Source organism: Letharia lupina (assembly GCF_014066315.1).
Source record: "Letharia lupina isolate WasteWater1 chromosome Unknown contig_8, whole genome shotgun sequence".
NCBI lineage: Eukaryota > Fungi > Ascomycota > Lecanoromycetes > Lecanorales > Parmeliaceae > Letharia > Letharia lupina.
The window spans coordinates 207604-345763 of NW_023502977.1; the positions used below are offsets into that span (position 1 = coordinate 207604).

Here is a 138160-nt window from a genome sequence, read left to right on the forward strand (position 1 = left end):
TTCTTTGCTCAATACGTACATAACAAGTCTCCGTCAGATTTCTTGTTGAGCTGCACAATGGCTACCACGCGGCCGAGCGAACAAGTGATCACGCTGTGGAGTTTTATAAATCAGTAAATGCTACCGGAGTAATTTGTTATCGTTTCCACGCGAGATTACTTACCAATAAGCGCAAAAGAAGAACCCCGTCAATATCATTTTGCGCTTGCGCCCCGCGTGCAGGCTCCACAGTATTGGCAAGGGCAGAAGCATAATGTAGACATCTATGATCACACTAACTGTTGCAAGCCCCAGAAACCAATGGGAGGTATTGATGCAGTGTCCTGGGATCAGTGGGGCCCACACTTTCTGTATTGGAGTGCATTGGAAGACATCAAACAGAAGCGAGAAGAGGAACCACACGGTGACGAGGCCTACGCAGACCAATATGTTCGTCCGGAAGAGGCGCGAGTCCCATTTGATTTCGAAGACTCGGACGTAGAATAGAAGCGCCGAGTATTTGGGCATTGTGATTGCAGGTTGGTAGAGGAGTTCGTGTACGTAACTGTATTTAAGGGCTAAGGAAAGCTTCTCTGGGTCAAATTGGCTTTTATGACGGCCAAGACCGGTGGGGACTAATAAGAGTATCGTCGATAGCGTTGCAAGCACCAACGGCTCCAGATCAGTTAGTGATTTGTTTTGGTTGAACAAAATGCATTGTCTAGACACATACTAAACTCATAATGGCACACCAATCATCCCACCAGAATCTCTGCTTCTTTGACGTCAATCGGGACCAAATACGAAGAATCACTGCTAAGGTAGACAATACAATCATAACAATACAGAGTGCAGCGAGCCCCGGTCCACGAGACGGTTCTGGCGATACGGCCATACTAGCACCTGGTTTGAGAAACGAAAGGAGTGGATGAAGCGAACGATGAGCTGCGAGGAAAACTCAGGGAAGGGAGGTCACCCTTTTGTAGATCCGGCGTTCTAAAAAACCGCACCTGATTCTTTCATGGACCCGACAAATCAGAGGGCGGAATCCTTCGCCGTAGGTTTGCATTCGACCGGACCAGAATTACGATCATGTTTTTGGTGTGCCTTTCTTAGACGCACGATACAAGGAGGATTTGCTGCGTGCAATATGGGCATTGTTGGCGTTTTGGATGAAAAACGCTGAATAAGGGGCAGGGTATTCCTGCCTCACCGCTCCTTTAATCGAATGGGCTGAGCACGCACAAACAGTACTTCTTGGCACCAGCGATTCGATAGAAGGCGAAGCATACTGCTAAGCTTGGCTTAGGTTAACAGTCCTCGGCTTTTTTACAATCTTTTATACCATTTGTGATCCATAATCATGATCCGGCTTGACATCTTTTGAGTATGGGCGTAGTCGAAAAGTCCCCATTAAGAACCCTATGCTTTTTCCGTCGGGGCACAGCGGTTTGCTGCACAATGACAAATGCTTTTGCATGGACGGTGGGCTTATGTCGTCTAAAATAGTCGCATTGCCTGGACGCCAAGGTTCCTGCGCCAAGATCTCGGGTAACGCCCCACCTAGAGGGGTGCGCTTAGAAGTATTTCGGAACTGCACCCAGGCAATGTCAAAGATCCCTAAAATCCAGTTCATGCGCTCCCAGGATATATTCTAGGGTCCCCTACTACAGTATTGTCTTCCGAGAGTAGGGCTAAGGCTGGTATTAGCGTTGTCCAGGAACTTTGGTGCAGACCTCCGTAAGGCTGTTGGACCACCAGCAATGCCTGGTGGCATTCGAGTTCGCTCCCAAAAACATCATCCTTGGCCCCGGAATTTTTCGAAGGACCCACTAGCTTGGGCGTCAACAAATACAAACAGCCTCCGATTCTGATGGATAGCAAGTTGAATCATGCGTCCACGGTCTCCGGATGTCCCTGTTGGAGTGCTCAATGCAGCCTCTTTAACCCCAGTACAGCGAGTTCCCAAGGCGGCTGGGGCAAGGTCGAGAAAAAATTCCCTCTCAACGTCTAGGAGCTCATACGAAGGCGGGGCACAAGAGAGAATTTCAATGACTAAGTTCAGGCAGGTCCGGTGATGCATACAAATCCGATTGCAATCAAAGAGGGCAGATCATGCAGGCTTTAGTTCATTGATGGCAATTGCCCACCTTGGCATGCGGGCATGCACGGCATCTCTGCAGCGAGACTCAAGCCGAGCTAACCCTGTTTAGCCCACATGTGGCTGACCTGCAGGCTGCTTACTGTTCACATTGGTTTCTATAACATTTCTGCGGCAATTGGTGCAGTCTCAGGTTTTAGATTGTGGACCAGGTCCACTCCACAGATAAGATATTGTCGTTTGTCACTAAAGACTTTCGTTGATTTGCTGATGGCTAGCGGTAAACGCACGCAGCGGTGGCTGACATGCCGGGGAAACACTTGTTAGGGTGTGGGTAAGCCCCACGGTGCCCATTCGCTTCGCACTCTCTGCTTCCGGCTGTACGAGCTTCGCATCTCAGCAGTCCATGTATGCATTCAGGGAAGCACTATCGGTGCCGTATATCGATGTGTGCACCCTGGACAAGGCGAAAGAAGCAACGGCCGTTTCCTTAGCATCATAATAGCTTTGGAGATACATGACTACTCATATTGACCCATTTTCTTCCGCAGCTACTCATTTCGACTACTTGATTGCCGGAGGTGGCACTGCAGGCCTCACGCTGGCAGCGCGGCTGACGGAGGATCCAGATATTACTGTCGGCGTTTTTGAGGTCGGGTACGTATATTTAAAGAATGACCATTCCTTTTTGGTCTTGAGGTTCAGTCGTAAAACATGTTTCGGGAATCAATCGAGGTGTCAACTATCGAGACCTGTCTTGCAGCTCAACTACCTACCTTGAAGAAGCTACGCTGATCTCAAAATGCGCACAGCCTCGACCGAACTGATGATCCCAATGTCCTCACTCCTGGATTCACGCCCACCATGTGAGACAACCCGGAATGACTGGATCTTCGACACAGTGCCCCAGACTCACGGCAACGATCGCGTTGTTGACCATCCGCGTCGAAAGTCAGCTTGAAGGATCTAGCGCCATCAGTTTTAGTTCTTGGACCCACACGTCTCAACAAGACATCGACGACTGGGGCCAACTTGGCAATCCTGGGCGGTTCTGGAAGGAACTCTTCCCATACTTCCTCAAATCGGAGAACTACAACGCTCCACCCACTAGTGTACCGGAACAGGTCGACACCACCTTCATCGGATCGCATCTTCATGGTGAAAATAGCCCGGTCCAAGACTTCTTTTCATCTTTTTACGGTAATTTCTACAAAGCTTGGGAGCCCACGTATAAGAGCCTGGGCCTTGGTCCTACTCTACCGGTGATGCGAAGGAAGGAATTGCAATTGGCGCTTACACGACGTTGATGACTGTTGATAAAACCAATGCTACCCGAAGCTGTGCCAGTAACGCATACTGCAAACCCCCCGCTGCAAGACCATACCTGAAGGTTCTTACCGGTGCCTTCACCACCAAAGTCGTCTTCGCTGCTTCTACAACGCCTCTGGTAGCCACCAGCGTCAATTCACTGTTTGCGGCGACACTTCGACTGCTTCGGCACAACGCGAAATTATCCTTTTCGCGGGAACATTCCTAGCACCTCATCTCCTTGAGCTTTCTGGAGTAGGGAATGCGTCCTTGCTCGATTCATAGGGCAGTTCAAGTGTGCTATATGAGAGTCCGAAAAGGGTGAGAATTTCAGGATCACATCCTCCTTTCCTTGGCATTCGAAGCTGCTCTAGGAGAAGTCACGTTTGAATCGCTACGTAACGAGACCTTTGTTGCAAATGCCCTTGCGGAGTATGCTATGAACCGAACTGGTCCCTTTGCCTCAGGTACATGCAATTCGTACGTCTCTTTCAGTCAGATTCTTGTCGCTTTGAACAAAGGTTCGTCACACCATTTTCTGCCCCAATGTCAATAAACAAGCCTACAGAAATGTTTAGGCAAGATTACTTATATCATCCTTAGGACCCATCCCACAGTCTCTTCTCCACGCACCATCTCGGAGCAAAATCTCAGGCCAACCAAAGAAAGATGCGCTCATCCTCCAAAAGCTCCTCGACGCCAACGAAGAAGGCTTGCAAGAAGTCTGTCTTCCATCCAGTACAACCCCCAAGCACGCTGACAATGCCAGTCTCCTCTTCAGCCCGGACCCTGTCCTCTAGCCTGGCAACCACTTCTCCATGCTCACAGACCTTGAAACCCCCTTTCCTCGTGGCAGTGTACATATCGTATCTGCAGATCCCACCGTCTACCCGTCCATCGATCCAAACTATCCCTCCCACCCTCTCGACCTCATCGTCATCTCACAAGCTATGTTGCATTTACAGCAAGTCGCTGGCACGGCACCACTACCGACGCATCTTAAGGAAGGTGGTCGTGTCTTCCAGCCAGGCTTCCATGAGCTTGACGAGCAGAATGTGAAGGCTTTTGTGAGGAACAGTTTCAGCAGTGAGTATCATCCAATCGGTACCTGCGCTATGAGACCGAGGGAGGAGGGTGGAGTGGTAAGTGAGAGGATGGTGGTGCATGGAACGAGGGATTTGAGCGTTTTGGATGCGAGTGTCTTCCCTTTGCAGGGGATGCGCGGGTTGCGGAGGACTTTGGTGGTGCTGGGGGTTGCGAAGATAGGGAGGAGGAGGAGGAGTGGCAGGATCATTGGGGGGTGGTTGATGTTTGGGGAGGGGGGCGGGGGGGGCTCTGATGGGGAGGTGGGACGGAGATGGTAGATTGGGATGGGGTGGGAGTTTGCGCGGATAGAATCTTTCTGGCCGATTTGAGCCGATCGCTTGTCGCAAAGACTGGGCTTGTAGAAATGCCGCTTGTTCAGCGATGGGTGCGACATTCGGAGATTTGTCTTTCCACCATCGACGATACTCTGTGGCATTCAGACCTGTGAGTGTCAATGGGTGAGATGGTTTGAATGTCGTTGCCCAGAGGTAGAACCTCCGGATGCCGTCTTTTCACACGAGGACTCTACATGTCTAAACCGGAAAATGTTCCCAGGTGAAAAAAAGCCTTTGCCATTAATTACCCTCCTCCCCACATGAAAGAAGTGTTTTATCGTAGAAAACCAGCGGTGGGGGAATGGTTGAAAGTGTTGGACGGGACGTCGTCTATGACAAGCTCCCATACTGCAAACGGGAGAAGACGGCCAATACGAACGTTCCACTCAGTCGTGTTCGAGCGGTGTTGGCGGTCATCGTTAGTTCGACCCGCAGGAGGGCATCTGAGAAACGACCTGTAATTGTCCTCATGTATAGACAAACAGCTAACGGAATTTCTTCAGGTGCGAACAATCAGATCTGTTATAATTCAGTGGCCTAAAGATTCGCGACGCAAATGCTCGCAGTGGGACATGTCATCCCTCGCTCTTCTGCGCGCGAGCTTCTCCAACCTAGGTCTATCAGACCCACCTCGCCTCTTGAGAGCTAAGTATACTAGTACGGGTGCCGCATTCCAAGCGGGTCACCTGCAATACTGGCAAGGTGTACGTACGAAGCCTTGCCCTTGACCGCAATAGCGACACGGTATGAATAATGCTACCAGCCGCGCTCCGCGGCACCTTGGGCACTCAATCGCCGCGCCGCTGCGGTCCTGCTGTCGGCCTTGCCCGTTACAGGAATTGCAGACTATCATGATGTCTGCGCCGCCTTGGCCACCACACCAAGTGCACTCTATCGATATCGTGCGGCTTCCGTGGCAATGATGACAAGGAGCCATTCTTGTGTTCTAGAGTCAGATGAATGCTCAGCCGAATCGGAGCAATATATAGAGACCTACTTTCTTTCATCAAATTCGCGTCGTTTATTCGGGTTTTCTTATCGGCAGAAGGAGGAGAATTGCGTTGTGATTCTATGGAAAATGACTTTGAAGTCTTTCACTAATACTTTTTGATATCTGCGGAGGAGTTGAACGGAGAGCAATGTTTCCCGTCGCTGATCTAAGGTAGACTTATATAGCTTAGATTCGGAATATTCATGTTTGTTCACCGAAAGCAAAGCGGTTCTCATACTTCTCGAGACTTTTCGTGTTTATCGTTGAAACCCTTATGAGCTTCCGGTAAGCCTAACCTACCGACTCGTAGACTATCACAATCTCGACGAATATAGTAGAACAGGTGTAAGCTCTTTCGAGCCTGTATCCGGTCTTTTGATCCAGTATGCCAGCGGGCGTGTTGGAAAATACATCCGCCAAAGCTGAACCGTGAAATATAGCCACCGTGCTGAGTTGTCGACAAATCATCGGAGACGATACACAAAGACAGGTATGCGAAGGATTGCGGATGCGAGGGAAATATGGCTCGACGGGCTTCAGTCGGGGAAAAAATACCGTCTTCTAAGAGGACCGATCTGGTTTTGGGCCGGCCAACTCATAACTTCGGGATACCTAGATTGTGAGAATCCCTAAAAGTGTAGACGGAGTTACATCTTCGATCTCCGTGTTGTGAGTAAGTTTTATCTGGCTTCCGCGAGTGCAACTGCTGTTTGGACTTCAGACTCAACAGCTGACAGCGTTCCGGTCCTCTGGCAAGGTCTCGCTCCCAGGAAAAGGCTTTTCGCCTCTGCCTCAGCTCGTCGAGATCCTCTCAGAGCCCAGAATGCTGCTGCCTGCACTCAGTGCCGGGAAACGTACTCCGAGTTGGCATAGGAGTATATCTTCTTGATCATTCTGACCGGATCTCAAGTACCAGCTGACAGATGAGCAGATAATGTAAGAGTATGTAGCATAAGTCATGCATAGAGGGCCATCCGAACTTTAATTTTTTCTAAGTCCTACAGTGGAGAAATTAATGATTCTCCGCAAAGTTCTATAGGGCTACCACTGTAGGACTTAGAAAAGATTAAAGTTCGGATGGCCGTCTATGCATGACTTATGCTACATACTCGTACTACGTAAGATCACACCTGTGTGGGCAGGTATTTCAACCCTGAGATATGAATGTCGTTTCCCGAGAAGGCAAGAGCAAATTATCGCAATATTTGGACAGCGAACGAAGCTCCCCGGCTTAGGGTATGACAGCCCCTTGTTAAAGCATCAAAGAGCTGACCAACTACCCGTGAAGTGGCAGATAAGAAAGTCATAAAGACTGCCGCCTTTATCTCTCACTTGTTCCAATGCTTTACTTACGGTCAGGTAGCTTCGAAATTGTCGACGACTTTTGTTAATTCTCTTGCAATTATGCGTGTGTGATTCCCTATGCGTTTTGAGTTCGCGCTTGAAGAGGTTGACTGAGAATGGGTCGAAGGAAGAAATGCCGAATTTTGCAGGCTCACACAATCTGGCTCAGCTTCCCCCTCACCCGGCTCGACCATCTTTTGTACGAGAGAATGTGTTGAGAAACAAGACAGAGTCCAAAGTCAGCAGTGTCGATGTTCCATCTTACGATGTATATTGAAGAGTAATGTGTTGAAGAAACGTTGGAGGTTTAGTTGATGATCTTGCTGACATGACGCTCCGAGCAAAATGTGTTAACGCGACTTTCAAACTTTGCCATGCTGAAAACCTCAATTTGTCTTAGCGCGCATTGGAAAATGTGTTGAGAAAAATGATGCTGCTTCAAGCTCGATTTGATTCAGTGCGTAAAGAGATAGGTTGAAAGGTTGAAAGGTGAATAGGAAGTTCGACTGACTGAATATGTTAAAGTTTGGTGTTGACTTTGTGCTTGAAAAGAATTGTATTGCAGGGCAACACCTGAGGCTGATGAGGCATTTCAACGACGGCCGAGGGGGCACCAGGGGCAGGGTGCCGGAATGCCAAGCATTCTCGAACAAGCTATGAATAAGTAGTTAGCCTTCCCGAGCGGGCCTTGGCATCAAGCCCTGGGTTTTCGGTTCTTGCTTTCCTGCCCCGCCGTTATTCTCACTCTTCTTCCTGCATCTTCTCCGTACTTGCGACTTCTCCATCTGAAAGAGTGGCTAGCTGCACTCAACTTCCACGCTTGTACATCTGTCACTACAAGAGAGGCCATACAGACTCACGACGCAGGCACTACTATGGACTTACCCACAACGAGTTTTTCAAACGAAGTCTACCTCGCCGCTAATTCGCAGACCCGACGACTTGGGATTTAGTCGGATCCGCGAAGATGACGGAATTGACAAGATTTGCCCTGAGTTTCGTATGATTGAGAGACCAAAAGGTCTCTGAGATTGCTGGTCAAGGCGTCAAGACTCTTCACTCAAGGAGAGCTGAATAGATCGGGTCCCTACACCAAGTCATGTTTCCGCTCAACAGGAGACTTCTCCCACTTCATTCGGAGCGAGCCATACGGAAGGGAGGGGTGGAGAAAATAAAAAGCACCGCAACACCATTGTACCAGCGCCATTAGGAATCGAACCTAATACGAACTAAATATCTCCGCCAAACAGGTGGGAGGGTTCGGCCATACTATATCCAGATCTCCGATCTGATTCCCCAATGCATACTCTGACCGTAGTGGCGGAACTCGCCGCCCAAGATACGACTTACATGCAGCTTATCAGATAGTCAGCTTTCTGATACACAATGCTAAGCGCTGTGCCTCATGCGCGCCTTCGCCGACCGTTGATCACTTTATTCCACATGTTCCTTTTGCCCAATCATGGGAGAGTCTCAACACACCATCATCCCGCATTGCACAATGAAGATTCGAGAGTCAAGACCCCGTGTCTCAACGAGTTATCGCAATGCGCTCTCCAAATTATGCCTATTACCTTTGCCGCTTCCGTCTTTCCTTCTTCTACCCTCCTTATATTCTTGCCTTCCGTCATGTCATGAACATTCGTCATCCGACTTCACAATTCAACGTCCGCACGCTCAATACTCGGTAAATAGAAAAATCTTGGGTCAAGATGTCGACTAGTGCTGCTGCAGCACCGAGTGCGCCTCCAAAGATCGGCCAGACATCCTTCCAGGTGACCATGCACAGTGGCACATCTGACTATCTGAGCTCACGCGAGCGCAGATTGCCATTGGCTTCCTGCTCGGCATAGCATTGATCGTAGCAACTGGCAGAACAGTCATCCGCGCCCGCACATACAAGTCTCATGGTTTCACTGTCGACGATGGCTTCTTCCTGCTCGCCGTAATCACCTTCCTGGCCGGTACCGTGATGACCTACGTCGACGTACCACACTTCTACTCAGAGGAACTTGTGGAAGCCGGCTTGGAATCTGCCCCTGCAAACTTCATCTCGTCCCTCATATTGGGCGAGAAGCTGGAGGATGCTGTCACGTCGCTCCTGGGAGTTGCCATTGTCAGCGTCAAGTTCTCCTTCTTGTTCTTTTTCCGAGCCCTTCTCCGGCAGCAAAAGAAGATGATGGTCTGGTGGTGGTGCATCTTTGCCATTCTCATTCCTACTGCTTTCCTCATGATCTTTGCTATCTTCATCGTGTGTGCCTACTGGAACCAGGAAATCTTCGGTCCGTCAACTCTTCTTCCTTGTCAAGATCACTTAGCGATCTTTACTGATGCGCTTGAAGTCAAATGCGTGACACCAGCGGCTCATCAGAGGCAGAATGGTGTGCTCAAAGCCATCACAATCCTGGACATTGTTACGGACGCTTTCCGTAAGTCTTGGCGTTTGTTATCGAGACTAGTGGCCTCGATAATATTGACCAATGAATCAGTCATCTCAGTCCCAGTCCTCCTCCTCTGGAATGTTCGAATCAGCATCCGCCGTAAACTCGCCCTGTGCGGCATTCTCTGTCTCAGTGTCTGCACAATGATCGTCTCCATCATCAAGGTCGCTGGCGCAAACACCAGCACTGGCGGAGTCGACTCCTCATGGGTTCTACTGTGGTACGAGATAGAAGCTGCCGTTGCGATTATCGTGGTATCTTTTACAGCATTCAGAGCCCTGTTCGTCGCACACCAAGCATTGAAGTACCGGACCCCGGCTGAGGACACCTCTACGTCGTGGAACTTATGGAGCAGGAATACTAAGGGCTCGAGAAGTAAGGAGCTGCCAGAGATACCGTCGCAGGTGCTGGGGGGTGTGAGGACGCACATACGGCGATCTCGGTACGGCGAAGGAAGCTTTGATAACCGAGGGGACGATATAGAACTGCCATTGCATGGGCCGGGTATCATAGTGACGCAGAGAATCCATTCCGAGAAGGTAAAGTCACCTAGCTTGGTTGCAAGTAAATGAAGCTAATGATGGGTCCAGACACCCCGCCAGCCAACTACGAGACCTTCCGCCGAGTCTTTTGTGTGAATAACGAGTGTAACGGTTTTCTTATTTGCGGTGAAAACATCTTATACACAGGCTATAGGTATCCCGCATGAGTGTAACGATTATGTCTTCTTCTTTTCTGATAGAAACACCGTATATCCAGGCCAGGCGCGTCAGTCCATTTGATTACTAAAGCGCTTCCTACAAGGCCCAGTATAAAGAAGCCGGCAATTCTACTCTGGTAGCAGCACCTAGAGTAGTGTTATTTTTATTGCTAGTGTTACAAAAAATATCACACTAGCGACGCGACAAGAATCTTCGGCGCATACAATATAAGAGAGCAAATCTTTTTTCAAGACCGCAGGTTATCTACGCTTTCATTGATACACTCGACCGTACTCGAGCATTCAGGAACAACTATATCATATGTACCTCAATGTATGAAAAAACGCTGCAGACCCTTCTCCGCCACGCCTTTATATCATATCATGATACTAACCTCTTTACCGCCCGCAATGTTCTCTGTTCCATTCTTCTTTACAGCTGGGGTCGCATCACTCACATTGAATGCCGCACAGCCTCTAGTTCCAAAGCCCCTAGCGACACTGAACCCCTCAAATCTATCAGCCAACGCGTCGCTACCTAACGGACAACTAGCACCCTCTTCCAACCTCTCCCACCTGATAATCCAATGCGACCCGGATGGATACGGATCCGATCTGAATTACGACAGCTGCCACGACGCCTACGACCAGATACCGCACTTTATATCGGACCTAACATGGGGCCCCCGCACACAGGGTCGATGGTCGGTAAATCTGCCTTGGAGGGCCTACAGCTGTGAGTTCGACGCCCGAAATCAATCCCATCCGTATCTCGCTCCGGGTGCAAGCGCATGCGGGACAGCGCTGACGCGCACGCACCGCCACATCCACAGCCGACGGCTCATGACGTGAGCTCGCGCCCCGGCATCGCCGTCTCGGACAAGGCGTCCTGGTACCGCATCGCGCAGGCGGCGTGGGAGATCCTCGAGCAATGCGTGCGGCCCGAGACCTGGGGCGGGAGTCTCAAGAACCTAGGTACACGATCCCCCAATCGATCGATCGATCGATCCGGCGCGCGAAAGCCGTCCTTGTTGACTCGCCCGGCGTTCCGCCCGGTTACCCGCGTAGGAGACAAGGCGAACCTCGTCGTCAGCGTCCGATCCTTTGCGCCCCAGGTGCGCTGTTCCGCGCCCGGCGCGCGCGCCCGCCGGACGACGAGGCCTGCTCGACGCTCCGGAACGAGATGTTCGCGGGCGAGACGGCGCGGGTCTTTGGGCCCGTGGGGGAGGCCGGCGTCGAGGCCGGGCTGCCGCAGTCGTGGCTGCTGCCGCCGCCGTCGGCGACGGCGGGGTCGTGCGCGGTGGTGGTCAACACGCGCGGGCCGCCGGACACGGCGGGTTGGTTCGAGGTGTGGGCGGGGGCCGGGGCGGGGGCGGCGATGTGTGTGAGGAGGGGGTTGGTGGGCATCAGTACGGGGCAGGGTGAGTTTGTTGGTCACACTCCGATTCTGTGGAGTGGATTGGTTTTGAGGCGGGGTTGATGGCTTATGGGATCGTGTTGTGTGTAGGTGTTCTCGGCAATATTTTTGTGATTGTGAAAGGGTCTATATTATGAATGGGATGCTGGCAAGCTACAGGATCAAATCGATCTCGTTAGGGTTCCAATCCCCAATCACAGACTTTTTGTTATATGTGTGGGACTCTGTTCATCAGTAGGTTTACAGTTTCCAGCATTCCTAGCCTTCGGTCAGCCGGTTACTACGAAGGTCTACATGGGCATCGAGATGTTGGCTCCATCTCTGTGAACTTGAAGTGCAACCTCAACTTTTTGATGGCCAAATCCGCAGAGATTTCTTGGTTCAGTAGACAGTGAAATGATACAGACTAGTGGCGTAGGTAGCCGGAAAGCTTTATGCAGGCTAGCTATATGTAGTATAGCTTACTTGGCTCGCTGGGACGGCAGGCTTCCATAGCATCCTTCCTACCAGAAAATAAAAAGCACCGCAACATCATTGTACCAAGCGCCATTAGGAATCGAACCTAAAACGAACTAAATACCCCCAACAATACGACCACATCCAACAGGCGTCCGCCTCGGACGGTAAGCCAACCAACGAAAAATTTCCGGGCATGAAAACACCGGGGGAATTTCGGACCAACTACTCGTATTCACTAGGATTTGCAATCTACTAGGATTTGCAATCTCTAAAACTTAATCTTTATAATTTATTATTCCACAACATTAGTATAAAAAATCCGAAAAAAATTCTAAGAGAATATAAAAAGCGACTTTTATATTTTTAGAATTTTTTAAAATCGAGATAGAAATAATTTATTTATATAATAGCGTAATAAACTTTAATAGTTAAATTTAAATATAATACTCTATATCTTTATTAATTTAAGCTTAATTATTAAAAAAATAAAAAATCTAATAATTATATTCTCTATTCTTTTAACATCTTTTTCTAATTTTAATTATATTATTATAAAATAATAAATTATAAGAATTAGATTTTAAAGATTATAAATTCTAGTAGATTATAAATTCTAGTAAATACGAGTACGGCGGACGATGGCTGATACTACGACAAAACTCCTTTTTAATTCTTATTCTATTTTCCTTCTTCGCGATTTCTAATAACTCTCTTCAAAATATAATATTCTTAACTCTTCGAGAGATACTTTTTGAGATACTCTTTAGAGGCTACTCTCCGGGGTACTCTCCCGAATATTCTTCGGGGTACTCTCTCGGATACTCTTCCGAGTACTCTTTCGAATACTTACGACGGATAATGACTAATACTATAATTTAATATTTTATAAAGTTCTTCGCAAAAAAAAAACATTTTTTTTACGAGACTTTCCGCGGAACTTCCCGCGAATTCTTTTTTCGCACTTTGAGTATTTTTTCAGATAATTTCTCGAGTAAATTTTTAAAAAACTCCTCGAGTAACCCTTTAAGTGCTCTCTAAAATATTCTTCTCGAGTATCTTTAAAAGTATATTCTCGAATACTCTCTTAAATTTCTCTCGAATACCCTTTAAAGAATTCTCTAAAGTATCTCTCTAAGATATTTTTTAAAAAAATCTCTTTAAAAATCTCTTTAAATCGCGGGAAGAGAAAAAAAATTAAGAAAAAAAATTGGTTTTAGTTTTGTCGTAGTGTCAGCCGTCGTCCGCCGGACCAACGGCTGTTTCCGGTCAAAAACTTTAAAACCCGAGTAATGGCGCTGCCAGAAAATAAAAAGCACCATTAGATATCGAACCTAATACGAACTAAATACCCCCCCAACAACATACTCACGGCTTAGCTCGAACAAATCAGCAGCTAGTGCTTGTTGGCTTAGAATGATGTCGAGAAAGTGGGCTGGCCCAGGTAAGATTTTAAGACCTCAACTTCGAAACCTGGCTCATATATGATTTCAGATTGTCTCTTGCTATCAAACGTGACACAAAACCATGCAGGACCGGCCTCTTAGCGCTTGGGGAGGCACGGGTGTACAAAGTCTCGGTCTTTATCTTCCACTGCTCGTACTAGTGCTTGCATACTTCCTTTACAAACGTCACCAACGAAGGCGTGAATATGAAGTAAGTCCATCATGTATGGCATTATGCCCTCAGATCTGACTCTGAGTAAAAAGGCAGACACAGTGTTCGGCAACCAACACGGCTGCCAGGCCATGGAAGTGCAATTCCCCGTCAAGTGGCCCCTCGGAATCGACGTGCTTCGAGCACAAATGGTTGCTATTGCCGACAACCGTCTCTTTGCCTATCAGCAACCCTTCATTGACGATCTTGGACCGAACTTTATGATAAAAATGCTAGGCGCCATGGTATATACGACAATTGACCCGAAGAATCTCGAAGCAATGTTGTCGACGAGATTTGAAGGTACGTTACGTCAAGCTTTGTTTGGCGGTGTCGAACTGCTTTGCTGACCAAAATTCATAGACTTTGAAATGGGCTCTCGACGCGGAGCTCTACTGCCTTTCATCGGAGAAGGTATCTTCACTCAAGATGGGACAGCATGGAAGCATTCTCGCGAACTGCTGCGTCGGCCATTCCTCAAAAGCCACTACCAAGACCTGAAAGGGTTCGGTGAGCACATCGATAGTCTCATCGCCGGATTGTCCTCTTCCAGTGGTGTCGTTGATTTACAGCCTTTCTTATTCCGCTTCACGTTGGCCACGACTACCGCACTCATCTTCGGTCAATCCGTCGATAGCCTCGAAGAAGCCCAGCAGGATTTTGCCAAAGACTTTGACTACGCGTCCATGATAAGCTCGCTTCGTACGCGGCTGCAGGATTTCTATTGGGCGTACAGCCCATCGAGATATAAAGCCGCCTGTAGAAGAGTCCAAGACTTTGCCAACGTCTTTGTCAAGCAAGCTTTACAAGAAAAGAACAAGACGGGACCAGATTCGGATCGCTACGCTTTTATCCAAGATCTATACGACGAGATGCAGGATCCAGTGCTCGTTCGAGATCAGCTCGTGAATGTCTTGTTGGCTGGAAGAGATACCACTGCGTGCCTATTGTCCTGGACCTTGTAAGCCTCTGTACTTCTCGACTACTCTTCTTGCTCTGCGCCACGGGAAGTGGTTGCTAAACGCCATGCTGAGAATCCGGTCCTAGCTTCCTCCTCGTCCGCCACACTTCCGCTCTAGATCGTCTTCGCAACGAGATTCGATCCGTCATGGGAGACGACCAAGAATTGACCAGGACTCATGTCCAAAAGATGTCCTATCTCAAATGTGTACTGAATGAGAGTACGTGAGAATCTCGCTCGTTCCCGGCATCCCGCTGACCAAAGTTTGCTCACCCCCACAGCCCTCCGACTCTATCCCTCCGTCCCCATAAACGTCCGCATAGCCCAAAAAACCACCTGGCTGCCCCGCGGCGGCGGTCCAGATGGCGATGCCCCACTGCTCGTACGCCGTGGAGTGGGTGTAGGATTTCTAGCCTACTACCTGCACCGACGAAAAGACTTGTACGGTGATGACGCCGATGAGTTCCGACCAGAGCGATGGGAAGGTCCTGAACTCGCGAACATTGGCTGGGGCTATATACCCTTTCACGGCGGACCCCGGCTTTGTCTCGGCAGTGAGTTCCACTTCCAAGCTATCATTGTGAAGAGGAGGAGCCTGCGGGTCTGACAATCTCCCAGAGGACTTCGCATTGATGGAAGCGTCTTGCGCCATCGTTCGAATCATACAAACCTTCCCGAACATCAGGTTGCCACCAGGGTATCCCGTTGTACCGACAGGGCAAGAAAAGCAAGCGCTGACCGTCTTCCTCTCCAGCGCCGACGGCTGCAAGGTATTGTTGGACTAGCACGAGACGAAAATGAATCAGACCCTCTCAGAACAAATCTTAAACCCCCATCCCGTCCCATGTCACGCAGTCATAATCTTATGCACATCCGATCCACCCCACCTCCAATGCAGAACACCTCGTCCACCTCAACCCTCCTCATAACACCCCCCCTCCCCGTCCCCAAACCCCCCATCCGTCCCATCAAGAAAAACTTCCACAACGACCACCCCAGCATATGCAATCCAGACCGAATAACCCCCCAACGCGCCCCCCCACCAGCACCCAATTTCCCCATTCCCAACAACCATATCCTCGACCGAGAGTTTATCGCCCACGCGTCATCGCGGAAGACGAAAATAACCTGCGCGGCTCTACACACGTCCTCGTTCTCGGGCACCATGCGGGGCGAAAATGGCATGGCTGGGGAAGCTTAGATAGGTAGGTAGGGAAAGAAAGGGTTTGAAGGGAAGGAAGGAGGGAGGGGGTCGGAGGAAGTCAGAACGCAGCACCGAGGCCCGATGCTTTCGGAGCCAGGAGCGGCTCGCCGGCTGCGGTCTGCGTCGTGCGCGGGGAAAGTGGATGCGGGTAGGGAGCTGTTGTGTTGGAGTCGCAAGTATAAGTCTCTCTTCCCCCCACCCGGAACACACGCACACACACACGCACACACACACCCACCCTCAACACACACAACGGTGCCCCAAACCTACAGATCCACCCACCGGCCGATCCGAAGCGAAGCTCGCTCTTCCAACCCTGTCGTCGCCGGTCGGGCTTTCCCTCCGATGACGATTCTACGCGGCCGTGGTCTGACTGAGGACGTTCGTGGGAAGCTCAAGCGCTAATGATGAGAGGAGGAATGTCTGGCTGAATTTGCGTCTAAGTGTTCACGACGATTTTATGACTAGCTGCCCGGTAATATTACATTACGAACCGCCGAATGTTGAAATTGAAGAGAGGTTGAAGGATTGATTAGCTATGGAGTGGTATGTAGGTCACTTATATATCATGTGAAGCCACGCTAGTGCTATATTGTCATTGCCACCGTGAGGGGTAGCTACAACACACTATGGTGCTGCAGCATGAATTTCCAACAACGAATCTAAAGCACCGACCGAACGCCCGCACTCGAGTTGTAAAAATATGATTAAGGTCAAAGGAATGATTTGAAGATCTTAAAGCTGTCGACGATATCTGTCCCGTCGGTCAGCCGGTTGGGAAAAGGACGGAGGGGGGGCATGAATGAACGAATGAACTGACCTTCCCTACGGCACCCGTGTGACGTGCCTGTGATATCGAAGGCTCGTCGTCGCGCTAAAAGTATCCAAAGATCCGTCCGTTCCTGAGCATTCTGGGAGCAGGTTGTCCGGCCGGAGCCTGTGGAGCAGGGAAATGGAAAGGAGTGGGTGGCTGAGGATCAGATGGCGGGGGGGAAAGCGAGTCGCCGGAACTACCGTCCGTTCCTCCGTCCGGTGCGCCATCTGGCAGGCCACCCTTTAGTCCTTTTATACCTCCGCCTTCTTTTCCTGCATCACCGTTACCGTCACCGCCCTTTTTTCCTCCGGCCTCGGGACCATCGTCAAAACGTGGGAACACGACCGGCCAGGCATGATCGGGAAATTTCACATCTTCAGGCTTCGAGGGGCTGATCGCTTTGTAAGGTTCCCATTCCCCTGTAGGCATGTTGTTGATTTCGTTCCGGGCGTAGTAAAGAAGACTGTCGGATTCGTATCTTGCCCGCCAATCGTTGCTTGATTGTCTGTATTCTCTGATGATGCAATCATGATATGACTTGATGCGGGCTCGGAGGTCTTCGAGCTTTATCCGTTCCAAAGGTTTGGGTTCGATGCAAGCTTTGATCAGGTCTCTTAAATCTTGACTGTACTCTGGCTCCTTGTTGGTTTCAATGACTCTAATCCTGCCAGCGTCATTATATTCGGGGTCGTTGATATAATCCAAGTGTGCGTACAAGGTCAGCAGTTCGAGCATTGTTGCGCCGATGGCCCAGACGTTGGTATATGAGGACAATTTGTCCTGCTCTTCCTTGGGGGTGTCGTCATTCACCTGCTCCTACGGAAGAGATAAGCCACGTGTGTATCTGCAGAATATGATGTACTCACCGGCGCAAGGTAGCCTTGAGTTCCGGGGCCTCGATACCTGCTCGGGTTCGAAGGATCTTTGGCGCTGGTCATTACAGCTAAGCCAAAGTCACCTGTCTTGGCGACTGGGTAAAAAGGGAAACCTTTATCCTCATTCTCCTCTCCTAGAAAGACTAATTCTCATTGAGTAGTTGAGTAATTGTACCAGCAATCAAATGATTCAATGTGGATGGTCTTACCGTTACCGGGTTTTAGGTCTCGGTGCACAATCTCAAAGTCCCACTTGTCACGTTTTGATCCGTTCCTCATCGCCGTAGCCGCCTCTACCAAATGATAGAATGTATCCCACAGAAATGGTTCTGGCAAGTGTTGCCTATTGACACGTTGAGTAATGGATCCTACGATGGGCATTTCAGTGGTGACGAACCTGAATCTACCGTACCTCTTGCAAAGCACCGACAAGTCCTTGTGAGGACAGTATTCCATATACGTCCGGTGTTTAAAAACGTGCGGGTATCGCTTGTAGTTGAAAAGACGCGGTATAGCATGACAGTGTGTCTTATTCAGTTTGCTCATGACTTTTACCTCTTGCGGTACTTTTCTTATGGATGTGTGTTTCTTCCAGTTACTTTTCGTGTGTGTTTCCTGTTTGATTACCATTTGCTTGTGTGATCATCAGTATCATGGCGACTGGTCGACGAGTGCGGATCCTTACGTTAATTACCTGGCCGTCATCGCCCCGAAGCTCCCAGAGACCAGCGATGCCACAACCTCCCTTACCCAGAGGCCGGATGCCAACCCAACTCGTTTCGAGACCAGACTGTGACCGGATGAACTCAGCAGCCCCTTTTTGCTTTCCCCAACATTCAATGTCTCCGGCTTGTGGAGTTCCGGCGGCTTCGACACCTCGATCCACGTCGTAATTTGTAACGTCCTGGGAATAGCAAGTCGAGGTCTCGCTGTGGCTTGACCCTGGATCAGTAGACTCCGCTCGGCTCGGGCCCGTTTGGTTTTGGAGTGTTGGAGGAATGAGCCGTAGGCGTCGTGGTTTACCTCGCTGTTTTGGTTGCTCTGATGGTAGCTGGACGTTGGGAGGATTGGGTTTTGGCCGTGAGCGTAGTCTACCTTGGGCTCCCCAGTCTGATTGTTCAGGCTCCCTTCCACGTTTACCTAATACCATTCTTACCCAATTCTCGCTCGTGCGCAGTGTGTCTCAATTGAGATCCTGCAAGGTGTTTGGCTCGATAGTAGACGCGGGAACACCGTGCATCTCAAGTACTTGCGAGACTATGGAAAGACGACAAGGCTGACCTACAGTTCTATTTTTGGTCGTTGTTATTGATACTTATCTTTAGAATGACAAAGAAATGCGTTAATGGCAGAGTGCTGCACAATGATCGGTCAATCGGGAAGACTGAGCCTTTCAGACGGGAACAAAGGAGATGGAACGTGCACCTTCCACTGGCGTAATGTGGGCAGCATCTAGTGCTTCGTTCGATCGCTCCGTCCTCCCTGAGTATATGACAAGCAGAACTCCGTGTTTCGCACAATCTTTGGTGTTTGAAAAGCGAGAATTGGGTAGAATTTTTAGAAAATGAAATGCCAGGAGTCGCCCAATAAGGATTAGTGCTTCGAGTGCGTAAGAAAGAACCCGAGGAGCGAAGTGGGAGGTAGTATCGGAGACTTTCATTGATATGATCCCTGTCTAACGGTAGACAAGGAAGTGGTATCCTGTTTCTTGCTGTTGGACCACGTTCACGCTAGTATGATTGAAGATGGGAGCATTAAAGTAGGCTTATTGAATTTACCAGCAAGTCTGACGTCGGTGGGATGCAGCACCTCCAAGCATATAGAGAGGCTGCGTCAAATGTCCTGTGACTGATTCAGACGGCTCCTTGTGTGGTCGACTTCCGTACACAGACTTCCAAAACTTCTGACAACTCATATGTAAAGCAGTGGAAATTTAACCAGCACAATAAAGTAACTCGCAAAAACGAAAGGATGCCAAAACGCCGAGATACATTTAATTGCCCGAGCCCGCTGCCTGTTATTTGTTGGGACGTTGATGCCTAGATCGAATTACCGAGGCAGAGTACTCCGTGATGTCTTTCAAGGACTACATTTTATTCAGAGTGTTACTTCGCAGGCTGACAGCGGCTTGCTAAAAGACAAGAAAGAGTATTACAAGGTTCTGCAGACCGAGGAAGGGACGTAATAAGACATACTCGGACATCAATGCTCATTGTTGGGAGCTGGTTACATGATGCCCCCACCTCTGTATAACTCAGCCATACATGTTCGGAGTCCAACGGTGGTTGAAATTCTTGTTATTGGTTCTTGGATTTCCTATAGGCGGATTGTGGAGTAGTTGCTCCTTTCCACCAGAATTTCGTGTACAACTCTTATTGCCTTATGGAAGCGGGCGATTGGTGGGGCGGCTAAATGACATCAGCGATGAACCCTATCTCAATGCAAGCGCGCTGTCCCTGACTTTAGCGCAGTCCCCAAGATTTCCCAACAGCTTCAGCCCTACAATATCCCAACCGATCTAAAGAAAATCGTTGAAAAGGCTCATGATTGGGTAGAGCATTCGATCATGACACCCTTTTTCCCTACCACGATCCATTATGTCCCACTCATCGGACACCACCAACAATTTAATTAAGCCTCCAGCTGAGGTAAACATTAGGACTGACCACTCACATCATCGCTGAACTCTCCGGCGATTATCGGCAAATTAATCATACCATGCCCGTTGGGTTTCGCCGCAAAATTCTATTAGCTCACCACATTTAATGCTCAACTCACCACTCTCTTCTCCCAACTTTGTCTTCGCCCACATCACTCTTCATAAACAACACTTTGCCCTCACTTCACATTTGTTCGAAGCCTACGAAAGACCTCGTTTCTACACATATCCTCTGAAATACCTCGAGGACTGCACACACTATGCCGTCTTCCCAACCGGCCGCAGGCCACTTAGCCGTAAAGCCTGAATACTTGTCATCCCAGCCATCATCAGCGGCGAAGAAATCGGAGCCAAATCGGTCACAGTCATATCGACCGAACAAGTCTCACATCACAGACAGTCCCATCACGAAAGGTTAGTCTTCTCATATTCACCGTCTTTGCTGCCGCAAGCTGACAATCAAACTCAGCCAACTGGTATAAGCATGTCAACTGGCTCAATGTATACTTGATCATTGGGATCCCGCTCATCGGCTGCATCACCGCCTTCTGGACACCTCTATATTGGCAAACCGCCCTCTGGAGTGTCATCTACTACTTCGCCACGGGACTGGGAATCACTGGTGGCTACCATAGGCTATGTGCGTGTAGACTCATTGACAATGTACTGGCCATATTCCTGACCTGTTTCAGGGGCCCATACTTCGTACTCGGCCACTCTGCCGCTGAGAATATTCCTTGCTGCTGTTGGCGGAGGAGCTGTGGAGGGATCGGTACGCTGGTGTCAGTAAACTCCATGCAGCATTCATATTTCAACGAGCAGCAGGACGCTGACGAAATTTTAGGGGCCCGTGACCACCGCGCACATCACCGCTACACCGACACTGACAAAGACCCTTATTCCGTGAGGAAGGGACTGCTCTACAGCCACTTCGGCTGGATGCTGATGAAGCAAAACCCAAAGCGAATTGGCCGCACCGACATCAGCGATCTGAACGAAGACCCAGTCGTCGTCTGGCAACACAAGAACTATCTCAAGGTTGTCCTCTTTATGGGTCTCGTCTTCCCCATGATCGTGGCAGGCCTAGGCTGGGGTGACTGGTTCGGTGGCTTCATCTACGCAGGCATTCTGCGCATCTTCTTCGTCCAGCAAGCCACATTCTGCGTCAATTCTCTAGCTCATTGGCTTGGTGACCAACCTTTTGATGACCGTAACTCGCCTCGCGACCACGTCATCACAGCTCTTGTAACTCTCGGTGAAGGTTACCACAACTTCCACCACGAATTTCCTTCCGACTACCGCAATGCCATCGAAACCTTCCAGTATGACCCTACAAAATGGAGCATCTGGATTTGGAAGCAAATGGGTTTGGCATACGATCTCAAACAATTCAAGCAAAATGAAATCGAGAAGGGCCGAGTTCAACAACAGCAGAAGAAGCTCGACCAGAAGCGTAGTAAGTTGGACTGGGGTGTACCTCTCGATGCTTTGCCAGTCATGGAATGGGACGACTTCCAAGACCAGGCAAAGAATGGTCGCGGTCTCATCGCTGTCGCCGGAGTCGTTCACGACGTCACAGAATTCATCAAGGTTCACCCAGGAGGCAAGGCCATGATCAACAGCGGCATTGGCAAGGATGCCACCGCTATGTTTAACGGAGGTGTCTATATGCACTCTAACGCTGCCCACAACCTCCTCTCCACAATGAGAGTCGGTGTCATCCGTGGTGGCTGCGAAGTTGAGATCTGGAAGCGAGCGCAAAGAGAGAACAAGGACGTTCAATTCGACAAGGACGGTCAGGGTCAGAAGATCATCCGTGCCGGCAGCCAGGTCACCAAGATCGCGGAGCCCGTCGCCACAGCAGGAGCCGCGTAAGTTGCTTGACGCCTGCCCTACCAAAGACATGCGCCCTACGAACAATTTCGACCTACACATTACTTTTTGCAAGGCGTTTGGAGCTAGCTCGGCTTGAAATGAGACGATACGACATAGATAGGTACTCGATTCAGTTCGAAGCGGAGGATGCTTATGCTTGAGACGGATGTCTCTGTAGATGAGATGGTTTTTCTTGTACATAGAAGCCAACTCCAGTGGCCTTGCTCCTGCGAGTTAGCGACATAGACTCCTGGCTTTGATCCGAAATACTTAATAACATGACCACACCGCGAAATGTCTATGCTGCATGTGTCATACATCTAGAGTTGTGGGGCGAGTTTATTGAACCGTTTCCCTTCATCCCTCATCTGTATATGTAATATATGTGTACAGCTACTCTGTATCGCGCCACTTGTCTCGTGACTCCAAAATTAGCTACACGACTGGACACAACAACATCATGCATGAGAGTTGGCTAATCTATCTACCTCCCACACCTTCAAGCAGCTTCCAAACGGGCTCGCAAGCTCCTCCCGAACGCATCCTCATCCAAGCCCCTCCCAATAAGTACCAACTTCCCCTCCTCCTTACTCTCCATACCCTTACCGTCACTCCTGCCTCGGTCCAGATCCACAATCTCAAATACCTCCCTCACGCCCTGTATCATCTTGACGGCGTCGGTGGTGGTGAAGATGCGGCCTTTGAGTCTGTGGATCGCGAATGCGGATTCTGATCTGGAATCGCGGCCAGGTATCGGGACAACCGGGAGGATGGATTCCCAGAGGACGGAGCGGAGCCAGGATTCGAGCGATGAGAGCTGGCGGGGCGTGAGAGGGGGAAGGGGGAGGGCTATTGTTGAGATTGTCTGCGTGCACGGGGCTTTTTAGTACAGAGATCGGGATGCCTCAAGTTCAGAAGTCTTAGAAGAGAGGGGGGCGATTTACAGGATCCAGATGGCTGTGTCCCTTGCTCATTGCATCTAGAGACTCCACCCCATCATACGCATGCAAGTCGAGCAGAAAGCTTTCGAGCTTCGGCACCTGGCTATACTGCGTCCTATGGATCTTTGCTAGCCCGTTGATCCCTGCTATCCTTTTTTCGACCGTCCCCAACTGTTCAGGCGTCACGCTATCGCATTTGTTGATAACGATCACATCAGCGTGGGAGATCTGCAGGTGTGCAGTGGTCATATGCATCCCTTCATGCTCTGCATCGCCCTTTCCTTCCACCGGCATCTCGTCCAGGCTCAGGACTATGTTCTTTGCATCAACAAGCGTGACGATACCATCCAGGTATATCGTGCTACCCAGGCCATCATCAACCCAAAAGAGGGGAGCAAGATTGCCAGGGTCAGCGAGACCAGACGTTTCGAGGAGGATGTAGTCAAAGGTGCCTCTGCGAGCCATAAGGGACTCGATTGCATTGACACCGGAGTCTTTGATAGAGCAGCAGATGCAGCCATTGGCCAATTCGAGCCATTCTTGCGTTTCTTGGCCGTCTTGGGTGACTGTGAGGGCTTTCTCGACATCGGCGGCTGTACGGAGATTATATTAGGAGAACCCGATAACTTTACTCATTAAGGGAAGCTTACAATCACCGAACTCTACTCAGCATTAGCAATGCAATGGCACTGAGCAAGGGCCTCGAGGTGTATACAAGCCGTTCAAGATGACTGCAATCTTCTTCCCGTGTTGCTCCTTAAGGATGTAGTTGACCAGTGTAGTCTTGCCTGCCCCAAGGTAACCAGTAACGATAGTCAAAGGGACCTTAGCCAGAGAGATGTCCTGCAGTCGTGAAGTTATGGGGTTTGCCACTGCCGAGGCACTAGGATGAGTCACATCCACCAAATTTGGTGGTTCTTCTTCATCTACAAACATCATCCCACAACAAAATTGATTGCTTTTCTTGCTTGCAGACCGTGCACTATCATCCTACAAGACATTTGCTCACTCCAAAGAATGGCGTCTGATGCCAAGCCGGCAGGCGCCGCACCTGAGAGCCCACCGATTGGACAAACAAACGACCCTGTCGATCATCACGGAGCGGAGGAACCTGCCTCCGGAACTTCAAACCAAGCAACACCAGTTCAGCGTTCCCTTCAAGACAACCCAAAATGCGCTTGGTGCAGCAAGCCAGCAACTGATTGCTCAGGGGAGTGTCTACATACACTATCAATCTCACCAGTCACTACTCCGCGCAAGCACTATCAAAAACATATAAAAAAAAGAATCTTCGAGAGAGACACCGGCAGAATGGTCACCTCCCCATCACCTTCGAGCTCACCACGAGCTTACAGCCCTCCACCTGCTCCTGAAGTTCAGATCGCTGGACCCCAATCACCTGCAATGATCGGTGAACCCGGACCTACGATCCCAGAACCTGAAGACACGGCAAAGCTCGATCAAGGAGCAACGAGGAGGATCCGCCCTGGCACAAAGGCGGCCGATATGGCATCCGGTCCACCTTTGGTCCCCCTGAATCAAGTAAGCCCATTTACTGCGATCTTGTTAGACGTGACTCCGTCCAGAATTACGCGTCTAATCAGTACACAGCTCGATTCGCCCTTTCAGCTGCAGGAGCACCTCAAAGCACTTCACTACGAGCACACCCGCTCCAAAACTGATCCCACAGCAACCGTGTCCCTCACCCACGAAACAGCCTTGCTCATAGCCACCCCACCTCCCAACATCGACCGCTCGCTCTGGCTCTACGAACTCACTCGCTTCCTTACCCAGCACGCCAACGATCTCCTCGTCGCACTCCTGACCAAGATCGACCCAGCCTGCTCAGCAGCCTCATGTCCCGAGATGCGTGCATCAGAGTGGCAATACCTGTGCGCTGTACATGATACACCCAAAGCCTGCTGCGCGGTCGACTACTGCATCCACACTCTCGACTGGGCAGGTGACATACTCACCTCCGTCAAGCTTTTTCCAAGTCGTATGACGCTTGGTCCGCCAGACAGTCCTGGCCATCAGACCGCTGTACGCAACATCACGAACATCATGAGGCGCGTCTACCGCATCTTTGCCCATGCATGGTTCCAGCATCGTGAGGGCGTGTTCTGGCCCGTTGAGGCAAGTGGAGGGATCTACACGCTATTCAAGACCGTCTGCGATGTTTACGGGCTCATCCAAGAGGACAATTACACCATCCCGCCTGAGGCCGAGGGGTTGCCATCCAAAGAGGAGATAGAGCACGATCGTCAAGAGAAGGCTGGGATGAAGAAGACAGGCGATGAGGAGGGTGAGGAGGATGCTACCGCTCTTCAGATCGCGGGCGCGACTACGAGACGTCATAAGAACACACCTTCTGTTGGTTCGGCTGTCGGTACTATTGCCGAAGGCGAGGAAGATGAGTCGGAGTCGCCTGTCAAAGAGAAGGCTGGGCCACTGGCTCAGATTTCTAATGCGGCGGAGAAGAAGGATGGTGTGCCAGGATCTGCGGGGAGCGGAACGGCTGTCGGGGATGCAATGAAGGAGGAGAACATTGCGGGGATGGTGAAGGAAGGAGAGGATAGCGGAGATACGCCTGAAGATGACGGGGATGATACCGCTTCAGTGGTCACCGCTATTCACGACGATACGGAGAAGAAGGCAGAGAAGGAGTGATAGTTGGCAGTATGTTTCTCCATCAGCACGGGCAACAGCCCTTCCATTTTCCGAAAGCATAGCGTCGAGATACCCCACAAAGCGGGCGTTTACAGCGGCATTGTACCATAGTCATTCGTCTTTACAAGCAGAGGTCTCTCTTCTCAATCAACTCAATCAAGCATTTTTCTCGATATCCAAGACTCACTTCGGATTTCATACCCATCACGGGGAACAACCACGAGAACCGAGATATATGAACTCCGAGAATCAATCGTACGTACACTGGTGCCTTGATTGACTACACAATAGACAAGACGCCTTCTACCACATAGCCCGAGCACCGCCCTTACGACCACATACTCCCTCCCACACAGTCAATCATTCTCCACCACTGATGCCCAGGACCGGCCCTTCAGTAAAAGTGGGCAAGACCCCGATTCCAACAGCTTTCCCGTATCCAAGAAATAACGAACAGACGAACGAATGATGAAAGGAGAACCCGTCACCGCGCAAAGGCTTTTCCATCGTGGACGGGTGACGAGCAAGCGCGTCCATCCAAGAGGGTTTCCAACACGTCCGCTCTATAACCACCCTCTACCCTCCCCTTCTATCCCGAGGCCACATACCTACGTACAGATCACCATGAAATCAAACACCCGGAACCGGAGAAGACGTAGTCTGCCACCACGACCGGTCCTACCGCAGCGAAATGATCGAAATCGAACGAGGGGGATGATCTTAACATCCGGACCGAAAAAAAACCACAAGCCTTCCTTTCCACTTCACGGAGTCACGGAACGGGGAGAATCACGCGGTCTGTGTGTGCGATTCGGAAACCCCCTTTCTCACGCGCTATCGCGTATCGACATCGATGGTTTCGGAGCAGGGATCGGACCGCTAGGACTCGTCTTTGCGAGATGAGACGCCCCCCCCCCAAAAGCCATTCGAGTGGTTCATGAGGAGTAATGGCTGCATTCGGCATCACAGGGAGGAAGGGATGGGTAAGCTGCCATCTGACTGACGCATGAGGAGGGTTGTTGGTTAGGAAATGTCCATTCATTCATTCATACATTCATACATAGGTTCGTGCCGAAGCAAAAGTCGGGGAAGCTGTCTGCGTTTGAGTTGGTTACAAGGGAGGAAGGGGAAGTTAACCATGTGAGCGTGGATGGATTCCAAGTAGGGGTGTTGGCGCGCGAAGGTTCATATCGTTCGAGCTCTATGGCAAAAGGAAGGATGCAGAACTTAGGACGTGTTGTCTCGATTTGACATGTATGGCAGAAGAGGGTAGTGCTGTAATATGGATAAGGTTCCGTCTGGACGAGATTCACTCATAGGATGTTCATTCGTGTAGACGAGCTCTGTGTCAAGCTTGCAAAATGTGCCGGGGTGTGCAATCTGCCTTACCGTCTATACTCCATCGGACCCGTTGCGGACGAGACTGGCAGAGTATCACGGGTTCAACAATACTAGGAATTCGTGGATGAGGACAGTTTTTTCGCGGACTGATTAGGCATATAGACTATCATCCCTCTTGGAACCAACCATGAGAAGACAAGATCTCATCAGCTGTCTGAGCTGATAGGCATCCTCCTCTCAAGACGCCAAAGCGTGACCTTTGCCCCGATCTCAGACCACCCTTCCAGAGGGAAGTGCCTTCCTTGAATGCCTGAACTCCCGGTGTGCATGCGCAATTGGCACCGTCGCTTGAGACCCTCCGTTGAAGTGATTGCCGTTGCGCCCCAAGCGTCCCTTTGCTCGCTCATCTCCGGCACTTCTCCCCCCCCTCTTGTGCGCGTGATAGACGCAGCCGGTCCCGCGATCCGGATCTCGAATCTTAGACTTCGCGCAGAGCTGGAACAATGCTTCGTAGCAATCGAGCACGAATTCCTGATTCCCGGCGTCCAGTTGGGTTTTGAGCGCACTTTTGCGGGTCAGGAAGAAATGTTCATCGATCGGGTCTTCAATCTCGGCATCTTCATCCCATTGAATGCCCTTGTAGATGAAGCTGTCGACGATGTAAGAACGCAGAGGTGACAGGGATTCTGTGCTCTCGTAGATTGTCTTGATGAGCTTTCGTGGGAAAAATCCATATTCACAAGTTGTTCGAATTCTCATCCGGTCCATGAGCGCGTTTTGCAGTTCGGGCATGTCCCATTCGCATGCTCGGAGGTACAGGTCGACGCTAAGTGCCACCTCTTTCTCAGCGACCTCCTCGTCGGTGGTAGAGATCGCATTCAGATTATTGCGGTAGAGCCAGCCGATCAGAAGCTCGAAAACTTTGGGGTCCTCGGCGAGAAGATCATGGAGGGGAAACGTGACGGTAAAATAGTTGATTTTGTTGCGGAACCATTCATACTGGGTCAGAAGGGCTTTGTGGACGCTGTAGCGTTTTCTTTTTGGCCCAACATAGACCTTGATCACATCGCCACTCAGATAGCTTTTCAGATTTGTTAGCCGATATAGGAATGGAAAGCGCAGGGTGACAGTACAGTGAAAGATCATCGTTTGAAGTACCTGCCATCTTTGCTGGCGCCGCGGAGCTCTGGCGCGTTGAATTCGAGGTGGAGTTCTAGAAGGAATGGAGGAAAGGCTGCGACCAATAAGGACGCTGGGTCAAGTGATGAGACTGAGAAGCTGCGGTGAGGGACTCAATTTAGCTTCAGCCGTCAGTATAGGGAATATTTGGTGGACTGAGATCACTGACACAAGATGTTTTGATTCCTGAATCCTTCAACGAGCTTGGAAAAACATGAAACGCTGGCCGAGGATTCCGAAGACTGGCCTGAGCCTTTGAGCTCATGGATCAGACTGTAAAATACGGAAGTGAGGTGGACCTCTTGTAAGGGAAATGGGTGAACCGGATCGACAATGAGCGATGTGAGGTGACAATGAGATTTGTATAATGGAATCACGGGCTGATAACTGGATTGAGGCCAAAGACAATGGCCGGTCAGCGTAAACTCGTGAGAAATAGAATAAAAGCCCTAATCCGATGAGGTTAGGACACGCGGTTGATGGTCGAAGATTGAAAAGTAGGAGCAAAAGTAGGTGAATGCAGGTGGATTGGCCTCAACCAATGAGCCGAGTGGGAAAGTCCCAATCTGCCAATCAGTCTGGCATGCTAGTAGAGGAGGTTTCAAGATGGAAACCAAGACCAACGCCCCAATGCCGATCTGCAAGTGCATCTGTGTTTCCGGAACAGGGCGGATGCAGACATTACATTCTGCGAAACCTATCGTTCCCTACTCCTGTCCAACAAGATTGTCGCCTTCCCGCAAGCCTTCTACGACCAGTTCCTCTTGCTCTGCCCGCCTGTAAATATCTCTCACGTCGTCTGCCAGACAGTCAGTATGCGCGTACCCACGTGGAAACGGGATTCATATACCTGTAGTCGTCTCGAAATGGCTAGTGGCGTCGTAGCTCTTCGAAATGAATATGTTATCGTTCCTTCCGCTCTCCAAAGGCTCGTAGAGCGGTATCGGTGCGCCCATGAACTTCTCCTCAATCTTTCCTAACCTGTCAAACCCAGGTTGCAACTCAAGGTGGTGGTTGCTTGAACCCTCTGCGATGGTGGAGACGATAGCGATGTAGTAGCCTTTAGGACAGACATTGTGCGCTGAAGACACAATGGCGATGTATATATCTGTAACCGTCAGAGAAGTGCAAGGTGTGTAAGATTAGGAAGTAAGCCTACCGTTCCTTCGGCCGACCTGTGACTGTGGAATGATAAGCTGTGCAGAGTCACTGTTCTCTGTGTTTGCTACCGGATGCGTGAGGATGCAGATAGCCTTCAGCAGATGTGCTATGACCTGGACCTTGCCGGGGAAGTACGATGGATCTGCGATGATTTTCGTGGTTTTTGTCGAGAACTTCATGCCTTCGCTATCCTCGCTTCTTTCGCGCATCGTCGCTTTGATGCCTGACACTTTCCCACCCTCGTATTCGACCTCATCGATGTTCGTATTAAGCATGTAAGTTCCACCGTAGATGGCTGACAGACGTGCGAAGCCTTGCGGCAGCTCGCCGAGACCGTAGAGAGGGTAAATGTAAGGAGACTTCCCATACCGGGCCATCGAGTTGGCATAAAGCCGTATTCTAACAACCGTCTCTTTGGCAGCGCCTTTCTGGTTGATGTATTCATCTGTCTGGTACAGAGCCATTGAGTGGCCGATAAAGTCGCGCGTGGTTGCTTCGAGGCCAAATTTGTCGTAGACCTCCTTCATCGTACACCGATTCAGGTCGAGGCCTGCAGATCCAGTCAACGGTATGCCCTACTCATTAAGCGACAGCATTCCTCCCTACCTCCGTACGTCGACGGATCGTCCTCCTTGAAGGCTCCAACCCACTCGAGAAATCTTTTTGCCCTCCTCTTCTCGAAGAGGCCCATCAAGGGTGACCGCAGGGCTTCGCCTGCATCTGATGGAACCTTCGCCACCGTTGCCCTTGTCCCACTCCCTTGTTGAACATAGCTCCCCGCAATCTGCTTGAATTCGAGGTATCTCGTGACGTCCGTCGACACCAAGATGTTCGTCAATTCACCATTCGACATGAGGAGTTTCGGTACCAAATCCACGTTCCAGTCGTTTACTCGGCCATATTTCTTCCATGGCTCCTCGCCTTGGTTGTAATTGCCGTATCTTTTGAAAAGCTGTTGTGTCTCAGAAAGGGGTAAATGCAGTCCGCTGTCGTACGTACAGCTTCGATATTCAAGGAGGCAGATTCTCTAGTTTTCGTCAGCAGTCGCCTCCGAAGCAACAGAAACTAACGCACCCGCCATAGTGGTCATTCCTATCAATGTGTAGCACTTTCTTTCCCTTCACGCTCATAACACTGTGATGATAGTCAGCAGCAGCTATGAACTACATACAAGGCCTCTGGCGTACCCTGAAAGCACGCATTCTGTCAAACCTGGTATTCTGTCAGTACCCTGCGTCCGCTGCTAAAGTGGGGCGCCCTTGACCTGTTCCAAGCACAACCACGTCATATTCTGGAGCAACCTCATCCATCTTTGCAGTCAAAGATTTATAGAGAACTAAAAGTCAATCGAACAGTCTCTGAAAAATAGGAAACTTGAGTAGACGTCGTAGCACTAAGGGCAGACTGGATGACGCCTCCCTCAAGCGGTGGGCGGAACGCGGAACACATGCGTCGGAGTCTGTGAGCGCCAAGCCCGGATCTTGGCGGCCATCGGACCACTGCTCCCCCTCCGCACGCACTATCTACCTTACCGATGATTCGGTAATATGTTCAGTGACTACAAGAATGACGGAAAAATCTTACAGGGTATTAGCAGTCTCTCTGTCTGTTGTGACCCACTTCTTCCAAGCGTGTACGACTTCCGATCGAACTGAAAAGGTGTCCTTTTGCACTCCTCGAAGAGCGATTGACCTCTGTCTAGCTGGATTTTCAGGATACCTATTATAACACCGAACATGGATTTTGACAATCCTGACGAAGACCTGGAACCTAGATTCTGTGGTCTGAAATGTCCTTGCAGATGGTTAAATGGCGGCTGAGAAGTACTTGAAGGCTACCGTCTAGGAAGCTTCCAGCGGATTCCGCTCGCCGATGGTAATGAAGGCGGCTGCTACTTATCAGTTCACGAGGTGAGAGCAGGAGGGCAATCCTCAGTGCCCGACTAGAGATTACAGGGCTTATGCGAGGTTGCAGATAACAAAGGACGGCTTAGGTCGCTGACGGAGCATACATTGGTGTCGACCGCGGTATTCTCAAGAGGATGCAAGTAGGCAGCGAATTGAAGATATTTCGCCGGCCAAGGTGGCTGCTAGTTCTTTTTGGTTTGGGTCGCTGCTAATCGAGCAAGTAGGACAGGGGACCCGTCGCATTCCTTTGTCCGCCTGATCACAGCAACGAAACGATTGTAAATCAGGCTTCGTAGTACCCTTGACCTCACCGTGTGTATAGTGCCAAAGGGTCCTTTCAGAAGATATGATAGGGGACGGTTGTTCTTCTGCCTTTGAGATTCGTAGTTTTAATTACTCCACATACACGGTACAGGTCATCGAGGGCAAGTGCAATGGATGAGGTAAGCTTTCAAGGGCAACATCAAACCTCTGATGGAAGGTTGACCAAAGATGCATCGACAGCGGACAGAGATGTTACCTTTGATGAAAATGACATTGTACATCTCGTAGAATTAAATCGACCAGCGGACTGGCACTTGGCATTGCGAACGCAACACCATGAGCTGACTCAAACCGAGAGGCTCATGTTCATTGACGGGACGAGGAGCCTATTACATATTGCGGTGCATGTCATGTCATGGCGATGTTGCGCATCTTTCTCAACGGTAAGAGATTGAGCTCGACATGCTAGCGCTCAAAGCTCTCGCCATCATGCTATTTCACAATGCGGTGGATAATGTACATCCACTATGCGGGTCCAGCTGCAGCTGCAGCTCGAGGCTGTTCGTCAACCTCCTCTTCATCCTGAGCTCAGTCAGCATGTGTGATTCGTAGAAACACCACAGCAATTGCGTACCTCGAAAGATCTTGGCCGATATGCTGGAGTGTCTAGATCAGCTTTAAGGTTGACTTCAGGGTCGTCCTCGGCCACCTTCCGCGCCTCCTCCCACGCATACCAGCGTTCGGTAAGGGTGTGCTTTATCTTGGCTTGTGTTTGCCGAATCTGACCGAATCACGGAGGTCAGCCTTGACATCAAGACAAGCTTGGAATCTTACGCGTAGATCGAAGGCAGTCTGTGTCGCTGGAGACCCTTACCGTCATATCACGCTTTCTTGCCCCCTCATGTTGGGGTACGAATTGCAGTCGTTTTCGTTCCTTGTATTCTGTGGCAAGTCTGTTTCGTTCCTTACAGCATATGTACCATAGCGAATGTAGATCTTCCCAGGACTTATGCCGTAGTTCTTCAACAGTCCAGGGGCGACCTGCACCAATTAGTCGGTTAAATTGAACTTGGGGACCTAGCATACCAGTCCCAATTACATCTTCTCGTGTACTCAATGCCTTTCGGTTCTTATTGAAGAAACCCCAGAGCCCGTGGTTCGAATCGACTGGGATCTTTGATCTCTTCGTCGGATCCAGCACAGGTTGTGGGAGCGGCTGCTTCGACATGCCGTTTGGATACCTGAGGCCGGTTCTTCGTAGAGCTGATTCACCTCTATGCGGATTGCCATCACGTTTCTTGTTCGCGCGCACAGAGAGAGTCGCTGTTGTTGAGAATGAGGATCGTTGATGTAAAGGTTGGGGGATCGAATCTAGCAACGGCGCAAGGAAAATGGGAGGGTGCAATTCTCGTGAGAGGCCAGAGACTTTTCGTAAGATTGGAAGCTGACGTGTCAATGAACGGCCTGACATTCTGTTTCGCAACGGATACGATGCTGATTATGAGCAAAAAGTGAATTGAAGCTTTGGAAGCCAGCCACGGTTCGGAACATCAAAAATCCGATAGACGCGGCAAGCGCGCCTGAACATGGCAACCCGAGTTCTCTTTTTGGCGAGGCAGGAACATTCAAGAAAAGTGATAGAAAAGATCTTTGGCAGCCATGAATCGACAAGGTAAGACACCATCTCTATATCTACTGTATCTTTCCTGGCCACCGGAGCAGTACCTACAACAGCTTTTATCCCACACGGATCTTGGGCAGCGGTCTGAATATGCCTGGATACTCTGTGGACGAAGGGTACCCTTCGCCCAAAAAGAAAATTGGGAGCGCCAGAACGTCAAAGAAGTCCAAGAGGAGGAATGCTATCCGCTATGTGGAGTGGTCGGGGGAGCAGGAATCCGTTAAATCAAGTCCTACGGAGGTCCAGCAGCAGGCTCAAGACGTTGCGGGTGAAGATGAGGCCAGTCCTGAATTTGCTGGAGAGGGAATGATTCCTGTAGCCTTTGAAAATGCTTTGGAAACTCCCACCTCTCTGGACCACCAAATGACGGACGCATCCCCTGACGACCCTGCAACCGCTCCCCAAACCCCCTCCCCTCCTGAGGATCAACACGAGGATGCGGCCCCTCCGCAGTTACATTCACCTACGACTAGCGAACACACGGAAGAAATCTATGAAATTCAACGGGCCCAAGAAGAGCAAAAGGCTGACGAATGGCCATCAGAGAACATGCGTCCAAATGCGCAGAACCTGCGATATGGGGGTTACCCCGCGCAACCAGCACCCCAGAATCGAAATACGCCATTAGGCTCGGGAAGATTGCAAAATACTACAAAACTAGGTGCAATTTGAAATCCTTGCACCTCGCGCTGTACAACGGAACGCTGACGCTTTTTGAGCTTGTTAGGTAACGGCACGAACTGGGGTTTTGGAGCACCTGCAAATGGCGCGCCAGGACTACCCAGCGTCCAACCGAGCCAGACAGGCGTAGCCACATCAAGCTTTGCGCAGAGAGTCGGCGGTTCTCAACCCGCGGCACCTCTAGACCTATCGTAAGTATTTGGCCCATCTACACTGCTTGCTATGTTCTAGAGACTAGTGGACATGGACGCAGTCTGAATCGTGCTGATTTAGCTATGTCGTCTTAATAGCGAATTTCCTTCTTTATCTGGCACATCTCAACCTCAATACCAAAACACAAGCCAAGCTATATGGGCAAATCAACGAGTCGCTCAACAGACTCCTGTCCAGCGTCCGCAACAATCACATCCAGTAAGCTCGCAAGCACAGCAACAGCATCAGCCAAATCAGCAAAGTCAGGATCAGTCTCAGAGAGGGAATGATGACATGTACTCTGCGTCATCCAATTTGCAAAATTCGCTGGATGATCATCGCTACGGTGGCCAGAGTGGAATTGGTCAAATGCCGGTATCTCGCCAGCCTCAGCCAACTAGTGTCGATGACTTTCCGCCTCTGGGTAGAAATGGTACCGATGAAAGCGACAGCGATCGAAGGAACCTGATGCAGAATGCAGGTTTCGGCGGATTCTCAAACGCCAATACTTTCTCATTGCCGCAAGATCAGATACAAACACGCCACGGCTTACCAAGCGCCTCAAGCAGTCAAGCGAACAACACACGATCTTCCTCGATGGTGGAAAGACTTACGTCCCCCAATGGCGTGGGGTTTGGAGGTAATGATGACGAGACATCCAGGCAGTCTACACAAATCCCATTGACTATTAATTAGCCTCTTCCACTGGACGGTCACCGATCGAGTCGAATCGTCAAGGCCAAGCTGGGATGCAGGACCATGACAGAAATGTAAGCAAATTGATTGATGCTTTAAGCTGCATCGTATCGTCTGACCAGCCAGATAGATTATATCGACAACGCAGGGCAATACTCGGAACGAGCACGCTTTGAATGCATTACTAACCAGTTTCAACGATTCACAATTCCCACCTCAACGGCAGACAAGCCAGCCGCAGCAGCCCCCGCAGGGGCGGCAAGATTATGGGGCTAGGACAGGCGACTCATCTCGATCGAACCATACGCCAGATCGAACACCATTATCACAGATGAGTGCAATTGATGAATTTGGCCTACCAGGGTTTCTGAGCACAATCAGCAATGATCATCCAGAGGTCTCTTATCTCGCGAGAGGTCAGGACTTGACCACTCTTGGCCTCAATCTTAATTCTGCAGAGTGTGTCATCACCACCAGCTAGACAGGTATTTTCGCGAAGCTGATGAGGCTATGCAGACCTCTTTATCCCACTTTCGCCGGACCTTTCGCGGATCCAGGCTCAAGACCGATGCAGCCAGACTTCCGATTACCCGAATGTTACACTGTCGACAACATCCACCATGTGAGGGAGAAAATACCACACTTTTCCGATGAGACACTCTTTTGGATTTTCTACACCCAACCGCGAGACATCATACAGGAATTTGCTGCCACTGAACTGTATGTTTAATACGCGTGACCAAGAATTTCTCACTGACCCGATTTCAAGAACGAACCGCAATTGGAGGTTCCATACCGACCTCAAAATGTGGCTCACGAAAGACATCACTCTACCTGAGCCGATACAGATGAGTGTCGAGAAGGAGCAAGGGAGCTACGTGTTCTTCAATCAAATGGCGTGGGAGAAGGTCAGGGTGCGTAACCGGACTGCTGCCCAGAGTTATTTGATAGACGCTGATAATGGGTAAAGGTATCAAACTTTGAGCTACAGTATAAGCAACTGGCACCTAGCTTGTCGCGTCCGAATGGTCCATGATCGTTTCAGCGAAGGCGTTGGATGGTTGAAGATGGTAACGGTATCCTTGATGTCGCAGGCCTTTAGAAGCCGTCATGGCTGGGGCTTAGAGCTTCATGCTCTTATGGCTCATCGATGCTTGGCTTATCATTAGGAATGAGGTGACAGGCAAAAGAAATGGTATCTTCGTCATAGCACTGAGGTGCTAGGCAAAAGAATTGGTATCTTCATCATAGCACTGAGGTGCTACCCTCCTTGTCAAACATCTACCTTTCTACATTGCTGCAGTTTCGTGATGTTGGTTACCTCTAGAAGTGCTAATCACGCAGCTTACCATACCTTACCCAGCTTTAATCCTTTACTCTGAATCGATAGGCGTCCTTCCGGTCCAGGTAAACCACCTTATCTCCCAGCCCCGCTTCCTCCATCGCCTTCTTGAAATCCGACAGCGGCGAGAGGAAGACATCGTAGTCACTACATTACTCTCAGCAAGCTGTTCACCCACAAGCCAAACAATTCACGGAGTTACGATCCGTCAACTTCCTCTACCCGTCACAACTGGCCAAGACCTCATTCCCTGCCTCAACCAGACATGAAAACGCTGACACCGCAAAGGAAAGGTGAATGAAACTCCCAACTCACTCATAATGAATCGGAATCGTCAGATCCGGCCCGATCATCTGCACCAACTTGACGCCTTGCTCGGCGTCCATGGTGACCATGAGCAAGGGCACGCTCGGGGAAGGGATGGTGGTGCCGCCGAGATGGACGAGCATGAGGTCGACGTGGGGGTAGCGGGTCGGGATCTCGGCGAGCTCGGGGACGAGGAGGGTGTCGCCGGAGACGTAGATGCGGTAGCCGGGGCGGAAGGCAGACTCGGAGGAGCCGTGGCCGAGTTCGAGCATCCAGCCGTTCGTGGGGGGCACCTGAACTCCCTTCGTCAACCAACGCCGCTCATCCCAATCCGCACACCGGGAGGAAGGGAATCGGAAACGGTGGCGGGCGCACTCACCGCGCCCAACAGATCGTTCATCTTCCCGGCCACGCCCCCCGGACCGGGCGGGACGTGCTTCCCCGGCATCCCCGTCACTTTGATCGCGGCCTCCTTGCCGGCGATGCCGACGAGGCATTCGTCGAAGAAGTCGAGGTCGTGCACCGCGGTGAAGGCTTCGCCGGGGTCCTTGGAGGCGGAAGCGAGGTGCGATTTGGCGTGCGGGGTCGTGATGATGGGGAGGTCTGGGGGGGGTCGCGGGGAGGGTGGGTCAGTGTGGGTGTTGCGATGGAGGTTGAATGGATCGAGTGGGTGGGGGGACGGAATCGGTGATGTGGTGCATCTCGAAGAAAGACGGATTCTAGGAGACAAGCTTACCGCGGCGGAGGGATGCTTCGACGTGCTGGTCGAAATGGTCGCTGTTTCACCCCCCCGGAATGAGCGTCAGGTCTATCCATCCATTTCTTGCAGAATGGGGATTGTGACCGGACCGATGATGATGGAAATAGGGTCTCGGGCATTAGGAAAGTGGAAGTTAAGGTGGGCATGTTTGGGGGGAAGGGGGGGAAGGAAGACACACGCGTGATAATGGGACAGACAGATCAGATCGATCCGCGGCAGGTCATGCAGGTCGACCGCCGGGTTGGTACGACGGGTGCCCGTGACCCCGGGCCCGAGATGGACGTGATCGCCTGCGTGGAGGAAATTCTGTACGTGCGCTCAGAAGTCGTGTCTCTCTCTCCCTCCCGTCTAGCGAAAACAAAACCCTCCAAGAATCGTAGTAAGGGATAGGGGTGGGGATGGGGATGGGGATGGGGATACCGGATCCGTCATCAACCGAACCCCCTCCCATTCTCTGCCCCAAACGTCAGTCGACAAAACATCAAACACCCCATCTCTTCCTCTACGTCTCCCTCCCTTCCCCCCAACACCACCCACAACTCCACAAGCGATACGTACAAAATCGTAGTCGCCGTCCCCACAAACAACAACCTCGCGTTCTCGCCCCCAGCGTCGCTCGGATGCACTTTCGTTTCCCTGGCGTCCGGGAGGGCGTCCGGCACCGTAGCGGCGGTGGGGAAGTCTCTCGTCGCCGGCAGCGTGTGGTCGGGGTCGAGGGTGAGGTGTTTCATTGTTGTTGTTATTATTATTATTATTATTATTATTGCGGTTGTTTGTTCGGGGGGATTTTTTTATAAAAAAAAAAAAAAAAAAAAAAAAAAAAAAAAAAAAAAAAAAAAAAAAAAAAAAAAAAAAAAAAAAAAAAAAAAAAAAAAAAAAAAAAAAAAAAAAAAAAAAAAAAAAAAAAAAAAAAAAAAAAAAAAAAAAAAAAAAAAAAAAAAAAAAAAAAAAAAAAAAAAAAAAAAAAAATAATAAAAATTAAAAAAAAAAAAAAAAAAATTATAAAAAAAAAAAAAAAAAAAAAAAAAAAAAAAAAAAAAAAAAAAAAAAAAAAAAAAAAAAAAAAAAAAAAAAAAAAAAAAAAAAAAAAAAAAAAAAAAAAAAAAAAAAAAAAAAAAAAAAAAAAAAAAAAAAAAAAAAAAAAAAAAAAAAAAAAAATAGAGTATAATAAGTCTATTATATATAATAACTTTAATTTAAATAATATTAAATAAGAAGAGGAAGAAGGCTATAATTAATTAAAAGATTAATAAGATAAGAAGGTAAATTAATAAAGAATAATTAGTTTAAATGTAAAAGAGATTTTATTAAGAAGAGATCTTGATATAATCTTAACGAGGTCTTAATAAGAATCTCAGGTCTTACTAAGTAGATCTTATCTTCAATTATTTTCTATATTACTAATTAATATCTAATCTATCTATTATCGCTATAAAGCTTATCTTATCTATCTATAAATATGCGCTAAAACTTTTCGCTCTTTTTACGCTAATATAGTACTTGAATAATAAGCGAGGGAGTAATATCTTATTAAAGATAATTATTATAATTAAGAAGAGGAAGCTAAAGAAAATAAGAGCTAGAAAGATTAAGGATATTATAAATATACTATTAAAGAAAAGCTAAGTATTTATAACTTGCTAAGAGATATATAAAAACGCGAATAGAGGATTTCTATAGCTGATCGTTCTCTATAATATAATCTTCTTATAAAACTTTATATTAAAGACGATTCTTTACTCGATACTCTACTAAAGAATAATTCGACTAATAAGTCTATTAAGCGTATTTAGTTAAGTCGATAAAAGATTATGCTAGAAAGAATAGAGTGGATTTCGAATCTACTACGTAGTAAGGTTCTCGCGATTAATAATTCGAATCTTTTTAAGCAATAGATAATAAATAACTTAAATGGACTTTATGATATAAATCTGAATTAATTATACAATGCGATTAAGAATAGAGTATTATATTTTTATCGATCTCTTATCGATTATTATTTAGTTCTAGTATATAAAGAAAAGAAGAACTTTAAACGATCTTAATTCGAATCTATTATTATACTATTTAATATTATATACTTTTAATAGTAAAAGACTAGAGCTAGCTTAATTCCTATTTAATTAAATATTCTTATATATTTATAAAAGTTAAATAATTAGTTCTAAAGCTTTATAATAAGCTCGAATTAATTATACTCTATTAAAGAATCTTATAGTATATTCGAGAATCTAGCGTTAAAGATATTAATCGAATTTAGTTTATAGATTATTTTTAATAACTACTATATATAGTATAATAATCTAAAGTAAATATAGAGAGTTAAGAAATAGAGGATAAATAGTAATAGAAAGCTAAAGTTGATAGTTATCGACTATGTTATTAAAGAAGATAATATGCCTCTTAATAAATTAAAGGCCTTTATAATAAATTACTTAAAACCTTTAAATTTATATTATATATTAAATATATTTAAATTATATAAAAATAATACTCGTTAATAAATAAAATAATCTCTCGATAAGAGTATATTATATTATAAGCGATATAGACTAATTAAATTATTTTAATATATTAATTATCTTATTTATCTCGCTATTCGTAACGCCTTTCTTATATAGTAGCGTATATTATATAAAGATAAGTTAATTACTTATATGTTAAAGATAAATAGACTATTCTTTATAAGATCGAGAGTTATTCCTTAATTCTATTAATATTAATAAGAGTATTATAAAAGGAAATTTTAAGATTATTAAAAATATTTATATAGAGTAAATTAAAATTTTATAAGAAGATCTCTATTAAAGTATTAATCTATATTTTATATATAACGATTAGCTTATATTCGCTTAATTATAAAGTATTAAATAATATTATATTAAGTAAGAGACTTCTAATTTTAGCTAAATAATCTAATTAATATTTATATCGTTTCTATTTCACATTAAAATAGTCTATTTAACGATTATTTATAAAGCTTTATTAAGAGAGTACTCTATTACTCGATCTCGAAAAGATAAATAAGACTAATTTAAAAATAGTTAATTGAGATAGCCGTTTTTAGAAGACTAAGTAAACGAATTATAAATTTAATAATTTATTATATTTACGATATATTTAGAACTTTTAAAATTAAAAGAATATCGAGCTAGTAGAAAAGAATAATTTCTAAATATTAGATAAATTTTTTATTTACTTATTCTAGACTCGAATAATTACGATATTCTAAATATATATCTTATCTTTTAATAGTAAGTAGAGTTATACTATAATAGAGTATTAGCTTATTATCTATATAGTCGAAAAGGTAAATAAAATCGTAATCTCTATTTAAAAGAATTTATTTATTAAAAAACTAGTTGATAAAAAGAATACTATCTATTAGAATTATATAAAGTTTTTATAGAGTATAAAGCTATATTTTATTCTAAAGCACGGTATTAAATAAGGTGATATTGGCTTAATTTCTCGTGCTTTAAATCGAATATATTTCTTCTTTTTATAGATTAAGATTTTGTTATTATACGAAATTAATATTTTTAATAAAAGTATTATACTAATTATAATAGCGATGACTTCGCTATTAATGAAAGATTGGCTTAAGCTATTCTTTCTAATTCTCTTATTAATATAATTAGATAACGAGGTATATGGAAAGAGATCGATCTATTTAGTGAGTATCTTAATGGCGAAATGAAAATTATATTTCGTAAGCGGTGTAATTCTTTATTCGATTTCGACTATCTATTTAAGTATATCTCTCTTAATATTTAATTTTTAAGAATATTAAGGAGTCGTTTTAGTTATACTTTTAAGATTTATTAGAATAGCTATTACTCGATAAAGAATCCCGCTATCGACTTATTTCGATATACTAGAGAGTTATAAGTAAACTTTATACGATAAGATAATAATTAATTTAATATAAAAGTAATATTAGATCTATTCTTCGACGGCGTAGCGAGTATATTTAAGATCGTTAATATATATAATAAGTAGTTATTTAATAATTTACTTGCGGATAAGGTCTTATTAGAAGAAAGAAGAGAGCTAAATTAAAAGTTAGATGATATAAGTAATAGTAATAATACGAAAGATTTTTATTTAAATGTATATAATAAATAGACGTCGTTTTTTAAATGAATAGACTTTATCTAAAGTCTATTTCGAAGTTTATAAGATACGCTATAATCTTATTTTTTTAGCTGTTAATATTCGATCGCTTAGGCCCTTACTAATTAATAGTAATACTTTAGAAAATCTATTAAGTATACGTCCCTTATTAATATATCTAAGAACTACTTTTAAAGCTATATTATATTATTATTAAATCTTATTATCGCTATTTAAATTATCTAATAATTTCTTATATATAGCGATTTATAAAGAAAGATATATAAAATTTATTAGAAGCTCTTACGACGTCGATTTAGAATTTAGTATCTGCGGCTTAAAAATATCTAAATTAATTAAATCGCATTATTTAATAATTTCTTTTTTATCTAGAAATATAATTTTAAATAGTTATTAGATAGTAAATTATCTATCTAATTATTATTTATTTAACTCTTTTTTAATCTTCTTTAAAATTAAAGTCTTATAATATTATAATATTATATTAATAATAAGAGTTATAGCGTATCTAAAAAAGATAATATCGCTATTGTCGTCGTTATCGAAGAATCTTATTAGAAGATTTCTTTTTCGCCTATATTTAAAAATATAAATTATTAAATAACTTTATAATTATTTAATTAAGAGGGTGGTGAACTTTAACACGCTTGAAAGAATAGTATTTAAAGTATTAATAATCTTTATAATAGTTTAAATAATTAATAAATAAGTATTATAGATCTTTATAAAGAAATAATATTAGGATTTCGCTATAGCTAAATTCTTATTTTCTACTTTTATATTAATATCTCTTTATATTAGTTCTAATTTTAAAATATTATTATTTTAGCTATATTTAAGCTATTCGTCTAACTTCTAAAGCTCTTAATATATAGCGTCTTTATCTTTTCTTCTATTAATTCTTTATCTATTTATTAAAATATTAATTAATAAAGATCTACTCTCTTTTACTTTTATTTTTTTATAATTAATATAATTCTAGCTAAAGAATCTTTTTTCTTTTAGATGGTTTTTAGCTTCTTTATAGCTAAGTTAGTCTCATTTAATCTATTCTCTTATTCTTTTATTTCCCTTATATATATTCTCTTATTTTCTTTTATAACCCTTATCTTCTCTCTTACTAAATTCGTTTTATTCTATTTAATTCTCTTCTCTTTAGTTATAACTATAGTAATATATATTTTAACGATCTTAATTTACTCTCTTCTCTTTACTATGTCGATATTATATTTATTATTAATAATAATAATCCCTTTAGACTAATATCTAATAATTCTATATAGCTTATATTTATACTGTCTTTCTAATAAGAATCTCACTTAGTATATAGATCTATGAAATCTTCTATAGTAAGAATAGAGTCGGTCTTATTAGCTCATTTCTTTATAATCTTTTTATTTAAAAAGATATTCGTCTTAATAATATCGCCGATATTAATCTTATAATATAATTTTATATATTTCGTCTAATCTTATATAAATAACCTTTTTTTGTATATCGTCTAATCTCGCGAATAGTATATAATATATAACTCTTTCTTTAGACTATACGGCTAGAGTTCTTATAAAGATAATGTTCTTATAGTGATTATAGTACTCGATAGAATAGATCGTTGTTATTAATTTAGTCTCGTCGAAATATTCTAGAAAGGCCTCTCGAATATACTTAGATTGAGATTAATTAATAATAATATATTATTTTCTTAATATTCTTATAAGCTATTTAGTATTTATTTTTTATTTATTTATTAAAGAGATAGTTAAGTCTATAAATAGTAGGCTAATTAAATTCTTCTCGACGAATTAGACGAAATTATTATATATATTTAATATATAAATTATATAGCTAGCTTATTATTATATACTTAATAGAAAATAGATACTTCTAGATAATAGTCATTATATAACGAGATATATATTTAAATTATTAATATCTATTTTAAAAGCGTCGATAGTAATAAGAAATTAAACTTTAAAGATTAATATCTTAAATTCGATAGCTATAATTTTTAGTTTCTTTTTATTTATTTCGCTATTATAAGCCCGAAAGAGTCTTTTTATCTCTTTTACTATTTAATCTATATTTATATATTATTAAATTAATTAGTTAATAATTTTATAGCTAAGATAAATAATATTAATATAAATAATAGTCTTATTAAATATATAAACCGATCTTTATATTAAGAAATAAAGATTTTTAAAAAAACTCTTTAATTTTTGTAGAGTCTTAATATTAAGTATAATATTCTTATAATTAATAGAAATCTTTATAATCTTAATAAGTTTACTATCTTCGAAATTAATTAGACGTTAATAGATATTTAATAATTAATTATCTAACGTCGTCGAGATTTTAAATTAAGATATATTTAAAGTTAATACTTTTATATTATAAAGCTAACTATATTTAGAATAAAAGTTATCGTCTTATTAATGAATTATATATATCTTATTAATAGTAATAAGATTAAATCGCGAGATAAAATCGATATTCTCTATTATAATAATTTTGAATATATTATTACTTATAAAGATTTTAGGCTAATAAGTTATATATATATAGAACTCTTTAATAATATTATATAGATTATTCTTATTATTACTCTTATCGTTTAGAATAAAAGCTCTAATATTAAGTAGTATATTAATTTTTCTTTATTAATTTAATTGTAGGGTATTAAGTAAATAGATAATTATCGCTATATCGTTTAATTTTAATAGAGATAGAGAGTAAAAGATAAGACTTTTTTTAAAGCCCGTTCTTACTATTAAAATAACGTCTTTACCGTTAAATAAATAGTGAATCACTTATATCTATTTTAATTTGAGCCTATTTTTAGCCTCGCTTAGATTTATATATTATTATTAACTCTATAACTCGATTAGAGTATAGTATTACTAGGCATTTATATTATCTAGATATTTCGAGATATCGATAACCTTATAGTTAATCGCTATTATCGTATTAGAAGTAAGATATTAAATATTAGATTTAAAAGTAGTATAGAGAAGATATTGATATTGCTAATAGTATATAAGATACTATTAAAGTCACGATAACTACTCTACTTCTCCGCACTTTCGCGATATCTAGAATATCGCCCTAATAAGAGCGAGGAAGAGCCTGACCCGCTACTCGTTTTTTAAGATTTTATAAAATCGCTAAAATAATCTCCGCTCTACTTTTATGCGGGGAATTAAATATATAAATTTTTAAATTTCTTTTAATTTGAATTATTAAAAGTTTTTAGATTTTGCTATTATATAGAGAAAGAATATTACTATAAGATATAGAGAGATTAATATTTATAGTTCGAAGATATCTCACCGTCGTCGCTATGAGAAAGTTAGATATCTAAATATCTCTAATATATTTTATATTTATACGAGCTTGTTTCTAAGCGCGCTAATCGCGTTAATATTATTTAAGATATATATACTATAATTCCCTTAACTCTTAAGTGAAGCGTATTCGAGTTAATATATATTTCTATAAAGAGAGTATCTTAAGTGTTCGACTTTCTAATTAAGAGTAATATAATAAATCTACTTTAGAGATTTCTTAATTCGATTTGTAATATAATCTTCTAATAGTGTTAAAGACGATATACTATCATCTAAGGTTTTTTTAATAAAGATTAATTAATTAAAGATGAGTGCTATAAGCGTTAGCGGAGATCGCGATCTCGGATTAGCTTATATGATAATAATAAGTTATTTAATTCTAATAAAAGGCTTAAATACTTAATTAATAACCTCGATAGATTTATTCCCCCCGCGATTAACTTTAAAGAATGATGTGGTGGTCGTGGAAAAATCGTTGAAAGTCGCGAATTTCGTATTTCGATTAATTATTGCGGGTGTTTTATACAAAATAACGGCTAATATAGCGATTCTAGGGTTTTCTACTTAGACTCTAGAGGGGGATATACCGTAATAAGCTTGCGATATAATTGGTCCCCGAAGCGAGGAACGAGTGTAGGGCTGGCTATAGGGTACCCCGCTAAGCGAGTCTGAATTACTGAGACTATAATAGAGTAAGTGGTAGAGAGTATGCGGTCATAGCTCCAAAGATTATCTGACCTACCTATGACGACAGCGACCGCGGGACTAATACAGTCTCTGCAGCGCGAACGAAACGGCTATCCTCGCCGGTTGTTCCGACGTTGTTGTTTACTCTGTTCTGGTCCACGGAGCACAGTGGGTATGAGCAAGGAAATGGCGAGATACGTACGCCCTACGTGCGAGCTTCCAGAGGGAGAGGGTGGAATATGTTCTCCGTCATCCAAACACCGTGATTGGTATATAATACACACTTCAAGGTCATTAAACCAGCTACAGGAAGAATGGAAAGTCACAGGTCGGAAGAATGAGAAGTCGTAATCGTGCCACATCAGCGAGACGCTCGTCCTGGAGACTATGAAAATCATCCACCTTTGAAATGCGACCTACCGTATGCTGAGGAATGCTGATATAATGAAATGCCTCGAGATACGCTCCGCTTGTCCGCTCGAGATAATGAAGACACGCTCTTTTTCAAGGTTGAACGTAAGAAAGAAGGACCGCTGTTAAAGTAAGGCCACAATGCTCAATGCATATTACAAGTCATCGCATCGTAGTCCCATTGCTGTCGTTGTCCTCTATGCGTCGTGCCGTATATCTCAGGTCATCTGTGCTACCCTGGGCCGTTTCGTCCTTCGCTTGGTGTTGCTGATTGCTCAACTCTGGGGTCGTTATACTCTATTCCGAGGTCGTGTGTCATGTCCCCGTGCTTTCCTCCCCCTATTCCCGGCTTGTCAATAGTCAGACTCTCATGCCCACCCACCCCGGCCAACTCCATGCGAGCCCGCTCCCTAGGCCCCGTGTCCGTCAAATCCATATCCGCAAGTCCCGAATCCACATGCTCAATATCGCGTCTCCACCTCTCCACATTTTTCCCCCTTCGAGCGTTATCTAAATTCGCAAAGTCGATCTCGTCGTCGAAATCGTCAAGCGTGTCGCGATGGACTAGGTAAGGTGTACCGTCCATGTTGATCTCTTCCCACTCGCGATCGCCCGTTGGGGAGATGGGGATGATTTGTGCTTCACCACTTTCGCTTTGGCCAGGAGATATGTTGTCGGATGCATACGAGGGTTGGCGTAGGCTCCTCTTCAAAGGCTGAAGAGGTGTGTGACTGATGCTCAGGGAGGGCGATCCATCGAGGGGAATACCGGCACGGTCAATCCGAGCAGGAGAGTACCGTCTACCACGGAAGATTTTGCTCTCGTCGATCTCTTGATCTCGGGAGCGATTTCTGGAGGAGCGTTCCAACCGTGATGCGCTAGATGTTAGTTCCCGGTCCTCCTGTTGATATCGACTCTGCCTTTCTCGGAAACTCTCCCCTATGATGTCGGCACCCTCAGCTTGTACGGTGGACGAGCCGTCCCAGTGTTCAGAGTTTGGGACCAGCGCATGAGTTTCCTTTGACGAAACTGGCAAGTACTCTTCGACCATCCCCGGAGCGTCGAAAAGAGCAAGAAGGTCCCTGGCTGCCAGCCTCTGCTTTGATTTCGCCGCGAGACATGTTAATGCCAGATCTCGGAAGTGATTGGGGACATTAGGTTCGGCATCGTCCAGGGTCAAAGGTCGGGGCTGTCGCTCCGGCTCATCTTTTTCCATTGCCAAGGCCCACAGCACCATGCCCAGCTGATAGAGATCGGACTTCACCCCAATGTACATTGACAGCCTTTGTCCGCTCTCCACAAGTGGTACCATCTCCGGAGACTCCCAGCCCACGGGACATCCTCGACGGTTGATGTCGATTATCTGAGCTTCATCGTTCTCGTCGATTACGATGTTCGAAAGTGTGAAATCTCCCTGCACGAAGCCAGCTTCGTGGATGTTGGAGAGTCCCTGAACAATCTGCTTTGCCCATAATTCTCGCCTTTCCCATGGGATGCGAGGGATGTGGCCTTCCTTGCTATCGTAGAGAATGTCAATGAGGGCACCTCGGTCGGCATAGCTAAGTAACAGCCCCTTGATCAGGCTCTTGTCCTCATTGACCACCAGTCCTTTGAGCTGTATGACATTCTTCGCATCCACAAGCTCGCTCAGAGCATTGACCTCGTACAAGAACTCGTCCACACTGTCTGGACCCGGTATCTCTTTCTTGATCCATGTATGCTCGCCCACGTTGACTCTGTAGACGAAACCGGACATGTGTTCATCGAAATGCAGCTCGCTTTCTCTGTATTGACGGCATGAGAGATGCTTCACCAGATGTACGGCCGGATACGGGATGATTTCGTTAACATCTTCGGTGACATGTACATGTAGCCTTTCATCCTTCGTTTCAAGCTTGAGGTTTGTGACAGTTTCGTAGAATTGGATATCTGGCAGTGACATACGTATCGACTCGTAGACCCGGGCACTCTTGTCCTTCTGGTAATGGAGACTCTGGAGATCTGCCTCGAGAGAATCCGGCGGCGCGTCTCGATAGTCGCACGAAACCGTCACTCGTCTCCATCGATCAGGTGTTTCGGCGTATGTGATGAAGAATTTCTCTCGTGGTGTTTTATCCCGGAAATGCATGCTCAGGTTGAGGATCCATTTCTTCTTCAGCTCCTCGGCGAGTTCTTCGTCGACCGCGTCGTCGTAGGATACTTCTGACATGGGGGCTTCGTCTTCCTGGAAGTCAGGTGGAGACTGCGGCGGAGGTGGTGGTGGTGGTGGTGGTGGAGGAGGGACCTGCTCCCCCGGTTGTTGTGAGAGTTGAATTGATGTGTTTAGACCAAGGCGTTCGTCAATCGATGCGAAGGCATCGCGAAGGTCTGGGGGCACTGATCGCTCCCTTCTTGCCTGACGTGGCGGATCAGGAACCGCACTCAGAGCTCTCTGACGGACCTTTGAAACATCACGGCGTTCCTTAATGGTCGGTTGGACGGGCATCAGATTTTTTCGCTGTTCTTCCTCCTGCCTTTTGAAGGTTGTTGAGCGCGGCAAGCCCACAAAGCCTTTACGGGAAAAGCGTCGCCCAACTCCTGGTCTCGCAGGCGTTTGAGGTGGTGTATGCTGTTTGGGATCCGGACACGGCGTTTCCTCCGACTTGGACCATTTCCGAAAATTGAGAAAGTCTCTTAACCGCCGCCTCTGCTCGACCTTGTCCGTCTGATTTTCAGGCTCGGCGTCGAATTGCTCGGGATGAGTGGGCAGCTCTGTCATTGCTACCGCCATTGGCATGAATGAAGTAGTACTGGGGGGCTGTGTATGGAGTCACCAATCATCTGTGATCGTGATACTGCAGGCTTGTCGTGGGTCCATGCAAGATGAATGCGAGGATATCCGGGCAGTCATTTAAGCATATGGGAAAAGCAATTCGGAAGAGATCAAGAGGTATAAATCAAATGTGTAGTCGGTATATGATTCAAGGATTTCTTATTCGTCGCCCTGAGCTTGGAAGGAATAGGGATGTATCATTGATATGATAGGGTCGCGTTGTTACTTGTAGGCTCTGTGCAGGAGAGCAATACGGATTAGCTGCCCGAGGGGGGTCGAAGCTAGTGGATTTCGTACTTAGAGCTTGAACCTAAGTTACCAAGAAGAGGTACGGAGTACCTTTTAGGCTCTGCATGAGATTGACTCCTGCGCCCTGTGGCCCTGGCGCTTTGAAACTTAGGCAGTCACAGTTTGTTTTGCAGTTACAGTATGATTCTTGACACTCATTCATTCATTCATTCATGAGAAACTACGTTTATAGTCTGTCTGCCTGGGCACACTCCTATCTCACCGCCTCACAGATCCTGTCAGCTTCGTATTGGTCTTGCGCCGTTATAACCCAAAACATCACTACCACTCAAAATCAACTCCGCGAACCCCCTCGAAGTATCTCGTGGAAACGGCCGTCCTGATTTCCTTCCCCTTTGCCGCTTTCAATGATGATATTCACGTCATAGTCCGCAATCGCTCTGTTGCATGGATACTAACCTGGTCCATTGGTTCGATAGTCGGGCCTCACTTTGCTGCGCAATTAATATTGGGCAATGGGGCATTCATTGTCTGTGAGCCCATCTCGCCCCGTCACTTCCGCGGCATCGTGCAGTAGCTAGAACTCAGCGTACAGTAGCTTCCCAGCGAATTGACTTTGCTTTGTGACGTGGCAGTACATAATCCACAACAGCCCCAATTGAATTGTTGACTCTTCCGCGAGCTCTTCGTCTAGGTACCTATCCTTTCTCCTGTCTCCTGCTGCCGTCACTGCTCGTGCCTAGGGCAATTTGAGTTCAGGGACATCACAAGAGATGAAAAGCTCAACCATGGTCCCATGTGCCTTCCGCCTTTCCTCACTGGCGGGCCGTCGCTTAGGCTGCATAAGTCGTCTATGTCGAACTATGAGACACTGTTGGTCCTAGCTTCTTAAGTGTATGGGGATTCGCAAAAGCGATGGGAGGGGACCGAGCGGTCATTTCTGCTGCTGGTTTGGAGGCGAATGTACGAGTGCTGCAGGGGGACGGAAAACATGGTGAAGCGAACTCGACAGGGTCTGAGTACCTATCGGATGCACACAATACTTGGGCAAACGGTCGCTACCTTCCACAGCTTCCGCTGCGCAAGCTTACATGAAAGTAGGCGAGCACGAGCTAGCGTCTAGAAGATTAGATGGTACAATTCTTGGGAGTTCAAGGTATAATGCAATGCTCGCATAGCTATGAATCTCTCCAATTATGTACATCTATACAGGAGCGGAGTCATTACGTATCTACGCTAAACAATCATGGCACCATGATCCTCTTTCGAACTCATCTTCCCATACCCAATGCCAATGCAGTAGCTGTAGAGCTGCCCAACGCCATGGAATGCTACAATGCTGTGCCCAAGCTAACCATCCAGACCGGACTCCGAGCTCGATACTCGAAAAAGGCTTCCCCTTTTACTCATCCTCCTCTGGCTTGTTGCTCTCCTTTTGCGGCTTTGCTAATTGCTCTTTCCAAATATCGTTGGCTCTCTTGGAGTCGAGATTGGGGAAGACAAGGTCAAAAACGTCGGCGTACCAACTAGCGGCGTGGCCTTCGATACCTTCTTTGATGTTCTAGTCAAAGGATGTCAGCACTTGCCCACGCGGAGTGATACTTGTTAGCTTTGTACTCACCTGAGGCAACTCCAGCCAGTCGGACGTATTGTCGGCGGGGAAGATGATCGTCTTCGCCCCAGCGCGTCGAGCGGCCACTGTTTTCTCTCGCAACCCTCCAATACGCAAAACCTTGCCTGTAACGGTCAATTCGCCGGTCATTGCTATCGTAGGGTCCAGCGGCTTGTCCAATGCGAGCGATAGCAGTGATGTCGCCATCGTGATACCAGCAGACGGCCCGTCTTTCTGGACAGCGCCTTCGGGGCAGTGTAAATGAACTTTGGCTTTCTCGAAGAATTTGTTCTCGGGAAACAGCCTCGCCAGCACAGATTTGGCGAACGAGTAGGCAATGACCGTAGACTCCTTCATGACGTTCTTCAGATTTCCCGTTCGCTCTAGACCCGGTCGTGACGCAGCATTTAGGGCATTCTCCAGGATTGATTCAACGTACAAGGCGGCACCGCCCATACTAGTCCAAGCGAGCCCCATTGCCACACCTGACGGCGTTGTTTCGTAGAGCCGATCGGATGTGAAGACAGGAGGACCAACGTAGTCCTTGAGATTCTGGCGGTCAATGCTCACGTGGACACCGTCTGGTACCTTCATCTGCTTCCGAGGTGTAGGGGTTGTCTCTTTCTCGATGGCCCCCGGGGTCTCTTTGACGTCAGATTCATCCTTCTTCGACTCTGCTTGGGCAGCTTTGCCTTCTTCTGTCAATCCCTTGTCTTCTGAGAAGACATCCTCACCAAGGTCTTGGATGATGTTCAGCGCTGACTTGCGATAGACCTTCTCAATCTGCTTCTTCAGATTGCGTACTCCACTTTCGCGGCAATACTTGTTGATAAGCTCCTCGATGGCGTCTTTGTTCAACGCTACATCCACGTCCTTGAGACCGCTCAAGTCTTTGGCAGCTGGAGCCAAGAACCTTTCTGCGATCGCCATCTTCTCATCAGCGACGTACCCGGACAATTCGATCAGCTCCATCCTGTCAAGCAGCGGTCGTGGTATCGTGTCCGTCATATTAGCAGTACACACAAAGAGGACTTTGGAGAGATCGACAGGGACGTCCATGTAGTGGTCGAGGAAAGAGTTGTTCTGCTCTGGATCCAGTAGCTCAAGTAGAGCAGAAGAAGGATCGCCTCGATGATCTCTGCCAATCTTATCAACCTCGTCAATAAGAATCAGAGGGTTTTCTGTTTGACATTTTTTGAGTGCTTGAATGATGCGACCTGGGAGCGCGCCGACATATGTCCGTCGATGACCCTTGATTTCAGCGACGTCTGTGAGACCTCCAACACTGAATCGGTAGTATTGCCGATTCAGCGCTCGAGCAATTGACTTTCCCACACTGGTTTTCCCAACTCCCGGAGGCCCAACGAGGCATAAAATCTTGCCTTCGACGGTACCTTTGAGCTTGCCTACGGCAATGAATTCGAGAATACGGTCCTTTACGTCCTTTAATCCATGATGATCCTCATCCAGTACCGTCATTGCGTTCTTGATACCAAAGTTTTCGGCGCTCTGTTGGCCCCAAGGTATCTGGGTCAGCCAGTCCAGATAGTTTCTAGTGACATTAAACTCTGATGCCGCGGGTTCTAGATGAGCCAGCTTGCTCAACTCTTCATCGAAAACTTTCTTGACTGCTTCTGGCATTGCCAGCTTACTGCCCTTCTCTCTGAATTTCTCGACCATTTTCTCTTTGCCATCTGATTCGATACCCAGCTCTCGACGAATTCCTTTCATTTGCTCCATAAGCCAATACTCTCTTTGCCGCTTCTGTATCTTGTTCTCTACATCTTTCGAGATCTTGCTTTGGAGTTGCGCGTTCATCAACTCCTTTTTCAATACCATCAAAGCTTTCTGCAGCCGCTCCTCAATATTCATGGTCTCCAGCACGTCTTGTAGTTCTCGGACTTCGCCCGTCGACACCGCTCCAGCAAAGTCCGCCAACTTCGCTGGATCCTCGTGAACGTTCCCGGCAGATTGAGTCAAGGCAAATGTGGAGATCTGATCCCTGAAGAGGTGGTTGAGTTGCGCCACCTCCCTAAACACACTGACAATCTCGCTGGTCACAGCTCTCAATACAGGGCTTTTCGCATCATACTTCTGTTCCGGTATGTTATCAACATCGACCATGCTGACGCGATAATCACGGAGGAAAGACGTCGGCTCGTATGGCTGGACTTCTTTAGACTGTGGAGGTGTACTCGATTCCTCAAAACTCGCAACCACATCGCCTGATTTCTCCGACGAGCCTTGCTCCTTCGACGATGGGTCCTTGACATCCTTTAGGTCTATGGCCACAGGACCAGCCGGCACGCTCGCAGGCCTTGGGGGGATCAACTTTGACATCCTGATTCTCCGGTGAGGATAGAGGACGACCGTAAGACTGTCGGTCTCTCCATTAACAGGGAACGCACTGGTAATTTGTGCAAAGACTCCGATGTCGTGTACATCTTCCCTATTCTCTATTATGTCCTTGTCTGCAGTCTCGTCCTTGGACAAAAAAACACCAACGTATGGCTGCCCCCGCCGAAATGCCTCTTGGATAGCAGCTGCAACATTCCGGTCTCGGACAGTAAGAGCTTTGTAGAATCCTGGAAACAATGGCCTTTGGGCTATGGGTATAGCCATCACTTGGGGATAAATATCTGGAACGCTGGGTTTCTGGATTGCTCGCTCTGTAGATGTCTTCTTTCCACCTGGTTTGCTACCATCTCCGCCCCCGGAGCCAGATTCACCACCACTCCCCGCACCACTGCTGCCTTTTGCATCACTAAGAGTCGTGCTAGACGTGCCGGAAGATTCTTGTCCTTTCCTTGCTTCCGACGATTCTTCAACATTGCCCTCTGCCTGATCTGTTCCCTTCTGTTCTTCTGGCTGGTTCTTGTCCTCTTTTCTGACAGGTATAGGATTGGGCCCATCGTCAGGTGCACGATCTTTTCTTCTTGGTATTGAAGTTGTGAGGCGGCGAACGTGGGTTGAAGGGAGAGATGTTACTAGACGATTCGTATGAAAGCTGGATATTTGACGTGATAGAAGAGAATATGATATGTATGTGGAAGATTGTCGTGCTATTATATGGTACCTAAGGGCACTATTGCGAGTACTGCGTAGAGTGGTCCTCCACGGCAACATTTGGCCACAAACCATACTGCGAGGGTTTCAGACGCAGCAAATTCGTTGAGGGTACAAAAGCTGTCTAGGGATTGATTGACGGACGGGCCTGATCAAACATCTAAGGAGTCTGTCAGCTTCAAGCCCTCTGCATAAGTATGTGGCGATTCAAATGGTGATCTGAAATGTCGAAATGATGATATGCTCTGCCCCGGAGGTTAGGAGAAAGGTTTGGCCGTTGCCACTCAAATCCCGACATTCCGTGCGAGGGTGGTCAATCTTTGCACTTCCTAAGACCTCAAAACTACCTACCTTATACACTGTAGACATCTAAAACAACCTACCGCATACGTGGACCAGCTTCGTTTCGAGAGCAGATTTCCAGGGTTCACCCAGTGGCTGTCCACCTTTCTGCTGCTCAGATGAACTATGCCTCACAAGCGGCTAATATCACGCTGTTGGAGAAGCACAGTGCTCAGTGGTAGCAGCAGTGGATGGCCCCTTAGGAAACGTATTCCATTGGATCTGGGAGCCAAAGGGTTGTCAAGAACATGAGTGCCCAGGTAATCGGCAATTGAACAAGCCGTATAGGCATCAAATGGACGTCTCTGTTCTGTAGCTGAGCTCGATGTTGTCACACTCCTATGCTTCTTGATCTCAATATATTCTTGTTGAGCGTGTTCGTTATGACGAGAAAAATTTCGGCGACTGTACCAATTGTATGGGCGTCGAAAGGGCGTATCAATTGTGTAGGTAAGCTTGAAACTGCTGTTGCTCTGTTCTCAAAATGTGCTTGTTGAGCGCTTTCATTGCAGGGAACAGAATGTTCTGCCCTCTTTGACACGCCTGTCTTCCAATCACGGAATACTTAGCGTGGATCAGAGCCGACGGCACAAGAGCTCCGCTTTCGACTTCTGCACATCAACAAAGCTTCTTCTGCTCTCTCAATTGCCAAAGCAACCATCGAACATACGTCTCACCGTTCAACAGTTTACTTCGTCTTACATATTCTACGATTGCAGCCATGCCAAAGAAGGAGTATTCCCTCTTACTCGATGAAGCTGTGTATGCAGACATGGTCCAGTATCATTACGATTCTTCCCGATGGATGGACTTGCAGCACGTCCGGGCGGAAGCAGCCAGGATCCCGCGTAGCAGCAAGAAACTGGAGGAGTTGTGCAGAAAGGGAGCAATTGAAGTCGGCGACACATGGACGATGAGGAAGACCGACAGGGATGGCAATGTAATCGCCTTCAGTGCTACGGTGAGTAAACAGTGCTTAGTGTTGCCATCAATAGCTAATACAGGCTATTGGTCTTTCACAGATCGAAGCACTTGACATATACTCGATCCCCATGATGAGGACAAACGGGCAGCTAAATGGCAACACATGGCCTTGCATAGGACCCAGTGATTTCGATCAAACCATGGTTCGAGCCCACTCCGGAGTTAATAGATCCTTCCGCAACACGTGGGATATCATTTCAGTGACAAGGAATAACCAGGAGCTTGGTAGTCTCCACTTGTGTCGTCAGTGTCTCCAGCTCTGGGAGGACGAGATGGAGAAGTGGGGATGCAATGGTTTGGGCGAGAGTGTGGGCGACCGATGGTTAGTGTCCGCACAGACGCCTTATTCCTCTATAAAGCTCACCGAAGTTAGCTGAACTACGAGCCTAAAAGATCACCGCAACGTACAATCCAAGGAAGCGGATTCGAGCTGGCCTGATGCACTGAATAGCAGACTGTGGGTACATCGAGCGTTAGGATTCCCATCTGAGAGACTGCCTTTTCAACAGTACTGCGGATATTGGAGTCGCTATGTCAACACGTCTTCATCCGCTCGGGGCTTTCCTCTGCACTTGGAGCTGTCAATGCTACAGATTGATTTGGTTGTAACGACCTAACTACCAGGCGAATTCCATGAGTAGTACGCGTTGGTCGCGCCTGCTAGATCAGGAACTTTACGGAGATCAGAGGGCCCTATGGCTCTTCTTTCTAATGGAGAACTACTATCCTTTGAGTCCCCTTAGTCTTACAGCCTTCAACACCTTTACGCATTTTTCCTAACTCCACTATCACAGGCTCTCATTATGTAACTTTACTTTAATGTCCCAAGCGCGTGAATTATATTAATCATGCCATCCCTCAATCGCCCAAACGCTCCAGACCGTCTTCCAAGCTCTGATTTCGGCAACCTTTTTGGTAGACCTCGCGCGGTTCGTCGCTCAGATTTTGCTAGCCCGACCAGTACTCCTTCCCCATTAACCACTCCAAGCAACTACATTGCTGCGCAGCGTCGAGCGCTCCGAAGCTCCGAAAGTGCAAATTCGAGTCCGGCCTCAAACACACCATTGGCGTCTCCGTCTCCTTTTGTTGCGCGCCAACGGCCGAAACAAGCAGAGAGGCGAAGCTACCATTCGGATGTCAGTGCCACATCGCCTCGAGAAACCAGCAACGTTTCTTCGCCCTCTAGCGAAGTTCCCCTCATCATCGAAGAAGGGCCTGCCCCACCAAGAAATAGAACTGCCTCTGAATCATCATCAATTAGCTTGCGAACGCGAAGGCTTCTGGGCTTACCCGATACTCGCATCACTCCCGGTGCTGGAGGCGAGCAGCCCCCAAGCAAGGCAAGAATTGGCTTCAAATGGAAGCGCGAGTTCTCAGGCCGTTGGCTTGAGATTCGAATCGGGCGCCGGGAACAGTCTGCTGAGCATTCAGTGCAAGCCTCTGGAGAAGCAACTCCTGTTCCCTTAGGCCAGCGCTCAGCAATCACTCTTCCTCTCAGCCGAGGTTCGACAAGTACAGATCTTGATGGCCGTGATCGGTCATTCAATGCAGCAAGCGAGCAACGCCTGCTACCTGAAAGCCGGGATTCCTTGCATTATGCTACCCTCACACCCAAAGAAGGTCTCTACTGCCGGACAAAGCGCGCCTTGGGCCTCAAGCACGGCCCTACAGACCCTGACATCTCTGAATCCCAAGAGAGAAGCTCTACAGACAATCTACTCGACCGAGTCTCAAGTACACTGCGGGTTTTGCCGGATAGAAGGACGCCCTCGCCAGGCTCAACAAACAGCGTCAGTAACCTGTCCATCGCCGCTCCACGCTGGCAACGCATCGTGAGCCGCCACGGCAAAGTAGGACTTTCCACTTCCAGTTCCATTCGCGGAATCCTGATGGGGAAGCCACCAATCCACACCCCAGAGCCCGAAGCGATGTACACAGGCTCCGACTCCAACAAATACGTCGCCGTAGACCTGACGGAAGAGGGCGTGGCCTTCCTACCCTCCGAAGCCCACAGGATCCACACACCGCCACTGCCGACCGACACAAGGAGCGCCGGCATCGGAAAAACGAGAGGCTTCTTCTTCGACTACAACGTACCACCCACCCCAGGCTTTCCTGATCCACCGGCGGAGGCAAACGCACGAGTAGGCGGGCCGCGCAGGGATAGCGATTGGTACAGGGTCAAGATGCATGCCATCGAAGCGGACTCGATAACTCGGGAGCAGCTTGCAGTCAGCGTGCCGGAGCATTTGCCCAACAGTCCGTTGTGTCCGAGGCATCCGAAGCACAAGTCTGGAGGGACAGGCGAGTGTCCATACCATGGGCGGAACCCGTCTTTGCCAAAAGAAACCGATGCATCAATTCCAAAACTCTCACCGTCTGAGCATTGGTGGTAAGCAAGGTAGACGAGTGATGTGCTACGATCTGCTTCGTGGGATGGTTTTCCTTAAGCTTTGGGGTGGATTCAAGGCGCTTGAGCTTCAGTAAATGTAGTATTCTATTCTATTTGGCGAGATCATCTTCATTCGAAAGTGAGTCATTGCTCGCGATTACAAAGAAGACACAAAGGCTCCATCGTTTTGCTAGCCATCCGTCATCTAAATTGTAACCTACATTCTTCTTCTCCAAAAGCTCTACAACTTGCTCTTCCCATCCTGTCCACCGACTACCATCGACCCACCCTTCCCCAACCATCCCACCGCGTCCGTAACCATCTCATCCACAATAGCCTTTGCGCTCTTCTTTTCATTGACCACAGCGGCCGCCTTGCCCATCAAGAACGGCCGAGCATTATCCATCGTATCATCGTCGATGTCATCTCCGAGGGTTTCGAAATCATGCTCCACGGGAATGGTGCCCTTGGATGTAAGTTCCTTGATCTCGGAGGCGCGGTTCTCCTCCCAGTTCTGGATGTAGGGGTTCATGCGGACGCGCAGGGGTCGACCGGTGAAGATGATGGTCCTCACATTGTCGTCAAAGCCGGATGTCTGAACAGCTTCTTGATGCGCCTTGGGCGCACCGGCTTCTTCCGACAGAACAAACCTGGTGCCGATCCAGACAGCACTCGCCCCTAACATCAGTGCCGCTGCGAGACTCTGTCCGTTAAAGAGGCCTCCGGCCGCGACAACCTGCACCTGATCCCCCGTCATCGGGCTCTTCTTCCCTTTCACCATCTGCGCCACCGTCGGGATCAAAATCGAAGTAGGCACGTCACCCGTGTGTCCGCCTCCCTCACCGCCCTGGGCGCAGATCATATCGACGCCTACATCGAGGCATTTCTGCACGTGCTTTGGGTGCCCGATCATGTTCATGTAGAGAATTCCGGCTTTATGCAGGCGTTGGACAACGTGGACTGGGGGCACGCCGACGGCGGAGACGAAGAGTTTAGCGCCGGAATCGATTATGATGGTTACTAATTCGTCCAGTTTCCCTTTTGTGTAGTCGTAGCTTCAAATACGATAGAATCAGCATTGCTGGTAGAAGGCGAGGCTGGGATTCTGTTGGCAAAGAGAATGGGGCAGGATTCAAACGTACTTGGTCTTCCTGGCACTACCACCAACCTGCGGGATCAAAAGGTCCACACCAAATGGTGCATTCTTGTCTTTCAAGAAACCCTTCAGCTCGGCAATCTGCTCCCGCAGCATATCTGGCGTGTAGCCGACGCCTCCAATGACGCCGAGACCGCCAGCGTTAGTGACTGCAGCTGCGAGTTTTGGACCTGCGGCTACGTTCATGCCGGCAAGCATGACAGGGTGGTTGATTTTGAGGAGGTCGGTGACCGTTGTTCGGAGTTGCTCTGGGAGGAGTGTCAGTCTTCGAGTTGCGGGGGAGAATGGGGGTGGGGGGACACCAAAGGCTTGACCTACGTGGAGACGCCATGTTGAGTGAGTGGTATTCTACTGATGGGCGTATGTATTTTGTTATAGGTAGTGGAGATCAGGATATGTTGGGAGAGGAAGAAAGAAGGGAGCGAGATGATGAAGCAGTGGACAATGCTCTGAGTAATGTAAAGTAAGTAAGATCTGGTAGATGCCGAGGTATGTTTTTGCGGGGCCGGCGCTACTTTATTGGCGCTGGAAACTGCAATAGGGAATTCGTGACGATGCTGAGTTGGGGACCCGTCTGGTGACACGAACGATCTTGCGAAGAGAAGAGTAGCTATAAACTTATCAACTTTCCCATGATGCATCATGCATCATGGTGTACTTCTTTCCACATGTGCTTCATCTCTCCCTGTACTTAGACGGTTACAATTCGGCCGTTGTCTGCTGAGTCATGTTCCTATCCAACGTGCTAAGACATACCATTGGAGGTTTTCGCTGAAAAATATTCGTTTAGATTCGAGGTATGCGTGGATGGCATTGGCGTGTGAATTTTCCAGAGGAGATCTGATTTGGTCCAATAGTCGCTTTGGCCCTCGAGCCAATCCCAATTTCTACAGAACAGATGTTCATGTGCATTCACCCCCAGGCTGCTACTACGTTTCGGACTTCCGTAAAAGGACTGCGGAAGTGCTCAATGTCGTGTCATTGGTGCGAACGCATGCCACGCCTTTCTGCTCGATCCATGACATCACAGAGAGCCTTGCTTCCGATCTCCTAGCCACGTATCCTGCAGCTCTGGAGACCCTTATCGTCTTCCAACCAGATATCCGAAAAAATTTCAAAATTGAAAACCTCATTGGAGCAGAGTGCAGTTTTTCCAAAGTCAATCCTCGCAGCAAACGTCTTACTGCTGAGCAGAACAGCATATACCGAGTCACCACCGAGTGGCACTTGCCGAGTCCACCGCAATCGGGATATGTGATCTTGCTAGTATTACAGACCGTAGAGCGCAGTGTATCGACAGTTTACGGTCACTTGGAACTTACCAGCTCTCGTTCGAGTCTCACTCATGTACATCCAACGTTCGGCCTTCATGAGGAGGTAGCAAGATTTGCCGAACAGCTTCAAAGTGACAGAGCAGAAGGTGCGGCACTTTTGCTTGCGCAGTGTTTATTCCACCTGGCCGATAAACAATCTCCATGCAAACGCCTTCAAAATGTTCGTGTGGCGATGAGAGAAGTATCGCCGCTGATGGAGGGACCCCGGACCAAAAGAGAAGCAATGGTCGAAAGGTTAAAAAAAAGATTCGACAACGATTATGCTACCAGTTGTAGCGTACACCTTGAACGTCATGAATACGAGCGATCTCAGCGTAGCTTGCTCAGCAGCGATGTTCAAGATGGACGGCACCGAGTCTACCTCGCACTTGGAAGCAATCTAGGCAATCGCGTCGAGATGATCGAGTCGGCCGTCCGACAGATGAGTGATCGAGGGATCACTGTACTTCGAACGAGTGCTCTATATGAAACCAAACCAATGTATTTAGAGAACCAGCAATCATTCATCAACGGTGCTTGCGAGGTATGTAGCACTGATGCGAAATTCCGTCCAAGGTAGTGTTGACATGACTAGATTGAAACATCGCTAAGCCCATTGGGGTTACTAGACCAACTAAAGCTGATCGAACATGATCTTGGAAGAGTGAAAACTGTAGAGAATGGACCTCGGACCATCGACTTGGATATTTTGCTGTACGACGAAGAGCGGGTGGAGAACTTACGTCTCTCTATACCCCATAAGAGAATGCTTGAACGTGAATTTGTTCTTCGGCCTCTATGCGAGTAAGTCAAGATGCCATGCATCGAAATGTTGGATAATTGACTGTATCCTTAGTCTCATACCCAATTCCATTCCACCTACGCCTGATTCGATCGCTACATATCAAGATATCCTCGAACAACTGCCCGAATCTACAGATCCGCTATCAGCTATGACCCCACTGTCAGATTATCTCCCTCCGATACGAAATCAATCCCCGACACGGCCCACCCATCTTATGGCCATATTGAATCTGACCCCTGACTCCTTCTCTGATGGCGGTCTCCACTCAACCGCAGATCCTATACCACTCTTGGATACTCTGCGTTCCTACACAAACCAACGGCATCCTGTCACCATCCTCGATGTTGGTGGTCAGTCGACTCGCCCCCATGCCCCTCAAATATCCCCGGACGAAGAACTCTCCCGGATCCTGCCCACCATCGAAGCAATTCGCTCCGACCCTTCCTTCCAAACGATGGCAATCTCCATAGACACCTACCGCGCGTCCGTGGCGGCTGAAGCAATCAAGGCAGGTGCGGATATCATCAATGACGTCTCATCTGGCCAGCTAGACCCAGAAATGCTGCCTACAATAGCAAAGCTTGGCTGCACATGCATCTTAATGCACATGCGCGGCACCCCTGAGACAATGAACACCTTGATTTCTTACCCGGACGGCGTGATTAACGGAGTCGGTAACGAACTTCTGGAGCGTGTCCGCGACGCCGAGAAAGCGGGTATCCGCCGATGGCGCATAATGCTTGATCCTGGAATAGGCTTCGCGAAGACGCAAGCCCAGAGTTTGGAGCTGCTCCGCAGATTTTCAGAACTGAGAGACTTTGAAGGCCTCAGGGGCTTCCCTTGGGTTGTTGGTGCCAGCAGGAAAGGGTTTATTGGGAAGATCACTGGGGTGCAGGATGCAAAGGAGAGAAAATGGGGCACCGCAACGACTGTCGCCGCGGCGATACAAGGAGGAGCTGACATCGTGCGGGTACACGATGTGAGTGAGATGGGGCAGGTGGTGGCGATGGCGGATGCCATTTGGAGGGTCTGATCACGACTTGGACAGCATTTGCAAAACGGGACGGCTGCATCCAGAGTGTTTGATGAAGGATCTTGGGTAAAATAATGGCTGTATGAGTGATGAGATTTTCGGTTTCAGCCAGCGCTGGCTACATTGTTGAGGTGTCTGGTCGTTTTATCTGTAATGAGTACTCAACATAATACTGCATACTCAAGAAAGCATTCTAAGCTCTTGGTATCAGACAATCTCCAAGGAAATAATGAACACTACAATTGCCCCTTCTCCCATCAGCGAGCCTGACTACATTAGCACAGCAGAATCGGAGGCCGTGAACTTTTTCGGGTCACCGTCTACATGAATCTGCGTGAAAACAAACGACGATAGTAAAAGCAAACGCAATTCCCCAGTATTTCTCACATTTACGAAACCATCGCTCCCTCGACTCCCCTGGAGCTTAGACCGAGAGCAAGCTCTTGACTGTCGGCACGCTCGATGATTCCAGATCTCCTCATGCAAGCAGAGCGGCTTCCGTCTCCCCAAACGCGACTCGAGAAGATGATCTTCTATACGTTTACGGATAGAATTATAATAATGAATCGTGATTATTAATACGATTGGTGATCGATGAGCAACACAAGCACGGCTCCGTCGTTTTCCCTACCACCCTATATCCTATCCGAAAAAAAAAACATAGACTCGTATGCTGCACTATCTCTTTGCTTCGAAGTGCGATACAGAGCCGGCCTGCAAACGTGAAAGAACCAATCGTACGCACTCCTTTATATCGTTAAAAAGAAAACCCACATTCAAAATGCGAACCCATCGATAAGCCAACTAGTCCTTCTCATCCCCAAAGAAGTCATCCAATCCATCAACACCACCCCGATCGGACTCCACATCAGAGTCCGAGTCACCTCCGAGAGCACTGCTGAAGTCGCCAATACCTCCATCTCCCGAGTTCTGGAATCGGATCGGAGCCGTCTTGCGGAGCTCGAAGGGCGGTGGCGGCGGTGAAGAAGCCTGCGCAGAGGGCTAGGAGAACGGTGGAGCGAGCGACCATGGCGGCGTTAGGGTTGGGGTTTTCGGTTGAGGGGCTGTTGGAGGATAGGGTTTGCTTGGGGAAGAAGGGCGGAATGAGAAATAGTTGGCAGAGTACAAGTTGTGGGGACGCTGATTGATGTGTTATGGAGACTTTGCAAGATGCTGGGGAAGTACAAAACAACGAAATTGGAGAAGAAAAGGTTTTACAATGCTTTTTATACTTTGGGGGGGAGATGTGAGCTTGGTCACAGCTCCTGGCTTACCTTCGGCCTACCTCTGAAAACCCCAGCAGACCTGAAGCACGGCGACGCAAGTCAAAACATACATTCTCGACCACTAAAGACGACTCTTACGAAATGAAAGAGCGAAAACATGGTACGGGGAATGTGCATTCCGCGAGGAAGGAAAGTGATTGGGCCACCTGGGAGACGGGAAGTCTGAGGCCAGGGGTACATGATGATCAGTTTTAACAGTATGTTGTACCACGGGTGGAACTCAAATTGGTCAATGATTGTGGCGAGCAGTTGAGATGTTGAAGTCCATCGATCTTTAGATTGCCCATTCGAGGTAATAGAATATAACAGTAGCCAATAAGCTTTGCGGAAAACAGGTCGAGGCCTGACTATAGCGAATGGGCCCCCACAATCGTGCTTTCATGGGGACGCGCGGGAAACTGAACTTTGGGCTCGTACATAGAAACGGCAGAGATAAGTTACACGATGTCAGTGCGCGTCCAGAAAAGGTGCTGCGAGCATTGCAGTGAGTGCTAATGAATCGAAACCCCGGATAGAAGAGGGCAGCAATTACGCCCATTTGGTCCTTCTGCGTTTTCAGTATTAGCTGAGTGCTCACATCTTGATCTTTCTCCAACCAAAAGGCTTATAGGTATTCTACTTGGCAATACCCTCGCCAGATCAGAAAACATCTTTCTGCTTCTTATATGTCGCGGCCAGGCATAGCAGATGTCCACGAATAATGAGAGAGAAATCCGGTTTGGATACACGGATATGTTCTAGGCGCAAGCCTAGAACTGGAGCGCCTTGAATAACCTCCGACAGCAGTGGAAAAAATCACTCCTGAGTTCTGGTGTATGTATACAAATTGATATCGTCACTGCGACTGAATCCCCTTTCGTTGTTAATTTCCTTTCCGAAGTGGTGAATTCGCCAGATCAAGAGCGTCGCACTACGAGTAGCGAAGATTGACTATGTTTGACTCGTCGAACACTTGTTTCCGGGTTATGATGATGGCAAAACTCGAATGTGGTACTTCCATGATGGATCGATAAATTAAGATTCTTTGATGAATGAGCTGCTTTCTTTGTTCGCAAAGAAACTGCGCTTTTTTTAGTCAATCGAAAAGATTCACATAACTGGGCACGGAGGTATGGCTTCCAAAGGACAGTCCCAAGAGTCAAGGCTGCTTGCAGTCCATACGTCGTGATACAGTCTTCGAGACAGTCATAGAGCAGATGGAGAACTTGCAATGGAGGAACTAGTCTCAGTGGTAGTCTCAGAATTCAGACTCTATTTTTGGGGGGGGGCCGGCGGAACATTATATTGCCGAGCCGATTCCGTCATACCCGCAGAAGCATTACGAGATTTCGGCCCGGAAAAAAGCTTTTTCCGACCCACCACTACCACCGGACTAAAGTACGGAGGAACACGCTGATGGGCTTAGCCGAGATCCGGGTAGTGGCCGTGAGTAAGATACCTGAAAAGACTAACTCGTGCCGATCCGCAGCTCTCTGCCAAATTTCAACGTCACCAACGACCCCCTAGCAAACAAACTCTCAATCAGCCTATTCTGCCCCACGGATAAATAAGAAATTACTATGGCTTCAAAAACACCTCAGAGCCTAGTTTTGGGGACCAGCAGCTCATTGCGAGACTCGAACAATTTGATGCAGCAACACATCGATAGCAGCCATTCGCTCCGCTTGCATCCATCATGGTCACAATCACATGCTTCGCCTCGAAGGACGTCAGGTTTCCTGTGAGTCTCACCACCAATGAGAAAATCAGTCAATGGCTGAATAAAATAGACCTCCCTGGACAAGACGGGCTCGGACGCCATGAACCCAGCAGGTGATTACTCGTCAGCCTACTGCATCCTACAAACAGACTCCCCACATACCGGACATGGCATGGTCCTTCTTCCGACCCGCAACGCCCAATTCTAGCTGAATGTTTCCAATACAGACATTCACCATTGGCCGCGGTAACGACATTGTCTGCCTCGCCATTGAGAATCTCGCTACCCGCCTGAAAGGTCGTACTCTAGAGTCATTGACGGCGAACTGGGGTCAAACATGGCGCTACCTCGTCTCGGATTCCCAACTACGCTGGATCGGCCCCGAGAAAGGTGTCATTCATCTCGCCCTCGGCGCCGTCGTCAACGCTCTCTGGGACCTCTGGGCTAAAGTGCTGCAAAAACCCGTCTGGCGAATTGTAGCCGAGATGAGCCCGCAAGAGTTCGTACGCTGTGTAGACTTCCGCTACATCACCGACGCCATCACACCTGAAGAAGCCATTGAGATGTTGTGCAAAGAGGAATCAGGTAAAGCCCAACGACTTCAAGAAGCAGAAAATAACCACGCAGTGCCCGCCTACACCACCTCCGCTGGCTGGCTCGGTTACGGCGAGGACAAAATGGAACGTCTGTTGCAAGAAACACTCGAAGAAGGCTACAAACACTTCAAATTCAAAGTCGGCACCTCCATTTCCTCCGACATCCGCCGCCTCACCATCGCCCGCAATGTTATCGGCTACGACCGCGGCAATATCCTAATGATTGACGCCAATCAAGTCTGGTCCGTACCCGAAGCCATCGCATACATGAAAGAGCTTGCGCCCTTCAAGCCGTGGTTTATCGAAGAGCCTACGAGTCCGGATGATGTCTTGGGGCACAAGGCGATCAGGGAAGCGTTGAAGGAGTATGGGATTGGGGTTGCGACAGGGGAGATGTGTCAGAATCGGGTGGTGTTCAAGCAGTTGTTGATGGGCGGGGCGATTGATATTTGTCAGATTGATGCGTGTAGAATGGGTGGGGTCAATGAGGTTTTGGCTGTTATGCTGATGGCGAAGAAGTATGCATTGTCCCTTTCGCCCCTCATTCTGGACGTGTGTAACGCTTTGAAACCGCAGCGCTGATTGACACATGTGCCAGATTCGACATCCCAATCGTCCCCCACTCCGGCGGCGTGGGTCTACCGTACGTTATAATTTCCGAGGCAATTCTACCCCAAACACGCTATCAGTCGTCAAAGATGTCTCCAGAGTTCTCTGCTCCCAAAACATGTCTCGCGATTCCAGAATCCCTCCCGAAAGAGTAATGCTGACTCCTGAAATCATCAAGTGAATACACTCAGCACCTCAGCACCATCGATTACGTATGTGTTTCCGGCAAGCTCTCGATACTGGAATACGTAGACCATCTGCATGAGCATTTCAACCATCCTGCCGTTATCAAGAACGGGTACTACCAGACTCCTACAGAGCCCGGGTATAGCGTCGAGATGAAGGAGGAGAGTATGGAGAAGTACGGCTTTCCGGGGGAAGAAGGGGGGTTTTGGAGGAGTGAGGAGGCAAGACCTATCTTGGAAGGTGTGAAGATTTAGCATACATCGTATCTTACAGAGAGCACAGAGATGTGCACTTTTAGCTTCATCTGTACAGAGACTCTGAGAGACTGAGAAAACTGCGGCTAGTGTGTTCAAACATGTTGAGAAAGATATCATCGTGCTCAGAGTCAACGGTCGTTGTGGCGTCAATATTGCATTCTTGGCCCGTCCAACATACAAGCATACAATTTATTCTAATGATCTACGCCCTATCTACATCGATTCCTCTTCCCAAGCTCCAGCCACTGACTCAAGCTGCATTCCCGACCAATCTCGCGGACCTATTCGCGCGAGCTCGCAGTCTCCGAGAAGTAACCGTCGAGTTCGCCGTGGCATTCCAACGCTGGACCAAGGGCTCCAAAAGCTTCCTCGCTTTCTTGCTGCCCGGGTTCGGCGCATCGTAGTCGACTGTGAACACACTGACAGAGCTGAAGCATCCACTGTTGACGATGGTAGTCTCACCAGGCAGGGCGCAGTCGCCATTGATACACGTGTTGGCTCCAGCGGGGTGAACCTCGCCATAGCTGAAAAGGCCAGTGGTAGAATCGTAGACGGCAGTATCGACCTCAGCGCCGCCGGTTATGCGCGTTTGGACGAAAGGCGGGTTAACGCAATCGTCATTCGTGAGGGAGGTGATTTCGGGGTAGTTAACGCTGATGCCGTAGCCGAGAGGTAGCAATTGAGACTTGTTTAATCCATTCTTAGCGAGTTGGTTTACGAGTGCGACTGAAAGCTGGGCGTCGACGGTAGCGGGGTCGGGGAAGCCAGAGGGAGTGGTTTTGTTAATCTCTTTGTAGGAGCGCTGGCCGTTGTTGCCACCTGAGAACGCGATGGCTGGGAGGGAACGCTCGACGGCTGCGTAGGTGGCGCCCATTGTGCCGGAGAGGGTGTACAGGAAGGGACCTAGGTTTTGGCCGAAATTGGGCCCAGCCACCAGGAGGTCCGGCTTAGTGCCGTTCCAGTAGTTGGGCACAACATAGTCCAGAGCGAAGAAGGTGCAGGCAGTAGGCGTACCGTTGTAGTACCAGATGTGCGAGTCGTTAGGATCGGTGCCGAAGCTAGGGGCGCCTTTAGGAACGAGGTCGAACTCAGAAGGTGCGGTCAAATTTGCTTCGGTGGTAAAGACTTCGGTGCCTCCTTTTCCGGATTCGTTCGAGACGGGTGCGACGATCCAGGCGTTGTGGCCGGCGACATTGAGAAGGCGGTAAAGTTCGCGAATATTGGCGGAGCCAAAACCATCATCGTTGTTTACGATGATGTTAAGGGCGATGGAAGTGAGGGGAAGGAGGGCAAGGAGCGAGGTCAGGGTGTGGGTGGTTGGGAAACGCATGTTGAGGGAAAGCAGATGCCACAGTGTTTTTCAAGAAGATGTTGGGGAGTGGAATGTGATCTGAATGATTTGTGAGGTGTATTCGCAATATGAATAGAATACTGGAAATGAAGAGGTCTATATACCGTGTGAAGCCCGTGTATGTAGGTAGCGCCAAGTCACACTGAGCCTAATCGAGCTGCGCAGTGTTTCAAAAGAGCTGGAACCGTGACACAAGGCTACCGTCTTGAAGAATCAGGGAGAAACGAGACGTTTGAGCAAGTGGGGATAGCTCCATCTTATGGACTTCCACGTAGGGGGAAAAAAGGACCTAGCCGAGCTACCGTATCGAGCTTCAAGATCGCTTCTGCCTGCACGTTGATCTCATCAACGTCCACAACTGCCGGGTCCATCTCTTCATGAAACCCACAAAGGAAGGTCGCGTGGGTTGCCATAGGAGAGATTGGTCCAAAAGAGCAGGCGAAAACAGGTACCGGGAGGAAATCCTTCAGCTCCTGGTTACGCAAGTTCTGAAGCCCAATGAGGCAGGTGGAAAGAGATTGTGTAGCTAATGAGTCCATGTGTTTTCCCCATAATCTCCCTTATTCCGAATGGAATGTTCGCAGGAATATGGCATTCTATATCATGGTGTCCGAGATCCCATTTGTTCATTGGAGATGGAGAAGAAGATGGCGTTTAGCGCCACCGCGGCAGTCAAAAAACGTGCCGCTGGCGTCTTCGGTATCAGTTGCCAGTGTGGCAATGATGCTTTGTATATTTGCGTTCTTTCCATAAAGGCAAACAGTTAAGCCAACAACCAGCCAGACAACAATGATTTCGCACAGTAGACGTATCTCACTGAATCCTGTAGAGTGGCCCTCACGTGATATGCTTCGAACGGAGGCAATGCTCAGAACGCGCACTCAATGCTGTCCGTCGTCGTCTCTCTCTGCGCTGACCATGCACAAATGCCACTCTTCTATGATGCTATCTCCCCTCTACCACCCTTTCCTCCTCATCTCCCTCACCCTCATCACTGTAGCCCTAAAGCTCGCCTTAAACATCTTTCGCCACCTCTCACTCTTTAATCTCTTCCTCTTCAAGCCCGGTCTTTCATGAAATCGTTGGCGTGACCAGTCCTGCTTGACCTTGTTGACGGAACAAGCAATTTCCAACCCTCTCAAGGCACGCCCGAAATCCACTCCTCTTTCAGGAACCACCTCGATTGTACGTCCAACTGCTGGGCGTGATCGGACTGTGCGAGTGGCCCGCTTAGGCGTCTTCTGAGTATTCTCCAAAGTTCGGTTTGCATCACGGGAGACAATTCTGGGGCTGCCCGCGCTTGTCAGCTCCTGGGAAGGAGGAAACTGCATTTTTCGAAAAATTTCTTGATAATGTTTGTCGGGGGGGCGTGTACGGTTGGATTTTTGGAAAGCGGTTTCGATCATTGCGGCGGAGGATTCATCAGCTGGTTCCGAGGATTTTCTTTTGGCTGGATTAGGAGGGTGGAAAGTCGAATCCAGAAGGCTGTCGAGCTGACTCCCAAGTATGTCATCTATAGGCCTTCTTTGCGAGGCTGGAGACCGAGAAATTTGCTCAGGCTTTGGCCGAGGCTCATCTTCGAGAAAGTCGAGGTCGGCCGCCGTGGACGATGCTTGATCCCGCTGGCGACGAGTTGTGGTATGAAAACTCGAGCTTGTACATCTTGGCGACTTAGGCATGAGCAGTCGCAGCTGTCGAGAAGCCGCTGTCGATCGCCATAGTGGAGGAGTTGAATGTGTGAGGAAAGGGAGTAGTGGTGGCATTCGAGATCTCAGCAGAGGATTGCTCACCAGTCTAAGTTCCATGACTGAAAAGGGATTGAATTGACATACAGAATAATATCTCCGAGAGTGCACCACACGGGTCACGAATGTCAATGGATGCTTGTGGCTAATGCGTCCATTGGTTCGGGAATACGTTTTCCCGTGCCGGTGTGTTTGGCTCAAACTTCAAGGCGAGCTTCATGTTTCAAGATTTTCTCCGTTGTGTACTTACACCAAGGGCAACGACGTGTCAAGAGAGCCGCATACTTTGGTACTGATGGCGAATCACTGACTCGACTATCTGAAGCCTTCACTGTTCTTTCAACATCTTCTAATGTACAATTATCAAGGTATAATGACCCTTTCGAGCATCCTTATAAGCTCCATGGCCTGAGCTCCACAGGCGATCCTGCTCAGATAACCCTCGAATTGCTGACATGGCTTTCAGGTGCTCCTGGCTATGGCCGTTCCCCAGCCTTTGGGGGCTTCCCCGGGGGCAGCGCTCCGCCCGGGATGGGAGCTCCACCCGGAACAGGTAGGCCGCAATCACTGCGTTTCGACAGCGTGTGCTGACAGCTTGTAGCTGCACCAGGTACAGCTCCTCCTCCAGGCATGCAGGCAAATAATCAGCAACCAGGCCGACCCGGTGGCTTCCCTTCGAGCTTCCAACCACCGGCCAATATGCCCAACATCAACTTCAACGCACCTGTCATACGCCTCGGCACTACTGGCCCATCGAAGCCAGCCATGTCGTTAGGGAACGAACCGCGGCGTGAGTCAGAGGCCAGATCAGCTCGCCCAGGTTTAGGGGCTGGCCAGGGCATGGACGCACAACGACAAGCTGTTCGCGAGAGCATGATGCAGCTGGTGCCACCTACGAAAGAAGAAATTGTAAGGACAATTTTCGTCGGAGGTATAACAGAAGGTGTGGGTGGAGATGAAGGGATAGAACGTATCTTACGGTGCACCGGAAATCTGAGGCGCTGGATCAGGGCAACGGATGCAGACAATAAAGCATGCAGATTTGGCTTTGCAGAGTACGAAGATCCCGAAAGTCTTGCTACGGCCGTAGAGGTGCTGAAAGAAGTCGAAGTACCCGTCAAGCCACAAGCTGTCAATGGTACCAAGAAGGAAAGAGACAGCGATGATGTGAAGGTTGAGAAGAGCAAAATATTGGTAGAGTTTTTCAAGCGATTGGTGCCTGCGGCCCTTGCTAACATCATATCTTAGGTCAACATTGACGACGCTTCATACAATTATCTTGAGCAATGGGAGGCATCACGAGGTGACCAAGACCCAATCCAAGCTCAATTACGTCTAGATGCGGCCAAAAGCGCTCTTGCAGGAGTTCTTGCAGATCTCGCCCATCCTTCAGCACCTATGCAAACGAACGACATGTCGAATGTGGATCGCGACGGTGACTACTCGATGCAGAATGATGACGAAAAGCCAGATGCCGAAGTTGTGACCATACCCCTCTCAGCTGATGATGAACTATCTGATATCCCAGCCGAGATGCGGGAAACCGTCGCCAAGGAGATCCAAGCCTTCCGCGATCGCAGCACGCGTCGAGACATGGAGCGTCTGAGACGAGAGGAAGAGCTAGAGGCAATGGAGAGGCGCAGAAACATGAATCAGTCCAGACCTAGTCGTCTTGCATCTCCCCCTCTGTCAGCACCAAGCGGCCCTGCTGGTGGCGCCAATGGTATTCCAGTCGGCCCCAGAGATAGAGGTGTACCTAATGCTCCTGCTGGGCCAAAAGGCTACACAGAATCGCAGATGCCGCGGGATTACCAAAAAGGGGTTACGTTTGTGAATGGAAGTGGTATCAATGGCGCAGGCGCCGCCGGCCTGATCGATCGAGAGGACGCGGACAGTGATGCTAGCGACGAAGAGATCGAAAGACGGAAACAGGAGAAGAAGGAAGCGGAGCTAGAAAAGATGTATCAAGATCAGCGGCGAAGATGGTTGAACCGCGAGCGGAGTCGGACGGCCGCCGTGGAAAGAGAGAAGGCCAGAGACAAGGAAGAGCAAGCGCAAAAAGAAGCTGAGAAGGAGGCTGTGGCCAAGCGATTGAGAGAATGGAACGATGATGCTGAAGCGAGTCGCAAGGTCGAGGAATATTACGTGGACCGGAGCATGTGGATTCGAAATCGCGCTACGTTCAGGAATAGAGAGTCAAACATTGATGATGTGGATCGAAACGCAGAGGAGAAGGAGAAGGCTAGAGATGCCCAGCAGAGAGAACAAGCGAGAGGCATGGCTGATGATTTCCTAAACCGACAAGCGATGGAGCTGGATATCAAGGCACCTCGTGAACCACAGCGCTTCAAGCTTTCATTGGGTGCTGCAGCTCAAAAGGCTCAAGCAGCTGCTACAGGCCGACGAACGGTTGCTGAAGTTGAAGGCTTACTTGAAGACGAAGAGGAGGCAGACAGCTCTGCGAAGAGGATACTTATTCCCATCAAATTCGATAACGCAGCTGATGCTATGGGTCTGACCGAAGAAGAGAGAGCACAAGCTGCACGACAACTGGCCGCAGACATACCTTCAGATAAAGATGGATTATGGAAGTGGCCGGTCAAATGGGAATTTGTTGACGAGACTGTTCTTGGCGAACAACTCAAACCTTTTGTGGAGAAGAAGATCGTCGAATATCTTGGGGTGCAGGAGCAGATGCTGGTTGAGGTTGTTGAGGATCATATTCGAAAAAGAGGTGAACCTCAAGCTCTTGTGGGAGAATTGGAAGGGGTAAGCCATACTAGACTCGATTGCAGGACACATGCTAACCGACACCTATAGGCTTTGGATGAAGAAGCGGAAGTACTCGTGAAGAAGCTCTGGCGAATGATCATATTCTTCAGCGAGTCCGAAAAACGAGGCTTGTCAGCATAGATAGCTCATCATTATGCAATGCAGCACGTATGCGGAACCCTTTTCTGCCAAAAACTTTATCCTCACAGTCCGTTATTTGGGATAAGCGAAACAACACGCGAGAAGCCTGCGTTCAGCTTACAGATCTTGTGTGTTAGTCTTCGGTCGATGCTGAAATCGGTGTTCCTCCCCTATGCGCCTGCTATAATGGGCGGTGCACGACAAGACATTTAGGTAGGAACGGGCAACGCTTTTCACCTCACACTTCGGACGCCTGCTCCGGTGGTCAACCACATCCCATTCCCCTTCAGATCCATTCATTCGTGACAGATTTTACAGCATACCATTGCAGCATCCTCTACGAAAGTCCTGATCAACGCATCTCGGAATTGGCATCGACAGAGCCATAACCCACGGTTTCTTGCGCTCCTTGTCACACTCGTTCATCATGTTCTTCTCCATGGTGCGCCTTTCCCTGATGGCAGCAGGTTTCCTCTTACCTATCCATGTCCAAGCCGTGGCGTTCAGCGTCGACAGCTTCGAAGGCATCGCCGTTGGCAAACCCAAGAGCCTCAGCTGGTGGGGTGATAAGACCGTACGACTCACCACCTCCATCCATCCCAACGTATTGAACTGACGCGCGTCATGCTCTCAGCCAGTCACCATCAAATTACTCCAAGGACCCCCGGAGGCACTCGAGGCAGTGGTAACCATCGCACGTGAGTCGATCACCGCCCTAGATGCTCATCTCAAAGACTGACCGCCAAAAAGCCAACGTAGCGGGAGACTCGTACACCTGGACGCCGACGACCATTCCAGCTGGCGCGTACGTTCTCTCCATCACACAAGGGACGTGAGTCGCCTACCTCCCGGCGCGTAAACCACTCCCAGCGGCTGACGACCGCAACAGCGAAACGAACTACTCCCCCCAATTCCCCGTCGCCAGCACCCCCGCCCCTGCCCCCGCCGGCCCAAAGCCTGTGACCAAAGCCACAGCCGGAGCGGTACCCCCAGTGGCCACCGGTCATGTTCTCCCGCCCGCTTTGGTCGCCGCTCGTTACCCTCCCGCCGGTTACGACAATGGCAGCAGGGGCATCTGCGCGCCTGACGCGCCCGGAAATAGCACCTCTGCCGCTTTCCCATGCAATTCGAGCGTCGAGCGGACTTTGGGCCATTTTCCGCGCTCCGCGGCTGGGATCGTCAGGACCGATGGGGCTATTGGTGCTGCGGTGGTGGGAATGGCTTTTGCGTGTATGTTGGTGCTTTAGATCCTGGATGGATGGTGCAAGGGCTGAGGACTGGTATCGAAGTGACGGCGTTGTGACTGCGGGCGGGATCTGGAACAGTGGACCAGGTGGACAAGGTTCTCGGTGCACGCTCGCAGGGTCTCTACATGCACCGTGTTGCTTGACGTAGGTTTGCTCTTGTTGTTAATTAGCAACACATCATCCTATAATCCAAATGGAATGAGCTCTTCAAGCAGTCTTTGAATGCTCCCGGTCTATGCTTCTAGGGTATCCGCAGGCGTGAGCCAAATCATCTCTATCATGCACGGCGGTCCGTTGCAATTATGCATCCTCCTTTGTGGTCATGTCCAGCATTGACGCCGTCTTCCCCAACCCCTTCCAAAACTCGACCCTCTCCCTCAATATCTCCCGGCACCATTCTTTCATTCCGTCCAACTTCACCTTCTGAGCGACCCACGAGAACTCCCCCAGATCCAGTTCCCCCTCCCCTCGGTGCTCGTACTCCACCATCTGCAGCAACAACTCCACCTTATCGACGTCGTGCACGAACAGACTCTCCAGCGTCTTGCTCTCCTCGTACTCTTCAAAGATGGCCCGTATGCCCTTCCCTTGCTCCCCCCGCCCCCACTGCCCCAACAGCCCCTCCTCGCCGCAAAGGTACTCCATCGTCTCCGCCTCCCTCCTCGCCTTCTCCTCCTTCGGCACCTGATCCATGGGCGTGATGTCCCCGACGAGCAACTCCGCCATGTCGTGCACCAAAGCCATCTTCGTACAGTGGGGCACGTCTAGCCGGGAGCTGAGGGACGGCGGGGCGAGCATGGTGATGATGGACATGCGGTACATGTGGTCGGAGATGGATTCGCCGGACGTGATGCCGAAGCGGCGCCAGCCTTCGCGTTTGGTGGTTTTGAGGCGCTCGAGGAGGTGGAGGAAGGGGAGGGGTGAGGTGGATTGGGAGGTGGGTCGTGCGGTGGGGAGGTTTGCGAGGGCTGTTGGGCTGTCAGTGTTTGGGTTTTTTGACAATTGAATGAGGTAGAGAAGAGGCAAGGTGGAGGAGGTGGAGGAGCGGTTATTGTTTACCTGATCGGACGGACCATGGCTCTTCTGGGGCGGCTGCTGCAGGCGGGGCGCTGGAGACAGCATCTGATGGATCATTGAGTTCGGAGTGGATGTTTGAGTTTGCATTGTCTGATGGTGAGAGTGGAGCGGACATGATTATTGATTGACTTTTTGTCTAAGCTCGATGATTCTGGTTGAGAAAGGGCGGGTCGGTGGTTGAGAAGGGAGGAGCACGCTTGCTCATATATACATGCTCTTCGTCTTTAAAAATGTTTGGACGACGATTGTCTGGGTCATGAGAACAAAGACGAAAGCATTGATGCAGCCCGGAAGCGCTTGTTTTAAGGCTTGTCCTTAGTGGGGCGTACCTAACCGCTGTTTCTACCCTGCTTCTAGGCCCTTTCCAGCGGATCTTCAGGCACCGTTTCGGGTCATCGTGTTTACTTCGCGTCAACTGTCCCTGGCCTACCAAAGTACCATTTCGGACCACGGTCCTGTCTGACAGTCAACTCCATTCTCTCTGATCTACCGAATTGTCTCACTATCCAATCATTCTGCTTTTTACTCTATGATGACTCAAGATACGAGACATCGAAATGAGCAAACATTCAGCTGCCTCAGCTCCAACGCATGCGGCTCCAAGCATCTCGCTACTGCTCACCAACCTCCACCTTCTTGACCTCGATAGCCGCGATGACTGGCCTTCAATCACCGCCCAAACATTTACGAGCAAGAATACTCTGCAAAACGAGAAGGCCCGAATTCAATGCGTTGAGTGGGCCTTCTACCGCTTGTTTGAGATTTGGGACCCTGTGGAGACCAAAGACGTCAGACCATGCTCGTACATGTTGAAGTCGCTTCTTGCTAATAGGAATAGAAGCTCGGACCGTTCTTTCCTGCCTTCGTGCCGCTGCAATCCCTGAATCTACGTGCCGCCCTCTTCAGATGTCTGAATGAACTCAAGAAGAACGCAATACTGGGAAAAGATGTGATAGTCAGAAAGACCTTTTTTGACGACTGTAAGGGTGAAAGGATCCAGGAGTTGCTAGTCTCGTTTTCGACGCTTGTTCTACGAAAGGTTCTGGCCGCCGGACTCGGTGGGAAAGCATGTATTGCTGCACGGCTTGCTACAGCCAAAGCTCTCACGGCGAAAGACCAGAGGTCTTTCTTACCTTTAGCTGTTGCCCACCGAGCATCTTTGACGGCTCTCCTACACAAGAAGAAGGACTTGAGAGAAAAGTACAAGGACTTCGGCCGCACTCTGGATGCGAAGGAGCGAGAGCTAAATCAGAGATTCGAAGCTGCTGTCTCAACTCAGGATCTTCTTGACAAGAACCCCATGCCTGATCACAAGGTCGCGCGTGTATCGAAGCTATTCGAGAAGAATTGGCAGGGAGACCGTAGGCCTCTGGAGGTCATTGCACAGGGCGAAGAACAGGGAGTGGAGGACTCTTTACTGGACAGACCATTTTCGGAAACTTGGCTGCAAATATCTGCTGGCACTTTCGATGGGGCAACCGGAACCAGCTGGCAGGGTCTCCTACAGGACTTGGACAAGAGGGTAGCAACCCAGGAGGCAAGGCTCACTGACTGGAAGAACTTCAGGGAGGCAATGAAGAGAGATGACAAGGCTATATCGGCTGCCCGTGACACAAGCTCAACGTTGATACAAATCCGAGATAAGAATTCGCATGACCAGAGACAAAGAGATTTCGTCTTTAGCCCGAGAAAAAGCCCGAGGAAGAGCGATTGGGAGGTGGGGGAAAGAAAGAACGAAACATCGCCGACCCACCCGATGCGATTGAGAAAGGAGAATACTCAAGACGAGCTCAAGGAGCGGGACCCTGTTTTTAGCCCAAGGAAAAGCCCTCTGAAGAGTATGCTACCAGTCGAGGACCCAGGAGCCGACACATCTCCCGCTTTCTCGCGAGCAGCTTCGAAGCAGAAGGAGACAGAGAGTGTGGCCACTCGGAATGGAGACCTAGGTGGTATTACAAAAAGCCCAGTACGTGGTAATCTGCGGGACTATCAAGAAGGAGACACCGCCAACTCCTCTTCTCATGTGTCTAGTATGGACGATACGGATGAGTCTGGCTTCTCCGAAATCTCTGACGGACAGCTCCAATTAAGCGAACCATCAGACCACACGGTACGCATTGATCACTTAGACTCAACGCAACATTTAGATCAGAATGGAGCGTCATCAACCCCCAACAATAAAAAGGACGAACCGCAAAAGTTTGAAAATAGATTCAGCGACATTCCCAGGCCATCAGACCATCCACATACGCTTTCCACCAAAAACAGCGATCCAGCCACGTTGGACGATGATGACTCTTGGATTTCTTCTCTACCAGTGGAAGACAAGCAGGAAGACATAATTGAATCTGAGTCGCCAAATGAAGACGACATACTCGCGGAGCAGATCGTCTCAATGACCATCAACGCCGTTCCAACCCCCGCAAAGTCCAAAGTGTCCCTGATAGAAAGGACCCGTCAATCGATGGCTTTGGCCAGCCCTGTCGGGCTGCAGAGTTTGCTACCAGAAGGACCTCCCTCAACGCCATTGCCTCCTATAGCCTCCAAGACATCACATCCAACTACCGATCCTAGCGGTCCAACGACCCTCCTCGAGCGCACGAGACAATCAATCTCACTGGTACCCTCAATTCCCAAAGGATCTCGCAAATCCATGCTTGACCGCCGCACTTCCAAACCTTATCCCACAAATCAGTTTGAAACACCCAAGAGACAGCTGGAGAGGGTGACAGAATTGACTCCGCCGGAAGAGCTATTCAGTCCTGGAGCAGGGTATGATAGCGTCTTCAAGAGTAGGCCGAAAATTGCGTACAGTCCGAATCCCTCGCCTAAGCCTGGTGATGATCCCGAGGCGGATGCTGCTGAAGGCGTGAGGAATGGCAATGGCAGGGTTAGGAAGGGGCAGAGGGATGCATCGCCACTAGCAAGGATGACGACCAAGGTCTAGGGCTTTTGCTTGCGGAGAAAGTAGCTTCAATAACTAAATTGAAGACCCTGAGTGCTATCTGTCATAGTCTTCGCTGATATACATTATTATGTTCGCACTGCTGATATTCCGCAGCTTTGAATACAGTAGCACGTCTCCTTCCTCGCACGTGATAGATCTGCTTGCCCGCCAGGATGTGCCCGGCATGACGAAGAGACTACTAGGTGCCCTGATTCTTAGATAATCTCCAAAGCAATGGTCAGAACAGCGTTTCTGACACCGGGCGTGCTTCCCTACACGACCCAGGCAAATTCCAAAGACAGCGACCTTTTGCCGCACAATGCAGTGCCACGGGCTGAATCAGTAGCACAGATTCCGGAGGCCCGCAAGCGGTGTCTCTTTCGAGGTCCGTCGAAACGCGGGAGTGACGACGACGCCATTCACGATTTGCAGACTTGATCGAACCTCTTGACGAGCTCCTGTGACCACGTATCGTTAGCGTCGACAACCCGAGACCAAGTCCGTGACGATGGACCGGAACACTGGTCGTACCTCGAAGTCGCAATCGTCCATGCTTCCAAACACCGCGTGCTTCCCCAGCTTCTCCATGGTCACCCTCGGGCTCGATATCCCAAAGGCAACCCTGGCCAAGAATCGCGCGTCGTCCCGGACCGTGGTAGCAGCCAGAATCGCCTTGATCTTCCGCTCGTCAATACGCCCTTTGCGAGTTTGGTTGTGCGCTTGGATGAATTTGACTTGGGTTTTCGTAAGACAGAAGTTGCAGTGTCCACAACCTCCTTTGGGCACAGTACCATCGTCCGCGAAATGTCTGGCCAGTTCCCGACTCAGGCAGCCCTTGGTGGTGACGAGGTCGATAACTTGCTGGACTCGTTCCATGTCGCTCTTTTCTCTGGCCTCAATCTGCGCGTAGATAGATGTGGTTATCTGACTCTTCGCCTCTTCCCCTTGCGGGAAGTCTTTGAGAACGCGGAAGCGGTTCACCACACCACTTGGCTGTAGTTCAATAGCTCCAGAGTCGTTCCATTCTTGCAGTTTCTTCACCGCGTCCGCTCGCTGGAAGCCTCCGCTACCAGCAGCTGCGTCGACGTCGATTCGCGTCCACTTGTGGGCAGTCTTGCTCATCTTTTTGAGTGCCTTGGTAACCGGAGAGCCATCCGCAGTGCGGCTCTCGAAAGCTGGAGACTTGATGTATTTATACTCGGAATACTTGGGCGTGATTGCCCTGATGAGCTCAAAACGAAGCTCGAGCTGCGCGTTCAAGAGATCCAGTGCATTTTTCTAGAGGAAGGTAAGGGGTTTTTTCCGCGTAATTTAGGAGTTAGGGAGGCTTACACGGATGTCCCACTCCCTAGACTCCTCATTCAGATTCCGTTCAATGACATCCCCTGCCTTAGCATATCGGTGGAGTTCCAAGAACTCCCCTACCAAACCTTTGACACTCCTCAGGCTTGGCACGTCGGCCCTAGACCATTCCTCCATGATCTTGATGTCCTCGGCGCAAAGATAGATCATGCAGGCACTCTCCAGGCCATCACGTCCAGCGCGGCCGATTTCTTGGCTGTAACCTTCAAGGCTCTTGGGAACGGCGTAATGGACAACGTTGCGGATGTTCGATTTGTCTATACCCATACCGAAGGCGATCGTAGCGACGATGATGATGTTATCTGAGGCCATAAACTTGTCTTGAATCGTGGTCCTAGCGTCATTTGCCATTCCAGCATGATATCCATGGGCATTGAATCCGTCTCGTTTTAGACTTGCAGTTACAATGTCCGTTTGCTGTGTGAGGATTAGAATCTCTGCACTTGCAATGAAGGTGTCATACGTACATCATGTGTTTGAACGTAGACTATGGAAGGTCCTTTATGTTTTTTTAAGAATGTTTTCAGAGCTTCCTCCTTGTCCTTAGCAGACTCGAAGGACTGAGCGAGCAGACGTAAGCTGTAAGTATATCAGTCCCCCAAACATTGTTGCCCACGTCAGACAATGCAGTGCGACTTACTTCTGGCGATACGTAGTGGTGCGAAATACAGCCGCTGGGTCTATGTTGAAGGCAGTACAGATATCCACTGCAACCTTAGGGGTAGCCTTCATACAGTTAGCGATCTACATCATGCGTGAGGACGCAACAGACGGGACGGAGTCACGTACTGTTGCGGTCAAGCACAGGACTCTTTCCGCTTGGACCTCCTTTGCAAATCTCGCAACTTGGACAATGCTTCATCAGTGTACGTCTGCAGAGGCGATGGTGATGGGAAACTTACCCTTCAAATAGTCAGGCCGGAAAGCATGACCCCATTCGGAGATACAATGCGCTTCATCAATAGCAATCAAGCGGACTTTAGTGGCGTTGATCATCTCAATAAAACCTTCGTTATTGAGCCTTTCGGGGGCCACATACCTAAAAGCACGTTAGTAAGCATACCTATTGGATGATGGTATTGAGCACGACTTCTCGAAGAAATATTTCTCGTGCAGAAGTCCTATGGGGCTACACTCTAGATCTTGTAGACCGAGGGTCACTGACAGATACTCAGAACATGATTGGAGTAAGATCTCCTCAGGAATACTGTGCTGAAGACGTATCAAACGGGAGACTGACACCTCTGAACTTCCCGGGTAGGGAAATGAAATTTCTTTGATGTCTAGGTTCCCAGAGACCGAGAAGAGACGCCAACCGAACAAGGTAACAGGAAACAGCTAGGCGCATATCTTCCAAGGAAGTGGATATGAAGTTGACCATATGAGTCGAGTGAGAGCTTGGAAACGTGAAACAAGATGCAAGTTGAGTAATGAAACCTTGACTTACAGCAGCTTCAGCTCTTCTTTTCGTAACTTGTCGCACGTATCAAGCCATGCTTCTCGAGTCTGAGACGAGTCCATGGCAGCAGCACAAACTCCTCGCTTTCTCAAGGCATCTACTTGGTCCTAGTGCTAGTTGTCAGCTTATGGCTCTCTCGTTGATCGCTAAAAGTACGGTCCATCTTTGGATATAGCTGTTCGAGAAGTATCTCACTTTCATGAGCGCGATCAATGGGCTGACAACGAGAGTCACTCCTCCACCTCGTGGGCCACTGTATAGCTCGTCATGATAATCGAATGCCAAAGCTGGTATCTGATAGACCAGGCTCTTGCCTCCCCCTGTGGGAAATACGACAACGGCACTATCCCCATCAATGAGCCGGGCAATCGCTTGTTCCTGCTTATGTTTGAACTCAGAAAATCCCCAGGTGTCTCTGAGGATCTTCCGAGCCAGTGCAATCGAGGTCGATCCATTCTCTGTTTTGAGTTTCTTCAAGGGAGACCCGTCCTGGAAATCGAAAGATCTCTTCAGGTCTTGACTAGACAGACCGATAGTAGCATCGGACGTCTCAGCCAGGATCAAGTCTTCATCGTCGACGTCCCCAAAGTCATCCTGGTTCTGATCATATTCAAGATAGGAGGTCATACTCGTCAACAATGACGGCAAGGCATCCGAGGTCATCGAGCCCGGGTTCTTGTTGGTTTGGAACCTCTCTATGTCTTTGAGGAGCTGGGTACGGTGATCACTGTGGCCTTGCGGCCCCGAGATTGCAATTGGCATGGTATAAGAGAGGCTGTGACATATGTTGGAGAACAAGTTCGCGTTGGGTTTCAAGGCCGAGGCAGCGCGTCTTGCAAAAAGCGCGTTCTTTCCGAGGCATTACTCTAACCCCATCGAATACTCGTAGGCGCAAGCTGAAAATTCGAAAGGAGGCAAGCTGAAATATTCCAATCCCACGCGTTATAAGCCTACAAGCTCGAAAGCTCTTGAAGTGCACTCGCTCTTCCAGCAGCTGGTACATGTATACTCTACCGTGTAACATCTTTGCCAAGAGCGATCTCAGCCTTATCTCGTTAGACTACTCTAGCTTCCGCAGATCTGAGACCCGTGAAAAGACTAGACTACCAGAACGATGGCATTGTGGTCACGATGGGTGAATATCATCTGTGAGCAATGATAGATGATCCTGCTGTTTGCTTAAGTATATACTCAACAAGAAACATGTCAAGCTATAACTCACAAATCTCTCACTACACTTATCTAAACGAGGACACGAATAGCTAGAGCATCTTACCAATAAACTCCTTCCCTGCCTTGTTTGTTGCCTTAACCCGTCAAGCTGGCTGTCTCCAAGACCGTACAAGTAGCTACCCTTTCCTTTTTCCTCTTCATCGGCATCCTTCTCGTCCTGGCTCCTCCTTCCCGCTTCGTCTCAAGGGTTTCGGCCATCTTCGATCATCTCGCACCCTTGAGCACCAAGTCTAGCCTTCGACCAACCACTTCAGCCTCAAGGCCACTTACCACTTCAGCTATGGCACCTCAAGGCTTCAAAAAGCCGCCTCAGGCTCCCCCTCTGTTTACGGGGACTCCCAAGTCGGTGATTGAGGACACGAAACGGCTCATTGAGAGGTCGAGAAGCACAGAAAACAAAGTTGTGGCAGAAGTCAAACCTCATGATGCAACTTTCGAAAAGGTTCTGTTGCCTATGGCTTATGATGAGAACGATTTTGGCCTCGAGGCACACATCATTGGATTTTACCAATCGGTATCAGCTGATCAAGCTCTACGAGATGCATCTACAGAGGCCGAGAAGCTCATGGACGACTTCTCCATTGAATCATCAATGCGGGAGGATGTATTCAAGCTTGTGGAATCAGCCTTCAGTAAAGGTGATAAGCTGGACGCTGAGTCTCAAAGACTACTAGAAAAGGCACATAAGGAATACATCCGCAATGGGCTAGGGTTACCAGCCGGGCACAAAAGAGATCGATACAAGGAGATCAAGAAGAGACTTAGCCAGCTCTGCATTGTCTTCTCGAAGAATCTGAATGAGGAGATTGGAGGAATCTGGTTTACCTCAGAGGAGCTGAAAGGTGTCCCGGAAGACGTAACGTCTCTTTTTGAGAAGGGCAAGGGTGAGAACGCCGGAAAATTGAGAATGACATTCAAGAAACCAGACTACTTTCCTACTTTGAAATATGCCAAAGACCCAGCTACGAGGAAGAAGGCCTACATTGATGACAACAATAAGCTGCCTCAGAATATACCGATATTCAGAGAAGTGATCATTCTACGCGATGAGGCTGCTCGACTTCTCGGATATCCCAATCATGCTGCCTTCATTATTGAAGACAAGATGGCCAAGACCCCAAAAACAGTCGATGATTTCCTAGGCGATTTAAGACAGCGGCTTACAAAAGGAGGCACTTCAGAGATCAACACTCTGACGGAATTGAAGAAACAAGACTATAAGTCCTTAGGTTTGGAGCAGAAGTTTGATGGGAAATACTACCTTTGGGACAACCGCTACTACGACCGCTTAATGCTTGAGAAAGACTACTCTTTGGACCAGGAAAAATTCGCTGAATGGTTTCCGCTTGAAACATCAATCCGCGGCATGCTTACTGTCTTCGAGACGCTATTTGGCCTGATGTTCGTCGAAGTAACCGGCGGTGACCGCTCCTCTATCTCTCCGTCTGGCAAAGGCGATGATATCGTCTGGCACCCTGACTGCCAGGTTTTCAGCGTCTGGGACTCCGAAGACCAAGGCAGCGGCTTCGTCGGCTACCTCTACTTGGACCTCCATCCTCGTCAAGGTAAGTATGGTCATGCCGCAAATTTCAATATCCAGCCCGGCTTCATAAATGCAAATGGCACGCGCCACTACCCTGTTACAGCCCTTGTGTGCAATTTCTCAAAGCCGACACCTAAGAAGCCGAGTCTCCTAAAGCATGAAGAGGTCACTACCCTCTTCCACGAACTCGGTCACGGCATTCATGACCTCGTCTCCAAGACGCACTACTCCCGCTTCCATGGTACAAACGTCGTCCGCGACTTCGTCGAAGCCCCCTCTCAAATGCTCGAAAACTGGTGCTGGACTCCGTCCCAGCTCAAAGCATTAAGCCACCACTATTCCACCCTCTCTCCAGAATACGAAGCTGCATGGCGTGAACAAGCCGGCAAAGACGCATCAACCCCCGAGAAGAAATTACCAGACGAGTTGATCGAGAACCTCATCAAGACCAAGCATGTTAATGATGCGCTCTTCAACCTCCGACAGTTGCACTTCGGCATCTTCGATATGACAATCCACGAGCCAAAAAGCCACGAAGAGGCAGAAGCCTTCAAGCTGAGCGAAATGTACAACAAGCTCGGCTACGAAATCACCCAGCTCGACTCGCCAGCCCAGCTAGGCGCAGGCTATGACTGGGGTAAGTGCTTCATTCCCCCTTTTCCCGATCCCTTTCCCCCTTGTCTGAAGTCCATACTAACCATACGTTCCCTCATCCAGGCCACGGCGAAACAACCTTCGGCCACCTCCTCGGCGGCTACGACGCCGGCTACTACGGTTACCTCTCCAGCCAAGTCTACAGCGCCGACATGTTCCACACCGTCTTCGCCAAAGATCCCATGAACCGGGAAGAGGGCAGGCGGTACAGACACATGGTGCTCGAGAAGGGAGGGAGCCAGGATGAGATGGAGACGTTGAAGGGGTTTTTGGGGAGGGAACCGAACGGGGATGCGTTTTATCGGGAGCTGGGGCTGGCGTGAGGATGGCGGTGGTGATGGGGGAGGGGGAGGGGAAGAGAAGAGAAGAGGGGCTCGTAAGGGGATTGGCTTGGCGAGAAACGGCGTGTATGATATCCGTGACTTTGGGTGGCCTTTGAGCATGATCCGTTGCGGCTTGGCTTCAGTACTTGGTATATCTCATTCTTCTATGGCAACAAACGGAAAAGTTCTGACGCTCGAAGGAATCTGTGTCCCAGCATAAATGACTCTTCTATCCTGCTTCCTAAACAGCGGAGAGTCTAGCCTTTCATAAAGCCATACACCGACCTCTAAGCCTCAGCTTCCACCTCCTCTGTCCCATTCTCCTGCGCCTGCCCCTCCGCATCACCATTCACACCATCCTCCGCAGGAACCTCCTCACTCACATCCACCAACGTCTTCGTCTTCCCCTCCCTCTCCATCGTCAGATACTCATCCCATTCAGGGAACAAATCCGCATCTCCGTCCCCATCGGCTGGCGGTACGCCCAGCATCCTGCTCACTTTACCCTTGGAGCTCTTCTCCAGCCCCTCCTTCCACCGCGCAACGACTTCCTTACATCGACTTGGCTTGTAAGTCTGCGTAAAAAGCACAGCCTCGGCGGTTCGGTTGGTGCGAACAAGGAGGTCAATGCAGCCATCGATATCGCCCAGGTGCCAGAAGCAAGAAAACGAGATGTTGTGAGATCCCGCAAGATCTGCTTGAGCGGTCAATTGCCGCAGTCCATCAATATTGTTAGTTGCCGTGTGCAACAGCAACAACGACCCCATATCCTTAGCGTTGGAAAAACACTCTTCGGCCAGCGCAAGGTCCCAAGCCGTAAGCGCAGCATCGCCAACGGTTTTCCATCTATGCTCGACATCAGCTTCGCGAGCGATTTCAAGAGCGACGGGAAGATTGTTGAGGGCGAGAGCGAGATCGAAGCGATGTTCCGGGTCCGTCGCGACCTCGAGGGCCATTTCTTTATAGCCTTGCCCCTCAAGGAAACGGGCGATTTTATTCTTCTGGTCATCCGCAACGTCTTCGAGAATTTGAGCAGCTGAGTCCATGTCGCCGCGGAGGACGAGGGTCTGGTATTCGACGACAGAGAGGGAGAGAGCGTAGGAGATGACATTGACGTCTTTGTCGGCCACGTACGCCTTGCCATCGCGAGGAAGGTAGCCGAGGAGGTACATGGGCTGGTCGAAATGGGAAACAGTATAGGTTTGGTCGCCCACGAGGTAATTGAGGCGGTTGGTGCTGTTGGTGTAGATGAAGCAGTCACCGACCCATTGGCCTGTGCGGACGGACTCATTGATGTCGGTCACCACTTCGAAGGCGGCTTCAACGCCATCTTCGTCGCCGAGACCCTGTTGGAGGGCTTCAACGTAGTTTTCGCGTGAGAAGCGGAGGACGTAGAAGGTCTCTTCACAGGCAAGCGTAACAAGTTCACCAGATTCGGACCAGTACACCTGAGTACACGTTAGCGTTGTTCCTATGCAAATAACAAGGCCAACTCACATTCTTAGGATCAACTTCTATCCTCCGCACCAGAGCACCCGTCTCCCAGTCAAAGAGCCCAATCCCACCTTGACCCCGTACGCCTAATAATACACCGCCGCTCAAACCTTCCGCTTGAAAGCCCACATCAATGCCATTGCCTTTCTCTTTGAAGTTGCTGAAGATCTTGACACTCAAAGCCGATTCTCGTATCGCATAATCATTCGTCTTGGTATTAACGCCCCATGCAAAATCCTGAGCAGACCCGAATGCTTTGTTACGCCAAGCAAGAGCAGTGTAAATAATATACTCACCATCTCCGCAGACAGAGACGAAACGACCATTGGGAGAATGAGTAAGGGTCTGGGGATAGATCTCACAGTTGCCGAGCTCCTTTGATGGCAGGCTTATTGGAGAGCCATCTTTGATAGTTGCATCACCGCCTTTGATCATGGCCGATAGTATCTCGCTGTGCCGAGCCCATATGAGTTTCCCTGAATTGTCCATTGACACAGCTGGCTCTTCACGTCCCATCTTCACTACCACAGCACCATCATCAAATCCCACGGCAACGCCCTGCTTCCCACGCTGGTAGCTGACACACCAAGCTCGTTCCAAGCCATATGTCAGAGACTGCTCTAGTCGGTAGGTATTAGCATGCCATATTTTGACGGTACCGTCTTCCGATCCAGAGATGATAATTGGTAGTTCGGGATGATAGCAGGCGAAAGAGACATTGCTGGTATGGCCTTCGAGAGTAGCGATGAGTGACTTTGTAGTGTAATCCCAAATCTTCACAGTCTGGTCATCCGATGTGGTAAGAAGGTATGGTTTGTCAGCCTGTGGGTAGTAGTCGACGTGATTCACCCCTTTGGTTTCATGCGCTTCCAGGGTGTAGTTTGCATGCCCTGAGCCAAAGCTCCATATCTTGACCGTTCTGTCTAAACAGGCCGATGCAAAAGTGTTCGTGTCCTTTGGGTTTATTGCCATGCCCATAACGTAGTGACTGTGACCCTCATACACCTGCACACATTTCCAACCCTTGTCCCAATCCCATAGCTTTATTGTCATGTCATCTGAGGCTGTAAGAACGAAAGGCTGTGTAGGGTGAACGACAATAGCGCGGATGTAGTCAGGGTGAGCTTCAAAGGAGGTGATTTTCTCGGAGGTATTGTAGTTGTAGACACGGACTTGGAAGTCATCTGAGCCGCACACAATCCAGTTCTTGCGGGCGATGAAGCGCCCTGCTCGTACGGGAACATCGGTGAGCTCGAAAGTTTTGACAATCGCCTATGACATCTCAGCGCACCACCTTGCTGTAAGTAATGCTGGGCCCTACCTGTGTTTCGTATGACCATATGTAAACATGCCCTTCAATCGATTAGCTCTGCTAGCGTCTTGAGCCATCTTCTGGGTGCGAGCGATTGATTCGTACCGCTGTATAGTGTGGTGAGTATCTAGAAGCTGTTAACCTATGCCTGCAATACACGTGTAGCGTGGGGAAAATACCCATGGCTCTGTGGGGTGAAAATCGATGCCCTTGACTCTCTCGGACCTAGCAAAAAGCTGCCTCTGGAGATTCGCGTTGAAGTTAACCATCTTGATCATGGGAGTAATGGTATGTAGCAGCTCTGGAGCTCAGCCAAGCTTACCTTGACGTCTAGACGCATCTTTGCGCCTTGTGCTCAATGCAGGGGAAGGTGCATACGGAGTGCCTCGGGGCGGTTCAGGAACACTTTTGGGAGGGAAGTTGTGATCATCCACAAGTCAACGTTTGAATTACGGCTAGGGTTCAAGTAGGCATCTGGAATAGCAAAAGCTCAACTGTAGGGCGTTGAATTGAATAGCTGGCAGCGGACACATTGGACTTTCTTTCGCAGTCAAAATGCCAAGACTTTGGTCGCTTACACTCAGCCCTATGGCACTGGATCATCAGGGATATCATCTTGTGCCGCTCGCCTCGTCCGTTAGGATAATACCAATGTCATCGACTTCTCCAGAAGTGTGTTACAGGACCTCTTAAAGTACATAACATTTGCTACTAGATTGACATACTCGGAAATGGCAGACTACTCCCTCTATCTGAATGTGGGCTGTCATACAAAAAAGGTCCATCTGTCCCCAAAACATCATCTACTTAGGTCTACTCGTAAACTCGAAGAAAATGAATATGCAGGGTAGACACTATACTCTAGAGAGGGACTAAGGTTTCACTGTCAGATATGGACCAAGACCAGTAGATCTAGAGGAAAAGATGATGAGATTCCATACTATCTATGCACGTTCTAATCCAAACAACCAGTACAAACTATCAATAACCAGTAACGTGATTTCCCAGTCAGCAGAAGTGTCCTCCTTGGTACCCATATCAAATCCTTCGCTCCAAAAATTCACAAGTCACTTTAGCGAGGGGCTGACGGCTCGAAAAGATAAGCAGGCAGCTCTGCAGGTAATTCTGGCAGCATGGCAACAGGTCCAGCATCATGCTCGACACTTCCCCCAAAATTTGCTCGTGCGGCACGGTGAGATGCGTTCCTCCAAGCCACCGATTCGTATTGTTCTGTGCTGAGCTCCTCATCCAAATGTCGGTCTTCCTCATGTGCTTTACGAATTTTCTGCCTCAGCTTCGCTTCGGATCGGTTAGTTGATATCCCCAAAGCTTGTGGCTTCAGTTTGGCTTCGGAGCTTTTAGTTGACACTTTCGAAAGGCGTGGCCAAGTAGCAGTCCCATGTTCTTCGTCGAGCCGACGAGTTTTGTGCTTGCGGAGTTTTATCCAAGCCAAGCCGATCATGGAGAATAGTATGAAAAAAGCAAGGACGAACCACCCGTCGAACTTCCCGCAGGCAAGGCGCTCGTCGAAGCCGGTTGGTGCTTCGCACATAGCAGTGTCGCGTATTGCTAAGATATGCGACTTGGAGACGTCCGCAAGATGGAGTTGGCGGCTTGCGAGGTTATGTGTGGGGTTGATGGTGCGTTTTGTGACGGGACAGACGGCGAAAGTGACGTTGTTGACATCGGTGTTGGTAGCATAGAGCTGGCATTGAGGTGGAATCTCGCCAGGGATGTACAACTTCATGCCGCTAGGGCCGTTGCTCTGGTGAATAGGTATAGGTCCGGTTCGTCTTGATATGGGCTTTCCTGGCGGTGCTTGGGTGGAGCCGATGGAAGGCTCTGGAGGTGGAAAGTTCCCGTGATGTTGTTCCAGGGCCTCGAGCTTGATGCCAGTGGGAGTATCAGCTGTTTCGTCCTCAAGGATAGGCCCGGTGCCGGTGCTCATGGGAGGATCTGGTGGTGGAAAAAGCCCGTGATGTTGTTCCAGGGCCTCGAGCTTGACGCCAGCGGGAGTATCAGCTGCTTCGTCCTCAAGGATAGAGCCGGTGCCGGTGCTCATAGGAGGATCTGGTGGCGGAAAGTGCCCGTGATGTCGTTTCAAAGCCTCGAGAGTGGCACCGGTGGGAGAATCAGCTAAAGTCGAGAGGTTAGCTGCTGCCGCTGAAGCATGTTCCTCAACGAAGGGCCACGTACCTGTGCTCATGGAACGGCTGGGTGAAGGGTAGCGGTCTCGGGGGCGGAAGAAGCCCGGTTTGGTGGTGTTCGAGGCGAAGTCGGCAGGAGAAGTCTCGTTGAGAATTTGGACTGGCTCGCGTCCTCCAGGGGTGGGTGAGGGTGGAGGGGGGAAGTTTGGATGATGGCGCCCCCAAGAATCGGCATACACGGCAGCCTTTTCACCGTCGACACCAGCCTTTTGAGCATCCATAGTATTGCGAACGGAGGAAGCGAGGCGAATAGCGGCCAGATAGGCACTGACGTCCTCTTGGGGGGATGGGTAGAGGGTTATCACGGGACGGGTTTGCGTTGGTGTAGACATGATGGATTTGGGCTTTGGTATTTGAGATGGTCGATGGTCGAGTTGGTGTAGTGTAAGATGGAGAGTTTAGTTCGAGTATCAAGGGGATTAAGTACCCTGAGCTTGAAAAATGAGTATTAAAAAAATTGGAAAAAGGGCTTTTTTTTTCAAATTCTGCCTGTATTGCTTGGCTTCTTGCCCTATTCCGGACTTTGAGAGAGATATCTCCTCTTGGCTCTATTTCACAGAACTTTACCATGAGTCAAAGGATAATGATACTATAATAATGCAATTTTTGAATGATGCTGAGGGAACGATATAAACGTACTGTTTGGCGGACAATGGAATCTGACTTCTCTGAAAGTACAATTTGGAGCACAGCGGGCTAACACATTCAACAACACGCAAGTGAGAAATGAGCCAGTGCCGTAATATCACAAGTCACGGTCGTGTCAAACACTTCCTACAAAGCAGTCGAAAGTTGTCACACAACTCTGTTTTCGATATCAGCCCCATCGATTTTGACACCTGCTCGGGCACGCCTACACTCGCCATCTTTACTTTGATAGTCACTGTGATTGTTATTATCTTCATCGTCAATTGTTTCCTCATAGGCAAACATCAAACCGGGGACAAACATGAGCTCACAATACCTGAAAAAGGTCAAGAGTCAAGGTATGGAGGGGAAATTGTCTGAAGCGATTGACGGGACAATGAACACTTCGGAGGATAATCTCAACGACAGCCTCGACGATGTGTTAGACCCTGACCGTACATCAACCAACGGTGAGATAACGGACTTATATCACTTACGTAAGAAGGCAAAAGTGGCGCACGCTCCATCCTCATCTTTTGAAGCATCTTCGAACAAAACCGACAGCGCGGACTCAAATACATTGAACAGCAGCATCTATTCAAATGATTATAATGCAGCCAATATCTTGCAGTCCTCACAATCACGCATATGCCCGGAGAAACTCTCATCCGGACGTCAAAGCACCACTGCACCAGAGGAGTATCTCGCGAAAACGGTCCATAGCATCTCAGAATATGAGGCCTCTGACGATGAACTACTAAGCCCTCCTGCATCAGAAACCTTTCACGCCAAATATCGCAAATCCAGTCCAGACCTCATGACCCTCCATATGTTCACTGGAAAGATGAATGGGAAGACCCCAATCTATGTGCCTGTGTACAAGCGGAACAATTTTGGCAAGCTATTGAAGCTGATGGAGAGGTGGTCCGGGCATTGGGAGTATATGGAGCTGAAGAAGTTGACGGAGGAGGAGCTTGACGCAGGATTGAAGACCTTGGAGAAGCCTAAGGCCGAGGTGGTCGTGCAGAGTTCAGAGCCTAAGAAAGCAGTGGGCGGTCGCAAGCTGGCAGATTTTAGCCTTCGAGAGACGAAATCGAATGGCGGCCGGGATTGGCTTTGAGGTAGTCGGAAGAGAGATGTATTGCTGATGGACAAAGGAATAGTGATGATCTGAGGACTACTGCTAAACGGAAGAGCGTCGTTGAGAGACAAGGCTTGCTGCTAGACTCGAGGATTAGACGTCAATAAATGTGAATGCACTGACTCAACCCCAATCTTGCATATTTTAAAGCAGGCAACGGTAGATCTTTATCACGCCAGATTGCAATGCAATTGAAATGTCTTCTTGCAAAGACAAGGGGTTACGAAGCGCACTTTAATCTGCTTTCACAGTACAGAAGCCCCGTATCAGAAAAGCGGCTTCAGTGCTTAGGCTGCTTTGACTCTGGCATGTACTTGTAGGCGTTGAGGTAAGAAGCCGCCACACACAAAATTTGCCTTCGAGATGATGGTTGTAATGTTCGAAATCCGGTAATCCTGCCAATCTTGAAATAGAGATTGTCAATTGACATAGGTACTAGTACACCGCCAATAGGGCGATCGAACCTTGACTTCAGAATAGCGAAGAGAGCCCCGTGTCGACAGCAACTTACCCTGCACTTTACGCCTGCGATCCCGAGGAAGGACTTGCTGACAGACTGAATCTTCCGTGACTAAACGCTTGAGATAGTGGTGAATTTCTTTTCTGGGAGATGCCTAAAGCTAGACCTGACCGCACCTCATAAGTGTTCTCGAATTCTGTGAGCCCTTGACATAGAGAGGCACCCAGACGGAAGATTGCTCTCGTCCATAGGTATTCGCCTACCCGTTCACGTGAGCAGGAGGGCAGCCTCCAGGCATGTATTGCTCTTACCCCTCGACCTCTCAAAGTGCGTCTAACATGTCGGTGGCTCAGCTGCAAAGGTCTCCCATGGTATTAGAGGATGATGAACAGCCAAGGCTCCTTCCTCCAGGGAAGACTGGCTCACAGGGAAGACATGAAAGTTGTAAACGTTCCGGTCAACTATACGACTCTCTCCATGTTTTAAGCACAGAGAACCTTTTGGATAGTGTCCCAAAGGAAAGGCGAACAGACTGGCGTGTGAAAGGCATGGCTATGCCACCAATGCAATGCTAGGTACAATGCGAGGCATCATGATCCGGGCTCAGGCATACAAGGCAACGGAGCTAGATGAGTATCCTGCACACATGGACTACGGCAGACAGATTGAAATACAGAGCGTCGAGATGGAGAGGCAGAGTGGAGAGTTTCAGATGTGCGTTTGGCAGCAGTGTCTCAGGCCTGCTGTCTCGCCTGCTTGCTTAGTCATGCCATCGATCGAGTAAAGTAGTTAGTCATGCATTGAGGAATGATGGATCTTAGATCTGTTCGATTTGCTTACCATCCGAAGATAAGAGGGTTATCCTTTCCTCCACACATCAGCTGGCGGAGTGCAGAACTGTAGCGCGATAAGTGGAACCTTTACTGCACATTTTGATCTACTGGTGAAATAACCGCACATTTCTTGGCCGGGACAGATCAGATCAGGTGTGCAGAAGGGTATCGATCATGGGCAAAGTTTGAGATTCGTGGGGTAGCAGTCAAAGTAGCAGGAAAGCGGCTTTCTCAATCTGACGGTTTAAACATTCAGATAATTTGCGGCTTTTTTTTCGTACAAGGTCCTTGGCCAGTAGTATTTTGTGAGAGGCTGGAGAGGCTGCCGGACAGCTTTGCTTATGCTGCTATGAGATGCACTAGAAACTAGAGTGGTGGAGTAGCCAGGAATGTCCGAAGTCAGAAATTTGAAAAGACAGAGGCGGTTATACTGGCGCAAGACACTGACGTATCTCCTGCGATCCCGGAGCAACTTCCGGTAGCGCATTGTTTACAGTCTCTCCCACTCTCCATTCTCCATTCTCCATTCTCCATTCTCCATTCTCCACTCTCCACCATGGCCCCAACGGCTCGACCAAATGTCGATACATACATGTAGGTAAAAGCACTCGATGAAAAAGAACATGTGGGTTTCCAGGCTATTCTTCATTCAATTTTACTACTGGGCCGGCCACTGAGTTCTCGCATTCTCCTTCTTCTTTTGCTGCCTTCTTCCTCCTCTTCTTCATCATCCTATTCTTCCACCTCGACTTCAATAACTACATCCACCCGTGGTCGTAAAGGAACGAGGTCTGGTAGGAGTTCTGGCAGCTATGAGGGAGTAGGGTGATCGTGTGGCTTCTTCCCCTGCCAGCTGAGACTGTCGCGATGCTGGTTTCTTCTGCTCTTACGCTCAATTTCTCTTTCTGCTTCGTCAATCATCGCGACCAAGCCGTCAACTAGGGCTCGGCATTCAGTATTACACCTGGTCAGTATCACTGCAAGTCTCACGCAAGAACCATAAGGTCAGCACTGCGCCACATGCCATCAATTTTGGTAAACCACCTGCATCACCTTGACCAACCCTAGGGTATCTGCCAGTGCGCTCAGCGGCCCTCCTACGCTATGCCCGCAAGATCTTAAGAATGCCAAAATGTTGCCCGCCCTGCTGTCTTCTACCCCGTTCATTTCGCCGTCTCTGTTCCTCATCATCATCAAATTCGTTCATGTGAATTTCCGACACCTGCGCACTGCCGTCGCCACTGCTTCGATCCCACCACCAATGCTTCACGACCCCAGGTGATCTTTGTCCGCCAGGCTTCTGCCTGTGCATCAGTCGTTCAATAGGCTTCCAATTTGCATATACCTTCCACTGGAACTCGAACCCCGCCGACCCTGTCCAAACGCGGCCACCACCTGTCGCTGCCACTCTCCAGGCCAGTCTTTGGCAATTTCAGGGTCGATTCGAGGAAGAATCTGATCGAGCGGCTGTGTGTAGGATAAGCGGGTACATGTATCCAGGATGTCATCCATAACATAATGGTCGAATGAACCCATGATAGCTCTCATTTCGTCTGAGAGTTGTACATCACATTCCTCAGCCGTCTGGCAGAAGAGTGACTGAAGTGGGCCGCACAACGCAAATCCGGCACTAGTCTGCTGCAATACCTCCAGGCAGAACTCCACCGTATCTGAAGCTGGAGGCTCCTGTGGTGAAAAGCGCACAAGACCATCACAAACATGGACAAGGCAAAAAGTCAACAGAGGCATGAAAAAGCGTGCCGAGTAAAGGCGTCTCGCATGTGCAAGGAGTTCAACGCTGCTTCGAGCGTGGAATACAACGATACGAACCAACTCAGCATGATCGTCGGGAGAAAACAAGCCGCAGTGGAGAAGCGGGCTGACATGCTGCACCAAAGCAGTGTGATATTGAACGCTAGAGACAGTCAGCGCATACTCCAAGCGTTCGAAAGTAGAGACCTACTGAAGATACAGTATATGCGGCAAGGGCTGATCCGCCACGTCGACGTTCGCAATCACGGACGGCAGGTCCGTCTTCCAGTCCATGTACCTTCTGTATACTTCAAGAAACTTTTCGGCTGATATATTACCTCGAGCACCGCAGTACAGGTTGAGACTTTCATCGATAATCCGGAACAGCCCCGCTTGATAGCAAGCTGCCACGATCGCATAGCTTGGTCGAGTCGGAAGTTCACGCTCATCACCTGGATGTCGGTAGAAACGCCACAGAGCGTGATCTCTATCCATATTGACGTGTCGGAAAATAGCCTCTCGAGGCCTCGGCGGAGCGTAAAGCTTCTGGTATGTGATACTAGCACAAGCCCTGGGCCCGTTAGCTGAGCTCGCCTAGTCGACTGTGAGTTGCCCTTGACATACGTATTGAGCGTATGGAGACCCCAGACTGTGATTTCGTGCGCTTTTTCCGAGAGCTGAGGTCCATTGCTAGTCTTCAGGTTGTCAACTGCAGATCTCAGATATCCGATGGCTTTTCTCGCCTTGCCGGAACTCAATTCGACTAGGAACATGATTGCCAACGTCTGTACGGAGGTCATGTAACTATAGGAGGAAGGATCCAGGGTTGCTCGAGCTTCGTTCATGAAGCCATTTCGCAGTGTTGCTGCATCTATGCGGTTACGTCTGTCCCCAACGTCCTCACTTTCGAGCAGGTTACACCCCATCGCACAAATGGCATTGACTAAGGATGCTGAACAGTTGGTGTGCAGGGTTTCCTTGAAGTCATGTTTGAAATCTATTTCGCTGAAAAGCATGTGGACCGGGTGCACCCAAGTGAAGTAGAGATCGAACAGGTGCCCGATGAGCCTGTGACTTATGGTGACCTTGGTCCATGGGATCTCTGCTGCTGATGGACTGGAGCTTTGGCGACTCAGACCGTCATCCTGCTGGCATTGCGTTTCGTAAAGCTTGACTACATCGATCAATCTACGGTGAGTGGTTGGCGCTTCAAGGCCGTGTGCGAAGTCTGGATTTCCTCGATGGAGCCACTCAGCGATGGACTGGTGCGAGTCGCCCCTACGAAGTTTGCTGATGATCTCCCGGTCGTGGCCATTGCTCCCGATGGTCTCCAGTATCGTCTTTTGCCAGGCACCTTCTTCCCGTAAGTTTCTGTTGTCTGCGTCCAAAGTATGGACATCGTCTCTTATTTCACGGTTGTGGTCCTGAAGGTTGGCATTATTTTGTCGCAGATTCTCGATTTCCTTGATGAGGTCGTCTTTATGCGTTTTGGTATGAGGCTCGTAGACGCATCTCAGTTTGCGTGCCGCACATCTACCGCAAACATTTGGTCTGGTCCCGTCACACTAGAGAAGCACAAGCAAGCCCGCAAATTAGCTTTCACTGAAATGAGGACGTATACATGATGTGCATGCTCTGTGGCGAAGGCATCATCGGGTGGCCATACCTTCTGCCTGGCCGTCCTGCAAGGAGTACAGGCCATAGTGGACACGCTACCGGCAGTGCGCCGTTTGCGTTGAGGTACATCTCCACCACTGCCAGAGCCACCACCACCACCTCCAGCTGCTCCGCTGGTGCCCCCACTGGTAGCAGGAGTAGCTCCGCCGGTGCTCGAATCGTTGATGACTTTTGCAGAAGAGGAAGAAGATGATTCTGCTTGCTGATTCGAGGGAGCCAAAGATCGAAACGCAGACATGTTGTGTGCAGTGATCAAACCGTTGGAGACGTATACTTGTTATGTCGTTTATCTGTATTGTGGCGAATGGGAATCGTGCTGGAGTGTCAAGGCTGAAGAGGAAGCGGTTTGGTTCCACTGAAGAGCACAAAATTCGAGGCATGCAAGATTGTATCATGATCGATTTCGACACGGCCGACCGTTTAATCCTTGAGCTGAAATTTGAGACCCCATAAGGTACAGTCTTGAGCCTTGAGATGGCGGGAGAAGAGCTCGTGCTAAAATATTTTCGGTTTAACGTGGGAAGGCAAACGGAAAAGAGCCCCACGTCGAATTTATCGAATACGATTATTAAAATCCCCATCGGCCCTACCACCACTACTACTACTACTACCACTACTGCTACTACTGCTACTACTGTGCCTGATTGCGTTGTTTTCGTGGCAATAAGTAATACATCTCTCTAGCCTCTACCAAACTACCATATACTTAGGTCATTCCTACCTACCGTTCAAGAAGCCTGCCTCCGATCGTTTTTACAATGTCATCATTATGGTACCTGGAAGTTCGCAGGTGTCATACGAGTACGCGTGCGAAGCCAATGACGTAGCTCCAGAGTTCATCGGTTGCCACATATACACTTGTCCCTTGCATGTATTCCATTACTATGTAGGTAGGTAGAGCAGCTACCACGCGATCACGATCTCTCCACTTCTGGACCTTCAATCTCATCGCACAAGACAACCGATACTCTGCATTTTCCACGATATACACAGAAGACACCTATGACCCTCTGCTACGCCATTTTGGGGTTCGATGCACCGACAAAAGTCTTCTCCGCTGAGCATCGGGTAACCTTCTATTAGGGTCCAGACTGGCCCTGACCCAGGAATCAGCTGCGCCAATCCCCAGACCCTGCGTCTCTAGCTAGAGAAGCCGAATAACTGCATTTTCCGAGGTTGGATGGAGGCATGCAGAAAGCCGCCCTACCGCTATGCCACATGTCGAGCTGGCTTCTCTCCGTGTGCGAAAGGGACAATTTGGCCCATGCTCTAGCAATGGTGTACTAAGGTACAGACCCCAGAGAAACGCTCAAATGCCAGTGCATTTCACGAGTCATTGCGAATCGGACTCACTGTCTCAACGCCCAGAATCCGACCCTCCACGACTCTCATGCATCGGAAATGCTTGTTTGTTCTTTAGTGCTACCTTTGTATCGAGGCGGAACGGCTGTCCACTTCGTTCGATGCTGGGAAAAAAGGACAGTCGCAAATCGATGCCTTCAGCAACAAACCTTGGTGTTATAATGTCACCTGCGGACTGGTTTGCTTCGCTGTAATCTTAGGAAACTTCTTCTCCATATATCTTATCATCATGCATCCCTGCCCGACTCTTCCCGACACCTCCAATATTCCACTGTCGTAATCTTGCTTGAAGATGTTTGGCTCGTCCCCACAATACTGGATTCATTCTCAAAGGCCGTGGCGGGAGTGAGGACTGGCACTTGAAAGTGAGAAACCATTTGTGGCGACAAACATGCCGATGAGTGGGTGGGGGGTTGATATGCAGGATGCAGAATATGGAGATGTGCCGCGGAGTAACATCTGCCATGCTTGTAGAATCGAATTTTACAACATCTCGATGACCTTCCGGATCCCGTCTCGGAATCTGGCATCCGGTTGTTTTTGCGATTTATGAATTACGATTACGCATGCTGGATAGCTGCACAAATATCTCCAGCGGCGCCCTGTGGAAATAGTGACACGAGACATAGATATACAAACACAAAATGGTCAAGTAACGATCGTAGCCGAGAAATCCTGAAGTCCCGACTCCTCACCTCCCTTCCTCCTCCCCCAGCCAACACTCACACGACAACAACGATGTCGAACCCACCTCGAATCCACACCTACCACTGCCTCTGCTCCACCCTCCTCCTCGCAACACCCTACCCACTCCCCACGCTGCCCCGCCGCGCCCCTCCCTCCCTCGACCGCGCCCACATCCTCCCTCTGCCTCCGCTGTCACGACCCCAGACCGAGACCGGCAGTGCGGATATGGGCTCCCTCCACATCGACGGCCGCGCGGGGGCAGGAACGGTAGAGGGGGGGCCGCTGCCGAGTCTGCTGACGCCCAGTCTCCGGCCGGGGCGGAAGGTGCTGGTTGTGAGGCGGGAGGATGGGTTTGAGAAGAGGAGGTTGTATAGGTGTGGGAGATGCGGGGTCGGTGTGGGGTATGAGATTGTGAGGGAGGGAGGTGGGGAGGGGGGTGGGAAGGAGGGGGGGAGGGTGATTTATTTGATGGAGGGGGGGTTGGTGGAGACGGGGGAGATGGGGAGGGGGGATGGGGGATGAGTGATTGGGTCAAGAGAGTCTGAGAAGGTAAAGTGGTTGAGGAACGGGGCTTGGTAGATATTGCTGAGCACCTGGGTCATGGAGGCGGACTACGATTAAGCGCACAAGACGTGTGTGACAGGGTTCCTATCTTCTCGATCCTATCTTCAGCCCTCGAAACAAAGTACAGAAACGTCCATCCCCGGCCATCCCGGGCCTCGATCTATGCACCGAATGGAAAAACGCCTAGAGTATGTGGATGGTCGATGGTAGGAAACAACAGAGAAGTGATCGAGAGAGTTGAATCAATTGGCCAGGATGGTCCGGACGAGGTCTAGGAGGCCACTCGTCAGCTAGATGCTCTCAGAAGAATGCGCAGACCAGAGGTACCAGTGTAGTTGATTTCCCCACTACTCGTGTCCACCGCCTTCAATAGCTCATCCACCTCATCGTCACTCATCTTCTCTCCCAGGTTCGTCAAGACTGCGAGCCTCCGTCAGCACTCCAACAAGTTCCATAGCCACACACGCAACAAGACATACTGTATCTAAGCTGGCCCACGCCAATGAAGCCGGTCATGTCTTTGTCAAACACCTGAAAGCCCCGGCAATACTCTTCTGGCTCGCCCGGGTCTCGGAATCCACCTGGTCGGTTCAGGACTTTTTGGAAAGAGTCGAAGTCGACTATGATTGCGCAAATACAACACATTAGCCACATACCCCTCGGCTCCAAAGATTGTGTCTTTGCTGCAACTTACAGTCACCGCCAACACCCTTCTCCAAGTCATGTATTTCCGCCAATGTTGGGTTCTGTCCGCATGCTCGGAGGAGGTCACCTAACGATTCAAGGGCGACGCGGCCATTGCCGCGCTTGTCGAAGAGGGCGAATGCTTCTTTGTAGTTTGTGGATGCCTGTAGATGTTGTCAGTAGATGATAGCAGGAGAAAGCATGATGGGCAGCCTGTGCTTACCATCGCTGCAGTCGCGAGGAGTCGAAGTCTTGTTTCTTGTGAGCAGACAGATAGAAGATTCGTGACAAGCTAGCTCTTAGTATTTTGAAGCTAATTGTATGCAGTGCAAGTAGAATGGATGATCGCAGATGCGGTTTAAAGGTTTGTTTACATTTGATCTTGGTGTGGGGTTTCCTTGGCGGCTGACTAAGCGCCGCCAAAAGATATCCGGTCCTTCACGACGACCATCTGTCCGTACCGTGTAACCTACATCTCGTGAAATCTTTTAGTAGGCAAATTTAATCTCAGACATAATGTTGCTTCTAACATCTGTGATTCCGGCGTGGTGATCTCGCTTTAATACTCTCTACAGGATGCGATTTCATGGCATTCACCCATTGATCATGCCCCCGTGTTTATGTAGTCCCAATGCACGGGCCCCAATCATGTGGGTACAATCCCAAAAAACAAATCTATTCGTATCGAAGACTCTCCGCCGATGAGCTCAATTGGCGTTCTTGAAGCATTCTCAAGTCGCACGTCTCTGATTTATTTCCAACGTTTCCGGAGCGCAGTAACTATGTTGCTTGCCTGCTTCCCCAGGCAATAATGATGCGCAATTCCTCAGCTGCCCATTATTGATATCAACCTGATCCACAATGGCCGCTGAGAGAAACGCGATCTATGTTGACCGAGAAGTACCGGAGATTCTGACAATTGCTACTCGTGTTTCATGCGGGGAAAATTGCTATTCAAGGCTAATAGTCTATATCGAAAGGTCATCATCCGAAACTACCTCTTACTTCTCCCGAGACCTGTGCTGCGAGTCTGCGTTTTGCCTTTGAAAAGCAACGCTGACTCCGAAATGTGCGCAGATGGCATTAACTCTATTGTTTGAAGGACCATCATGCCTAACGTCAAGCCGAACCACCGACCTTGAATTGTGCGTACCGAACCATTGTCCCATACGACCAAATACGCAAGGACGCAATTGCGAAGGATCTGATTGACAAGCTCACAATGGAGGTGTGGATGTCGGACAAAAGCTACATCATTTCATACCCAATTTCTCCGGGCAAAGACTTAGATATGGCTCTTTCGCATTACCGTTCGAACTGGTCCAATAACGTCGAACTAGTCGATATTCAAGATTTGAGAAACACATATACGGACTACGACCCTGGAATTTAGCGCATCGTGGACATGATCCCGGAAGCTCAGAGGTGGCCTTTGATGGCCACAGGCCCTTCGAATAGGTGGTCAACACCTTCTCGGAACATTGTCCTGATAGGCGACGCGGCTTACTCCATGCTGATCCATTTGACGCAAGGAACGGCGACTTCAATGGAAGATGGAATATTTCTTGCGAAGACCATTGGTGAAGCGGTGAACGGCAACATGACCATTGCAGAAGCAGTCGAGCTGTACGAACGAGAGCCGATGCCGAAAGCATACGCTAAGTAGCGCGAAATGGCATCTTTCAGACAGACAAGAGCAACGAGCCCGTGACAACGCCTTGTCGCCCGAGCTCACAGGAGAAACAGTACGTGCGATCTCCCAACCTTTATGGTGATACCGCAGCCGTTCTAGAAGTCTATGGGTTCGAAGCCGAGGAGCATGTCCGGATAGCAATAGCCAAATTTCTCCAGCAGCGTGAGCCAGCTGATCCCCAAACAGGGGTCACGAAGCCACTAGAAGATAAGTACATGAACTGGTTTCGGCCAACGCGGGAGAAGGCGCGATTGTAGATAGTCCTATGCAAAACACAATATCTCATTGATCATGCCATCCATTAAAGCGTCATATATCCATATCATCCTCATCATCCTCGCCCCCTCCAATCCCATTCTCCCTCTCCTCGGCCTCCCTCTCGCGCCTGCTCATCTCCTTGCTCGCTCCAATTTTCCTCAACCCATCCACGACACCCCCAATAAAAGCCCTCCCCTCAGCCACCTCCATCCCGCCTACTCCGTTCATCTTGACCTCCCTTCCTCCCTCCAACACCCCCACTCCAGCCCTCATCTTCGCCATTCGAACCTCACGCAGATCCCGCATCAATCTCCTTACATTGTCAGGTTCGGGGATATCATCACTTGCGGCTTCCAGTAGCATCTCGCCTAATTCGAGCCAGTGGTAGGGTAGTGCGTCTGGTGGGGCGTTGGCTGTGGCGCTGGGCAGGAAGGGCGGGGAGGTGGTTGTATGAGGTGGTAAAGGCAGTGGTGGGGAGAAAGACGGTGTTGACTTTTCAAAGTCGAGGATCGAGTGGAGTGATGGAGGGGAGAGCCATGGTGGAGGCAGGACGTTGGCGCGACGTTGGCGTTTAAGGAGAAGGGCGAGCCAGAGGGGAAGTGAAGTGCGGTAGGGAGGGTTGAGGGGTGGGATGGGTCCCTATATGGGGGGAGACGGTTAGCAATTGTCTAAAGAGCTTCATAACATGGATACGTGGTAGTAGATATCTTACAATCCATTTAAGAGACGACAACTGACTGTGGGCTCAACTCACCCCAAGTAGTTCGAGCCCCTCGAGCCGTTGGCGGGGAATAACCGTTACCATCTCCATTTCGCACAGAAATGCGGTCTCAGGAGGTGTCAAGCCTGGCGGCAATGGTAAGGCCATTGTGTGAAGTACCCAAAATCGAGAAAGTCACGAAGGAAATTGAAACGTGAAGACCTGTGAGTTAAGTAATCATAGAGACAATCGCGCTACGCGTGAAGTTTGCTGAATCTGGAAGCCACAACTCGTCTACAAAGAGACAATATCCTTTCTTTCTTCTCCTTCTTTACTTCTTCTCCTGCTTCTTCTTTTTAGTATGTCAGATAAACCTACTTCTCCCAAGTCATGGCGCGTTCTATTGGATCGCTGACCTCCTGGAGCTCTGCCATTGCGCTTGTGTCTCTTACAGCTGCGCTTTGGTCTTGCCTGATCGATGCCATCGTGCCTGACCCATATCTTGTAAGCCTGGCTCTTAAACCCTCAAACAATACTCATGCAACCAGGATGAGGTTTTTCATGTTCGGCAAGCACACGCCTATCTCCGTGGTCAATGGGAAATCTGGGACCCAAAGCTTACGACTCCTCCTGGCCTGTGAGCTCCATTGAGTGCTTGTGTGGCACTCCCGAGGACTAATCTTGTCCAAAAGGTATCTTGCCTCATGGATCTTATGGAAACCACCCCTAGCCTTGGGTCTCCGACATGTCTTTACTGATATCTTGACTGATGCATCGGCCTTGCGCTTTACCAACATCATCGGTAGTGTATTACTTGCGTGGCTAGTACGCTCGCTTCTGCTTCTCAACATCGAAGTACGTGATGGGAATTGTGGAAGGAAGCATGAGTCGAACGTACGATGCAAGCGCTGTCCCAATTGGTCTGGCTGGGAGTTGATTCATACTACCATCAACGTCTATCTGTTTCCACCCTTATTCTTCTTTTATGGACTCTATTACACAGATGTCTTATCAGCACTCTCTGTGCTCTATGCATATCGATGCTATCTTGCAAAACAACAGACCAGGGTCCTTTTTGCGGGCCTCCTGTCTTTACTGTTTCGGCAGACCAACATCTTCTGGGTGTCTTTCTTCCTGGGAGGTCTTGAATTATGCAGGACGATCCCCAAAGGTCGACCCGAGATCGAATTTCCAAGCCAGCCTACTTTCTACGACGTTATTGAGGGAAGCTGGCAACATGCTTCAGCGTATGATCCACTCATCAGCCAGGCGTGCTTTGAAGGTCATAATGGCACGGCGGTGATGCAAAACTCCTACTGACCTTTTTTGTAGACTACATCAAGACCGGCATCTCCTACGCTATTGCTGGGCTGACTAATTTCTCAACTGTCATGTGGTCAATGAGTTCGTACCTCGTCATACTCTGCGCTTTTGCGGAATTTGTATTTTGGAACGGCGGTGTCGTGCTAGGTACGCGAAACCTTCTATCTCTTCTTTTCCGGATCCTCACATCTTTCAGGAGACAAGGAGAACCATGTTGCATCACTCCATCTTACGCAGATGATCTACATCTGGCCGTACTTTGCCTTCTTCTCCTGGCCTCTTCTCTATCCTCAATACCACCTCGCATTAGCACAGCCCATCTTTCCTGTCCGTATCAAAAAAGGGAAAATAAGCGCTACCACAATGGCAGTCATGTTGGTGGTAATCCGCTACAACACCATCGTTCATCCTTTCACGCTTGCCGATAACCGCCATTACATGTTCTACGTCTTCCGCATTCTTCTCCGCCATCCATCGATAAAGTATCTTGCTGTGTTGATTTACATCGACTGCGCTTGGGATACGCTGTCTGCTCTTAGTTGGCTGCCAACCGCAAGATCGGCACCTCAACAAGAAACTAGCCCCAGGAAGAGAAAATTTCCAGAGGAGGAACCATTTCCACCTTCACCCCAGTTAAATCCTAGCCCAATGAAGAGGTCAAAATCTCAGGAGAGCATTTTGCCACCTTCACTGCGGCCAATTCTCAGCTCCAGAATGACAGAAATGCCGAAGTTTGCCATTCCTCCACCGCCTCCAAAGAAGCAAAAGAAGCAAAAGAAGAAAAAGAAGCAAGTCTCGGGTCATCGAGCCAGCTTCACCCTCATCTGGCTTCTCGCAACTGCACTCTCTATCATTACAACGCCCCTCGTCGAACCAAGGTATCTGATTGTGCCGTGGCTGATATGGCGACTTCATATGGCGATTCCGCGCCCCGGAAGACCCTCTGCACCCGCGACAAGGCCAGATACCATGAGAAAGAGGTTCTGCGAGGCACTCAAAGCAGCACTCTACGAGCGGCACGATCACCGTCTTTGGCTCGAGACAGTGTGGTTTCTTGCCATTAACCTGGCCACTGGATACATTTTTCTGTACTGGGGGTTTGAATGGCCGCAGGAACCGGGCAAGGTGCAGAGATTCATGTGGTGAAAACGATGTATGAGTAAGGACAACCGAAGGTGCACCGGCGGAGATTCGAGCAGAGTCTGAGCATAGATCGTGCACTTTTACAGCGTATCATGGTTTATGCTGCTGTGATCAAGGGCTCATACCTTTGTACTGGTAAAGGAATAGAGTACTACATCCCGTATCTAATAGTATGAACACAGCTGATCACTCCAAACGCTTAGACTCAAACGCAGTTTTTAAGTCTAACAATAGTGGTAAGCAATCTACTCTTGCCTAAACCCCGCTCATCCTTCCATCAATAGACGCGAGGCCCCTCCCAACAGATAAATTTTACCCCCATTGGAAAGCGATTTCGAGTAGTAAAAACGAGCGGAAGTCCTCTCGTTCTTGGCACCAGAACACATTGAATGTGTACTATCCTTCTCCTCCTCCTCCTCCCCTTCCTCCGTCTCCTTCACCCAACCAAAAGCGTAGCTTCTAAACGCCGCCGCAAATCAAAATTTGAACACTTGAGAGAATACGTGGAAGATGAGAGACGGGTAAAAGTTCGACGACGTATGTGGCCCCCCCGAACCGACTTGATTTCTCACGTGTGGCACCCAGTCGCCGGTTTCGACGCACAGTGTTGCTGTAGATTGAGGCGTTGCTTTTCCAAAGGGATGGCCATGATCCGTTCCTTGGCCAAAGTGGCATCGGCCGCCTTTTGTGGGACACGCAGTGCTCACGGTTGAGTGGAGAGAAGAGCCCCTCGTGTAGTCTCCCGAGGCGGAGAGTTGTCCACTGGATCGCATGACAGGTGCCGAAATGACGGATCCGGGCAGCGGGATCCTGATCGCTTGTGCTTTTGTTCGATAGGACGGGTAGAGACGTTGGGGATGAGATTGTTAGATATGGCCGGTGCTGATTTTGCTCTTGCAAAGAGAGAAAAGGAGGGCGAACGGAAGACAGGCCGAGGGCCAAAGTGTCGTCCGACTTTAGCGACAGCACAGGCTCCGTGCGTCCTCCTGTCCCGCAAGGTTTTCCGGGGTAACGTTAGTCAAGAAGAGCGGTGAGCGCTCTGCACGAAAACTTGACCGGGTGGTGAACCAGTCGATTCATCTCGAGATTTGCTACTAGAGGCCTCGTCTGACACCGTACTCGTACTCTAGGAGAGACTGCGGTCATCATCCCATGGTCCATTCGGCCAATTGGCGGTTATCATGGCGGTGGTCACTCTGGGGTAAGGACTTGACATGGGTGATTGGTTGAGAGCGGAAGCGAATAAGATGCTGACTCGAGCCCATAGAGCAATGTCGGCGATGGAGTAGATAGTATCGTGGTCGAAGGATATATACTTACCTGTGTTCCGAGGTCAGGAAATATAGTGGCGATGGAGAGGCCTTTTGAGCCGTGGCCTGGATCGTCTGTAACGTTGCAGGTAAGGTAGGGCCCAATCATATGGCTTGATGGGTGTCTTGGTCTTGGCAGCCACAAATTCAATCTCCACGCTAACCTCACCTAGCGCCTTCGCAGTCGGGCTGTCGGAATACCTCCGTCCTCCACGTGCTCGAGCCCACTTGGGTAGTAAAATACATTACGCCTCAAGCCACCCGATTCAAGCGCAGCCTGCTTGAAAGTAAAGTACTTTTAACATTACGGAAATAGGAGTCGGGCTAAAAACTCGTCGGAACCAAAAGAAAAATGAGGTAATACTGTAGCAAGTCGGATGAATTTGTGAACTATGACATCAGTCATTATTGTATTATCACCATTCGTAAAGTAGCATACCAGACATGCTATGTCTCGTCATGCCTGTAAAGTCCACTCGAGAGTTATACCTTATATTTGGTAAGAGTGCCAAGGTCCAAGATTCAAGGCCGGGTTTAACACATCTGCGCCCTAGATCGTAAGATGTCGTCGATCTTTTCACTCCCCGGAAGTTGTAGAGCTGGTGGAGCGTCTCATTGGTCGGTCACATCATGAGCATTACTGAATTATGTCAATGAGTGGAGGGGAAAAGCACAACCCTGGATCACCTACCTGAGTCATTTTCCCTTTTCACCCTTCACATACTGCTAGTCAGAGTTCTCTTAGCGCTCTCCGCTGCGGTATTCGGCCAACCGAGGGCTCGCCACTTTGGACTGGGCATGATAAAGTAATAATCATCACCACGTCTTCTCAGATTTTGTGATTTCTTTTTTTAAGAAAGCAACGTGGTGATCTGCCGGCAGCTAGAGAGAAGGCAAAGGTTTGCTCCAAATGGTCTAAATATCAATAACATGAGTGGTTGGCGCCGAGGAGGCATCTGAAACCCCCGTGCCAACAGCACTGGAAACGTCTGAGAGATTGAAAATCGGAGATTCCAAACAGCCGAGATTGTCCAATTGAGCCTTGACCCTAAAGTAGAGTTGTTGATATGGCGTTGCTTGTTTCATTAGTCGCTTCTCCAGCGTCAGATGTGACGAGCGGGTCCGTGCCATCATGTGGCATGTCAATTTTTCGGGACCATGTATATACGTACCGATTGTGAGCCATGTGCGCGTACCTAGGTATCTATGCAAGAGAAAATGCATCTGCACCTGTGAGACCTCCTGTTGTCGAGCAGAGCGAGTCGGCACACTTCCGCGCTGGTGCAGCTAAAATTAGTCTCCTGCCGAGAGTTCACTATTGCTCTGAATGCAGCGAGTCCCGGGAATAATTTAGTACATGTAATCTGGGCTCGTGTACATACTGCTGGGGCAAATTTCGCCGTTTGCAACTGCCAACAATGCTCAGGGACGTTGCATTGCATATGCGTGCATATACATAAACACGAGGCTGCACATGGGCATTGAAGGTACAAGGTACAAAACACGCGAAACCTGCAGGTAACCCGACACCCTTGCTTGAAACGTGTTCTTGTTCTCAAAGACCAGGGTCTGCGGGGCAGCATGCAGTCTGGGACTGCCAAAATATATGTCTGCACCCGAGCAAGCTCAGCAGGTGAGAAGGTGGCAAAGAAAAGAGCTATCATGGTGTTGTTAATTTACCTTACCTAAGGTAAGTAGGATCACGTAGGATACCATCGCTGTCCGAGGAGCCTTTTGACGGTGGAGCCACGGATGGCTCAAACCATGGGAGATCTTGGCATGCGCGCTAGTAACTTTAGCCTTTCTTCTGGAAGAGAAAATTGGGCAGAGTGAATAATAATATGGTGAAAGAACCCCACGATCCGAACTCCCTTGCAGCTTTACAATGGAATCCGCTTTTCCTTAGTATGTAGTATCTTACATTTATACCCAAATCCAATAGAACGATATCTTCGTAAGACACCCAAGCATCATAGAGTACAAGAATAATCTCATTACAAGATATCAGTGGGGCTTATCATCCACGAGATGACGAATTGTTCTCAGCAGCAGCAGCAGCAGTCTCATTGCCGCTTCAGCTGGGGAGGAGGCAAGGAGGCAGCGAGGCAGTCTAAGCAGAGCAGGCTAAGCAGCAAAGCCCATGCTTACTATGGTGCTATGTTAGCACACAGGGTGATGCTTACAGGGATCTCACATGCTCCTTCTTTCTTTAGCGTTTAGCGTTTAGCGTCATCCTTCTTCCCTGCGCCCTCGTGTCTTTGTCGATCAATGATCTGACACACCCAAACTCTTTTCTTTTGCCGGTCGTAGCGGACCCTTAGCCTTTGGCACTGTTCTTCCTCCGACATCTCCCACCACCGCTTCCCAGGCTCCTCAGGATCAAACTATAACCACTACCACTACCACTACCACTACCACTACCACTACCATTACCACTACCAACATGTCATCACAGCATATCTACCAACCCCAGACTCCATAATAATAATAATTTACTTTTTCCATTCCCTCCGTCCACTGGTTTCTGGCTTGTCAATCTAAGGGGTAACTGCCGAACAGCCCTAGCCTTGAATCGTCTTACAGCGGTCTTTTTTCCCCAAATCATCCCTCCCCTGCTGGACCTGCTCGTTTGCTTCAATAATCGCAGCTTACATGACGGGTCTGTCCTCGCTCCTGCTTGCTCCACTCTATCGTGGAAACACCCTTGCTGCTTTCCAGCCGCTATCCGGACACTATCTTCATCAACGAGAGCCATAATTAACACTGCTCAGAACACATAGATAATCCTTCTCAGCCGTACCCTCCGACCACTCAACGCCATCCTCCCCCATCTTTCACACCAACATCGTCCCGCGATCCTGACAGCAATACCTCCGCCGCCGGCCATCAGGCCAGGCACAACAGACTCTCAATAGCCGCTATCGCCCGTGAGAAAACAACCGCTGCTCTGGCCAACCTCTCCGTCCGTACCAAGACATCGACACAGTCTCTGCACTCATCGTTATCATCGTCTGCGGAACTACCCAAGCAGGCACCAACCGTTGCACCGTCTGCCGACAACAATCCCAGGCAGCAAAAGGGCTATTTCAATATCTCGCCTGGTCGCCCTGACGTTAGCAAGGAGCCTGAATCGGCCATCTCACCTGGCTCAGTCCACAGCCCAGGAGCCGAGGGCTTAGCCCCATCAGCTGGTTTGTCTTCTCTTACCCAAGACCGGCGACGACTCCTAAATAGGACTCCCTCCCCTTCAATCCGTAACATCCCATCCCCATCAACGGAAACCCCTCAACAGGCCGCACAAAACAAGATGCATCAAACGTCTTCGAGGCTTCTCCGGATGACAGATGAAGAACGACCATTCACCAGAGACTTCGAAGATTTGTTCTCGACGCTGATGGTCAGCCTGCCGCTGTCAGCTCATCGTGTGCGTTTCCAAAAGATCGAACATACATTTACTTCGGAAGAAGCCATCAACAATCTTGGCTCTCTCAAATTCTCCCAATCGAACCGGATGCCCGATCCGAAAGATCCGTCACGCATCGTGACCACCACGACCACGACGACGTTCTCGATGGCGAAGGAAATGGCGCGATCGGTTTGTCAGCGCTTTATGGACGCTCGCTTCGTCGAGCACGCAGACATGAGAACCGTGCCTGTCTTTCCCCTCAAGAATGCCGTTTGGCACCTTACACCAAAAGGTATGCATGTACTGACCCGATTCTGCCAGCGCAATGGCATCAACCAAAGACATGTGCTTGATCTTTTGGATGGCGCCCGCAATACCATGCAATTGGTCATCTTGGAAAGAGACGGTACCTCGGATAAGCTATCGCATGATCGCGCGACGATAGAAGTCATCTTCCGACGATTCGCTGGTCAGGATGGTCCTAACATCAAGCTCAGCACATCAGCCTCTGATAATGACTCACTGAGCGATTACTACAATGGAATGATAGGTGTGAAGATGGCAAAAGAAAGAAAGATCTTAGACCGTGTTGTTCCAAATACTTTTACTGGCAAGACAGCTGTCGACTGGCTGATGGATTGCTGTACCACTGTGGATCGCAGAGAAGTGTATGAGATTGCTGAACTTTTCGTATCTCACGGACTCATCTGGGCCGTCGTAGAAGACAAAGTCTATGCTCATCAGAACCCCGGTGCATCAAGATTCCAGCCCACTAAGAATGCCATCTACGGTCTCACAGACAAGGGCCAACGCATTGCAGGATGGCTAGGGAGAGAGGATAGTCCAAGTGGTGATGATAGCAGAGGAGAGTCGTCAAAGAACGCCAGGAACAACGCTAAGAATCAACCAAGAGACTCAAATAACAACCGACTCAACATCATCGTCAATGATCCAGCTCTGCGTCTCCTATTCAGGGAGTTCTTGCGAGACACCCATTGCGAAGAGAACTTGGCATTCTACCTTGAGGTTCGAGAGTTCACAAGGAGCTACGACGCTGCTGAAAGAGCAAAGGCCTTCTCGAAGCTAGACACGATTAGGGAGAATCTGGCGGCTGCATATGGTAGGTCTGCAGCTCCACGTCGAGTGTTCCAGGCTAAATGTCTCCAGGTCTCTACAACGCCTTTTTGGCACCTGGCTCTCCATGTGAGCTCAACATTGACCACAATCTGCGCAACAGCCTAGCAGGACGCATGACGAGGGCTGTTGGTGATGATGACTCACTGCTAAAGAGCTTGCAAGAAGTAGTTGGATTATTCAAGGATGCTCAAACATCCGTTTTCAAATTGATGTCAAGCGTAAGCACCGCAGCCATATTTCGTTCAATTTGATCATCTTTGCTGACGATGTATCCAGGATTCCGTTCCCAAATTTCTCAAAGAACCCAAATATGCCGCTGTGCTGGCCCAGCACAACTTTGATCATGCGGTGGCACAAGCAAACCAACACGGATCGTCACAGATGGTCCTGCCGGAGCGATCAAGAAGTAAAGCTGTTCGAGACCGGGATCATCGGGCGTCGTAATCAAAATGACCTCTGACTTGCATAATTTTTTTGGTGATGTGTGACTCCGGAAATGATGGGAAGCCGAACGTGATTGGAAATCATTTTCACCGCCCTGCCGTGCATGAAATCATGCATGGTGCTCCACTCTTCCGTCTTTGGATCACACCGATGATTGCGTGGCCTGCAAAAATAATTCATCCGGCCGCTACGCTGAATTAGGATATAATGGTTCTTTCTTGGTCTGAGGTGAACAGGCTCGCCTACTCGGTGTGCAAGAGCAATCATGTCTCATGGGCCGGCATCTCAAAATGCCTCGTTACGAATTGTTATGGTTCCTGCATATGGCGTGGATGACTCTCGGAAGTTTCTAGACACAACATGTTGTGATTGCGTGCAGCGGAGATCCTCGGCTGGGCAGCATGCAGCATCTTCTATTTCCGCGTTACGCATCTGGGAGGGCAACTGTATTCTTGACGAACGCCCTTGTTTAGTTTGTTTTCATCGTTAGCGGGTTGATTTGGAAAGAGAGCTTGGCTCTCTGTTTCGAGGGCGCGAGGACGCGAAAGCAGGCATGGCCACACTCAGGGTTACATATTTTGGTAGCTACACATAGAAAGAGCATACAAATAAGTAAACCACCTGAAGTGAAGGCCAGAGTGCGATGATGGCGATTCCTCGAAAATCACGACCCAATTACATTCCGTGCCCAGCTTCATATTGGGACCAATGATAAGGGGCTGTCTAAATACTCGTGCAATAAGTGCCTGCTGTCATTTTGTATTCTGATGGTCCCAGAGACTTGATATTCGCTTAGCGGCATCACGTCTCCACATGTAGCAGGTTATTCACTTTACCCTCTAAGATACTTTTATAACCCCTTCCTTAACATAATACCTAACAGATAAGCATACGTGTGACTGCCTTTCAGGCTCTCTCCGACATAGCCCGTCATGCCAAGCTTCGATCCCTCTCCCCGAGCTGCCAAACGGCAGAAGACTACTTCAGACGACTCAAGTTTACTCTTTACCTCTCGAGTCTTACGGACAGTGAAGCAAGCTGTCTTCCGAAAAGCTTCGGGTCCCAAGATCAACGATGTCTTCAACGAGACAAAGTTGATGGAGAGCCGTGAGGATACCCCAGGGACAGCTGTCAAGAATACCGGTAGACAGAAGTCGAATGGCGAAGACGCACTACAACAACAATCTGGTGGGAAGAAAGCAGTATCGACCCCAGTGATAGGTCATATGCTACTTGAGCATGCGAAGGATGAAATAGATGAGCTGGATGGGGAGGTGGAGGGCACCCCGAGTAGGGGGGGCCGACGAAAGGTCAATGAGAGAAGCCAGGAGCAATCGAAGACCACGGAGCTTTCAGAGACATCTACGAAGAAGAAGAGACTGAAGTATAAAGGCTGGGTAGAGATCGAAGAACCGGATGAGCTGCAGGGAGAAACTGGGCCCGGTGATGCTAGGGACTCGGACAATGCTTTGGGAGCCGACCATCTCGATTCCGGGAAACGCCTGTCTGAAGCTGTCCGGAAGGCCACCAGGGCTATAAAGCGAGCCAAAGAGCTGGAGATAGACATGCGTGACCAACCAGGCACCGGGACTCCAAGTGGCAGGTTACGTCGGAAGTTAGGGCGGCTCTCTGATGGGGACGACAACGCTGCGAAAGCAGCGTCTGTTACTACAACGAGCTTGCGCCGGAACCAGGGTCAGCGAAAGCAGCCCCTGAAAACGGCTACCGTCTTGGAGGATAATAAGGGTGAGGTGGAAGACCCAGGCTTTGGGAAGATGCCTACGAGGAAGGCGTCTGTTGATGACCTCGCTCAAGGGCATCGAACGGATGAGCTTGATCATACGCAACCACTAGATACCCCCTCTAGAAAGTCAAGAAAGAAGCGCAAGGATCCGGCGCCCGCGATGGCAAATGGAGAGTCGTCACTCTCAAGAATATCGCCAGTGTCGGCGTTAGATGGCTCGACTAAGGACGATGGGACCAAAGTCCTGAGTGACGATGCGAAAGCACTCCAGAAATTGCTACAAGATGAACCTGAACTGCTCACCATGCTCCAAACCCGGATACTTGAGAGCCTGACAGGCAAGCGACGTCTACCGTTAGTGAACTTAGAAAACGAATACCGGAAGGTCCATCAATTGGTTGAGCAGACAGTCCTAGCCGGCGAAGGGAACTCAATGCTCATTACCGGATCTCGGGGAAGTGGCAAGACGACTTTAGTCGAGACTGCCATCTCAGAGGTCGCTTCTGATCATCGTGACGAATTCCACGTAGTACGACTAAACGGTTTCATTCACACAGACGATAAGCTCGCTCTTCGCGAAATCTGGCGCCAGCTTGGCCGAGAAATGGAGGTGGAAGACGATGTCTTGGGTGGTAGAAGTAATTACGCAGATACACTGGCTTCGTTACTGGCATTACTTTCTCATCCTGCCCAACAAATGGAAGATGATGATGCTGCTACTGCCAGATCTGTCGTCTTCATCCTTGATGAGTTTGATCTCTTCGCCTCTCACCCACGCCAAACCCTTCTTTACAACCTTTTTGATGTCGCTCAATCACGCAACGCTCCAATTGCCGTTCTGGGCTTGACAACAAAAGTCAACGTCGTTGATAGTCTTGAGAAACGAGTAAAAAGTCGTTTCGGACAACGCTACGTCCACCTCTTACTCCCACGAAGCTTTACCGCCTTTCAAGAGATCTGTATCTCAGCCTTGTACTACCAGCCTTCCGCCCAGCATCGACTCCTGGGCAGCAACGCGGCTCTCCAAAATCTCTCCATGGCCTGGAATGCCTACCTCGCGCACCTCTTTGCTACCCCCCAGGTCGATCAATTTCTGCAGACACTCTATACGTCCAGCAAGTCTGTCGCTGCCTTTCTCTCTGCCTCTCTCCTTCCAATCGCCACCATGTCAGCCGTCAACATACCTACAGCTTCATCCTTCATCTCTCATTCTCTCCAACCTCCTGACAGCAAACTCGTCCTCTTTTCCTCCCTCTCCACGCTTGAGCTCTCTCTTCTCATTGCCGCAGCCCGTCTAGACATCATCCTCGACACCGATGTGTGCACTTTCAGCATGGTGTATGAAGAATATGTCGCTCTAGCCAGCAAATCAAAACTGCAATCTAGCGCTGCAGGGCAGATGGCTGTGGGTGGAGGAGCGAGGGTGTGGAGCAAGGATGTTTCCAAAGGAGCATGGGAGCATTTGTCGAGTTTGGAGCTTGTACTGCCTGCTGTGGGTGCAGGAAGGGGAGGAGGAAGGGGGGAGATGTGGAGGGTTGATGTTGGGTTGGAGGAAATCGGTGTGGGGTTGGAGGGAGTCGATGTGCCTGGGAAGGCAGGGCTAGGCAAGTGGTGTAAAGAGATTTGAATTGTATAGTACTTACCTGCGAGCATCGAACGTCGACTCGTAAATATGCAGCGGTTGAGGCGCCTAAGGCGCCAACCCTTTGGCCTATGGAGACAATAGCTCTCACCACATCATCTGGAAACGCCGCCTATCTCTGTTCGGTGCCTGTGAAAGGCAGGAATGCAGAAGAGAAGTACTCCTATCCTTCCTGAGACAACTCTGCGGGTAGTCCGAAGATTTTTCCAAAGAGAGCGCCGCAATCCTGGGGCCGTCTTCTCATTCCAGGCCACCAAGCCTGCTTCCACCTCTACGCCATCCATACGAGGCCTTCAACATCTCGTGGAGAGCTCCGAACGGAAACCCTGCGTGAGCGCATTTCGCCACCCCTCGCGGCCTCGGTCCCGACTCCGCGGACAGAAAAGGGCACTCATGTCCAACCAACCACCCACTGTCGGTCGTGCTTCCGAATACATCCAAGAGCAGCGGCTGTACAGTGACGCATCCCATGACCTCTCCACCTCTACAGTGCAGGGTTCAAAGCAACCGTTTCCCGCAGCGTTCACCGAGCCTCTCCCGGACTCTGGACTCCCGCATCATCTGCTGCAATGCGAGCTGATCACATCGTACGCACTGACTCAATCCGTGGCGCGTGACAGGGGCAGGCGCTACGGGCGGAGGAATCGGTGAACCGCGAGCTCTACAAGGCGCCCGAACGATGTGACTGCTATACGGGTCGCTTTGATTGAGTGGTTCGTTGGGTGCTACTGTCGGGATACTGGCTGCTGGAATCGGTGAATGGTGCTTAGGATGGCTCGTGGAGCATTGTGGGGAAGAAAGGGTCGTGTACGCTCGAAAGTATGGAAGATGACGGAGTGAGTGTGTTTTGCTTGAATCATCGGATCATCCGCCGTTCTTGACGGTGGTGCAGCGACGGTGAGCTTTTTCGTCTACGACTCCATGCTCAATGATGCCTTTACCAACTTTCACACGCGAAGTCGCTGCATCCCTGTTACAGAAAATATCTTCATTATAGCATCCCATAGCTCTGTGTCGCTGACTCTAATTGGACACGAATTTGCGTCCCTCGATCTCACTTGTCTTCTTCGGTCGTGATTTGCGATTCGGCGTGCGGCGATCCCTCCCATGCGCTGAGCGGCGTCTTCTCTCCATCATGCTACGGGTCGCTGCTGTAACCACCCCCGAAGCCGGTGAAAAGTCTGATGGATCTCGCACTCGGCCGTGAATCATACAAACATGAGACACCTTGTTGCTTCTCCAATAGGGGTCAGAGAGAAGTGGCAACGCGCAAAACGGCTGAATATCATCACTCATGAACGAAGAAAAAGGGGTCGGTCATTGCTCGGGCCTTTCGTTGAGTAGGAAGTAGCACTGCACAAGATAAACTCAAATGGATATCACGACATTCAACGTCAAGTCATAAACTCGCCTTTCCCCTCGGCTCGAAAGGGAGTAGGACCGTGAGTAGTCCAGCAGCGATAAACAGCGCCCCCGAAACATAGACAGGCGCACTGGTTTCAAGGTTGGCATAGATCGCGATGATCGGAGCCATGATTCCGAACACTCTGTTCGCAGTCGCCGTCGAAGCATTCCCAGTCCCTCGGTCTTTGGTTGCGAAGATTTCCGGGGTGTACGCATAAAGTACGGCATACATGATGTTACTCATGAAGTTGTAGGCACAGTTCCAGCCCAACAAGGCGTTGGAGGTTACAGCAGTGGTGGAGCAGTACAGGAATACGCCTGTCAACGCTGTCGACATGGCCAAGGCACCTTTTCGACCGAATCGAGGAATTTCGACCAGCGCACCGCCGATCAGAGCCCCTGGGATACCAAGGACGGCGATGATGGTGGAGTTGCGGAAGGTGATATACGTGGAACCATCGCCGAATTTTGCTCCACGCGTTGCCTGAATATCTACACAATTTCGGGGTCAGCGTTTCTATTCCTTGACGATATTTGATTTGCAAGACTTGTCTGAGAAGGATTTCAGGCAGGAGACTTGATTTGCGGCTCCCACAACATGCCTTGAGATTCAAGTCAAGCTACTGAAAAGAAGGAACCGCTCCGAAACGGTACTTACAGGGAAGGAAAGCGTTGTAGAGCGGGAACCCAAGACCAATGAAAGCCCAAATAAGTATGATCAATGATGTCGACCATGCTAATTTTGGGCTTGCGAACAGCGCGCGCAGGTGTGTGAAATTGACCTTTTCAAGCTTACGCTTCAAGGCAGCGCTTGCGTCTACTCCTTGTTGGCCTGTCTGATTGAACACCTCCAGATCCGCCAACGTCAGGTTCGTTGTCTTGCCGTTAATCCTTGCCACCTCGTGCACAACACGGACGGCTTCTTCATCCTTCCCGCGGCCCATCAGGTACTTTGGCGATTCGTAAAGCGTAAAGAGAAAGAACCGACAGCAGAACATGATCATGGCGAGAAGCCCCATTGCAATCATAAACCATCTCCATCCGAAATTCTCAGATCTCGTGCACGTTGTCGCCTTCTCTTGACAAGTATGATATCCAAGCAAAGGCCATGCGATAAGATTCGCCAAGAGCTGGGCAAAAGCCCAGAAGACCGAGAGAACTGTGAGAAGATACTGATGGGACCCTGGTAAAAATTCGAGAAAGATGGCAGAGTCAACCGGCAGGTTACCGCCGACGCCGACACTCCATAGAGCCGCAAAGCAGCCGATTGCAGCAAAATTGGGCGACCCGGCTGCGATGAGGCCGAAGACAGAGGTAATGCCGATTGTAAGGTTGAATGCCCATCGGCGGCCGAAGAGGTCGCCTGCAGACGTCAGTCTTGTCTTTGTCACGCTGTGGTACTCCACCACATACATCCGAAGCCCCAAAATATAGCACCCACCAGCAGCCCAATATTCTGTGACAACGAGAGGAGCGGCGGTTCCGAGGGCGAGAACTCGCTTTTTATCGCAGGGAGGATCAGGGATGTGACAATGGGCCAGAGATTATCACTCGCCCAACCGAATCCTGGTCAGCGGATCAGCATCATGTCCGGTCAAAGGCTGGAAGTGAGTTGAGAGTAAAAACGGCTCTTTGTTCCCGAAACCTGTACAAACCTCCGACGACGACGAACAGCTGCCACTGATACCGTCCCATACCAATGTCCTGGATCGCGCTGTTCAATACCTGCGCCTTGCCCTCGTACACCGGGTCGATAGAGCCTTTGAGCAGCGTGGGCACGAGCTCTTCTTCATTTGGAAGACCATTGTTGAAACTCGGCGTCGAATGCACACTCGCCGCGTCTTTGGACTTGGAGTCGGGCTCCACCTTATCCATGTTTCTTTGTGAAGAAGAGACTGATATTCAAAGGGTTGATCCTGACATACATCCGCCAGACAAACATGAGATGGCTTAACTGTGGAAGAGATAAAAGAGACTGCAGCTCGATGAGTTGAGATATTGACATGCATCGGTTTGACAGCCATAACCAATTATGTAAAAGCACGAGATCAAGCCACGGGCTGGTGCGACGATTGCACCATTCAGCGCCTATAGTCGTTATCTTCTCCGACCATGTGTAAAAGTAGTATGTAGCACTACTGCATGATGCGCCGTTTTGGAAGTTGGATATAGTGATGTGATTTTAACTTTGCAGTAATTACACTTTACAGTAATTACACGTGTAATTACTGTAAGACACATGAGCCTGACGGTCACGCTAGTAGGGCGCTAGTAGGTACTTAATATTTGGCCTGAAAGCCTCCTATTGGGAGGTACCATTTCCGAATAATGTAGTTGCTACATTGGGGCCTTGGGGGTACTCTTGCGAGATTTCTGCCATGGCGTATTCAAGAAATGAGGCTATACACATCTGAGGTACGTGTGTGACGTCGAGGCATGCTTGGTAGAAGGCCCAATGGTGAAAGGATGACTGTAAAAAGGTGGATTTGAATAGAGAAGGCAAAATTTCTCCGCAGAGAATTGCCAAGACCATGGATTTGACCAATCAGAAGGCTTACATAAGGATTACTAAGTGTTTTACATGATTTACACGCTGTCACGCAGTTTTTGCCTTACATTACTGTAATTACTGTAAGGCACATGGCCTTACATGTAAAATCACATCCCTAGTTGGATATTCGGAAAAGCTCTGCATAATTGGACAATCGAGGGGAGGAATTTAAGCTGCATGCAATATGTAAGCAGTAACTTGGAGAGGATAAGTGTACTGGGAAAGAAATAGACGAGGCTTTTTCGGGCTCAGGAAGAACAATGATCCGTCCTTATCGATAAGATGAACCGAGGCAAGACGAAATTCATCAACTCTTGGGTCAACAGCCTCTTAGACCATCGGATTCTTCAATCAATACCGGCGATGCTTTATAGCATAGCCACTAAAAAGTCTTTGGTCAACGCTCCAGAGTGAAACTACTCACTGATCTTCTCCTCCCCAACCCCACCGTTTTGAAACACTAAAACACCTCACGATGGCAGAGCCAAAGCCCACCGCCCTCACCCTCGCCAAAGATTTCGTCGAGGCACTGCTCGCAGGCAGTCACGATCATGGCTTCGACTACGAGCTCTGCAAAGCTATGACTGTGGTTTCAGCATCACTGGACCCCAATCCTCGGGCCGTGACTCGCCTGACCGTCACTCTTGCTATGTGCAATCTTTCCGGCACTTTGCATGGAGGTGCGATCAGCACTTTATTCGACGTATGCACCACGGTGGCTTTGGCAACAGCGAGGAGGGAAGGATTCTGGGAGATGGCTGGTGTGACAAGAACACTCAGCACTACATGCCTCCTACCAGTGTTCCCGGGGGAGGAAATCGAGATTGTAGGAGAGGTCGTGCAGATTGGTAAGAAGCTTGGTAAGCGAGAGCGAAAAGCTGAGGCCTCTTTAGATGGATTCTTGCTAATCAATCCTTGGCCACAGCCCACATTATCGCCAAGATGACGCTGGTCAGGAACGGTAAACTGTTAGCGACGGGGGTACACGACAAGGCTAATATTGACCCTCCAGCGGCGATTTTCGGTCGGACTTCGAAATTGTGAGGGAAGAGATATCACGTGTACAAACATGTAACACGGGTTGAGGGCTAGTGTATGCGCGAGTACAAATTGCCCAATGCTCAAATGCAAAACCGTGAACAAAGGGAGAAGGCAGACGTTGCAGTTGCCATCGGGTGTCAGGCCACCCACCGCGGGTATCTGTGCTTTGCGCTACGACGTTTCAGACACTGCTCCCTAGGAGCGCGAGTGAGGTTAGGAAAGAACATTTCATGATGGGCTGGCATGGATCCACCGCTTTCAACGTCATAACTTGCAGCAAATGAAAATATCAATCAGGACTTGGAGATATATGTGCGAGCTTGCTGCTTGGTAATAGACGAGGATAGGTGTCTTTCCGGTGGAGCTGGCTCCAACTCGAAAATGATGAGATGTGGGATGAGAGAGTGCTGTTATATAGACAAAACGCCAACCGTGAAAGGGAAGAGCATCAACGATCCAGCCGCAGCGAAGCCCCAGGTCCGGCCATCAATGCCTACAACTCCCCAAAACCGTGCAATCACGTGCAAAGATATTGGCCATGAATGGATTTTGCGTCACTGCAGCCGAGTCACGCCACACCGATTCAAGTGACACGAGTCTCGTTTTGACTGGTGAAGCAACGGCTCACCAACGGACTGAATAGATGCCGACGCGAGTCGTCTGCCGTGTTGGAGCAGATCAGACTGTGAGACAATATGAGAAAATAATTTCTCTAGATTTGGGTTCAAGATTTGGCTCTCCTCTCTGCGTTTCGAAAGGATGTGACGGGTGGACGACTTCCCGTGAGCCCTCCCTTGACCAATTATGAGCGACCAATTGGGCCCGCCCCCCAGCAACATATCCGCGAAGCAGCGTTGCGCTCGAAACCAGAAGCTCGATGTGAAGCAGTGAAAGGGTCCTCTATAGGCAAGGTGGAGACGTCGTACGGTCGGGTGTCGTTTTGAACCTATACAAATTGTCCGAAGATAATTGAGAAAGGAAATGTGGATGTATGTGGCACGTGTTGCAGGCCCGGAGGAGTGTTTTGCCTCGTGAGCTTCATTGCATGCGCTCAAGAATAGCCAGTCTCTAAGAAACGCCAGGATGCTGTCAGAGAGTACCATGCCGCTTCGATATTCAATTTGGGTGCCGTAAATCCTGGGAGGTTGAGAAGCTGTATGATGAGTTCCTCGTAATACATCTAAGACCCCAATACCATCAAACGCAGGCCACGTAAGACTGCTCGCCGTTTCATCCCTCTTGCTGTGGTCGTTCCCTCTCCTTCTCCTGTAGTTTCCTCCTAGCAGTGAGTATCATCTCTTCCCTCCGTCTCTTCAGTAGGGCCTGCCTCTCGTTCTTGTTGTTACTCCACGATTGCGGCTGTGGGCTTCCACTTGGTCCACTGCCTTCCGAAGGTGATGAAGACTGCGACGATACTCTCGATCCGAGATTATACCGCGTTATGAGATCGATGTGTTCTGACTTCGATTGTGCTAGAGTCGTGTTGGCAGTACTAGGTGTTGCGCCAGCTGGTATGACGGGCTGAAAAGATGGTGGTGGCTAGAAATCAACCGTAGAGTCAGCACGTGCTACACCCTAGAAAGCCCACGCTTTTTCAAACACAGGGTTGCTCGAACACACCGGATCAAGCCTTCCTCTCCCTAGTATTCTCTCTGTGGTTGCATTCACACTCCCTCCATTCCGCTGTAAATCCCATATAATCTCCCTCCGCCCTATCTGGGGGAACATCGTAGCTATCTGTTCAACATCCGCAGGGTTGACGGCTCGTGGGTTCGCGCGCGGCGATGAGGTAGACGGCTTTGTGAAGAAGAAGTAGCGAATTGTGAGAGCGGCGAAGGCGGCGAGGAGGAGTAGGGAGGGAACGGAGAGCGTCTGTTGTTGATCTGGCATTTGGGGGGGTGGGATGAAAAGTCCGGAGTCGGTGGTACGACAGACGCGACGATAGATAGAAGCTTCACTGAGAGTTGCTTGCTTCGATTGAGATCCCGGTGTTATTCTCTAAGCTAGAGTTGGTATAAAGTGTAGTTGGTAACGGGAATGATCTATTGCAGGACTTCATGAGGTAGGTACTTAAGTGAGGATCAAAGTAGTCTCAGTACTCAGACTCTATTCGGAAGGGTTGGTGGTGATAGGTCGGAAAAACCTTTTCTCCGGGCCGAAATTCCGTCATACCCTTCCCTTAGAGTCTGAGTAGGAAACCCTGAAATCGCTACATTGACCGTTATTTTGTATGGGATCCTCACCAAAATTGACCGAAATAGAAAATAAACAGTTTCTTTTATATATAACTTTTTACTAAGAACTCTAATAAAAAAAAAGTATTTATAAAATAACTATTTAAATATCGTAGAATTAGATTTTTTTTTCGATTTTTAATAAAGTATCTTAATTATTTATTTTTAGAAGATTTAAATTAGAGTTTTAAAAACTATATCTTTAATCTCTCTCTTATTCTTTAACGCGTATCATTAAAACCTCAAGGATAATCTTAAAATACTTATTATATTTATAAATTTATTTTAGAATATTATTATAGAGTATGCCCGGCTAGATTTTTTAAAATATTACTTATTAATTTTTTTAAAAAATTTATCTATCTAAGCTATTATCTTAAGTAATTTATTAAATAATATATAATTTTAAATTATTATTAAATAATTTATAAATATAAATAAAGATATATAAAGTTTTATTAATATTATTTATTTAATTTATTTAATTATTTAATTATTTTAAGATTTTTAGAAAAAAAATTAAAAAGCTTAATAACTTTAAAGACTTCGAACTTCAAGTTTAGAAAATTTAATATATTATTATTATATACATTAAGAATATATTTATAAATTTTTATAAAAAGTGATGGTTCGGTTATCGAGTAATAATATATCGAAATTATAGATTATTAAGTTTCTTTAGAATAATTCCGGGGTAGCTTCGGGGTAGCTCGCTCCGGGTCAAAGCTACCCCGAAACCTACCAATGCTAATATATACCCAGGGGTGAATATCTCATATCAGCCAAACCACCAAAAAAATGAGGCTTGGCAGGGTTTCCTCCTCAGACCCACTGCGTGGGGCCTTTCTGAGACTAGGATCAAAGGTTGTACTCTAGAGTGACGCCACTTGCGGGCCTCTCTTTTTGATCCATCCGGACAATATCAATTAGGACATGTCACCTCGCAAGCAGTATGCACAGACAACCACATGCACAGTCGGAGCTGACCGGCTCGAGACCATTTCATGTATCAAGACTTCTGTAACCATGCCTTTGTGTCTACAAATTGTTGGCAACTGCTGCAGCATCTGCGTTGTTGTGTTGTAGCTACGCCGCTTGGTGGCAAATAGGGGTATATAAGTAGCCTTCTCATCACTCCCATAGCTACTCAATCAATCAATCCTTCATCTATTCCAACAGGTTATAATGCCCTCGCACAACTACTGCGCAGGCTCTCTTGGGCCTGGAAGACTTTTTCTGTTCAGCTTTCTTGCCTCAAGTCCGGAAACTTTGCAAAAGTTTTAGATCTCCAGGGGTGAGGTGGATTTGTTTATCATCCTCATTATGGTGATGAGTATCAGTGAGATGATTGTGATCGCTCATAGCGGTGGAAGTAGTGGGTTCTTCTTCGTAGAAAAGAGTAAACTTGATGCAATTGGGTGTAGTTTTTATGAAGGTCAGTCTACTCATTTCAACGCCTGTTTGCACGCTCTAAAATCCGATAAGTCCGACGTAACATCAAAACGCCTATATTATAGTTCTAAGTCGCCTTTAATATATATACATCTCGATTAGATTTAATACGAGTTAATTTTATTTATATAAATAATATTTATAATACTCTTAGATCTTTATAACTACTATTTTATTTATATTATAGATTATATTTTTTAAACTTTATTTTAATCTCTATAATCTTAGAATTTAATTAAATTTACTAAGCTATTTATTACGTAATCTTCTAAAATTAAAACGTTTCTTTTTAATTTTTTTTCTCTATTATTATCTCGAATATAATAATATAGATTTTTTAATTTCGAAAAGATTAACTTTAATATTACGAATTTAATATACGTTAGAGAATTCTTATTATTTAAATAAAAGTTTACACTCTTTTAGCGCTACGATTTACGATAAGATATATTTTCGTAATAAATAATAGTAATATTAATTCGATTTCGAATATAATTTAAATAGTATAAATAGATTATTTAGCTCGTATAATATATTAGTAATACGTTATTAATAATAGCTTTACGAAGACTTTACGAAGATATTATAAGAGCTTTATTTAGATTTAAATAGAGGTATCTAACTATTAAGCGTAGATACTCTCGAGATTAAGCTTTTTTAGCTAGGTTACTAATATACGTTAAACTTATAATTTAAAGAAGAAGTATTTAAATTCTCTTTAAAATATTAGATTTATAAGTAACTTACGAGATTATATTAAAGAGCTTTCTAAATTAATATACGTATAGATTAGCGTATAGATATTAGAAAAGAGACTTATAAGTCTTAAGCGAGAGAACTTTAAATTACTTAGTCTACGTACGCTTAATATACGCTTAATAAAGTTTTAGCGAATAAGCTTAAGTAAGCGATTAAATATTTCTTTCGAGTTTTCTTTATTTTCTTAAGAATTAGTTTTATTATTAGATCGATATATAAATATATCTATTTTTCTAATTCTATATTACTATATAATTCTAATTCTTTAACTTTTTTTTAGAGATAGCGATTTAAAATTAATATAATAATTATAATTAAAGCGTAGTTTTAATATTTATAAAATAAGTTATTATTAATTAATATAATATTAAATTATATTAATATATATAAAAGAATAAGATAGAGCTAAGCTTGAAAATCTTAAATTTATATATATAGTTAATTATAAATTTAGAGTTATTACGTCTTTTAACTAGACTAACTAAGTTAGCTCGCTAGCTCTTTTAAGCTCTCTTATTAGAAATTTATATATAGAAGTTTTATACTCTAAAATAACTAGCTCTCTATAGATATTATTTCTTTATAATTTCGTAAATTATAGAGCTTAATATACGCTTTCTAACGCTATAAAAATAATAAAGTTTAATCTACTATTAGTAAATTAAATAGATATTTAAATATAATAATTATAATAGTTATATTAGACGCGTTCGAGATCGAATAATAATTCTTTCATCTATTTATATAATTATATTTCTTCTATAATTCTATTAATCTATTAATTATAAATAAATTCGCCTTCGATATCTCTTATCTAAATATTACTAAGTATCTAAGATATATATTTCTTTCGCTTATCTTTTAAATTCTCTATTAACGTCTCTAGACTATTTTTTAATAAATCTATTATTATTAATAATCGAGATTATAAGCGAGCTTAATAACTATTTACTATTACTTATAAATACGCTAGAAAATCCTTTAAAAGAGTTAAACGAATATATTTTTCTCTATATACTCCTTCTAAGCTAGTAATAAATTATCTATTAGACTTCTTCTCGATTCTTCTTATTAATATAATAATCTTAAATTTCGCTATTAAGATTCTATATAACGTTTAATCTTTAATATATAGAATTTATATCGAGATTATAGTCTTCTTACTTAATAAGACTATAATACTTATTATTCGAAGAATTCTATTTATATTTAATAAGTAGAGCGAGATAAAGAGCTTCGAGATATAATAGAATAGCTAAAAGATACTCGGATTCTCTATAAATATAATACTATTCTGAAGCTATATAACGATATTATCGATATTATTACTATAAGTAAAGATAAAAATAATAAGAATAAGAATAATAAGAATGACGACGACGAGGATAAGAACGACGACGATATACGTTACGAGTAGTTACTTAACGCTTTTAAGAATATATACTCTTAAGTATAAAGCGAGTCTCGCTTAGCCTTCTCAGAACGATTAGTATTTAATTATAATATATATATCTACTTAATAATATCTACTATAATTCGTTACGATAATTATAAGGCTATAGAGAATCTTATATATTCTAAGATTAATCGACGATATAATTTATTTCTTAGATATTATTATAGAAAGAATCTAGAGAATTAATTAAATTTAATATCGTAAATATATTTAATTATAGCGATATTCTTAGTATTTTCATAATACTTAACTAGCTTTTCACTACTGGGTAGCCCGCGCCCTAGCACATATTTAGATCGTTAGTTAGTTACTTAGTTATTTACTCAGTTAGTTACTTAACTAGCTACTTAATCTAATACTCTATAAGAAAAGAAGTAAGAGAAGGAACTATAATAGATAAATGCGGAGAATACTGCGGAGAAACCAAGCGGCAATAAGGCCACCATCGTTAAGAACACGGCTCAGCTCTCTAAGATCCCACGTTATATCAATAATTCACTCAGTCAGCTACTCAGCTAGCCACTCAGTCTAATACTCTACAAGAGGAGGAGCAAGAGGAGGAACTACAACAGGCAAATGCGGAGAACACTGCGGAGAAACCAAGCGGCAACAAGGCCCCCAGCACCAAGAACACGGCTCAGCTCTCCAAGATCCCACGTCATATGCTCTCCACGGTTCCACATCAAATCATCACTCAGCAAGCGGAGAACACCACTACAACTTGGCCTGTCATCCCCACTGCATTAATATGGTACATCACTGCAATAACGTCACAAGAGGAGGATCTACTATCACAGTCAATTGGGCCTCTATAGGAGGAACATCGGACGATACATATTTGGACGAATTGAAACCGTCCGATGTCTACAGCTATTTCATTATTCGAAAGATTTCACTGCGGCAGGAGATATTGTGGGATTCACACCACTAATTGACACGTCGTCTCCATTTCTTTCCGATATTTCGATACTTCTTGCTATAAGAACATAGTCTTTCTCTATTTTTTATAGGCAATTATTACGAATCAATTCTCTACACTCGATATACCTTTCTAATTAAACCTTAGCGCGCCTCTCTTCGTATATATATATCTATATACTATATAGATTAAATTAATTTTATAGTAGTAAAAGTAGATTAAAAACGTATAGTAAGCGATTAGAGTTCGATTTAACTTAGAACTAGAGCTAAAATTCGATCTAACTTAGAAAAATTTAACTCTATAAATTTAATTTATAGATCTTTACTAATATTATTATAGTATAATTAGAGATATTAAAGCGTATTATAGATTTTATTAAAGAGATTTTTTTATTAATTATAGATAATAATCTAATAAAGAAATTAAGTAATAATAATAATAATAATAATACTTATATTTAAGAAAGTATTTTAATTAAAAACGAGATATTAATAAATAGATTAATAAATTTATTTATATTTTAAATAATAGAATAGAGTATATTACTCGTCGCTAAGATATATTTATATAAAAATATTATTTTTAATCTTTAAAAGTAAAGATTATTTCGCTTAAATAAGATAAAATATTTATAGATTATAGTTATAATAGCGATAATAATATATCGAGATTATTAATAACTTTAGAAATAAAAAGAATTATAAACGATATTAATCTTAAATATAATAATATTATTTAATAATCTTAAAAAATAATTTAATTAAAGAAATTATTAATCTATTATAAGAAGAGTATTTAAGAGTATTAAATTTTAATATAAAAGATAAATAAGATATTTCATCTAATCTCGAAAAACTTTTTTATTAAAAAAAATAAGATTTTTTAAATTTATTAATCTTTTAATAATAATTAGAAAGAACTATAGATTAATAAGAAGAATAAATTTTTAAATTATAATTATATATAGTAGAAGTTTATTAACTTTCTATTAAATTAAATTAAAGATTTAATAAATCGAGAATTTAATATTATTTAAGCGTATACGAATATTAGTTAAAAATAAAATTAAACTATATATTAATTTAATAACTATCTTTAATTATTAAAAGCCTAAATAAATCTCTATACTAAGAATTAATAAGTATATTATTTATTTATAAAGCTTTATATAAATCTTTATTATTAATTATTTAATATTTAAATTATATTAATTAAATAAGATAAGCTTTTAAAGCTTATAATATACTTAAAAAATAATAAAAGAAAGTAAGATTCTTTTAGAGAATATAAAATAGATAATATTTCTATCTCGCTAGAGAATTAATATTAAAAAAATTAAAAATCTTAATATATTAAATTATAATTATTATAAAGATAAAATAATTTTAAGATTATAAGTTTAGTAATAAATTTAAAAATAATAAATTTTATTTAAATAATATAAAATATTATAATTATAAAAAAAAAGAATATTATATTAATATTTATATTAAATTAAAAAAATAGAAAGTAAATAACTTTATTAATATATTAATTAATTTAATTAATAATTATAAACTTTACGTAATTAACTTAATAAGAAAAGAGAAATTCTTATTAAAGACTTTATAATAATAAGAGTAAAAATAAAAGTAATATTTATTTTATTATTAATTTATAAAGATAGAGTACTTTTAAATAATTAAGATAAGTTATAGATTTTTATTAAAATTTATTTTAATAATAATATAAAGATAAATATAATAAGCTAGCGTTTTATAATTAAATAGAATTTAATTAAAATTAATAATTTTTATTAAAATCTATATAAATAAATAAAAAATTAATTTATTATTATAATATTTATTAAATTATTTATTACTTATAAGATAATTAAAAGCGCGCTAAACGCTATTAATATTATTTCTATATTATTAATAAAAAAGATTTCTTAATAATTTTATATCTTTTAACTTTAATTAATAAATAAATTAAAATAAATATAAAAGATTAAATCTAGCGTTTCGACGTTAAAAAGTAATTACTTAAGATTTTAGCGCTATAATAATTTATAAATATTTTAAAAGAATATAAGATTATTTATATATTAATTATAATTAAAATAATAATTATAAATAGAGAATATAAAACTAATATAATAAATTTAATTTAAAGAATACTTATTATTATATATAGATTTATAAGAGCGATAATTAAAAAATAGCGTTTTATATATATTATAGATATTTTAAATATCTAATAATTAATAATCGAAAAGATATAGTATTTAATATGAAATTTAAGTAATTTTCGAGATATTAATCGAAGTATTATAAAAAGATTTTATCGAAATATAGCCCTCGCGTATCTTAGCCATTATGTTTTTCAGTCTCCGCGTATCTCAGTTACTATATTTTCCAGCTATCTAATTTTATACTATATTTAGAATCTAGCCCCGAAGAGGTTTTAGAGAATTAATTCATTCGTTCTATATATTATATATCTAATATTCTAATAGATTTTAATCGCTTACGATAGATAAAATAAGAGTAAATAAAGAATTTTATAGTTTTTATTAATATTATAATTAGTATATATAAAAGAATAAGATAGAGCTAAGCTTAAAAATCTTAAATTTATATATATAGCTAATTATAAATTCGAGATTATTACGTCTTTTAGCTAGATCGACTAAGTTATCGCGAATAAATAAATTAGCGTTAATAAAATCTCTTACTCTACTTTTAATTCTTTAATAACTTTACTATTTAAATTAAAATTTTAAGATTATTTTTTTAATTATAAAACGAAATATAAGCTTTTAGATAAAAAAAGAATTTTTAAATTTAGTCTTATAATTATTAAAGCGTAAGAAATTTAAATATCGCTTATTAAAGTTAAATATCGCTTATCTATTTACTCGATAGTTCTAATTTAAAAAAAAATTATAAATTTAATTTATAGATCTTTACTCGTTAAGATATATTATAATAGATATATAAAGCTCTTAATATATTTAAAAATAATATAATCTTTCTACGCTTATATTATAAATATAAAATCTCTAATTTAAATAATTATAAACTTTATAATTAGTAAATTAATTTCTTTAAGATTCTTAATAAGATTAAAAAGCTTATTTATCGATTTAAGCTCTCTTCTCTAATAAGAATCTATTTAATTATTTTAATAATATAATTAAAATCTATTAAGAACGAGAATTCTTATATATATACTCGTATTATTACTACTTTTAAAGTTAAGAAAGATAATACTATTATAAATATCTATAAGATCGAGATCTTATTAGAGAAGTAGAAATCTAGAGATAAAGTTTAATATTTAATTAAGTGAAAGAACTACGAAAATAAATATTAGTATATATAAAAGAATAAGATAGAGCTAAATTAGAAAATCTTGAATTTATATATATAATTAATTATAGATTCGAGTTCTCTACGCTTTTTAACTAGATCGACTAACTTATCGCGAGTAAATAAATTAACGTTCGTAATTATTAAAAAAATAAATATATACTAGAGACTTAATAATATATATATAATAACTCTATATTATAGTATAAAGAGAATATTATCTATATAGAATTATTATAAATATAAACTTTATAGTAAAATAGAAAGATTAAAAGATTCTAATACGCTAAGCTTAATTAGATTATAATATAAGTAAGATCGTAAAGTTATTAAAATTATAATATTACTCTTTTTTTTAATTTAAAGCTTCGATAATAATTATTATATAGTAAATATCGATTTTATAAAAAGTATATCTAGGCGTATATAAAGTAATATTCTTAGATATATTAACTTAGTATTTTATTATAAGATTAAAATTTTTTTATAAATTAATATAGTTATTATAAATTAATAGCGCTAATAAAGAAGATTATTCTGAAGATCTTTTAAATAATAAATAAAGATTAACGGCCTCGAGATAGTAATAATAAAAGTCTACTATTAGATTCGAATATTCTACTATATTTATAAATAGTTATTAAAATAGATTTTTCTTAATCTTAGAGTCTCTATATCTAATTTTATATATTAGATATTCTCTCTTACTAGTTAAGAGATTATTCTTTTATTTATCTAATTTAAATTAAACTATTTCTTTAATATTATAGATTTTTTTTTTATTAATATCGATAGATAGTAACGAAAACTCGATCTATTTTAATAATAAGTTATTATTATTAAGATATAATAATTATAAATAAAAGATAGAGTGAATATTATTTATAAAAGTCGAAAGTTCTAACTTATAAGCGAAATTATTTAAAACTTTAATAATTTTAAATAATTTAAAATTTTTATAATTTAGTAATTTACTAGAATATATAATTTTAATATTTCTTTTATTAAGTATAATTATATCTTTAACTTTAAATTTTAATATTAAAAGTTAATAATAATTAGTTTACTTCTTCTATAAAGCTTATAATTATTTAAGTTAACTTTTTAAATAATTTTTTATAATATTTTTTTTTAAATAAACTTATTAGCTAATTTAATATCTCTCTTTATTTTTTAATTAATAAATTAATTTTAAAAGATTAAGAATTCTATTTCTAAGTAAGAAATATATTCTTTGATAAAGAGAAATAATAATATATTTAATAAGGCGTTTTTATTAAAATTAGCTTCGAACTTTACTATTAATAATAGATTTATTTAATTATCTTAATTATAATTAATATAAACTTTAAGATAATATTAGTATTTTTTATTTATTTATTTATTTTAAAGTAAAATATAATAAAGAGTTTAGATTTAGTTTTAATTCTTTTATATAGTTTTCTCTAGAAATATATTATAAACTAAGTATCTTAATCGAAAATAATAGTAAATAAGTATTTTTTTTCTCGCTATATAAATTCGATAAAGACTTAAATTACTATCTTTACTTTTAGAGAGTTTAAAAAAATAAATTTCTTCTTTTTATTAAATCTATTTATAATTATTATAATATATTAATAAAAGCGTTTATATTTAAAATAAATAGATAATAATATAATAAAGTTAATAGAAATATCTTATTAATATTATTTAAAAATAAAAAGAGATTTAAGTAGATCTTATTTATTCTTTCTATAAGTTTTAAATCTTTTATAAATATAATAGCTCTTAATATAGTAAGTAATAAAACTTATTATTCTTAATTAATAGTAATATTTATTTAATTTATTATAAATTAATAATTTATTAGCGTAATCTTTAAATAAAGAGTTATAAATATCTCTAATAATTTTAATTTATAATTTAAAAATATTTAATATATATAATCTATTATTAATATATAATAATCTATCGTAAAGATAATAATTATCTAATTTTAATTTAAAATTATTCTTAATTATTTTAAGTAATAGCTTTCTCTATTTAGATATCTTTAATTAAATAATTTTTTAAACGATATTATTATAATTATAAGCGTTTTCTATTTAATATAATAACTTAGAAGTATTAATAGTAGAGACTTCTCTCGATTCTTCTAAAAACTTCTTTTAAGAAATCTCTATTAAGGCTCTTAATAATAATTCTTTATTAAACTTCTTACTATTAATATTATTCTATTTATTAAATTTATATAATATTATAATTAAAGAGATAATACTTTTTTTTATATTATTTAGAAGTATAATAGTAAGATATATAATATTCTTAATATCTTTATTAAGATTATTATCTTTAAAAATTATATAATATTAATAATAGATATAATCATTATTCTTATTTTTAGATAGATCTTTTACTTATTAAATAAGATTATTAAATTTAATACTTTATATCTCTAAGCGATAGATAATATAAAAGTTAAATTTAAAGAGAAACTTCGTTTATCTTACTTAGCGAAAGTTAAATTATTTAAAAAATAAAAAATATTATAAATTTTTATAATCTAAAATAATTTTAATAAGATTCTCGATAAAGATATTAATTAGCTTATAATATTATTTTTTAAAAACTTATATTATAATTATAAATTTCTTATTATAGATATTATAATTATACTCTATAAAAGATTTTTTTTTAAAGAGAAATATTATAAATCTAAGTATTTTATTTTTATTTTTTTATAATAAAATAGTAATAACTATAAAATTAAACGCGTTTATTTCTAATTAAGTCTTTTTATTTAAATTAAAATAAGTAAATATAAAGATAGTAGTAAAAGCTTTTTTAAGTATTTTAAAAGCGAGTTATTTAGAGTACTCTTAAGTCTATAGATAAATAAAGTCTTTCTTCTATTAAATATAAATAAAAATTTATTAAAAATATAGCGATTTTAGAGTATCTTATAATAAACTTTCGATAGAAATTAGCGAATTTTAGAAATACTTATATATCTTTAATATATCTAAATTTCTTTTATTAAGTAATAATCTCAATTTTTATATATCTATTTCTACTTCTTTTATAATAATAATTAATTTTAAATATTTAACTCTAATAATATAAAAGTTATATTTATTAATATTAAGATAGAGATTAACTTATTAAAGTTTTTTTAATATCTTTTTTATATATTAAATATACTCGTTTTCGATATTATTATAGATAAGAATATTATCTAAATAAATAATATAGAATATATTTAAAATTCGCGTAAGATATTATTAATAAATATTTAAAAAGTAGTAAAAATATTATATAACTTAAAAGATATTATTATATATTTAAATAAGCTATATCGAATAAAAAATATAATTTTTTTTTATAATTTTTTTTTACTTTAATTTCGTTAAAAGTAGCTATAATATCGAATTTATTATATATTCTTACCGCGTATAATTTAGCGAGAATCTCTTTAATTAATAAAGAAGTATTTTAATTAGAGATAGTAAGTATATTAAAAGCTCTATAATCTATATATAATCTAATTTTTTTTATTAAGTTTCTTTATAATTAGAATAGATATTATATAGAAAAAAGTATTTAATCTAATATAATCTTTTTTTAATATTTTATTAATATATTTCTTTACGACTAATATCTAGTCTCTAAAGAGTTTATAAGCTCTTTTCGATAATAAGATAGCTTCTTTCTTAAGATTTATTTCGTAATTAATAAAGCGATAAAAAAGAAGTTTATTAATTTTAATAAGATTTTAAATATCTAGCTATTTATAATATATTATAAAAACTTATTTTTATAACTATTTTATAGTTAGTAATTTCTTTCTTAGCTTATAAAAGAATTTCTTATAATCTTTTATTATAATAGCGGCGATATTAATAATAAACTTTACTTTCTTATTAATAAAATTAAAAAATTATTTAAAATTTTAAAATTATATAATAATAATTTAATTTTTTAATTTTTTAATTATTTTAATAAAAATATAGACGAAGATCTTTATTATATTTTTTTTTAAATATAATCTTTACTATATAATTTAAATTCTTTTTTTAAAAATTTATTATTATTTTAAATAATAATAAATTTATTATATAATAAATAATTAAATATATAATAATCTAAATTAAATATAATAATTTTAGATTTAAAGAATATATAAGAGTTATATTATTCTAGTTATAATATTTTTAAAATAATATTAAATTATTTTAATAAGATAATTAAGTATTAAAGTTCTTCTATATAATCTTTTAAAGTAAGTTTTATTAAGATTATATATATAATATTAAAAATAAAGATAGATTTATTATTAATTAATTATAATTTATAAAATTATATTAATACTACTTTAGATAGCTTATTTATTATTTATTACGATTTTAATAATCTTATAATCTTACTTACTTATATTATAATCTAATTAAACTTAGCGTATTAAGATCTTTCGATCTTTTTATTTTACTATAAAGTTTATATTTATAATAATTCTATATAGATAGTATTCTCTTTATATTATAATATAGAGTTATTATATATACTATTAAATCTCTAATATAATATTATCTATCTTTCTTCTAGAGCGATAGCGATCTATTTACTAATTATACTAAATATATAATTAAGAAGAAAGTATATTATTAAGAAGTTAGTAGCTATAGCTAAAGAAGTTTATTACTTAAAAGATTATTTAAAAGAAAATCTTTTACTTATATAAAGATTAATCTAGCTAAATTAAATAAGAATCTAAAAAAAAAAAAATCTTTAATATATTAAAAGAAATAGATTTTAGATTAAATCTTCTTCGTACTTCTACTAGCTTAATACTAATAAATTTATTAATTCTAAATCTAGATAATATATAAAGTTAAATCGTTATAAGTAAGTTATAGATATATTATTATCTAGAAGAACTTAAGAACTTCGATAAGAAGATCTTAAATATTATTATATTATTTATACGACGTAAGAGAAAGCGTTCTATCTTTAGAAGATATATTATTAAATCTAGTTTAGATTATATTAGAGTATAACTTATAAATATTATTAAAGAAGAGTTAATTATAATCTTTATATTTATTATTAATTTATAGAATTTTATAAAAAGCGTTATTAATACTTTTAATATTTAATATAATAGATTAAAGACTTTAATAGAGAGCTTTCGAATTACTAGTCGTAATATTAAGATACTTTAATAATAAAATAAAGAATTTAATTAAGATATCGCTTAAGCTAAGATAGAGATATTAGTAATTAATACTTAGTTAAGTAATAATAATAACTAATTATTTTATAAATAAGAAATTAATAATAGACTTCGAGGTTTATATAATAAGTATCGTATTAATACTATAAAACTTATTAAAGAAAATAAGAAATTTAAATAAAACTTAAAGTGTAAAGAGTAATAGTTAAAAAAGTAATAACTTTATATATTAGCTAATTTGAAAAACTTCGATAAGAAAGATATAAAGGTTATATCTCGTTAGTCGAGTATTCTCGTTAGTAGTATCTATCGAAACTTATACTATATCTCTATTATAAATCGCGTAGAGAGTATAGAATTAAATAAATAATATCTCGACGTCTTAAATTTCTATAATATTAATAATTAAAATAAGTGGGATAGCTAGCGTTAATATCTTAAAGCGAAGTTTAAATAAAGCGTTATAATCTTTTTTATTAAACTTAAGAAAATTAATTATATATAGAATTATTATAAGTTTACTATATATAACGTTATTAAAATAAGAGTAAATAAAGATATCTTAGATTTATATTAAATTGTCTAAGAAATAATTAACGAATTAGATAATATATTCGAAATATATAATAAAATTACTAAATTGAATATTAAGATATTTAATTTTAAATTTAATATAAAAGTAATAGATAAGAAGAAATCGTTTAAGAACTTCTACGTATAATTCTCTATAGCTATCGCTCTCTTAAGATTTATTAATATCTATAAGATATCTAATCTAAAACGATTAATCTCTATATATCTAAAATTTTAAATTTTAAAATAGCCTTTTAATACTTTTTAAGAATTAGTTATTTTTTTATAAGTATTAAATATAGACCTTCGGGCTATTAATAATATATTAGATTTAAAAAATAAGAAAAAAATTAATAAAACTAATAATAATTATAAAAACTTTATCCCCTCGAATAATTAGCGTAATACTTTATTTACTAGAAGAAATAATAATATTATTATCGAAAATTTCTATATATAAGAATATAAATATTCTAAATTATTAGTAAATAGAATTTAAAAAGAAGATAGATATTTTAAGTATTTAAAGATTAAATATCGTTCTAGCGATAATAATATCTTATATAAAAACGCGAACTCGTTAATAAAAGAATAAGTTAATATAATTCTAAAAGTCGTCGATATTAAGAAGAATATCTTTATCGAATTATTATAAAAATTAGAAAATTAAATATCTTTAATTAAGTCGTTATTAGAGACTTAAAAACCTTATATATAAGAATTAAAGAGTTAGAAATAAAAAGAATACTCGCTTTTATCTCTCTATTCGCGTATATTATTATTACTAAAATCTCTTTATAAAATAAATATTAATTAAACTTTTATAGAAAAATTATTATATTAATAAAATAAATTAAGATTAATTATCTTTTAAATATTAAAGCTTTAATATTAAGCTTTATAAATATATCTTTTATTAAAATAAATAAGCTATTTAAAATAGTATTAATATAATCTTATAGATTATAATTAGTTAATAATAAATCTATTTTTATATTTAATATTATATATATAATCTTAATAAAACTCGTTTTAGAAGATTATATAGAAGAACTTTAATATTTAATTATCTTATTAAGATAATTTAATATTATTTTAGAAATATTATAATTAAAATAATATAACTCTTATATATTCTTTAAATCTAGAATTATTATATTTAATTTAGATTATTATATATTTAACTATTTATTATATAATAAATCTATTATTATTTAAAATAATAATAAATTTTTAAAAAAGAATTTAAATTATATAATAAAGATTATATTTAAAAAAAAGAATATAATAAAGATTTTTATCTATATCTTTATTAAGATAGTTAAAAAATTAAAGAATTAAGTTATTACTATATAGTCTTAAGACTTTAAATAACTTTCTAACTTTATTAATAAAAAAGCGAAGTTTATTATTAATATCGCCGCTATTATAATAGAAGATTACAAGAAATTCTTTTATAAGTTAAAAAAGAAATCTTTAACTATAGAATAGCTATAAGAATAAATTTTTATAATATATTACGAATAATTAGATATTTAAAATTCTATTAAAGCTAATAAACTTCCCTTTTATCGCTCTATTAATTATAAAATATATCTTAAAAAAGAAGTTATTTTATTATTAAAAAGAGCTTATAAGCTCTTTAGAGATTAGATATTAGTCGTAAAGAAATATATAGATAAAATATTAGAAAAAGACTATATTAGATTAAGTACTTCTCTCTATATAATATCTATTCTAATTATAAAAAAAACTTAATAAAGAATTTAAACTATATATAAATTATAGAGCTTTTAATATATTTACTATTTCTAATCGAAACGCTTTTCTATTAATTAAAGAGACTTTTGCTAAATTATATATAGCGAGAATATATAGTAAATTTAATATTATAGCCGCTTTTAACAAAATTAAAGTAAAAAAGAATTATAAAAAAAAAATCGTATTTTTTATTTAATATAAACTATTCGAATATATAATAATACCTTTCGAGTTATATAATACTCTTATTACTTTTTATATTTATTAATAATATCTTACGCGAATATTTAAATATATTCTATATTATTTATCTAGACGATATTCTTATCTATAATAATATTAAAGATAAATATATTTAATATATAGAAAAGATATTAAAGAAACTTTAATAAGCTAATCTCTATCTTAATATTAATAAATACGACTTTCATATTACTAGAGTTAAATATCTAAACGTATTAAGATTAATATAGATACGATATTAATATAGATAAGATAGATAAGATAATAAGGCTATCGAATTATATATATGAGAAGAAGATATAATATAATAGAGAAATATCTTCGCTAAGGCTCGCTAGCTATAGAGCTAAATAATATATTAAGAATACGCTTATAATACTACCTCTCTCTCTTAAATAGTTATAGCTCTTATAGCTAATAGATCGAAGATATAGACTTATTACTTATCTTATATCTTTAAATATTTATAATTCGTATAGTTCTTAATTAAAGAGAATTAAGATTTTAGAGATATAGCTATTTCTTATCTACGTTTAAGTAAGATTCTCTAAATTCTTCTTCTATCTAATTTACTTACTATTCGCCTTCGAAAGAATTAAATAATTTCATTATATATATATATATTATACTCGCTGAAAATTTATAAAAATAAAGAACTTTTAATATTTAGAACTTTTAATATAATATTTATTCTTAGCGACGATAGTAATAGTAATAGACTTTATATAAATTTCTCTATTAGCGTTATCGCTAGCTAGAGATATAGCGAGTATAAAAAGTCTTATTTAAAGGAAATCGAGAGATAGATAGATTAGTAATAATTATAATTATCTTAATAATTTATAATAACTCTCGAGTTAATATTTTAAGTTAATATTTTAATATAAAGAATTTTAATAAAATAATATAACGTAATTAATTAAGAGTTTTCGAATCGAATCGAGCCATAAGCGCTAAAACTCTAAATTAATATTAAATAATTCTAATATAAGTTTCTCTATAGAATATTATATAATCGATATTAATAAAGACTATCGATGAGAATAGTAAGGTCTATAGATAACGCATTATAGCTTCGAAGAATACTTAAGTATTCGTTAATAAGAGAAGCTTACTTAATAGATTTAATATAAAGTTATTATTAAGTAATATAGATCTAAGAAATCGATTCGCGAATATAAAAAAATAAGGCTATAGCGAAGATATTAAATAATTTCAATTCGATTAAAAACGCGATATTCGAGATATTATTAAGTCGCTTATAAAAAGTCTTAGTAACTAAGCTCGTATATTTCGTCGAAATCTATATCGAGTTCGAAGTATTTATTATACTTTTATATATAAGTCTAATCTTTATCTATAAGATCCTCTATCTTAGTAAGACTTAAATTCTCTATATTAAAAGTAGAGCGAGTTATAATTAAATATTTACTCTTCTTTATA

The 138160-nt window shown here is 45.2% G+C and overlaps 39 protein-coding genes across 39 annotated transcripts in view; 20 read left to right on the forward strand and 19 right to left on the reverse strand.

Annotated features, from left to right (window-relative positions):
* HO133_009967 (uncharacterized protein) overlaps positions 1-874 on the reverse strand; it is a gene marked incomplete at both ends in the record, with an annotated part of 1353 nt that extends 479 nt beyond the window's left edge. Inside the window, 3 exons of the mRNA XM_037300823.1 lie at positions 20-93; positions 164-654; positions 713-874. Coding sequence (XP_037153640.1) covers positions 20-93; positions 164-654; positions 713-874 — 727 coding nt within the window. The remainder of the gene's footprint in view (positions 1-19; positions 94-163; positions 655-712) is intronic.
* Positions 875-2597: 1723 nt separating this feature from the next.
* Positions 2598-4752, forward strand: HO133_009968 (uncharacterized protein; the record flags this gene model as incomplete). The annotated part of the gene is made up of 7 exons (XM_037300824.1): positions 2598-2737; positions 2893-2946; positions 2991-3280; positions 3763-3820; positions 3884-3909; positions 3992-4110; positions 4189-4752. The coding sequence occupies 7 exons, from the start codon at positions 2598-2600 to the stop codon at positions 4750-4752; spliced, it is 1251 nt and encodes a 416-aa protein (XP_037153641.1).
* A 4104-nt stretch (positions 4753-8856) lies between these two features.
* Positions 8857-10223, forward strand: HO133_009969 (uncharacterized protein; the record flags this gene model as incomplete). The annotated part of the gene is made up of 5 exons (XM_037300825.1): positions 8857-8919; positions 8970-9426; positions 9487-9573; positions 9634-10124; positions 10176-10223. 5 exons carry the CDS (start codon positions 8857-8859, stop codon positions 10221-10223), a joined length of 1146 nt encoding a protein of 381 aa, XP_037153642.1.
* A 3462-nt stretch (positions 10224-13685) lies between these two features.
* Positions 13686-15560, forward strand: HO133_009970 (uncharacterized protein; the record flags this gene model as incomplete). Its single annotated transcript, XM_037300826.1, has 6 exons — positions 13686-13814; positions 13868-14117; positions 14178-14775; positions 14862-14995; positions 15057-15329; positions 15394-15560. The coding sequence occupies 6 exons, from the start codon at positions 13686-13688 to the stop codon at positions 15558-15560; spliced, it is 1551 nt and encodes a 516-aa protein (XP_037153643.1).
* Positions 15561-16853: 1293 nt separating this feature from the next.
* HO133_009971 (uncharacterized protein) lies at positions 16854-18818 on the reverse strand (the record flags this gene model as incomplete). Its single annotated transcript, XM_037300827.1, has 5 exons — positions 16854-17609; positions 17660-17811; positions 17878-18011; positions 18066-18082; positions 18363-18818. The coding sequence occupies 5 exons, from the start codon at positions 18816-18818 to the stop codon at positions 16854-16856; spliced, it is 1515 nt and encodes a 504-aa protein (XP_037153644.1).
* Positions 18819-20587: 1769 nt separating this feature from the next.
* HO133_009972 (uncharacterized protein) lies at positions 20588-22202 on the forward strand (the record flags this gene model as incomplete). The annotated part of the gene is made up of 4 exons (XM_037300828.1): positions 20588-20741; positions 20797-20967; positions 21020-21109; positions 21172-22202. 4 exons carry the CDS (start codon positions 20588-20590, stop codon positions 22200-22202), a joined length of 1446 nt encoding a protein of 481 aa, XP_037153645.1.
* A 499-nt stretch (positions 22203-22701) lies between these two features.
* HO133_009973 (uncharacterized protein) lies at positions 22702-24079 on the reverse strand (the record flags this gene model as incomplete). Its single annotated transcript, XM_037300829.1, has 4 exons — positions 22702-23067; positions 23147-23736; positions 23794-23803; positions 23876-24079. The coding sequence occupies 4 exons, from the start codon at positions 24077-24079 to the stop codon at positions 22702-22704; spliced, it is 1170 nt and encodes a 389-aa protein (XP_037153646.1).
* Positions 24080-24454: 375 nt separating this feature from the next.
* Positions 24455-25813, forward strand: HO133_009974 (uncharacterized protein; the record flags this gene model as incomplete). The annotated part of the gene is made up of 2 exons (XM_037300830.1): positions 24455-24685; positions 24755-25813. The coding sequence occupies 2 exons, from the start codon at positions 24455-24457 to the stop codon at positions 25811-25813; spliced, it is 1290 nt and encodes a 429-aa protein (XP_037153647.1).
* A 1611-nt stretch (positions 25814-27424) lies between these two features.
* Positions 27425-30804, reverse strand: HO133_009975 (uncharacterized protein; the record flags this gene model as incomplete). The annotated part of the gene is made up of 11 exons (XM_037300831.1): positions 27425-28235; positions 28313-28445; positions 28548-28606; positions 29045-29132; positions 29184-29441; positions 29493-30044; positions 30101-30446; positions 30494-30521; positions 30569-30628; positions 30682-30706; positions 30759-30804. 11 exons carry the CDS (start codon positions 30802-30804, stop codon positions 27425-27427), a joined length of 2406 nt encoding a protein of 801 aa, XP_037153648.1.
* Positions 30805-32190: 1386 nt separating this feature from the next.
* HO133_009976 (uncharacterized protein) lies at positions 32191-32893 on the reverse strand (the record flags this gene model as incomplete). Its single annotated transcript, XM_037300832.1, has 4 exons — positions 32191-32247; positions 32300-32446; positions 32540-32706; positions 32752-32893. The coding sequence occupies 4 exons, from the start codon at positions 32891-32893 to the stop codon at positions 32191-32193; spliced, it is 513 nt and encodes a 170-aa protein (XP_037153649.1).
* A 543-nt stretch (positions 32894-33436) lies between these two features.
* HO133_009977 (uncharacterized protein) lies at positions 33437-35951 on the forward strand (the record flags this gene model as incomplete). The annotated part of the gene is made up of 8 exons (XM_037300833.1): positions 33437-34007; positions 34074-34218; positions 34318-34859; positions 34916-34989; positions 35046-35374; positions 35432-35635; positions 35685-35829; positions 35886-35951. The coding sequence occupies 8 exons, from the start codon at positions 33437-33439 to the stop codon at positions 35949-35951; spliced, it is 2076 nt and encodes a 691-aa protein (XP_037153650.1).
* Positions 35952-36280: 329 nt separating this feature from the next.
* Positions 36281-38054, reverse strand: HO133_009978 (uncharacterized protein; the record flags this gene model as incomplete). Its single annotated transcript, XM_037300834.1, has 6 exons — positions 36281-36404; positions 36573-36856; positions 36943-37166; positions 37300-37340; positions 37502-37629; positions 37830-38054. 6 exons carry the CDS (start codon positions 38052-38054, stop codon positions 36281-36283), a joined length of 1026 nt encoding a protein of 341 aa, XP_037153651.1.
* An 8083-nt stretch (positions 38055-46137) lies between these two features.
* HO133_009979 (uncharacterized protein) lies at positions 46138-48675 on the reverse strand (the record flags this gene model as incomplete). Its single annotated transcript, XM_037300835.1, has 1 exon — positions 46138-48675. The coding sequence occupies one exon, from the start codon at positions 48673-48675 to the stop codon at positions 46138-46140; it is 2538 nt and encodes an 845-aa protein (XP_037153652.1).
* A 1693-nt stretch (positions 48676-50368) lies between these two features.
* Positions 50369-53719, reverse strand: HO133_009980 (uncharacterized protein; the record flags this gene model as incomplete). Its single annotated transcript, XM_037300836.1, has 2 exons — positions 50369-50527; positions 50588-53719. 2 exons carry the CDS (start codon positions 53717-53719, stop codon positions 50369-50371), a joined length of 3291 nt encoding a protein of 1096 aa, XP_037153653.1.
* Positions 53720-54707: 988 nt separating this feature from the next.
* On the forward strand, positions 54708-55347 carry HO133_009981 (uncharacterized protein; the record flags this gene model as incomplete). The annotated part of the gene is made up of 2 exons (XM_037300837.1): positions 54708-54947; positions 54991-55347. 2 exons carry the CDS (start codon positions 54708-54710, stop codon positions 55345-55347), a joined length of 597 nt encoding a protein of 198 aa, XP_037153654.1.
* A 471-nt stretch (positions 55348-55818) lies between these two features.
* Positions 55819-57366, forward strand: HO133_009982 (uncharacterized protein; the record flags this gene model as incomplete). Its single annotated transcript, XM_037300838.1, has 1 exon — positions 55819-57366. The coding sequence occupies one exon, from the start codon at positions 55819-55821 to the stop codon at positions 57364-57366; it is 1548 nt and encodes a 515-aa protein (XP_037153655.1).
* A 237-nt stretch (positions 57367-57603) lies between these two features.
* On the reverse strand, positions 57604-58849 carry HO133_009983 (uncharacterized protein; the record flags this gene model as incomplete). The annotated part of the gene is made up of 3 exons (XM_037300839.1): positions 57604-58417; positions 58505-58766; positions 58837-58849. 3 exons carry the CDS (start codon positions 58847-58849, stop codon positions 57604-57606), a joined length of 1089 nt encoding a protein of 362 aa, XP_037153656.1.
* Positions 58850-60075: 1226 nt separating this feature from the next.
* Positions 60076-61669, forward strand: HO133_009984 (uncharacterized protein; the record flags this gene model as incomplete). Its single annotated transcript, XM_037300840.1, has 3 exons — positions 60076-60375; positions 60427-60635; positions 60688-61669. The coding sequence occupies 3 exons, from the start codon at positions 60076-60078 to the stop codon at positions 61667-61669; spliced, it is 1491 nt and encodes a 496-aa protein (XP_037153657.1).
* An 804-nt stretch (positions 61670-62473) lies between these two features.
* HO133_009985 (uncharacterized protein) lies at positions 62474-62699 on the reverse strand (the record flags this gene model as incomplete). Its single annotated transcript, XM_037300841.1, has 2 exons — positions 62474-62671; positions 62697-62699. 2 exons carry the CDS (start codon positions 62697-62699, stop codon positions 62474-62476), a joined length of 201 nt encoding a protein of 66 aa, XP_037153658.1.
* Positions 62700-64630: 1931 nt separating this feature from the next.
* HO133_009986 (uncharacterized protein) lies at positions 64631-66299 on the forward strand (the record flags this gene model as incomplete). The annotated part of the gene is made up of 5 exons (XM_037300842.1): positions 64631-64675; positions 64725-64829; positions 64882-65768; positions 65849-65893; positions 66038-66299. 5 exons carry the CDS (start codon positions 64631-64633, stop codon positions 66297-66299), a joined length of 1344 nt encoding a protein of 447 aa, XP_037153659.1.
* A 253-nt stretch (positions 66300-66552) lies between these two features.
* Positions 66553-67632, reverse strand: HO133_009987 (uncharacterized protein; the record flags this gene model as incomplete). The annotated part of the gene is made up of 1 exon (XM_037300843.1): positions 66553-67632. The coding sequence occupies one exon, from the start codon at positions 67630-67632 to the stop codon at positions 66553-66555; it is 1080 nt and encodes a 359-aa protein (XP_037153660.1).
* A 2118-nt stretch (positions 67633-69750) lies between these two features.
* HO133_009988 (uncharacterized protein) lies at positions 69751-72311 on the forward strand (the record flags this gene model as incomplete). Its single annotated transcript, XM_037300844.1, has 5 exons — positions 69751-69766; positions 69865-69951; positions 70000-70592; positions 70647-72167; positions 72219-72311. The coding sequence occupies 5 exons, from the start codon at positions 69751-69753 to the stop codon at positions 72309-72311; spliced, it is 2310 nt and encodes a 769-aa protein (XP_037153661.1).
* A 427-nt stretch (positions 72312-72738) lies between these two features.
* Positions 72739-73558, forward strand: HO133_009989 (uncharacterized protein; the record flags this gene model as incomplete). The annotated part of the gene is made up of 4 exons (XM_037300845.1): positions 72739-72885; positions 72946-73009; positions 73062-73143; positions 73201-73558. The coding sequence occupies 4 exons, from the start codon at positions 72739-72741 to the stop codon at positions 73556-73558; spliced, it is 651 nt and encodes a 216-aa protein (XP_037153662.1).
* A 300-nt stretch (positions 73559-73858) lies between these two features.
* Positions 73859-74750, reverse strand: HO133_009990 (uncharacterized protein; the record flags this gene model as incomplete). Its single annotated transcript, XM_037300846.1, has 2 exons — positions 73859-74526; positions 74618-74750. The coding sequence occupies 2 exons, from the start codon at positions 74748-74750 to the stop codon at positions 73859-73861; spliced, it is 801 nt and encodes a 266-aa protein (XP_037153663.1).
* Positions 74751-75192: 442 nt separating this feature from the next.
* On the forward strand, positions 75193-77582 carry HO133_009991 (uncharacterized protein; the record flags this gene model as incomplete). Its single annotated transcript, XM_037300847.1, has 2 exons — positions 75193-75423; positions 75474-77582. 2 exons carry the CDS (start codon positions 75193-75195, stop codon positions 77580-77582), a joined length of 2340 nt encoding a protein of 779 aa, XP_037153664.1.
* Positions 77583-81916: 4334 nt separating this feature from the next.
* Positions 81917-84156, forward strand: HO133_009992 (uncharacterized protein; the record flags this gene model as incomplete). Its single annotated transcript, XM_037300848.1, has 2 exons — positions 81917-83816; positions 83897-84156. 2 exons carry the CDS (start codon positions 81917-81919, stop codon positions 84154-84156), a joined length of 2160 nt encoding a protein of 719 aa, XP_037153665.1.
* Positions 84157-84443: 287 nt separating this feature from the next.
* On the reverse strand, positions 84444-87302 carry HO133_009993 (uncharacterized protein; the record flags this gene model as incomplete). The annotated part of the gene is made up of 6 exons (XM_037300849.1): positions 84444-85604; positions 85654-86922; positions 86972-87003; positions 87068-87089; positions 87142-87204; positions 87285-87302. The coding sequence occupies 6 exons, from the start codon at positions 87300-87302 to the stop codon at positions 84444-84446; spliced, it is 2565 nt and encodes an 854-aa protein (XP_037153666.1).
* Positions 87303-87906: 604 nt separating this feature from the next.
* On the reverse strand, positions 87907-89501 carry HO133_009994 (uncharacterized protein; the record flags this gene model as incomplete). Its single annotated transcript, XM_037300850.1, has 2 exons — positions 87907-87940; positions 88051-89501. 2 exons carry the CDS (start codon positions 89499-89501, stop codon positions 87907-87909), a joined length of 1485 nt encoding a protein of 494 aa, XP_037153667.1.
* Positions 89502-90118: 617 nt separating this feature from the next.
* On the forward strand, positions 90119-90916 carry HO133_009995 (uncharacterized protein; the record flags this gene model as incomplete). The annotated part of the gene is made up of 1 exon (XM_037300851.1): positions 90119-90916. One exon carries the CDS (start codon positions 90119-90121, stop codon positions 90914-90916), a length of 798 nt encoding a protein of 265 aa, XP_037153668.1.
* A 2416-nt stretch (positions 90917-93332) lies between these two features.
* Positions 93333-95897, reverse strand: HO133_009996 (uncharacterized protein; the record flags this gene model as incomplete). The annotated part of the gene is made up of 5 exons (XM_037300852.1): positions 93333-93534; positions 93576-94145; positions 94194-94553; positions 94607-95547; positions 95649-95897. The coding sequence occupies 5 exons, from the start codon at positions 95895-95897 to the stop codon at positions 93333-93335; spliced, it is 2322 nt and encodes a 773-aa protein (XP_037153669.1).
* A 2617-nt stretch (positions 95898-98514) lies between these two features.
* On the reverse strand, positions 98515-99182 carry HO133_009997 (uncharacterized protein; the record flags this gene model as incomplete). The annotated part of the gene is made up of 5 exons (XM_037300853.1): positions 98515-98543; positions 98600-98692; positions 98752-98892; positions 98967-99120; positions 99180-99182. 5 exons carry the CDS (start codon positions 99180-99182, stop codon positions 98515-98517), a joined length of 420 nt encoding a protein of 139 aa, XP_037153670.1.
* A 1179-nt stretch (positions 99183-100361) lies between these two features.
* On the forward strand, positions 100362-100906 carry HO133_009998 (uncharacterized protein; the record flags this gene model as incomplete). Its single annotated transcript, XM_037300854.1, has 2 exons — positions 100362-100544; positions 100703-100906. The coding sequence occupies 2 exons, from the start codon at positions 100362-100364 to the stop codon at positions 100904-100906; spliced, it is 387 nt and encodes a 128-aa protein (XP_037153671.1).
* A 52-nt stretch (positions 100907-100958) lies between these two features.
* Positions 100959-101775, reverse strand: HO133_009999 (uncharacterized protein; the record flags this gene model as incomplete). Its single annotated transcript, XM_037300855.1, has 2 exons — positions 100959-101546; positions 101662-101775. 2 exons carry the CDS (start codon positions 101773-101775, stop codon positions 100959-100961), a joined length of 702 nt encoding a protein of 233 aa, XP_037153672.1.
* Positions 101776-102156: 381 nt separating this feature from the next.
* HO133_010000 (uncharacterized protein) lies at positions 102157-104076 on the forward strand (the record flags this gene model as incomplete). Its single annotated transcript, XM_037300856.1, has 4 exons — positions 102157-102244; positions 102338-102889; positions 102940-103077; positions 103127-104076. 4 exons carry the CDS (start codon positions 102157-102159, stop codon positions 104074-104076), a joined length of 1728 nt encoding a protein of 575 aa, XP_037153673.1.
* A 3959-nt stretch (positions 104077-108035) lies between these two features.
* On the forward strand, positions 108036-110370 carry HO133_010001 (uncharacterized protein; the record flags this gene model as incomplete). The annotated part of the gene is made up of 4 exons (XM_037300857.1): positions 108036-108042; positions 108164-109909; positions 109957-110144; positions 110203-110370. The coding sequence occupies 4 exons, from the start codon at positions 108036-108038 to the stop codon at positions 110368-110370; spliced, it is 2109 nt and encodes a 702-aa protein (XP_037153674.1).
* Positions 110371-111302: 932 nt separating this feature from the next.
* Positions 111303-113741, forward strand: HO133_010002 (uncharacterized protein; the record flags this gene model as incomplete). The annotated part of the gene is made up of 1 exon (XM_037300858.1): positions 111303-113741. One exon carries the CDS (start codon positions 111303-111305, stop codon positions 113739-113741), a length of 2439 nt encoding a protein of 812 aa, XP_037153675.1.
* A 1414-nt stretch (positions 113742-115155) lies between these two features.
* HO133_010003 (uncharacterized protein) lies at positions 115156-117035 on the reverse strand (the record flags this gene model as incomplete). The annotated part of the gene is made up of 4 exons (XM_037300859.1): positions 115156-115652; positions 115819-116523; positions 116574-116726; positions 116816-117035. The coding sequence occupies 4 exons, from the start codon at positions 117033-117035 to the stop codon at positions 115156-115158; spliced, it is 1575 nt and encodes a 524-aa protein (XP_037153676.1).
* A 1151-nt stretch (positions 117036-118186) lies between these two features.
* HO133_010004 (uncharacterized protein) lies at positions 118187-118755 on the forward strand (the record flags this gene model as incomplete). The annotated part of the gene is made up of 3 exons (XM_037300860.1): positions 118187-118571; positions 118637-118672; positions 118724-118755. 3 exons carry the CDS (start codon positions 118187-118189, stop codon positions 118753-118755), a joined length of 453 nt encoding a protein of 150 aa, XP_037153677.1.
* Positions 118756-119982: 1227 nt separating this feature from the next.
* HO133_010005 (uncharacterized protein) lies at positions 119983-120642 on the reverse strand (the record flags this gene model as incomplete). The annotated part of the gene is made up of 2 exons (XM_037300861.1): positions 119983-120291; positions 120373-120642. 2 exons carry the CDS (start codon positions 120640-120642, stop codon positions 119983-119985), a joined length of 579 nt encoding a protein of 192 aa, XP_037153678.1.
* Between the last annotated feature and the right edge of the window lie 17518 nt (positions 120643-138160).